The 144,179-nt window shown below is 42.9% G+C and overlaps 3 protein-coding genes and 1 long non-coding RNA gene across 5 annotated transcripts in view; all 4 read left to right on the forward strand.

Annotated features, from left to right (window-relative positions):
* The first annotated feature begins 33,659 nt into the window (after positions 1–33,659).
* LOC110013855 (hepatitis A virus cellular receptor 1 homolog) lies at positions 33,660–76,082 on the forward strand. 2 transcript variants are annotated; one of them, XR_002874635.1, is made up of 7 exons: positions 33,660–33,937; positions 53,063–53,407; positions 53,484–53,570; positions 67,305–67,378; positions 67,643–67,721; positions 67,800–67,884; positions 75,143–75,232. XR_002874635.1 is itself a non-coding variant. In XM_023962697.1 (7 exons), the coding sequence occupies exons 1-7, from the start codon at positions 33,859–33,861 to the stop codon at positions 75,240–75,242; spliced, it is 789 nt and encodes a 262-aa protein (XP_023818465.1). In that variant the 5' UTR covers positions 33,660–33,858; the 3' UTR covers positions 75,243–76,082. The 2 variants fall into 2 exon arrangements, 1 of the variants encoding a protein (XP_023818465.1); XM_023962697.1 differs by having other exon boundaries at positions 67,800–67,824; positions 75,143–76,082.
* On the forward strand, positions 41,058–41,528 carry LOC111948664. Its single transcript, XR_002874636.1, has 2 exons — positions 41,058–41,109; positions 41,285–41,528. It is a non-coding gene; the product is annotated as an uncharacterized LOC111948664 (long non-coding RNA).
* Positions 76,083–87,635: 11,553 nt separating the features above from the next.
* LOC111948676 (hepatitis A virus cellular receptor 1 homolog) lies at positions 87,636–99,882 on the forward strand. The gene is made up of 4 exons (XM_023962762.1): positions 87,636–87,672; positions 88,150–88,494; positions 88,571–88,657; positions 99,471–99,882. The coding sequence occupies exons 1-4, from the start codon at positions 87,636–87,638 to the stop codon at positions 99,548–99,550; spliced, it is 549 nt and encodes a 182-aa protein (XP_023818530.1). The 3' UTR covers positions 99,551–99,882.
* Positions 99,883–139,372: 39,490 nt separating this feature from the next.
* The window catches only part of LOC101168228 (hepatitis A virus cellular receptor 1 homolog), a 14,439-nt gene continuing 9,632 nt past the window's right edge, over positions 139,373–144,179 (forward strand). Inside the window, exons 1-6 of the mRNA XM_004076039.4 lie at positions 139,373–139,553; positions 140,028–140,372; positions 140,449–140,535; positions 142,589–142,662; positions 142,917–142,995; positions 143,076–143,100. Coding sequence (XP_004076087.1) covers positions 139,517–139,553; positions 140,028–140,372; positions 140,449–140,535; positions 142,589–142,662; positions 142,917–142,995; positions 143,076–143,100 — 647 coding nt within the window. The 5' untranslated portion in view covers positions 139,373–139,516. The remainder of the gene's footprint in view (positions 139,554–140,027; positions 140,373–140,448; positions 140,536–142,588; positions 142,663–142,916; positions 142,996–143,075; positions 143,101–144,179) is intronic.

The raw sequence follows: 144,179 nt of genomic DNA on the forward strand, positions 1-144,179 counted from the left end.
CCCCCCCAACGCCACTCGGCTTCAGGCAGAGAGCAACCGCACCCCGAGTGACCACATCCCCCACCCAGGCCAGGGCCAGCAGGGCCACCGCGAGGCCCACAGAGCCAGAGAGCAGGGAGGCACGGAGGGAAAGGGAGCGCCGCCCCAGCCCAACCAGGAGAGCAGCCCCCCACCCTGCCAGTAGGCCCCAGCGCCGGGCCCCACCCGAGAAGAGTGCCTGCAGCCCCAGATGAGTGCCTCATCACCACCCAGGAGGTCTGGGCATCCTCCCGCCCCACCCCAGGTACGGGCCAGGACCCCCCAAGGAAGACCCGCTCCGCGCTCCAGGCAGCCACCCACCCGGCCCAGGGTGGGTACAGGAAGGAGCAAGGCAGGGCCCAGCCGCCCCCGCCCAGGAGGAGGGCACTCAGGAGAAGAGGGGGTCCACAAGAGATTTTGTAAACATGGCCCGACCAAGGTCACCCACAGTTTGAAATTTGGCAAGGCCCAGCACTCAGGGGCAAGGACCAGAACCCACACCACAGGGACATGGACACCCCCGGCTCAGGTGTGATGTGATCCCCGGCTCTTGGCCTAGAGCTCAGGGATCCCTCTCCCTGCACAGAGAAAGTACTGCCAGGCGTAGAACACCAGCACCCAGGGGACTCGGCCACCGTTGCCAAGGGCCCAGTTCCCCCTACCAGGGATGGGGTAAGGGACAGATGGTCCAAGGTCCCACCTTCCTTGTGAAATGCGTGTGTGTTTGTGAGAGTGTGTGTGTGCATGTATGTGTGCATACAGTATAAGATTATATGAGGAAGGGGGTAAGTCAGGGACAGCTGGCAGGCTGTCCCCCGGTGGTCAAACAGCCGTAACTGGCTTATCTTTGCATTCTTCAGCTTAAGCTGTCAACTCTGCTGATTGTAATTAGGAATGTGCTTGCAGGGGTTCTGCTTTCAGAACCTTATCTTGAGATACAACAGCATAGCCTACTTTGTCCTTTCTGTTTCATCCTCTAATGACCACTGGTGGGCATCATTTAATTAACCCTACATCTGCTGGCCCTTTAGAAAGTGACTGTGGAGATCTTTAGGAGATTCTTTTTCTTCCTCTTTCAAAATAATTTTTACTCACCTTGTTCTGTCGGCCAGATGCACATTAGGCTGTGTAATCACTACCCAGTGTAATACAATCCTTTTAAACTTTAAAGGAGTGGTAGAAATTCCAGTTTCCGGATCAGTCTGCCAGCTCATAGTGCGAGTCACTTCCTCTGCAAGTTCTTTCATTTCTTCCCATTCTTCTAGTGAACCTTTGGTACAAGAAACATCTGCCATTTGTGGCCAACCTGTCACTTCTTCTTTATACATTACCTTTTTTAATTCTGGTGTAATTATCACTGTGCAGAAACTGGATTCATCTTTCTAATAAAAATTATTTATTGTACATTTTTAAAGTCCCACTGCTTTGTCATATCTTCTGTTAGGACCAGGAGACCTTTTGTGTCTTAGCAAGACATGCAGATTGTGCAGAGACATGAAATCTGCATTTAGTGTCACTCTGGTTTTTGATTTTCCATTAAGTTTTTAGCAGTCTGTCCAATATCAGTTTTGGGCATGCTTTCATCTCCCGTTCTCTGGTGGGGTAAATTTCTAACTTCAATCTTATTGAGACATCTCTCTCTTAAATATTAAAAGGACAGTTTGGTGCTAGAACCACAGGAATACATGTTGTTTCTTTAGGCGGCGAGTGGGGCAGGCGGTAGAACAGGTCGTCCAATAACCGAAGGGTTTGTGCTTCTATCCCTGCTCACCCCAGCCAGCTGTCATCTCCCGAGCGCGGCTAGTCTGCAGCTCACCGCTCCCCCCAGAGGATAGACCAAATACTGAGAACAATTTCCCCATTGTGGGAGAAATAAAGTAAACTTTCTTTCTTAGTGTCAGGATTTTCAAAACAAACTGGTTTACTCACGTTTTTAGTCTCAATTTGACCATTTGCAGATCTCATTTGTATTGTTTAATTTGATTTAGGAAAATCATGGTAATGATTGGTCTAATCACAGTTCTATAAGTATGGAGTCCTATACTGTTCATAATTAAATAAATAAATATTTAATTAAATAAATAATTATGGCATCATGCAAATACACAATCAATCATTAAATCTCTCATAAATATATAAAAAGATCATCAAATTGTGAAAAACCTGCACACTGATTTTAAATTAGCCATTATATTATTCAATATATTTCATTTTGCTTTAAAAACCTGTTCATTATTTTAAAACATCATTTTAAAATATTCATTTTTAATCATGTGGAATATTATTATAATTCTGTCTTTTTTCAGAAGCTCATATTTCAAAATCAATATTTTCCAAAGTAGCTTTGTTTTTATTTCATGATGCTGTTTTTCACAATGTCGTATTTATTTCATGAAGAGCTTTTTCAGGAGAATGTCTTTGTCTGTCAATCGGTGAAAGTGGGCAGGATCTAAATGCTCGTAGGCTCATCCATGGAAATCGACTCATATTCCTCGATACCCGCTCAGCGGTGTGCCAGTCAGAGACATGACATATTTTAGTGATATCTGCACGGCTTTGCCAATATTAGAGGATCAAATAGAGACAAACAATCTGTCTGCTGCAGAAGATGCAAACATGGACGACTCTGTTTTTGTAGTTTGAGGGTTTGTGTGGACCAAACCACAGAGGACCTCCGGTCGTCCACGTCTATAAGTCCCCCGTTGAAAGACTCCTCATTCTCACGCCATTCACTCATAGCTCACATCGTGCCTCACACTGTGTCGGCTCGCAGGAGGCGAGCTGGCGGACCGACAGTCAGACCAGGCAGCTGCGCAAAGCGGAACAAGCCTGCTGATGCCTCCTGAACCTTATTAAATTTTTTCTATTTTCAATGAGACAATGGTTATAATCAGGTCTTTTGATTTTATTTTTCCTTCTCGGGAAAATGTTGAACCTCTCCTGCGATGACGTTTCTGGCCGTGGTCGGAAAACGCAGCGGAGATCCGGGATTGATTGAGCAATTCTGCTGCCAGGAATTACTCCAAGAATCCGGCTCTGTACTTTGGAGTTTTTTTACTATTACTTTTACGGGAGACAGGGCAACAGACCCTTAACTTGCGCTCAGACATACACTCGCCGCCTGGGCGCTCTGATTTACACGTAATTTAAGACGTAGTTAGTTTGACTGCAGGACCTGAAGCAGAGACTCTCTCTGGGATGTTATCATGTGAAACTATTCAAAATAAATAAACCTGATCTTTTAACACATGTATTTTTACTGAGATAAGCACAGGCAACCACTCCATGTGGCTATAAGGCTAAAAACATTAGCTGGTAGCCCCCTCCCACACGCGGCATGTTGCGTTCATGGAACTTCAGTTCATAGTTTTGTGGAACTCCAACAACCACCCAGCCTAACTACTAGATGTTAATGAGAATATGAAAATTGCCGAGCCGACCACAAAACCACCTGAATTATGCACACTCGCCCAAAGCCACTTTTATCCGCAAATTTAGAACAAAAACTGCCCAATTTCGTGTAACACTGTGGATGTGTTGAGGTGCATACTTCCCCTAGTGTTGAGGAGTGTGAATTGCGCCATCACGTTTGGTGAAGGATCTTCGATCGATGTAGTCAGGGTGCTGCTGCTCATGTCTGAGTAAAAGAATAGCCAATCACAAAAGTGTCTCCGCCTTGTCTAGTTTGATTGACAGAAAGAGTCCTCCTGAAAAAGCTCTTCATGAAATAAATACGCCATTGTGAAAAACAGCAAAATGAAAAAAAAACAAAGTTACTTAGGAAAATATTGATTTTGAAATCCAAGATTCTAAAAAGGGCGTAGAATTATAATTATACTCCACATGAAAAAAATGAATATTTTAAAATGCTGTTTTAAAATAATGAACAGGTTTTTAAAGCAAAATGAAATATATTGAATAATATGATGGCTAATTTAAAATCGGTGTGCAGGTTTTTCACAATTTCGTGATCTTTTTATATTTGCGTTTTCCCGGGAGGGAAAAATAAAATCAGGGGACCTGATTATAGTCATTGTCTCATTGCAAATCAAAAAATATAAGGTTCAGGAGGCCTCAGCAGGCTTGTTCCGCTTTGCGCAGCTGCCTGGTCTGACTCTGTTGGTCCGCCAGCTCGCCTCCTGCGAGCCGACATAAGGCACAATGTGAGTTCTGAGTGAACTGTGTAAGAATGAGGAGTGTTTCAACCGGGGACTTCAAGATATGGACGACCGGAGCTCCTTTGTGGTTTGGTCCACACAAACCCTCAAACTACAAAAACAAAGTCGTCCATGTTTGCTGCAGCAGACAGATTGTTTGTCTCTATTTGATCCTCTAATGTCAGTAAAGCTGCGCGGATATCGCTGAAACATGTCATCTCTCTGACTGGCACACCGCTGAGCGGGTATCGAGGAATATGAGTCGATTTCCATGGATGAGCCAATGAGCATTTAGATCCCGCCCACTTTCACTGATCGACAGACAAAGACATTCTCCTGAAAAAGCTCTTCATGAAATAAATACGCCATTGTGAAAAAGAGCAACATGAAATAAAACAAAGCTACTTTAGAAAATATTGATATTGAAATACGAGCTTCTGAAAAATGACAGAATTATAATAATATTCCACATGATTAAAAATGTATATTTTAAAATGCTGTTTTAAAATAATGAACAGATTTTTAGAGCAAAATGAAATGTATTGAATAATACAATGGCTTATTTAAAATCAGTGTGCAGGTTTTTCACAATTTCATGATCTTTTTATATTTTTATGAGAGATTTATTGGTTGACTGTGTTTTTGCATGAGGCCATTTTTACTTATTTAATTAAATATTTATTTATTTAATTATGAACAGTATAGGACTCCATATATAAGCCCCTGAATCACAAAAAAACAAAACAATTGGTTGTCCCTGAACATAAAGAGTTATTTCTGGCTTTTCCATAAGACAAACCTCAGTGAGATCTAAAAATTCATCACTAATTGGTTGAATTTCTAGTTCAAGTTCATCTTTTATCTTTTCATTTTTTCTACCATCTAGTCAATCTGTTTTCTGCTTTCCATCACAATCTCTCACCCAATCATCTCTCAGTCCACAAATCTAACATCCATCATCATCCTGCTCTGACCCTCTGTTAACACTTCCTGTAAACTTTCCTCTAAAGTTTCCTCTTCCACGGCCACGCCCTTGGCCACGTCCATGACTTATTTCTCTGTTCATGTTCCGTCCAAAAACACATTACTACTTTCCTCCTGCCAAGATGTATCTGCTCTTTGAGTCCTAAATTTACTTGTATCCACCACCACTTCTTCAAGAACAGCAACATTCATAAACTGTTGTTCCTGTAGGCACATCAATGTAATGCTTCTTTATCTAGTCTCCCCCCTCCCCCCTGTCATCCTCTGTGACTCCCCGGTGACCTCTGTGGAGTCCTTCTGCTTCCTGGGAACCATCATCAGCCAGGACCTCAAGTGGGAGCAGAACATCAGCTCCATCACTGAGAAGGCTCAGCAGAGGATGTACTTCCTGAGGCAGCTGAAGAAGTTTCACCTCCCTGTAAAGATGCTGGTAAACTTCTACACTGCCATAATTGAATCCACCCTCACGTCCTCCATCACAGTCTGGTTCGCTGCGGCCACGGCCAGAGACAAGGCCAAGCTGCAGTGCGTCATCCACTCAGCGGAGAAGGTGATCGGCTGCCACCTCCCGTCTCTCCAGGAGCTGCACATCTCCAGAACCCGGAGGCGGGGCAGCCAGGATTGTAGCCAACCCCTCTCATCCAGGACATGAACTCTTTCGGCCCCTCCCCTCTGGCAAGAGGCTCCGGTCCATCAGGACCAGGACCTCGCGCCACAAGAACAGCTTCTTCCCCACTGCAGTCAGCCTGCTGAACAGTACCCCAACCCCCCCCAGCTGACCCCCCCCACCCCACCAAAGGTCTATCGCTGCCACTTACAGGCCCCACCATCCCAGCCCACCTGTGCTCCCACTTTACTTCACCTTACTCTGCTGTATATAGTCTGCATCCATCTCTCTCCACTGTATATGGTGTGTTGTTGTTGTTAACTTAATTTTTAACTTATTCTTAATTGCACTATACATTAAGTCAAATTCCTCGTTCTGTAAAGTGCGCTCTACTGAACCTGGCAATAAAGCTTTTTCTGATTTCTGATTCTGAAGAGGTCTGTGTGGATCGTCATCATCCATAGGGTTCCAATTTCAGTTTACCTTTGCCCAGTCTGCTTTCATAGCAGTATGTCGCGGGGTCCCGCTGGAAAAGGATGCAGAGGCACCAAGGTGAGTGTGTACCTTCTTTATTCAGGCAACAATGAGCACCACAATTGCTCCACGCAGGGCCACATCAACACATGACACCTCCGTCACTCATTCATTTTCACGTCCAGTGACACTTCCTTATACCCCAAGCCCCTCCCACGGGTGGTGCTCTCCATTAGGCCACAGGAAGGTCACAGGAAACACGTTTAAACATAAAATATACACACGGTGTGGGCCCCCTCACAATCTGACGGTGCCACACCGTCACACAGTCATCCATGCTTGTTGACATTAAATTTAGATGGTAAGCTCTCTGAACTTCCATCATTTGTTCATGAAAATCCTCTGGATTTTTTCAGTGAGGGGTAACTCACTCCACTGCCTTTCTAACGTCATCTACAGGTCCTAAACACAAGGAGTGTAGGTCTGTGGCCATATACTCCAGCTCTCAGATTGGACACTTCAATCATTGTGTGGCAGGATGAGTCAATTGGGCTCCCAGGTGTAGGCCCTCCCATCCTCTTATAAAATAGGACTGAGCTGGCTTTCGCTGATTCCTGGCTGAGACTGCCTCCCTGGGTTCCTGCACATGCCAGTGCAGTGAGATGATATCACCACTCCATGTCACACAGCGGGTCGGCTTGTGACATGGAGAAAAGGTGAAATGGGAACGGAGCACATGGCTCCATGTTCCTCTCCCTGATATCCCGCACTGACTGGGTGTTTGGTGGAACCCGCTGCTGCTTGGACGGCTTTTTCATTGGCTGTTGTGAGTGAGTGTTCAACCGGGTTCTAACGGGTCCCGATCATCCGCTCCACTGGTCCGACGAGTCAGCCGCTGATCTTCACTATGTTTTGTTTATTTTTATTTTTTATTTGTAACCGTTGAACTAATTCAGTACTTCAAGATTGTCCTTACAGTTGGAGTTTTATCCTATTTTCCGAAGAGTTCAGTTAAACCTGACTCTGACTCTAAAAGTGTGCTTGTGTGCACTTTGACGGACAGGCAACCTGTCCAGGGTCTACCCTGCCTTGCGGAACTGCAACAGGTTCACAAAAGTATAGTATAATTACACAAAATTGTATTTTTTTATTTTATATCTGGCAATTGAGTAGCATGGCATTAGGGTCCTTCAGGCCTGCATAAATTCATGCTCGTTCCCCCCCTCTTCCCTTTTTGCTGTTTAAAATCTGGAAGAGGTGAGCATGAATAAGATCTAGTTCTTTGTATGCAATGTTGGTGCTGCCACACACAGAGGGAAATAAAACTATAGAAAAACAGTAAACAGTTAGAAAAAACAGTGGTCTCATGTTGGGTTAAAAACCAGAGCATAAAATGGGTTTTTAAACAGGTTTTAAAAATGGACAGTAAAGGGGCTTCTCTAATGGCCAGCGGCAAAGTATTCCAAAGCTTTGGAATAAAAGGACTCCTATGTTAAATGTTATTTTACGACAGGATTTCAAGGAACCAGTGAGTTTCAGAGGGGATGGTACCGACACATGTTCTGTTACCGAGTGGTAAGTTTTGATGCTTTTAATCAGTCTCAGTTTCATGTGAACTCTGACACACTGACCATCACTTTCACATGTACTGTATGTAATGGTTGCAGACAAAGTACACAGATTTATGCTTAGTGGAAAACTTGTTTTTTTGTTAGAATGCTTTCTAGCAATGGATGGTTAAACACTGAATACCCTGTTTACATTTGTTTTAAATTTGTTTTAAATGAATCCACATTTGTTACAAGCATGCATAGGTAGGATGAACAGTTGAGATTCCAGGTTTTGCTCCTGCAAACTTTGCCAAAACTTCTCAGCCAAAAGCTTTTTCTGCCCCACACATCACAGGAAAAGGTTACTCTACTGGTACAAATGTCAGGAAACAGTTAAAGATTGACTGCTTTGGATAATTGCTCCTACAAAGAAGTAGCATGCCAAACACAAGTGTCTTTAAAGCACTGATCCACGTTTGTCAAATGTTCTGGCAGGAATCAGACACCGTAGTTGTCACACACCAAGTGCAGCATGTTAAGAGGTTGCTGGGCAGAGGAAGTGAGCAAAGGTAAGGCAAAACAAGGTAGTGTTTACATCAACTGCACACTTTAAGGGTTGATTAGCATCTCTGTACCTCTGAAATGCCACCACGCAGCAACTTAAATGCAAGTTTTCAGCAAATTCGGCAGGTGGCCGCATGGCAGCATCTGTAATCAGAGGCGGCAGTCGCATTTTGGCTCACCTCGTGGTGACTGCCGAACTTTTAGCAAAAAACGTAAGATCAAACGGCGACTTGATGATTCTTTGACAACGGTCAGTGGCCGTCCGGGCACATTGGAGGTTGCGTGGTGGCAGTTCAGTGACAGGTGGGGGCAGAAGGGCAGCAGCGATAATTGACTGATAGGATGGTGTTTTGCCTGTTCGCTACATGGAGCTGCACGGACGACACAGATGATATTTATTTTATTTATTTGATGAAGTTCCACCGAATAATCTGCAATCACGTCGCCATACCTGGCTTCATGCGATCATTCAGAGTCTCTCCCGGAACAGAGAGCTGCACTCCTGCTGTGGCCGCTGATCTGAATCACAGCCGACTTCTGTGTTTTTGTATCTCTGTCACTCTATTTGTGTGCAGCTTATTATATACTCCCAGGCTACCAGGCGGATGGTGGCTGGTGGAACTTGATATGGACATTCGCCTTCTGTAGACGTTTACACGTTGTGCTTTCAGACCTGCTGGTGGTTGGCGATCCAACTGCCACCGCCCTGTGGCCGCCTGATTTTGTAATGAAATCATCCCCGCCTGACTGCTGCTGTCTACATTCATGACCACACCAACCATTTTTCAAAGAATCAGGTTGTGGCAGCTAATCTTGAAGGTTCTGCTGCTGCTCTCCCATCACATGTGGCAGTTGTATTTGTGACCGCAGCATAACAGAGCATGCAGCAGATATGTTTCTGTTAACCTATTAAACCTTTGTTTTTCCTGAATTTACTCTAAAATCAACCTCTGTAAAGCATTTTCTTTATCACACAACCTTTGTTGAGCAATGCAGGGTTGGTTTTTGTGTTGCAGTAAACCATTCAGCTGGTTTCAGAGATGGGTGTATGAGTGGGACCCCTTCTTCAAGTTCCCAACTCGGATCATTGGCACTGTCGTCATATCCGTCATAGGCCTGTACAGGGTAAATTTTTATTCTTTATTCTAAGCTATGCATTCTCTGAAGTTATCACTTTGTTGCTAGTATTAGAAAACCATAATAACATCTGTGATCTTTTTGCTGTAGCTGACTTCTGAAGACCTCTTTTGGAGCTATACTTTCTTCAATTATCTTTTATCTCTCTGACAGAGCCAAGTATGTGGAGTTCATGGAAGTTATCAAAAGTGAGTTCTTACATCTAACTTTCAGAGGGTGTATGGTGATTGGGGCATTGATGTGTTTGTTAAAATGCAGTTAGCAGAGCCAGTCTCCACTAATTTGGCACTTTGGTTAAAAGTTTGGCTCTTCACAAAACTTTTTCGTATCCTAAGAATGTCTTATGACACACTGAATGTAAAGAAATCAAGCAAGCAGATTTATTAGAATTAGAAAATAAAATCAAAACTCTGGAGACTGCTTATGCTGCTTCTGCACAGGAACACATACTGGGCGACATGAAAAATTTAAAGCTACAGTTAAATGACATCATCAATAAACAAACACAATTCCAGATACAAAGGCTTCGACTGGAAAGATACGAAAACTCAAATAAATCTGGCAAATTTCTAGCTAATCAGCTTAAAATTAATAAAGAAAAATCAACAATCACTTCTATTATGGACCAAACAGGGAATGTCACCCATGACCCGGTAAAAATTAATAATGCGTTTAAAGACTTTTATCAAAACTTATACACTCCACAGATCAATCCATCAGAACAAAGCATCAACTCATTTCTCAACAATATAAACCTGCCCAAGTTAAACGAAGATCAAATCACAAATTTAGACTCTCCGCTCTCGCTGTCTGAGCTTCATGAAGCTCTGTTACTAATGCCTAACAGCAAAGCACCAGGACCCGACGGCTTTCCTGCAGAGTTTTATAAGGAATTCTGGGAACAACTGGCACCAACGTTTTATAAAACGGTAAAATTTATCAATGAAAGCCAATCTCTACCACCTAACATGAACTCTGCCAACATTATCCTTCTTCTAAACCCAGACAAAGACCCCACGAGTCCTTCAAGCTATCGCCCCATTTCTTTAATTAATGCAGATGTAAAAATTATCTGCAAAGCACTAGCACAGAGAATAGAAAAAGTCACTCCTCACATAATTGACTTTGATCAAACTGGATTCATCAAAGGCAGACACTCGGATGATAATGTCCGCAGACTCGTTAACATAATAGACTTTGCCACCATCAAAAACCAGGAAATGACTATACTATCACTGGATGCTGAAAAAGCCTTTGATAGAGTAAACTGGAAGTTCCTCATTGCTGCCCTTCATAAGTTTGGGTTTGGAGAATCATTCATCAATTGGATCAAAATATTATATCACAACCCCAATGCATCAGTTAGAACTAATAAACAGACTTCCAACAGGTTTTTTCTTGGAAGAGGAACCAGACAGGGTTGCCCACTCTCCCCCTCTCTTTTTTCAATATTTATCGAGCCTCTAGCTGCAGCAATAAGACAGAATGAGAGTATTAAAGGAATTAAAACCAAACACAGCCATCATAAAATTAGTCTCTATGCAGATGACATATTACTGTTTTTAAGTAATATACATTCTGTAAATGAAACGGCAACAATCATTAATGAATTCTCTTCTATATCAGACTATTCCATTAATTGGAATAAATCTGTTTTATTACCACTGAACAGTAATGCGGAGCAAGGACTCACAATACCAGTTAAAACAGGAAATATCAAATATCTAGGTATTTATTTTTCCCCCAAAATATCAGAACTGGTGCAGCTAAACTACACCCCATTACTGAAAAACATACAGGACGATCTAACACGCTGGACCAACCTGCCTTTGTCCCTTATGGGCAAGGTAGCCACGGTTAAAATGAAAATCTTACCCAAAGTTAATTATCTCTTCTCAATGATTCCCACACAACCGCCATTAAAATGGTTCAAAACATTAGACTCATCCATATCAAGCTTTCTATGGAACAATAAACCTGCAAGAATTAGTCTAAAAACTTTAAAATCTGCAAAAAGCTGTGGAGGATTAGAATTACCTAACTTCCACAATTACTTTCTTGCAAATAGATTACAATATATCTTAAAATGGTTAAAAAATAATCCAGAAACTAACTCATGGTTAGACTTGGAACAGGCGTTATGTGGAAAGATCAACCTGTCAGATCTTCCATTTATTAGCCAAATAGTTAAAAAACAGGATTGTTTCAAAAGTATTAATATAAATGCCACTTTAACAGCCTGGTGGGAATTTCTCAAAATATCAAAATCATCAATTCAACCGTGCAAAATGACACCCATCTGGAACAACCCAGACATCCTCATAAACAAAAAAATTATCCACTTCCCAGCTTGGCAAGCAGGGGGCATAAAACAACTAGAGCACATAATTATTGATAGAAGATTCATAACTCCCCAGGAACTTCAAGACAAACATGGAATATATAACTTCTTGGAATATCAGCAACTTAAATCAATTATTACTAAAAAGTTTAAATACAGAGACAACGATTTAAAGCTACCAGATGTAGTTACCACTCTGATCAATTTCTCAATGAATAAAACTCTCTCCAAAATATACAAACTTTTATGCAATTTAGATAACAATATTTCACTTCCGACAACAAAATGGGATGCGGATTTAAGCATCAGCACAGATGAAAGTTTTTGGTCAGAACTTTGTCTAAACACCTTTAAAATGACAAAAAGTCCAAATCTGCAGCTAATCCATTTCAAAACTCTTCACAGAATTTACTACACTGGACAGAGGATGTTCAAGATGGGTCTCAGTAACTCAGACATTTGTCAGCACTGTGACAGTAATCTACCCGACAATTACATGCATGCACTATGGTTCTGCACGCCTGTCCAGGCTCTCTGGCGGCAGGTATGTGCCGATCTATCAGTCTGGCTTAAGGTTTCAATCACAGCTTCACCGTCACTTTGTGTGCTTGGTGACATGAGTGCCATCGATGTAGAAGGAGGATTAGCATCTATCATTTTCATAACTCTTTGCATTGCTAAAAAAACTATTTTAATAAATTGGAAAAGAAAAAAATATATAAATATAAGTCAACACAGAAATCTGCTGCTTGATCATATCAGCTTGGAAAAAATGTCAGCCCAAAGTTCAAGTAACTTCGAAAGAATTCGGTCTCTCTGGTCTCCCATAGCTAACTCCGTGACTTAGGGGGTGGGGGGGGCCTGGTCGTCGCTGCTCCTTGCCCTTCTGCCGTGGGCCGGGGTGGGGGTCGGGGCCTCCGGTGCCTGGCGGGGGTTGTTGGGGGCTCCGTTGGTCGGGGGATCGGGTCCGGCGCCTGGGTGGGGCGGGCTGGGGCGCTGCGTGGTCCTTTGGGCTTGGGTGTGGGGGTGCGTGGTGGGGGGTGGGGTGGTGGTCTGGCCTGGCTTGGGGGGGTGGTCCCTTTGCCTGTGCTGGGGGGGGTCGGGGGGGGGCGCTGCTCGGGGGGGGGGGGGCCCAGCGGTGCTGGAATGGCTTCCCATCTACGCCTGGGGCTGGGATCGGCCCTTCCCTGGCTCTGGGGCGGGACGGGACAACCCTCTTGGGGCCCCCGGTCGCTCTGGGTGTCCTCCGCTTCGGCTGCGGGGTCTGGGGGGGGGTGGGGTGGGGGGTCTTGTCGGCCCTGACCTGTGGGGGGGCATTCTGGGGGAGGGGGGGGGTCCACTATTGGTACGGGGCAGGGGGGGTTGACGGGTCGGGGTCTCCGCTGAGGCCATCGGCGGTTTCCCCGGCCGGTTGGCTGCCTCGGTCCCGTCGAGGCCTGACCAGAGCTCTTCTAGGGCCGGCGTTTGGGGGGGGGGGGCCTGGGCTTGCTCCGGGGGGGGCCGGCGCTTTCTGGCTCCTCTCTCTCTGTGTGGGGGGGGTGGTGCTGGGCCTGGGGTGTCGGCGCCTCCGGGGGTGGGGCCCCTGGGCTGGGTGGGCCTGGCCCCCTTGCTGGGGGGGGGGCGGGGGACAGCTGTTTGACCACCGGGGGACAGTCTATCAGCTGTCCCCAACTTACCCCCTTCCTCATATAACCTCATAATAGGGTGAGGGGGTGGGGGGCTTAGCCTGCGATGAGCCTTGGGGGGGGGGGTTTACTAGGCAGTGGCCCCCCTCCTATGGTTGCCGTATGGAGTGGGCCCCCCCTCTTTCGGTTTTATTTGCACCTTAGACATGTAGGGCCCTTGGTAGGGGGGGTGCTTGGACATCACTGCCAGCAAGCAGCGGATGTCCTCCTAGCACCCTACCCGCCAATTTTAACCGCACCTTAGACATTTAGGGCCCCTTGGTGGGGAGGGTGAGGGGACGTCACTGTGAGTAATCAGGAGATGTCCCCTTAGTGCCCTACCCGCCAATTTTAACTGCACCCCCCTTAGTACACACACCCCTCCCCCCTCAATATATACATCCCAACATAAACACACACACATGCACACACACACCATCTCAAACACACATACACGCACACACAATTTGCAAGGAAGGTGGGACCTGGGTCCATCTGTCCCCTGCCTCTTCCCTGGTGGGGGGTGCGGGCCCCCCTTTGCAACGGCGGCCGTGTCCCCGGGGTGCCGGCTTCCTGGGCCCGGCGGTGCTCTCTCCGCGCGGTGGGGGAGTTCACATTACATCTGAGCCGGGGGTGTCTGGCCCCTGGGGGGTGGGTTCTGGTCCTTGCTCCTGAGTGCTGGGCCCCGCCAAATTTCCAACTGTGGCCGAGCCTGGTCGGGCCATATTTATAACACCCCTTGTGGGCCCTCTTTTTTTCCCCGGGGTTCCCCCCTCCTGGGCGGGGGCGGCGGGCCCCCTGCCTCGCTTCTCCCTGGACCAACCGTGGGCCGGGCGGATGGCTGCCTGGAGTGCGGAGCGGGTCTCCCTTGGGGGGTCCTGGCTCGTACCTGGGGTTGGGGCGGGGGGATGCCCGGAACTCCTGGGTGGTGGTGGGGTGCTCGTTTGGGGCTGTGGGCGTCCTTCTCCGGTGGGGCTCTGCGTTGGGTTCTCCCGGCGCGGCGGGGGGGCTGCTCTCCTGGTTGGGCTGGGGCGGCGCTCTTTTTCCCTCCGTGCTTCCATGGCCTCTGGCTCTGGGGGCCTTGCGGCGGCCCTGCTGGCCCTGGCCTGGGTGGCGGGCTTGGTCGCCCGGGCGGCGGTTGTTTCCTGCCGGTTCCCGTGTGGCGTTGGGGGGATTCCGGCTGCCGCTGCGGTGGGGGTCTTGGGGTGGGGATGGCTGGGCACTCTCCCTCCTTCTTTTCACGTTCCACCATCCATTTTAGAAGAACATAAAACCTCACCTGAGCACTGGTGTTAGCTCACCTTTGCACTAATAGCTTGCATGACTGAATGACTGAAATATTTCACACTAGTTGGTTATCAGGCATAAGTATGCGTGTGAACACTATCTGTTTTGTGTACATGTCGACAGGTGGACATTTTTGCAGCTAGCAGGTGTGTTTATAACATTTGAGTGTGTGTGTGGACGGGCCCCGCCCTTTTTGTACTGCATTTGAACCTTACCATAATGATTAACAACCAGTAAACTTGTTGCTGTATGCTGCTTCATGGTCTTATCCCCCTTCCCCTCCAATTATCACCCCATACCCCCCCCTCTCTCTAGCGTCCCTCTCTCTTCTTCCCCTCTTTCCTTTTCCGTCCGGTCCAACACCAAAGATTTTCAGACATGATTGAAATTAATAAAGTTTGGCCTCAATTACAAAAGGGGTTTATTCAGACATACCTTTGGTTTGTCAGAAGATTAATAACCCCTCTTGTTAAAGCAAAATATGTCCAACACAAGAGGCCCTCAGCTCTCGTCTGTCTGCCCAGCTGTTGGACAGGACAAGTTAAAAAGGAAAAAAAAAAAAAAAAAAAAAAAAAAAAGAATGTAAAGAAATCAACCATAATAATTGTCGTGGCGAAACCCACAACTGTTATTAATGTAACCTTTGTTGCTGTGGTTCCTGCTCTCTTCAGGTCATGGGCCAGTTCCCCCATGTAGTTTTAGACTTTTGTCTCGTTGTTCCACCAGGGGAGATCTTTAATGGATCTTGGGGTGAAAGGAGATTGTCCATGATCTAACAATTGCTCCACCAGCTGATCTCTTCTTTCTAGGCAGCTTGAACATTGGTTCATCCCAGTCTTTGCAGCTCTTTGGTCTTAGTCATGGTGGAAAGGTTGCAGTCTGACTTTGAAAGGGTGTGGACTAGTGTCTGTGACTTAAATAACTTGTTTAAACAGGTGACCTTAATATAAGTAATCAGTGGAGGATAAAAGAGCTTCTTAAAGAAGAAGTGACTTGCTAATTTTTTCTATTTGTCCTTCCGGCCCTACTCTTCAGGGGTCGCCACAACAAATCAGCTTCTTCCATCTAACCCTGTCTTCTGCATCCTCTCCTCTAACACCAGCTACCTTCATGTCTTCCTTCACTGCATCCATAAACCTCCTATCTGGGTCTTCCTTTAGACTTTTTGCTTGGCAGCTCTAGAATCAGAATCCTTCTACCAATATAATATACCTGCCTGTCCATCACTATTGCAAACAGTTAGGGGCTCAGAGCTGATCCCTGATGTAATCCCACCTCCACCTACAACTCCTCTGTCACCCCTACAGCACCTCACCACTGTCTTACAGCCCTCATACATGTCCTGCTATGTTCTAACATACTTCTCTGTCACTCCAGACTTCCTTATATTACCACAGTTCCTGTCTGGACACCCTGTCATAAGCTTTCTCCAGATTTACAAAGACACAGTGTTACACCTCCTCATTCCACCACCAAGTCTCCTTATCAACTTTCTTTCCTTATGACACACCAAGTACACTCCTACCCGTCTCCCTAAACACATTAGATGTAGTTATTCAGTCATCTGGGAGGACCTCCTAACCACCCAGAGCCTGTTTCTGTTTGTTTTTTTAGCTTCCACCAGTTTGTCTTCTTCTCTGCCTTTGCCCTTTCTTTCTTCATCTTCTTGATCACCTGAGTCATCCTACACACCACCATCCTATGCTATCTGGAAACACTCTCACCTGCCACTGCTTTGCAGTTACGGATCTCCTTCAGATTACACAGTCTACACAAGATGTCCTCAATCTGTGAGTTTCTGCCTCCAATCTTATAGGTCACCCTTGCCTCTTCTCAAAAAATATATTCACTAGAGCCATTTCCCTCTTTTTTCCCCCACCTGTCCTTCTATGTTCCTCTCCTGGATACCAAACCTGCCCATCACCTCCTCATCAACTCTGTTCCTGCACCAACATGCCCACTGAAATTTGCACCAATGACAACTCTAGAGGGATGCTCATCATCACTTCACCAAGGTCCAACCAGCATTTCTCCTTCTCCTCCAGCTCACATCCTACCTTTGGGGCATACCCCCCCAAAAATTACCCATCACACCTTCCATTTCTATCTTCAGACTCATCACTCTATCTGACACTACTTTTACTTTCGCAACACTCCTAACAAACTCCTCCTTTAAGATAACTTCTACTCTATTTCTCTTTCCATCTCCAGATAAAACGCTCTCATATTTTTAAGTGGGACAGTGAGTAGAACCTGTGACTGACAAATACATTTTTTACCTGGGCCCAGTCACACAAAAGACCTTTTTATTTAGAAAGTTTGAGAAATCTTTCTTCCCCTTTAGTCAGAAAACTGACTTTGTTGATAATCAGTGAAATATTGCCAGATTGGGATCAAAAGAGTTTTTTTAAAATAAATATCAACACCTTAATCTGTTTCTTCACATTTTTAACCCAAAGCTTCACAAAGGTGAAGTAAACCTGATCGATCTAATAAAGACATTTTCCAAAAAACGTAATATTCAGTGAAAGTTTAGTTTTTTCGAATGGAATTACAGAAATGAATACCCTTCTATAGATATAATTTGAATAGTTTACTATCCCAGAGTAAAAATCACCAAACATACATAAAGCACAGAATGAGTGTAATCATTTTCCAACGTTTTCTTTTTAGTTTCATGGTTCGCCGCCACTATCTTCATTTGTCTCACTTCATGCGGCTACATTATCCACATCTTGGCATGTTACAGGTAAGAAAAAGAATAACAACCACATTTGTAATGAGATGGCATTTCCATTTTACCTCATAAAAGTATTGTTGTTATAGGAAGCATCTGATGAGATTTAGGACTGGACAGGAGAGCTTTCTTCCTTCGAAGCTTCAAAATCCCAAGGCTACTTTATGTTTAGTAAATAAAAACACACAGAAGATAAGTTGGACCAAATTTCGATAGCATGTTGGGTGTCCATCATGGCGTCCATCATGGCGCAGAGGTAGAATGGTTGACCACCTGCCGATGTGTCTTTGGGGGGAGACTGAACCCCACATTGGCCCCAGTGGCCAGGTTTGTGCACATTTCACTTTGTCCCCATCAGTGTGTGAAGATGAATGGATGTGTGGCTCAAACCTAGAGGAATGGTGGAAAAGTACTGTGATTGATACTGTTTAGTATTTTACAAAAAAATACTGTCAAAGATTCTAAAAAGCAAGCCTTCGTTCTGTTCTTCTGTACACCTCTGCTGCATAACTGAAACCAGTATTTTAAAGAAAGCCTGTTCTCCCTCACACAAATGCAGCTGGTTCTGATTGGAGTGTGAAAGAAGGACCACATTAGGCCCATTTGGGCTTCTCTTCCTTCCCCGGGTGTTCATTTTTTGGAATTTTTCATTTATGTTGACTAATGACCCTGCCCTGCTGCACTTCCTTTTTCTCTTCTTAGCCTGCTGTCTTAGTCAAGTCTGTCAGAGATACCCAAATACTGTTGGAAGAGCTTTTTGGATTTGTGCAGTGCAGCTGTGGGACACTTCACCACTGAACGTTTGATTGTTTCTTTTTAAAACAAGTCTTAATATCCATTTTTAAAGCTGACAAAAACTTTTTTTTAACTGTTTATTGATATTTTTATTTACATTTAGTGAAAACCATTTGTCAGTGAAAGATTATGCAAGTTGAGAAGATAACAGAAAAACTGTAATGATCTAGTTTCCCTAACGAAGCAACAGCTTTGTGAGGAAACATTCCTGCTTGTTTTGAGGAACTAAATACTTATGTTCTGCATATTTTACAAATGCATTCTTTAAAAATCATTCAGTGTCCCAGATTCTCCTATTTTTACACTCTGCCTCTCACTATGATGAACGTTACACACCAAATTTCTATTTTAAAGTGGGAACATTTACAGAATCAGTGGCTGAGAAATCCCCCTGTTACCCCAAACCATTTGTTTTTCCTTTCTGCATCGCTTTTTGTTTTAATTTTCAATGTACATCACCTTGCTTGACTATGCTTGTTTTATCAGGCCATATAACGCATATAACTGGCCTTACTACTGTTTGACAGCCAGACACAGCGTTTCTTTGTATTTTTATTTTCTTTTTTCACAGGCTTCCATTGCTCAGTATTCTGGATGCCAGATAGCATTTACTTTGTGGGGTAAGATTTATTTTTTAGGAAAACTATTTTAACAATTGATTTTTTTCTGTAGAGATTTTAAAAAGCATATTTTTGTTTGTTTTCAGGCTACATTATTGTCCATGTTGTCCTGTTCTTGTTTGCTGTGACTGTTGCATATGCACTGGTTATTCCCATAAAGAATGGCATGGGACTGTCCCTGTTCCAGTTCTGGGGCACCGGAATGTAAGGCTCCTTCTGTTACTGAGGTTTTAATTGGATAGAAAACCTTGTGTGAGTCTGTTGTGCATTTCAGACTGAGTGTTGGGCTGATCGTGGCTTTAAAGGCTGCTCAGGTAGTTTTCGTTCAGACCTTCTTCCTTCAGAACAAAATCTCTCCCACAGACAAACAGTAGCCTCTGTCTCTGAACAACAGGTAGGTCGACACTTTCTGATCATTCAAACTCATAGAAAAGTGAATTAGCTGATCATGATAGGAAAATTATGTTTACTAAAGCTGAGGAACAGAATTCTTCACCCACCAAGTCAACCAACATTTCTAAGTTTAGACACAGAATAAATATTGTGATATAAATACATGTTTTTTCTAGTTTAAAATAGCACTAGATTAAAACAAATAACAGATAAAAGAAATAAATAAATAGATGAATCATTTAAAAATCAGTGAGTAAAAAAGTAATAATCAATAACTATTGTTACAATCAAGAACCCCAGCTTTGCTGACCCCTGCAAATTTCCCAAATGTGGAATCTGGATCATTTCTGATAAAAGGGGACTGCGATCATGCTCTTCCCTGTAGTTACGGTAAAACATTTTCCTGTCATGGGATCAATTAAAGTTATAATTCCTCTTCAAAATGTATAATCTTTTTCTGTTCCAACGCTCTGTACCCAATCGTCATCCTGTTAATATTTTATTGCTTTTCCCCCTGTGCTTAGGATCCTTTGTGAAAGTCCGAGCCTGGAAGCGCTGGATGTTGTCATACACCCTACTGAGGAACCCACAGTTGATCCTGCTTCGGAAGCACCACCTGTCCTCGTCATTATCGAAGCAGTCAGAGACGGCAGTGCAGGCTTGGCTCATGGTGTCTCAGATGCAGGCCCATGTAACACAAGGCTCACAATAGCACAGGGACGCATGGCATTATTTTGGGCCATGAGCAAATCAAGTGAAGGGCTCTACCACAAACATCCATCCCATAGTTGGCTCAATCATATAATCCTGACTTGATTGCACACATTTACGAGTCGCGTTTACTGCAGCATGAGGTGCATTCAGAGGCTGCATGGAATTTCTGCACTTACGTGCTTTCATGAAGAGCCCACTATTCCTGCATTCAAGTCTGCTGGGAATTTCTAGCATTTTGCTCACACTGATCTCAGCACAAACACACACCTGTTGCTCCTTGTCAACGACTCTCAGAACACACAATAATGCAAAATGTTGCGCATTTCAGTCAGACAACTCATGCAGTAGTAATGATATTTATTTTTCACATCTTTTAGTTTGCTTTTACATACTTTGTTGCTTCACATTCTTTGATATTCACTTTCCTTTAAGTTAGCATTCACTTTCCTCCGAGTAAGCATTTTGCATTCCTTCAAGTTAGCATTTCACTTTCCTTTTACTTGCATTTCACTTTCCTTTAACTTTGCATTTCACTTTCCTTTAGTTTGGCATAAAACTCCGTGCAATTCCAAGAGACAAATTTCCATAAACCTTTGGGTAATAACTACCCCTAACGGAGCTCACAGGTGAAGCCGGGGAGGAGGGTGGGGCAAAGAACGCAGTGCTGCAGTAAAGAAGGATGAACAACTTACACACCTGGACTTACATAGGATGCTGCACAGGTGAGTTGATTAACTGACTCACCCTAGGGGAGTGGCCTAAGTTAAAGCCTGCCTGAGTTGCCTGCCTGAAATGCTCCCAAGGTCGCTCACTTCAGTCAGATAACTCATGCAGTAGTAATAATATTTATTTTTCACATCTTTTGGGTTTGCTTTCACATACTTTGTTGCTTCACATTCTTTGACATTCATTTTCCTTTAAGTTAGCATTCACTTTCCTCCGAGTAAGCATTTCACATTCCTCCAAGTTAGCATTTCACATTCCTTCAAGTTAGCATTTCACTTTCCTTTAATTTTGCATTTTACTTTCCTTTAGTTTGGCATAAGACTCCATTCCAATTCCAAGAGACAAATTTCCATAAACCTTTGGGTAATAACTACCCCCAACACCAACATAATCAAGGTTGGAAAGAAATTAAATGTATATCAGTTTGTAATCAGATGAGGTGTGTTTCAGAGGCATTCCATATTCAGACTTACAAGTATGACTGCTATGCGTGACCCGGCACCTTTGACCGTTGGGCCGCTCCCATTCGAGTACAGCGCCAAGAAGGGAACACACTATCTAGTGCAGTGTTTTTCAACCTTTTTTGAGCCACGGCACACTTTAACCTTGCCAAAATCCCGCGGCACACCAGCATCCAAAAAAATAGATAAATAAAAAAATAAGAAAAAGCTCAGTCTGTATTGATCTATAGCCGCTCTGCAATCTCACATGCATTTTTGTGATAATTGTTGCAGAAAAAGCTGGAAGCTGCAGCTGTTCTTTTCTAAAAAATGTATTAAAAATTAAGTCAAAAGATTCAAAAACTGTTGATGTGTGTTCGTTGTTTTAAGACGTTAAGAAAGACTCATTGTGCGCTAAGACAGTCACTTTACTGCATCATGGGAGATGTAGTGCCGATAATCCGCCGACCGCAGAAAGACCAGCGTCTCTGAGTACTCATGTTTTTGTTCACTTGTTCCAGTCTGATACCAGATTCTGTGGAAAGCTACACCGCTAAAGACAAGCTTTAGCTGGTATTTTTGTAAGAACAAAGAGACTTTTTTGCGCTAAATCGAAACAAGGAAGTGAATACTTTAACCACTTCTGATTGGTCAGACTGATGGCATGTGATTAAGCCTTCAAGAATGATTGGCGGAGACAGTTAAAGGGGCGGGACTTTTCCTTACACAGTTATAGCTGCAGCTAAATCGCGGTATCTCGTTATTCTTATCAAAATGTCTTTAATAGAATCATATAAACACAAAGAAAAAATAATTTTATGATATTTCATATTCTTAACTTCTCAGTGTTTTATCAGGGCCTGTTTGGATGAACAAAGAGCTGATTTCCTGGAGATGGGAAATGTTTTTATATCAGTTAATGAGGGCAATTTCTCACGGCACACTTGACCATCTCCCACGGCACACTAGTGTGCCGCGGCACACTGGTTGAAAAACACTGATCTAGTGGATCTGCTATGTGTGACCTGGCACCTTTGACCGTTGGGCCACTCCCGTTCGAATACAGCTCCACGAAGGGAACATACTATTTATTGAGTCTGCTATGTGTGACCCGGCACCATTGACCGTTGGGCCGCTCCCGTTGGACTACAGCGCCAAGAAGAGAACACACCATCTGGTGGATCTGCTATATGTGACCCGGCACCAAAGACCGTTGTGCCACTCCATTTCGAGTATAGCGGCAAGTAGACGGCACAACTTAACATACAAGTCTGAAGCTTCCACTGGAAAAATATAATAAAGCTTAAGTGATATCCATAATTTAAAAGCTTCCATCTGAGAACTATGAACGAGCTTAACGCTATAATTTTTTATGCTTCCATTCGGCTCATAAGATACGAGTCTAAGTAACCTTGAATTTCGGGCTAAAAGCATATCGTAACACAGCTTAGAACGTCCTAATTTTGAGGCTTCCACCCGGCAAATAGTTTTCAATAAAATCTAATCTGAGATTTTGTATACCATTCTGATACTAACATATCAGTTGATTCAAGTAAGATAACTCATTGAAACTCTTTAGAGGTTTACCACCCCATCACTTCAGTGCAGAGTAGGTGCGTGGAATGCAGTCGTCGTTGCATATCCAGATCAAGGTGAAGGGGCCACAATCTGCAGGGGAGCTGCAGGACGAGCAGAGACTTTGGAACTAGGAAACCATCCAACTTCGTCGAGGGCTTGACATCATCCTCCAGAAACTGAATTGCTGACCGGGGAGTATGGGTCACAGGCTCAGGAAGCGATGCATAGATAGATAAAGCAGTATTAGTCTTGGCAATGAATACATAAATCTTCTTCTTGACCGTTTATTCCCTTTCGGGGTCACGGGGTTGCCGGAGCCTATCCCGGCCACTTGGGCGTAGGCAAGGGATGCCCTGGACAGGTCGCCAGTCTGTCGCAGGGTAGAATATCTTCAATCACACACCCATTCACTCTCACACTCACACCTATGGACAATTTAGAGTTGCCAATTAACCTATGAAGCATGTTTTTTTTGGACAGTGGGAGGAAGCCGGAGATCCCGGAGAAAACCCACACATGCACAGGGAGAACATGCAAACTCCACACAGAAAGGTCCCCCATTGATGTAGTTTATCACGTCCCCCAGCCGGGACTTGAACCGGGGGCCTTCTTGCTGTGAGGCAAGAGCGCTAACCACTGCTCCACCGTGCAGCTACATAAACAATTTAGTTTAGAAAGCTTAAGATGAAAGGGAATAAAGTCCTTTTAAGAACAACTCTGAGAAATAGATATCAAGTAGTGAGTTTAAAGAGAAGGTTCTATCTGTGTATTCACAGTACCATAGAAAGCCATTAGCACAGATTTCAACAAGAAAGACAGTCTATATGGAACCTGCACGTAATATATCACCAAAATATATATTTTTATATATGCACCAAAAGTAACCTTTATTCATTTCCGGAGGGACGCACCTTAGGAAGGCCACAGAGGAGCAGGCGAATAGAAGGATAACCAAGGTCCAAGGATATTACGTAGATGAGGAAGGTCGCCATCCCACGTAGCATGGACAGCGGCTCGGCTAGATTTGAGGTTACATACTTGACATCATTGGTTCATAATAGGTAGACAACAAAAGCATTTATAACATAAAGTTAATGGCAAAGGGGTGCCTGGAAACGATAATGAAGAAATTTTGAGATTGAAGAGAGATCCTAGAGTCTGATAGTATTTAAAATGGCTGAAACTAATGCATTTAGAGGCGGTTAACAATAAGTCTCAAAAGGAGATACTCTTAGTAGAGTGTCATATGCTTAAAAGCAGGGCAGACTGAGGATTGGTTTGCAACAACAAAAAGTTTTTACTCTTGAAACTGAAGCTAGAGAGCATCAGTAAAAAATTCTACAGCCAGGAATTTAGCTCGTAATATAAGTTATTTAAACACTATATTAAATGATGGCACATTACTATTTATTATCGTACGCTTGAAATAAGCTTTGTAATAATCTCCACGGCTGAATTCTCTCAGGACCACATGAGCCGTTGATGGACCATTAGAGCTGAATGTTTGGATTAACGACCAAACATTTCCAGGCGGTCGGACATTCATAAAACAAGTCTTCATACATTTTTCTGTCCCCCAAAAGAGGGTGGAGCCACAAACAAATGGAGGGAGACCGAAGACCTGAAACAAACATCGTTATAACAAAACCCCGCTAAGCGCAGAGAATTAGAGACCAGAAAAGCAAAACAGAAAAATCCAGAACAACGGGAACACGGAAGGAAATACCCAGAACGAGAAAACAAGATGAATGGATGACAGTGGGGAAGGAAGCACACAGCAAAATACGGGTGGCCCAGTAGCGACCGATTCATATCTTACCTCCAAAGATGGGATAAATTACGTGCCGCACAAACGCGAGAGATCACAGAGAGGCAGAGAGGCATGCATCACAAACTAGAGCTTCATGCAGAAATAAATCCAGACGGGCAGAAAACCATACGCCTTCCTTAAATAAAGCAGAAACCGAGATCCAAAAAAGGAGTTGCAACCACGGAGTCGCAAAAGACTGGTGACGACGAAAACAGAACAGAGAAACATTTTTAAAAAAAATGCTAAACAAAGGGGGCCCAATAGAATTACACTAAGTCCAGCACAGGGCTTCTGAGAATTGAAGTCAAAAAAATTACATACACAACAGCCGAAGGAAACTGACACATAAAACTTCAAAACCCACCTAAGCCAGAAGACGCCACCGGGAGGAATGGAGAGGCAGAACAAAGGGAGCATCAGCAAAATCAGCCTTCCCCAGCCATGCACTGCGTCCAGTGGAATAAATCATAGAGATGGCAAGGTCAGCCAAAGAGCAAAACAAAATTGGACGGATTACGAGGAAGAAGATGCTGATGACCCCCCCCCCCAAAAAAAAATGGAGGAACCGAGGCGCCGACAGTTCTCACACAAACCTAAAAACGTGTGAGAGGCCACCTTAGAGCTGACTCAACTTTTTTATTTATTTAGGTATGTTTTTATCACACTGTGAAGGAAGAGCAGAAGCGGCCGTGCTACAGTGACCAGTCTGGGTCTTGGTTGTTTGGAGCCAACAGTTTTGTTTAATTTATTTATCTACTTGTGTATTTTTCACAGTCCAATGTGTTCTCAATAACAACTCCCCCTACTGAGCAAACACCTCTGCTTATATAGCCTTGCCCCAATTGGATCAAACCATTACCGAAAGGATGCGGGGTTAACAGCTGAACACCCCTTTCAAAATGGTTTCAGCTGAACATTCAAAATGGCTGCCAAGCATCTTAACAGACATTTTTCCAAACATGCCCTGGTGAGGAAGCAGGAGAGCAAAAAAACAGGTAAAATTGAGTGGACTCAAGTTGACACACACCAGTAACAAATGCCACTTTGTTACACTCACAGAAGAGACAAGTCCATAAACTGACCAATCCAAATGCAGGTTAAACTAGTAAATGTGCAAAGCCTCAACAGAAAAGAAACCAAACAAAGAGCCACCACAACAAAGCCAGCACGGAATGAAAGCCCACACAGCGGAAACCAGACCAGGTGTTGAAGAAAATGCATTGCTGCAGTAAAGAAGGATGAACAACTTACACACCTGGACTTAAATAGGATGCTGCACAGGTGAGTTGATTAACTGACTCACCCTAGGGGAGTGGCCTAAGTAAAAGCCTGCCTGAGTTGCCTGCCCGAAATGCTCCCAAGGTCGCTCACTTATGCATGTTTTTTCGATGAATGACATTTAAAAAAAAACTTTTTATCACCATTTTTATTCTTTACACTTCTGTTGTACAATTAAAAAATATGTGATTTGAACAAAGTTAATTTCTTCCAAAATGTTCCAGTTGTAAATAAATGACCAAGACTAGAAATAAACAATTTGATCTTGAAGTTTCTACATCCCCTCAGCAGCAGCTGACATTTATGAAGTTGTGTTTCCATATGGCGATCTTTTGTCCCAGGGCTTGCTGGTTTGGTCTGGGGTTGTCGCTGCAGTGCTTACCCTTGCTGGGGCAGCCGGGGCCCAGCATCACAGCCTCGTGGCTGTGGTGTGGACCCTGTTTCTGGTGGTGTGGGTGGGCGCTGTGGGGATATTCTGTGAATTTTGATCCGACCACTGATCCGATCAAGATATTTTGCACATGTAATTTATGTCAGATTAAACCCAGACTTCCTCTCTGTTCAGCCAAATGTTAATATTTGATATGATTTTGATTTATTTATTCATTTTAAGCATTAATTGTAGTTGATATAATAACAATTCCTGGAATTCCTGAAAAAGCTTCAGCACACCCGAAACTGCGCTGCCAGGGTCCTAACGATCAGATGCAAATTTGACCAAAACGTTGACTAAGAGCTGACTGCATGGGAGAAATGACTTGACTGACACCTTCAACATAAATCAATTCAGTCACCATTTTTACACAATATGGTCATCGCCATGTTACAACCAGACTTCATCAGTAAGTAGTGATTGCTCCATAATTGCTCCAAGTCGGTCTGAGTCTATATTTCTATGGCAACCCCTCTCTCCAATCAGGAAGGAGCTTGTTAGAAAATCACACCTCTTCCACATAAAGCGGGCTCAGGAGAATCTGTCAAACGCTTTAAACGTTCAACGTGAGACCACATAGTTTTATTGAGGCATCTGATTGATCAGATTATAACTTGAATAACTTGAGGTACAGAAAGAAAATGATGAAAAAATTAGGATTATCAAGAACATGTTTAAAAAAAAAGGTAACAAAGCATGAATGGTTATTCTGACCAATAGAATGACAGAGTAACAGGTGTTTTTTCTTCATGGGGATTTATGGGATTTCAGGTTTTTTCAGACCAGCGGGTTTTAAACGCCTGGGGGTCACTCAGTCCAGTTCTCATTTACAGTCAATGGTGTTGACATACATCAAGTGTGAGTCATAGACAGATGTGGAGGAAAGAATCCGGTTGTTTTACAAAATAAAAGTGCCTTCAGAATAAGATGGTAAATAAAGAGAAAAATAAAACGTATTTTTTCTGTGTTGTCTGTACCAAGTGATCAATGAACCAGTACTGGTCTGCGACCTGAGGATGGGGACCATAGAGAATCTGTGGAGAGTGTTGAAAGTCTGTGTTGCTGAGTGACATTCCCAAAACATCATAGCGATCTGCATGGGCCAGAATGACCAGGAACACTGCAAACCTGCTGAAGACCTACAAGCAAACCTTGACCCGTCATTAAAAAACAGTGTCACATAATACAGAATTTCAATAATGTTTTGTAATGCAATCGTTTATTTTCTGCTCCATTATACAAATTCATTCTTTAATAAGATCTAACAATGTGATTTCCTGGATTCTTTTTGTTTTTACATTCTGTCTCTCATACATAAAGTATGTCAATAAACTTGCAGAATCGCTGATTCCCAAACACTTTTCTGTCCCATTGTAAAACATCTGCATATATAGGCATGCATTCATGTGTGTGCGTGCATGTGCATGCATGAATGGAAAGGGCAGGAGGAAGCAAACACCTTCCATGATCATATCTGTCAAGGGGAATCAAGGATTTCCTCAGGAGTGGCCTCTCACAATTACAGGGTTGAAATTAAAGGAGCGTGGGAAAGGAGTAAAGAAAGCTGGAAGGTTGTTAAACATTCCTTTTATCCACTCACCTCCTTCCCACTCATTATTCACACAAAAGTAATGGAGATGTAATATTATTTTCAACCTGGAAAACAGCACTTTTTTCCAAATTAATGTAAAAAGATTTATAAAATTGTACGAGTTATAGGATTTTAAGATTTTTTGGTGTCTAGAAAACTAATAAAAAGTAGCAATAATTATATTTAAAAAAAAAATTATCCTGAGGAAATTTGCTCCAGGGTTAGTTGGTAAACCTGAGGGTGATATTTTTTAATTCTGAGGTTTACAAAGAATATTTAGTGAACTGAACATCCAATAATAAAGTGCTGTTGTTTCCTTCACTGCTTCACTGTTGTAATGGCCAGCTATAATTTTGGCTTCTTTCTGAGATGTTGATCTCATTGTTTACATGTGGAATGTGTGTTAGAGCAGAATGGAACCTGCTGATCTTTTTCTTAACGTGCAATAACCTCAATGATAATGTGTGTTGCTGTGAAGCACATTCTATTCTCTGATCCCTCCTTCCAACAAGAGATCTTCAACTGTGGACAGAAACTGAAATCATCTGTGTGTTCAACAAGAATGACTGATTAAACAAAACCCATTTTGTGTCGCTTTTAGCCAGAACTACATAAAAAAATATTTTTTCAAATTACTTTTATGTGCTTTGATAAATTCCTGCTAATTATTGTGTCAACACAACTTCTTTTTTATACAGGATTTACTGAAGAAAAAGAACTTTTCATAAACATCTTGTAGAATGACGACCTTACAGAAACTAAAGGAGAGGCTGTTGGATCATTTCTATTGAAAAGTGTTTTCTAAGAGTTGATGTAGACCAGACAGTGACAACTAACATCACTTTCTTTACCGTGTGATGGCATATGCTAGTCGAATGAGAAGATTAGTTTTTTAACGCGCTTATCGCGCTTATCTTTTATGTTTATCTTTTGATGTTACTTGGATTATCCAAACTCTCTGAGTAATCTTGAGCACCTTGTTGAATCTATGCCACTGATTAAGGTAGTTCTGATGGCAAAAGTGGCTCAAACCTGGTACTAGCAAGGTCAACCTAATAAAGTGGATGGTGATGTTACGACTCGTAACTGAAGAACCCAAATGCAGGAAAGACTCGAAACCAAACGTTGAGTAGTCAGAAGATTTACTCGAAATACACAAGGAAACAATCATCAGTGACACTGAACAAACAGGACACTGCGACACTGAAACCACAGGGACAGAAACCTAAATACCCAAACACAAATTAGAAACAGACAACAGCTGAGATCCAGGTAATTGCACAGGAGGAGGAGGGAGGGAGGTGCAGCTGCCAGCTGTAATCCCGACAGGTGAATTTGTGTTTGTGTTTTGTCTTATTCTTGTTCAAGTCAAGAGAGCTAATAATCTTCCAATCAACAATCATAGAGCACAACATGGTATAAATTGTTCTGATTAACCCTTGTGCTATCTTATGATCAAATCCTTACATTGACGTGTTCTCCCTATGACAAAGGTGGATTAAGGTGGAAAGATTTCATGTAATCCATGGACACCAGTGAAGATCACAAATCATTGAAGAAAAAGGTTCGGTGCACTGTCTAGTGGGTCTAGATGACCCAATTCCCATTGTTAAAGGGCCTAGGATAGCAAAAGGGTATACTGAGATTGCTGGATGTGATATACATATCAGTGGCGATTTCTTTAAGACTGCAAGGGAAGCTCGGTTTCCATTATAATGTCACAAAATTAATGGTCAAATATGTACTATTGTATTAACATTTTATTGACTCAAAGACGAGTTAGTTCAGAATCAGTTACATATAGCAGGTCGGCTAACTTAAATTCCTTCTCCTACATTCCTGCAGCGTCACAGTGCATTTCCCTATTGAAGCCCAGTGTCCATTGACTTCAATGGGGCTGCTTTGAATGTTTTTTTTTCAGCGCTACGAAACTAGACGGTCATTGGATAAACGCTGCGATTATGTCCCGCCCACGAACGCTCAGCGTGTCTGGGGGTGAATGGGGAGTGGGGTGGCCCGGACTCCGAGCTTCTGCGTGATGATTGGAGGGTCTGTCGAAAGACTGCACCTCCTTTTGACTGACAGCGACTCTGTACTATAAGGAATCACTGAAGCTATTCACGCTCAGTCCCATCGCGGATTTCTCAAGTTCAGTCGAAATAAAAACCGCTGCAACCTATTTCTTTGATATTTGCTTGGTGAAATTGCTTGATTTTCATCATACATTTCACACAATTATACACCATATTTAATGTTTTTTTTTAGATCATTCATTCTTCATTCATTCTTTCATTCGTTCATTAATTCATTCATATAACGTTAGTAGGCTAGGCTAGCGTCGTGGGTGAAACTGCGCACAATGGCAGTCGGTGCTAATATTGTCGACCTGATTTTGGCGAAGCCATTTGAAAGTGTTCCTTACGAGGAAAAACTAAGAATTAAACAGCAGGGCAGATCAACACCTAAGATTGATTTGGTGCAAAAGATATGGAAAAATAACAGGTCTTTTCAGCTCTCCTGGTATGACAAAGTTAGCTGGCTGACTGGAAGTGCTGTGACAAATACAATGTACTGCTGGCCTTGCCTCATGATGAAACCATCTCACGGATGTGTTGTTTGGTCAAAGGTGGGGTTTGGAGATCTGTCTAACTTTGACAGGGCATATTAAAGACATGAAAAGAGCAATGAACATGTGAGTGCATGTGCAAGATTAAGTTGCATGAGCAGGATCAGGGTTGAGCATGCAATAAATGAAGGTGCTCACATTCAAGTGGCTAAACGTAATGAAATAGTCAAACAAAACAGGTCCTTCCTAAACCGCCTTATTGATGTGACATCCTTGCTTGGCCGGCAGGAGCTGTCATTTAGGGGACATGATGAGAGTAGTGAATCATCCAACAAGGGGAATCACAGAGTTCACAGAAACATTAGCTAAATATAACTCTGTCCTGTTCACACAATTCGTGTCCTCAACTGTGTTTGCTGGTATGTCCCATACTATTAAAAATGACTTGATCTCTGCTCTTGCAGTCACAGTTTTTTGATCAGATCAGAGATGAAATTCAGGATGCTCCCTTTTTTGAATGGCAGGTGGATGAAACAACTGATATATCCAGCCGTGCCCCACTCTCTGTCATTGTTCGCTATGTGGATAGTGCAGGTAAAATTCAGGAGCGCTTTATTGGATTTTTTTATGTTTTGGGGGGGCAAGGTTCCCAGTCCGTTTTTGAAATATTAAATGAGAACATGCAGGGCTACAATTTTAAGGACAAGCTTGTGGCACAGACCTATGATGGGGCTGCTGTCATGGCTTCAGATCTCAATGCTTGCAGGCCAAAGTAAAAGCAATAGCCCCAGTGCAATATTGGTGCTATTGTGATCACCGACCGAATCTGGTGCTGTCACAGGGGGCCAAATGCTTGCCTGAGTGCAGAATTTTTTTTGCATCACTCTCTGGATTTGCCACATTGTTTTTCAAAATTCACAACTTTTCTGGAGTCTGCAGCTGTTGAAGGTTTCCCAGAAACCCTCCTACTCGATGGAATTTCACATCACGGATAGGGAGCACTGTGCCAAACAATTATGATGGCCTTGTGCAGACATTTGAGAACATCATTGCAGATACAACAATGGATGATATACTGGATTGTGCCAAAGGCTTTATGAGGAAACTGGAGGATTTTGAGTTTGTGTTCATGTTGTACACATATGAACAAATCTTCTCTGAGACTGATGTGGTTTTTGATATTGTCCAGCAGAGGGCGAGGGATGTTCTTTACTGCAAGAACAGAATTGAATCTCTTCTTGCATTTGTCAAAGAGAAGAGGTCAGTGGGGGCTTTCTAAGACATTTATGCCAAAACAGCAGATCTCACATCAGACCCACGAGATGAGCCCATGAGAAAGCGCCGTCTGACCCAATTACAGGATCCCCAAGTGCGATACAGAAATCTGTATATGGCCCTCCTTGATAACATCTTGGAGCAGATTCCTCGATGTTTTTCAAATTTGGAAAGCATGCTCTTTTTAGAATTAGTCAATCCAGGGAAATTTGATGACATGAGACAGGTATTTCCAGAGGAGGCCTTCCAAAGTGTCCTGAAAAGTTATGGCCATCACTTTGATTCAGGAAGACTAAGGTCAGAACTTCAAGTCCTGTATTCAGACATTAACATTACATTGGCCCTTTTGTTGTGGACTCAATCATCAATCCTGCATGTGTCAAACTATGTCTACTATGTCTCTATGACGCTTCATCCAGTCTTCCATGTCTCTCATCTCATGTCGGTGATCACCAGTCCGTTGTGCCCTTCATCTGTGCCCCCTCCTCCCACCCGCCTGATGAATGGACAGCCGGTCTTCACTGTTCAGCACCTCCTGGATGTGCACCGCCGAGACCATGGTCTCCAGTTCTTGGTGGATTGGGAGGCCTATGGCCCGGAGGAACGCAGTTGAGTGCCCTGTTCCTTTGTTATGAACCCTGCTATGGTGTGGGGTTTTCGTCGCCAGCATCCAGATCTATTTCAGCCACCGGATGGTGTCCCTTGAGGGGGGTGGGGGTCCTGTCAGGATCCTGATCACTTCCCACACCTATCGGTTGACGATCTGCTCCTTGCGGAAATCCCACCAACCGCGCCTCCACCACCTTCAACCACTTATTATACCAATACCTGGACCTTATCTGTTTAATTATTAACTGTCACTTTTTTCACACTGTAAATACTTGTTAATACGTGCCACTTCTGTTTATTCTACAATGTACATTTGTATATTAAATTACACTTGCTAAAGCACTCTGGATGGGTGCAAACTGCATTTTGTTGCTGTGTACTATACTTGTGTACTATACTTGCAATGACAGTTAAATTCTATTCTATTCTGGCCACTGCACATCTTTTAACTGTCTTTTGTTTATTTGTTCATTTTAGATTCACTTTTTTCCACAGAACTTTATTTCTGCAGACTTATTTTGCCTTTTTTAACAAAATAATTTGAAGATGCATTTTCCAGAAGGCTCCAACCACTCATAATACTGATGTGTTTTTTTAAGACAGATAATCCTGAATGATATCAGACGTTGAACTTCGGGTAGTTGTTGGGTCCCACTTACAGCACTTGAGACAAAATAGACATGATTCTCACCTTACAGTTTAAAGTTCATCAAACAAGTTTGTCTTTGTTGGTGAGTTTTAATTTTGTGGAAGGTTCTTTTTTCAGGTTTTTTTGAACAGGTCTTTAGACTTCAAGAGTCTTTCATAAATTAAGCCACTTCAGAAGAATAAAATGGAAGCTTTTATTAGGTGAGGGGTCCGTCACAGCACCATTTTAGATTGTCAGGCAGCTTAGCATGCACTTTGTTGGACTATGCAGGAAACTAGAAGGAAACTCTGTACTTTCAGCCAGATTGTAAACATTACACAAAGATATTGGGGATTTTAATCAGCAACCATGTTTTGTGTTTACCAAAGAACAAAATGGCTGCTTACATGTTAAGTTTGTTTAATAGTAAAACGTATTTAGGTCTGTAGCTAGAACTGAAATTAGATGAGAGTTTGAATCCCAGCTTTTTCCTGCGTTACTCTTCCTGTTTGTCTTCTCTGTGATCACTGTTCACCTTCAGGCCGAGAGATTTTTCCAGACCTTCCTCTGCCTCTTCTTCATTTCTCTGGTCTCGGCTCCTCCTCCTCCTCCCACAGCTTTCCTGACTCATACAGCTACTTCTGAAGTCCTCCCCTTTGTTCTGCTCAGCTGGAGGAGCTGCTTACACTCAAACAACCTCACAGTCTTGCTCACAATCTCACAGTCCTCCAGTCAAGCTGCAGGAAGACAGGTACCATGGCTTGGGTTTATCTTTCAACACCACCCTCTGCAACAGAACTTTTTAAAACGCATTGAGAGATCTCCAAGGAAGTTTTATTTTTTGAAACCTGAAATTAAAATTTAAGTGATTGTTTCATCAAGATGAGCATCAAAAGGCAAAAGTCTGGGCTGGTCATCAGCTGGAGGAAGTTATTCTCTATCCTGGCTCCTTGGAGGAAGGGTAAAGTTTTCTTCTACTTCAGTGATTACATATTTACCAACTGTGCTGTCAACTAAGATATAAAACTTATCCTACATTCATGATGTGGTTTATTTTACACCAATGAGAGTTGGTGTGTTTGTTGCAGCTACCTGAAATAACAGATGTTGAAAAAATGTGTGTGCGCACCAGGATTAGAAAGAGAAGATAGATAAAACTGAAAGTGTTCAAGGCACTGCTGAAACAAGTCATTATGAGGTGAATGTCATGACTGACTAGGCTAGGCAGACCCAGGTGCTGGAACCCGGAAAGATGACAAGAGGTGAGTAATGGTAAGTAGTGGGTTTATTGGTTCAGCTGGTGATGATGTCTTGATGCGGCAGGGAGGCGACGTGGCTGGAGGGGGTCCGTGGATCAGAGACAAGACGAGGACAGGTGATGCAGCTCGAGGAACCAACCGTGGCTTGAGAGTTGACTTGGACTCCAACAGCGCTCCACTGAAAGGGGTGAGTGTGGATGGAAACTGCTCGGCACGTCCGCTTGACCGCTCACTCGTGGACTAGGGTTTTCCTGGAACAGGACAAAGAGGCGTGAGGCGAGAAGTAGAAGGTAATCAAACATGGATCACTGGAGGCTAGGACATGCACCATTAGAGGCAACGAACTTGCGTTGAATACTGGTCCTGGAGCTCCTTATGAAGGTCTGGCAGGCTGAGAATTAGGCCAAGCAGAGAGGGGAGGGGGAAGGAACCTGACAGAGGCACCGTGAAAGTACCCCCCCCTCAACGACCGCCTCCAGGCGGTCCAGGACGGCGATCAGGATGGGCCCGGAAGAAATCCTCGATGACGGACGGGTCCAGGATGAGAGAGCGCGAGATCCAAGATCGCTAATAACCCTCCCAATCAACCAGGAACTGGTGCCCGCAACCCCGACGATGGATGTCCAGTATCTGGCTCACTGTATAGGCGCGGGCACAGAGGACTGTCCTGAACGGGTTTGATCTGCGAGATATGAAAGGAGGGGTGTATCTTGAGAGCTCGAGGGAGGCGTAGACGGACACAGGTAGGATTGATGATTTTCTCAATGGTATAAGGTCCGATGAAACGGGGAGCCAACTTGCGGGATTGAGTATGAATGGGAATATTGCGGGCGGAGAGCCAAACCCTCTGACCAGGCTGGTAAGCGGGACCCACCACCCTGTGGCGATTGGCGATGCGACAGTTGCTCTCCTTGGTGCGGAGGAGAGCTTCTGTGGTCTGGCGCCAGACGCGTTGGCAACGCTGGAGATGTTCCTGGACCGAAGGCACCGCCAAATCTAGTTCCTGGGACGGAAACAGAGGTAGTGAGTACCCGAGGGCGGCTTTGAAAGGTGACACCCCAGTGGCAGAGGATATGTGAGTATTGTGGGCATACTCTATCCAAATGAGATACTGGGACCAGTCCTTGTCGTTCTGTGCCGCCAGGCAGCGTAGAGCTGCCTCCAGTTCCTGGTTGGCCCTCTCTGCTTGACCATTGGACTGGGGGTGATATCCAGAGGAGAGGCTGACCGCGGCCCCCAAGGCGGAGCAGAACGCCTTCCAAACTTGGGAAATGAATTGTGGGCCACAGTCAGATACAATGTCCGAGGGAATGCCATGATGCCTGAATACCTGGTTGACCAGGACTAGGGCCGTCTCGGTGGCTGAAGGTAACTGGGCTAGCAGGATAAAGTGAGCCATTTTGGTGAAGCGATCTATGACGGTGAGTGTAACAGTGTTACCCTGAGATGGGGGTAGTCCGGTGATGAAGTCCAAGGCTATATGTGACCAGGGACGGCTGGGAGTGGGTAGTGGGTGAAGGAGCCCAGCGGGTGGAGAGTTTGCCGATTTGGAATGGGCGCAGGGGGAGCAGGCGGCCACAAATTCCCGAACATCCTTCTCCATGGACGGCCAGAAGAAACGGCGTTTGATCAAGTTCAGCGTGCGTTTGACTCCTCCATGACATGAAATTTTGGAAGCATGTCCCCAGGATAGCACTTCAGATCTGAGGGAGTTGGGGACAAACAAAGTTCCATTAGGGCAAGGGGCGTGACTAGGTTCCTCACCTTGAGCCTGGATGACGCGATTCTCAATGTCCCAGGTAAGGGCTCCCACGATGCAGGTGGGGGGAATGATGGTGGCAGTGGTCGGATCCGAGGAACTGAACTTGCGGGACAGAGCATCAGGTTGGACGTTTCGGCTACCAGGTCTATAAGTTATGGTAAAGCGGAAACGGTCAAAAAACACACACCACCTTGCCTGCCTGGAGTTTAGTCTTTTGGCCGTCCTCAAGTACGCCAAGTTTTTATGGTCCGTCCAAACCACAAAATGGTGTTCCGCTCCCTCCAGCCAGTGCCTCCACTCTTCAATGGCCAGCTTGATGGCCAGCAGTTCTCGGTTCCCCACGTCATAGTTTTGCTCTGCAGGTGACAGTTTCTTAGAGAAGAAAGCGCATGGCTTGAGTTTACCGGATTGGGGTTCCTTCTGGGAAAGTACAGCTCCGACTCCCGAATACGAGGCATCCACTTCAACCACAAACTGACGGGAGGGGTCTGGTTGAATCAAGATGGGAGCAGAGACGAACAGACCCTTAAGCTGGTCAAAAGCTTCTTGAGCCTCCTGAGAAATTCTGGGATGTGGACGTGAGACGTGTTATGGGTGCGGCGATACTGCTGTAGTTCCTGATGAACCGCCGGTAGAAATTTGCAAAGCCGAGGAACTGCTGGAGCTTCTTACGGCTGCTAGGAGGCTCCCAATTGGCAACGGCCTCAATTTTTGCCGGATCGGGTCGAATGTGGCCTGGCTCGATTATGTATCCCAAGAACTGAACATGGTCAACGTGAAATTCGCATTTTTCCAATTTGACAAATAGTTGATTTTCCAGGAGACGAGTGAGTACTTAACGGACGTGCTGTTCATGTTGGGTCAGGGTCTCAGAGTAAATCAATATATCGTCCAGATAGACAAAAACAAAACGGTTCAAAAAGTCCCGAAAGACATCATTTACTAGTCTCTGGAAAACGGCGGGGGCTTTGGTCAGCCCAAATGGCATGACCAGATATTCGTAATGTCCAAGCGGAGTATGAAACGCCCTCTTCCACTCGTCCCCCTCCTTCATCCTGATCAGGTGATAAGCGTTTCGGAGGTCCAACTTAGTGAAGATGCGGGCCTCCTGCACGGAGTCAAAAACAGTGGATATTAGAGGTAGAGCGTACTTATCTTTGATCGTGATTTGGTTTAGTTCTCTGTAGTCGATGCAGGGGCGCAGGGTCTTGTCGTTCTTTTCCACGAAGAAAAATCCTGCGCCGACAGGTGATGAAGAGGGTCGTATGTGTCCTAGGGATAGCGCCTCCTGAACGTAACTTTCCACCGCGAGTCTTTCAGGCCTGGAGAGATTGAACAGTCTACCCTTGGGGAGGGTGGAACCAGGTTGTAAGTTGATTTCACAATCATAAGGACGGTGAGATGGCAGAGCGCAGGCCTTGGTTTTGCTGAATACTTCGTGAAGGTCATGGTAACAGGCAGGGATTTTGTCCATATTAGAGTCAGATGAGGGTTCAGGAGACGGATGAGAAGTGGAGGGAATGGCAGAGGCAAGACAGTTGGCCAGGCAGTAGGAACTCCAATTGATAATTTGACCTAGGCTCCAGTTAAATTGTGGATTGTGGAGTTTTAACCAGGAGTAACCCAGGATAATGGGGGTGTGCTTAGATCGAGTGATGAAGAACTGAATAGTTTCTCTATGATTTCCAGAAATGAGAATTTGAACGGGTTTAGTGCGATGGGTTATGCGTGAAAGGGGTTCCCCCCCTAAACCTGAAGCTTCAACGGGGTTTTCGAGAGGTTCAGTGGGAAGACGTAGACTAGTGACGAGATCAAGATCTATGAGGCTCTGTTAAGCTCCGGAATCTACGAGAGCCCTAGTACTGTGAATGTCGTTTTCTGTGCAGATTTTGACAGGTAAATAGAGAAAAGTAGCCGAAGTCTGGGCTGAAACATATTCCCCCCGTGGCCTGTCACTCAACGGGGGTCTGGGAGTTTAAACGTCGTTTACATTGAGAAACTAAATGGCCCTGGGCGCCGCAATAAAAACATGAACCCTCCATGCGACGCCTCTGTCGTTCTTCTGCTGATAATTTAGAGTGCCCCACCTGCATGGGTTCCTCTGTAGACTTGGGGCAGGGACCTTGATCAATTTTGGCCTGTGTCTGAGCGGGAATGACAGAAAACGGGTGATTATTTATGGTTTTACGATGGTTGACTTGGCGGTCATAGTGTCTTTCACGGAGACGGATGTCTGATCTAAGAGCAGCTGAGACCAAGTCTTCAAATGTATTAGCCTCCGGCTGTGTGCATAAATGATCCTTAATGGATTCATTCAGAGACTGATAGAAAATGCCCTTTAAAGCTATGTCCGGCCAGCCAGCTTCCACTTTCAAAATCCGGAAATCGATCACATGGTCGCTAACTGACCGACCCCGCTGTTTTAAATTTAAGAGGCGCCTGATCGAAAATGAGCCGAAATTCATTAATGAAATGTTCATATTGGAGATGAGTTATAGGATTCGCAGCAATAAAGGCTTGAGCCCACTGGAGAGCTTTGTCACGTAATGAATTGATGATGAGCGTGATTTTTCTATGATCAGACTGATAGTACCTGGGGGCTTGACGAAAAATGAGCTGGCACTGTAGAAGGAAGCCGCTGCAGGCCTCTACGTCACCGAAAAAGGGCTCCGGCAGAATGCTGTCTTGAGCCTTGAGGACAGCAAACCACTGAAAGGACATTTATTGACGCTGAAGAATGTTTCGTTGAGTGAGTCTTCCAGAATGGACTATTTGTTGGTTTTAGTGTTATGTAACTAATGTGTTTTGTTGTGATCATTTGCTTTTTCTGCCGTACAATACAAAACCAACTCTTTTTGTCAATATGTTGTGTGGCACTCTTATAATGCAGTTTTATTGCACTTATTGTTTCTTCATCCTCTTGATATTTGTGCTTTTTTTTTAAAGAGCAATTAAAAAAAGTGTATTAAGCAATCACTATTGTGTGGCCTTCACGTTTGTTGGTTTTTATCAATGTTAGCCTTTAAAATGTAGTGGGGCAGTATCAATATCTCTGTTTAGAATACATTTTAAGCTGAAGAATTTTAAATATTTTCAATGCTACACATTTAATGAGTTAAAGAATTTATAAAGCATTTTAGTGAATTTTACATATTTTATGAGTTGAGTAATATAAAAATATAGTTAGTTAAAGCGTTTTTTAGTTGGAAAATATTAAAAACTTTAAGTAAATAATCTCTCTTTTTTAAGTTGAGGAATCTTAATATTTTTCATATGAAATAATACAAATGTAAGCCAACTGACAATATGAATTTTAATAAATGTTAACTTAAAAGTTTTAATAATATAACTAAACTGTTGCGTAATCTGTTACAAAATAATTTTTAAGTTCAGTCAACTCGCTAGGGATTACAGTGCAGACGCTAACATGAACAAGCAAGAAATCCCAAATTAACAGACTTGTGGTGTGGAAAGGTATGTTTTTCAGCTAGCAGTAATAATCAAAGTATCCGTTCTCTGTTTCAAAATGAGATTGCCACAAAACCGTATGTTATCTCATACTGGAACAGCTTTGGATGTAGAATTCAGTGGGAAAAGGTTTGGACCCTGCCACAAAAGTATTTTATCACCAATAAAATCAGAGAAATTTCTTTCAAAATTCTTCACAAATTTTATCCAGTGAAACATTTCTTTACTAAGTTTAAAAAAGATCTGGACATAAAGGCTGTGTCCGAATTACCGCCCTAAACCCTATATAGTGCACTATATAGTGCGGTCGCCATTTTGTAGTGCTGTCCGAATCTACAGTTCAAAAATCATGTGCACTAGAAATTTCCCAGAATTCTCTACGAAAAACCAGTGTGGATCGATGCTCACTCGATCGGCGAATATTGCCCAGAATGCACTGCGTTCATACCAGAATGCATTGCGTGTGACCCACAATACACTGCGTTTGAATTATTCAAAGATGGCGGACGGTTGCGCTAGAAAGAGGACTTAAAAATGTAAGTATATTTAAAAGTATCAAGTATCTGTTGTAAAATATATTTGTAAATGCGTAAGATGATGTGTTTAATATGTTATATTCCTCAATCGACTATCTACATTGTTTTGAAGCTCATCAATTTCGGTAATGCTAAAGCTAACGCTAGCGCGAATTAGCATTGAAGGCTAAAAACAAACGCTGTTGATATTACATCAAAAAGCAGTGAGTTCTAACCGTAGTTATTAACACATTTTTAAAATGTGTTTATATATGTAGGGACAGACGAGGATGAGGAAAATCTGATCCATCTGTGGTGGAGAAAGATAGCCTGTTTGTTATCAGGCAAGCTCGTGCCGGATGGGAGTAGAGAGACACTTGATCAGATTTGTATTTATTTATCATTAAACTGTAATCGTTGTCATGTTGGGGTAAAGGTTGTTGTTGAAAGAGGAGAGGAGGAAAGAGCACGAAGGGACAAAGAGTGACAGGAGAGTCTGTTAAGCTTACCTGAGTTTAAAATATTGTTCACAAAATGTAACGTCGTCGTTGTTTTTGCAATTTGTTTAATAAATGCATGAACAAAAATGAATTATTTACATGTATTATTTAAATCTGAGCCATTTTTAACAATCTCAAAAGGATTTTCATATAAATATCAAATGTACATATTTACATTTTCGTTTTATATGTTAACATTTATTTTTATACATCTTAACAATAATTCTGGTCTTCTAGAGTCATGTGTGTCACAGTTGGAGCTAAAAGGAAAGCAGAGATCTGTCCTCGCAGACGGACGCCACTTTACCCGTCCTACTGGTTCCTGGTGTGGCTCAACATCTGTGGCTCCCAGCAGTCCCCTTTGCTGATGCACAGATTGTGCAGAACTGAACTGCAGGCAATGATTTTCATTGCAAAGGTTGGTTTTACTTCCAGTGCCCCCAGAAGTATTGCTCTCCTCCTCATCTTCATAATGCCAAATGCTCTCTCTCCACCACAGAGCATGCCTTGGCGTGGTGCTGGTTGTAACGGGCCTGAACCGCATTCCTCATGGGTTCCCTGTAGGGTGTCAGCAGCATGATGGGATGTGCAATGAGGGATACCCACCATCACCCAAAAGGATCCTTCAGGTGGGTAATGTTTTATTTACATAAGTTGGGCTTTTACGTAGAACCTGTGAACTGTGGACTGATCCTTGATTCCCAACAAAAATATCTCTAAATTTGGCATTAGTCACATACAGCCTGCAGTTGAATGGAATAAAAAAAGCTTCCTGTTAAAATAACAAGCTGCATTTTCTTTTAGAGCCTTTATTCTTCAGTGGCAGCCCTGAATGCTCCCCACGACCTTTTGGAAGGTGGAAGACCAAGCAAGCTGCTATAAAACCAGAGGCGACTTATGGTAGTTCATTCCCACTGGATGCTGGGTGACCCTGCTCATCAGCTGGAGGATGCGGTCTGTGGACAACGTCACTTACAGTGGACCGTGGCATGTCAAAAGCTCTGGTTACCACACTGTATGATGTGCCACACGCCAGCCAGAAAAGAAACACCAGGACCTCAGTCTCCTGTGCCCCCCCCAGAGTGTGAGGAACCCGAAGCTGCTCCACCAGATGCTCAATGGTCCTGCGGGTCAACTGATCTGCAGGTCTGCCGGTCTGGTTTTGTGTCGGACTGAGCGTCAGCGTGAAGGGGCCACGACAGACACCTTTATGTTGGCAAAGCAGTAGAGACGTGGAAGACCCTGTAAAATAGAAAAATAATTATTTCATTGAGAAAATTAAATCTGATTTTTTTGAATGTTTCACTTTATTCTGATGTCTTACATTTTAGTTTATGACGTATTTATAAATGCTGGAAAATCTCATGGTTTTTTTGGCTGGGTTTTTGGATTTTTATATAAATATTTAAAAATTAAAGTATTTTTGTTTAAAACAAGTGATATGGTTTGACTCTGAATAAAAAATACTAAACTTTGATCCCACAAGTGTTTCATGTAGTTAGACTATACAGTTCATAGTCCAGTGTTGAAAAATAATGTTAAGTCTTACCCAGCAGACTGTGTAACCTTGAGCACAATTAGTAACAAATGCTTAAATTGAACTAATAAAAAAACTTTAAGTTTAACTCACAGGTTGTTCATGTCTGGCCAGGGCATCCAGAGTAAATCTGAGACGTCTGCTTCTCCTTGCCGTCCTGTGATGCTGCATATCTGCTCGTTTTTGGTTTGATCCCATGAAAAACGGTTGAATTATTGCCAGGAACACGGACAGATTCATATATAAAGCTATTTTCAGTAAGGTAGAAGAGAAAACTACAGGAAAAAATGCCTCCTCGCAAGAGTCCGTAAATCGTTCAGCGGCACAAAAATAAATATTGCCATGGAGTAATAACATGGGGGGTTATTTATCAACAAATACATAAAATCACCACCAATGTGTTTATAATTTTATTATTTATAAATCAGCCACATTTTCCATGATCAGAACACAGCAGATTCATAAATAGTCTTCATAAAATGTTCATATTTATTATATTTTTAATTTGAAAAAATGGGTGTCATTCTCCGCGTTAAATAGAAGTAGTTCCCCTCCAGACCAGGTGGTGGCGGTAATGCGCCACTTTGTTTTCGTGCCGAGCGCCTTTTGAAAACACCCGAAAGAGAAAACTAGTGAGCACGGGTGTCCGAATTGCTTTGAAAATTCAGAGAACTATATAGAGAACTATATAGTGCCGCACTATATAGGGTTTTAGTAGTTAGGGGTTAGGGCGGTAATTCGGACACAGCCAAACTGTTCATTCTGTCATACCTCACCAGAAACTGTGCCTCATCTTATTTGGTTTTGCTATTTCACTCAACTATTTTGGAAAGATGTGATACATTTTATAAGAACTCATCTATGTGAAGATTATAGATTATTTTACGAGCATATTATTTTTGGATATTTTACACAAGGAAGACTTAATGCAGAAAAAATATATGTAGTTAATTTACTTATAATTATGGCTAAATACTTTATACACAAATGTAAATATGCCAACAAAAAAACCGTGTTTTATGTTTTTCAGAAAGATGGTTTTGTATGTGAACAGTATTAAATCTTCCACTAACAAAAAAGCTGTCAGAACAGTTGAAACATGGTCTCTCCTGAAACTTTAACAGATTCCTTTGCCTTATTATTTTTGTTTTCTTTTTGCATAACCTGTTTTACATGGTTATCATTATGTTTTTTTTGTTCATTCTCATGGCGAACGTGAAGATTGTATTTTGCACACAGTGGAGTTTTGTGTTTGGTATTTTGTATGTGCAAGATATTGTTAATAAAGTTTATTTTTTTAAAAAATGAACCGGCAAGAAGTAGCCACGGGGGTCCTGCAGCCATCGGAACCTTAACAAATATTTCATCTCCACCTCACCGTTGCCTTTTTTAAGAAATGACAGCTGGTTTTCCCACATTTATATGTAGTTATGGATCGAAAACAAGAGGAATTTGTTTTAATGTAAATGCGTGTTCCAGCGTCTACAGGAAGTGTCGCCCATAATTCACGCAAAGGCTCATGGGGGCTAGGAATAAGGTGGATACGGATTTTCTGTTTCGGTGGCACTTCTAATAATAATAATAATGGATTGGATTTATCTGCGCTTTTCAATACACCCAAAGCGCTTACATTGTGTCCATTATTCATTCACTCCTCATTCATACTTGGTGATGGTAAGCTATGGTTGTAGCCACAGCTGCCCTGGGGCAGACTGACAGAGGCGTGGCTGCCATTTCGCGCCTACGGCCCCTCTGACCATCACCGGTATCATTCATACACATTCACACACCAGTGGAGCCACACTGGAGGCAAGGAGGGTGAAGTGTCTTGCCCAAGGACACAACGACATTTTGGCTGGTGGGAGCGGGGATCGAACCGCCAACCCTTCGATCATTGGACGACCCGCTCATCCACCTGAGCCACTGTCGCCCCACTTCTATTACCATTATTGGTATTTGAGACATTCCTTTGTGTCTCTAGAGATGCAGACAGATTTGTGACCACTTGAGGTGAAGATAAAATATTTCTTAAGGTTCCGATGGCCTTCTTATTGGTTCATGTTAGCGTCTGTTCAAAATGGGAGGTGGCGGCCTCTCGTCCAATCAGAGCACGAGAAATCATCTGCCTTCCTTTTCATTCAAAGTGCCTTCCTTTTCATGCAAAGTCACTTCCGTTTCATGCATACTCCTCTCTCACACACACATATAAACTCTTCCTCACACGTACATATATACTTGTCTTTCACATAGATACATTCTTTTTTAAGAGTGACAATGAGAGTGAGAATGTATGTATGTGTAAAGTAATATATATGCATGCGAGAGAGAGAATATATGGATGTGCAAGTGAGAATATATGTATGCGAAAGAGAATATATGTATGCGAAAGAGAGTATATATGACTGTGAGAGCAAGAATGTATGAATGTGAGAGAGAGAATATATGGATGCGTAAGAGAATATATGTATGCGAAAGAGAGTATATATGACTGTGAGAGCAAGAATGTATGAATGTGAATGGTTCAGAATAAATAATGTCTTATACGGCCCCTCATAGAAAATTACATGACAACATTTGCAAACACCAAATCTGGAGCCTCCTCCATGAACGATGTTTACAATTTGTTGTATCTGCTGTAGCCCACTATGTAGATTACATTTTTGTTCTGTTCTATTGTGAAGAAAAGTTTTAGGATGTATTCAGACTTGACAATTTTGGTTTGCTTAAATTGAGCCAAAGTTCATTTCCTCCAATTATCCAGAACAAATGTTCAGTCTTAATCGACCCAAGCGGACCCTGGTCCGGGACCAGATATTCGATGACTGATCCATTTGGAGGTGGTCTCTGTTTGTTTCCAATGGGACTGAGCTTCGGTTTGCTTTGAGATTCCTCAGTCTGAATACAATCCATCCTTGGAGCGAAACAACTAAACCAAAACGGTCACCTTAGTTGACGTAAACAGAGTAGGAAAGTAGCAACAGATGAGTCAATGATAAAAATAAGCAACGGTTATCATGATATCAAAGAGGAAAAAGAGACTAACTTATTATTTGCTAGTAGTTTATTTTAACACAGATGAAAACCCTTCTTATATGCTTTTCTGTCTCATTAGGCAAATGTGCTCCTGGACGTCATCCTAGAATCTACCTTGTAGTTCCTTTACAGAATTCTCTCAAAATATCGCCATAACACCAATACGATGAGACACAGCAACTTACTGAAATGTGTTTGGATAAATGCAGGCTCATTAAAACAATTTTTAATGTGATGCACATTTGCTTCTCACCGCGTACCTTCATAGTGTTCTCTCCTCATTAACCGGCCTGCAACATGACTCCACTGTAACAAAAAAGTGAGTAAAAAGTGTTGTACCTGACGTTGATATAAATGTTTAAAACATGTGAGCCAAATTTAACCTTTGAATGAACTAAAGGTGCAGGACTTCCATTATTTCTGCCTATAGTTGCTTTGTCTCACCCAAAACTATTTGATCTTTCATCACATGGTTTTGTTTACAAGCTTTGGTTTGAATCAGGAAAGGTCTCTTGACAACACTCTAAATACAGACCAAACCCAAGATTCAGAGCTCGATCCAAACCAAATTAAGCAGACTGGGTCTGGAACAAATGGTTCTCCTAGTCTGAATACACCCTTACGCTGAAGACTAAAGCATTGATAGTCTAGTCCAGAGGTGGGCACTGAGGGCTGCATTCCTGCATGTTTTCCAACATACCCTGCTCTGGCATGTTCAAATTGGCTGGACACACCTGAACCAGGTAATTAGCCGTGACTAGGGCAAGAATGTCTGGAAATCATGCACAGGCCCTCGAGACCTGGAATTGCCCACCCCTGGTCTAGTCCCATCAACAAATCGATTTTACTTCTAAAGTTGTCTTTATTGTTTCTTTAAGCTGCAGTTCCTACATTTTTGTTCAGGGTTATATTGGGAGAACTGGGTGGGTGGAGGGACAGATCTGGTGAGGGAAGGGTGCCAACTGTGTGTGATTGTCCTCTGTTTTAGTAGTGAACTTGAATCTGGTCCTTGACTGTATGACTGGATACCTATAATTTTGCTCACCATTTTGGGTGTTATGTAGTTTTCATTACACCAATAGAAACACAAAAAAGTCAGGTTGTTTTTACAAATGTGAGGTGAAGGTTGAATTTACAAATAACACAAGCTTGGATCGATGTTCTAAAACTTCACCTTTCCTGAAAAATTAAAACTGCTTCCAAATGTAAAACTGTATATACTTTTTATATTTCTTTTTCCCAACTTATTGTGAAAACAGTTATGAAGGAAATATTGTATTTTGGAAATATTTGTCAAACACATCCACCCTGGCAAAGTGCAATGATCTTCAAGTATCAGAGCTCTTTGTTGAAATTCCAGGAGGTCAGCACTCAGTCTGAAGTACTGATCACCTTGTATCCCTGACTTATTCATAACCTACTTGGGCTGTAAAAAATAGCTGGATTGTCAAAGCCTGTTTTTGACCTCTTTTCCCAATTAAATAGCAACTATGTTGAGTGAGTCAAAGTTTAACTTGAATGCTTAGACATGTATCAGAAATTTATCACTTGTTGGCCACACTAAACATTACAACCAGTATGACATTCAAACATTAGGATTCTAACTTAGTCCCACAGCTTTTAAAATTGCCTTTTTAGTTGAATTTTTCATTTATAACCACCTTTTTGTGTTACATGAACAAAAAATCAGATTGGAAGTCTGCTTATGCATCAACACACTCTATCCAGTTATTGAACCCACTCGGAAATTGTTGCTAAAATGATCCACATATTTATTAGGTACATGACACCTACCCGTCATCCATAATAAATATGTGGATCCTTTTAATTTCTGATGATGCACACTTCATCTGGCATTATCCCTTACATATTTACTTTTTTTATTAAATTTTTCACACAACCAGTGATGCCAATATGAACAACAGAACTTGGACCAATTTTATTTGAGTTCAGATCCATCATCACAGTTCCATTCGTTCCTCTAACCCTTATGTTTCAACAAGCTCTTCCTCTGAGCTGACTCTTTGACCTTCGGCACAGTGGCTGCATTCTCATTTCTTTGAAACCATAACCTCTGAAACATCTGTGTCTGATCCCCATTTAGATGGAATTTGAATCAAGGGTACAGAACCAAACCCATCCCTTTTTCTTGATTGTACACATTCTTTCTTGATGAACCCAACTTGCCCAAGTTACAGAGTGCATACTCGTGAATAAGCTTGAGACTAGAATGCTTCACGCTGAAAAAAAGCTGTGATTCAGTGATATTCATAAAGGCTCTCGAGGCTTGAAGGAACAATTTTTAAACAATAAAATATTTAAATGTGTTAAGTGAGTCCACTTCTACAGTCTGTTTATTTATATACATATATCTTGAGGGTTATAGAAATGGACAGTTTAAATGAAGGATCCTTAAATATCCCAGCATATCTGCTCAATAGTTCTAAAGATCCTAAAGCTAATGTCACCAAACTTTCTGTACTGACTAATCATGACCATTTTGTCCTACTACAACACAGATGATCTTATAAATTTCCTTTATTTATTTTTAAATAATTTTATTTATTTAAATATGGATCATTTGGTAAAAAATGCTCAATAAAAATACTGAACCTAACAAAGTTATTTTCTGACATAATCTTTGCTGTAGTAGGACAATAGGGTCATGATTAGTCATGATTAATCGCTGCTGTGTCTGCATTTTACAGCTGGAAGAGAACAATTCTCATTAAAGTGCATGAAAAATTATCTTTTTTCTTTAGAAATGCATTTGTATTTCATACCCTGTGTTAATACAAAATGATTAAGATACTTGCTGTCACATTTGAATGTTTATCAGAAGAGTTATTGAAGAAGGAAGTCCGAATTTGTGAAGATCTTTCTAACTTAACAAAGTCTTCTGAGTCCTGCATTCTGATTGGTTGACTTCCCCCTCCTCTAAAGTTCTCTTTGAAACAATCGATACTCTAAATGATAGAGACTCTCAAATGTCCTCCATAGCAGCATCAGATGCTACAAATGAGATTTTGCTGACCACTTGATGAGTAAAATCAATTGTATGGTCTCTTACTCAAAAAAGTGTTGATTTTGAGGAATCTATAGCATTGCATTTCTCAGAGGAAAGTTTTGTCCTGGTTAACGCTGTGCAATTGGTCAAGTTTTCTCCCTGTTAAAGCCAACCACCTGCCTTTTAGACATAATCCCCACATCACTGTTAAACACATTTCAGGACTTTTCCAGAACTTTTAAATACAGTATTGTAAATTACTCTCTTCAGACGGGTGTCTTCCCTGCTGCCTTTAAAACGGCAGTGGTGAGGCCTCTTCTGAAGAAGACCAACTTAGATCAAAATAACTATAACAATTATCATCCAGTATCCAACTTACCATTTTTAAGTAAAATGATTGAAAAATACTGTTTTAATCCAATTCAATGAGTTTTTAATCAGAAATAACATCTTTGAAAAATATCAGTCCGGTTTTAGGACAAACCACAGCACAGAGACGGCCCTTGTTAAAATAGTAAATGATATTAGATGTAACCTGGACTGTCAGAAACTCTTAGTTCTGGTACTACTGGATCTCAGTGCTGCATTTGACACAGTAGATCCCAGTATTTTACTCAACAGGCTGAGAGGTTTGGGCATCTCTGGTACCGTACTAAAGTGGTTTTACTTCTATCTCACAGATCAAAGATTTCATGTAAGTATGGATACATGCTCCTCAAAAGTCTTTCACATCAACAGTCCCTCAAGAAAATGGCTTAAACCCCCATTCAAATACAAAGTTCATGATCTGAGTTTGCTCCACAGACTTTTTAATCTATATTTGCTGCCACTTGGGGATGTCATCAGGAGGCATGGCATTTGTTTTCACAGCTACGCTGAGGAAACTCAACTCTACATAGCTGTGTCTCCTGATGACAAAGAGTCGGTCAACACCCTGTTAAAATGCATTTTAGATGCTTTAGAGGTTAGAGGTTTTAGTGATTGGTTCTAAAGACAAGAGAGAGAAATTGTTTTATCTAAACTAAAAAATTACAAAACTTTTTAGTGTGTGAGAAACCTTGGTGTTAGTTTTGATTGTGGGATGCATTCTATACCACAAATTAAAATTTTTACAAAAACAGGATTTTATCATCTTAAATATATTGCCAGAGTCCTCCCATTTCTCTCTCTTGCAAGCACAGAGGTACTGTTGCATGCTTTTATTTACAGATTAGATTATTGTAATGCTCTGCTCTCTGGTCTTCCCAGATGCCGAACCTTCATCGGCTGCAACATTCAGCAGCATGCGTATTGACAAGGACCAGAGGGCGGGAACACATTACACCAATTTTAAAATCGCTGCAATGGCTCCCTGTTTGCTTCAGGATTCATTTTAAAGTTCTTTTATTGGTTTATAAATGTTTTTATGGTCTCGGCTCTTCATATTTATCTGAAATGATTTTAAAGTATGCCCTCGCAGACCCTGAGGTCCTCTCATGCAGGCCTTTTGGTAAATCCAAAGGTTAGAACTAAAACATACAGACTGTTCATGTTTTTAAAGGAAGTGACATGGTGCCTCACCTCATCTTTGTTCCCCGCCTACTTAAGGAGATCCAGGACCTGTTTTCATCGCCAGTTTGTCGTTCCTCCCACGGTGCTTAGTCTGGCCAGCTCATGTCTTGTGCCTTGCCAAAGTTCTGCCTCGCTAATTGTTCCTCTACGATCCACTCACAGGAATCATCATCACGGGTGTACCACGGGTCGCAGTCCACCAGCCTCGCTCCTCGTTCTCATTACGGATCCAACTGAAGCCTCACTCTCGGGTTCCTCCTGCAGCAAACCTCCAGTCAGCCGCTACGCCGCATCAAGAATCCTGCTATTTACTTACCTCCAGTAAATTAAACCTTCTAATACTTACCTATCATTTCCAAATGTCCTTCCGGGATCCAGCATCTGGCTCTGTCTGAAATCCCGCGAGATCATGACAGAACGAACTGGCCATACTCCGGACCCAGCTGACCCGGAAGGACCCCGCCACGCCATATCCCTCCAAGGTAATCTCCTAAACCGCCAAGCTGACACCCTCACTCAAATGTCCGCGGCTCAGCAAGACCTTTTTCGCCGCCTCGACAGTATTACTCATACCCTCACGGAATTAACTGGACAGTCTTCTAATGTCGCAGCCTCGGCTCAAGCTCCTACTTCGGGCAACAATCATCTTCCAGCAGGCGCCCAGATACTATCAAACGGATCACAGCAGAATTTCATTAATCGTGAACTCCTTCAGAAACAAAGCACTACAGTGGGGTCAGGCTTTTCTGGCTTCACATCCCATATCCCATCTGCCTTTCGACCGGTTCATCGGAGAATTTCGACTAGTGTTTGACCAGCCCCGTAAGCAGGAAGAAGCCACCCGGTGGTTGCTGAGTTTAAAACAAGGCAACCGCTCGGTGAACATTTGATCGATTTCCGTATCTTAGCGGTTGAGGCAGGCTGGCCTGACCCCGCCCTCAAGGGTATATTCTATCAATCCCTGAGTGAAAAAATAAAGGATCACTTATGTTCACAACCCGAAGCTAATACCTTTGAAGATCTTGTCTCCACACCCCTCCGATCCGATGTCCGGTTGCAAGAACGTCAAGCTGAACGGAACCGCAAACCACTTTTTCACCCCCAAAACCCTGTTGCTCCGAATTATGTTTTCCCGCTATCAGTTCACGAACCATCAGCCCATGCGTTGGAAGAGCCCATGCAAGTAGGTCATTCGAGGGTAACGGCCGAAGAACGATAGAAACGCCGTGAAGAAGGCCTGTGTTTTCATTGTGGTCGTCCCGGTCACCTAGTTTCTCAATGCAGTCAACGTTTAAACTCCAGAACCCCCCGTTAGATGACAGGCCACGGGGGACAAAATTAATCACGTAGATCAAATAGCTCATCAAAGTCAAATCCATAAATTTAATACGCTCATTGATTCTGGCGCTGAACATAGTCTCATCGACCTGCAACTCGTCAACCATCTCTCGTTACCTTTGGAACCTCTCGACTCTCCTATTAATGTCGCTGGGTTAGGTGGCAAACAACTTTCCCGTACTACTTCTCGCACTAAGCCTGTCCTCATCCTTACCTCCGGCAATCATAGAGAATATCACCAGTTTTTTATCACTCAGTGTCCCCAGACCCCCATCATTCTGGGTTTCTCCTGGCTTCAAATACACAACCCACACATTGATTGGACCGTCCCTCGCATCGCCAATTGGAGTACTTATTGCATGGCCAACTGTCTTCATTCCGCTATTTCCTCCGCTATTGCCTCTACCTTTAAGCCCGAAAAAGAAATCGACCTGTCCAAAGTACCCTCCTGCTATCACGACCTCAAAACTGTTTTCTGTAAATGTAAAGCCAGTGCGCTACCGCCCCATAGACCCTATGACTGCGCCATAGAACAGCTTAACGGCGCCCCCCTCCCTAAGGGACAATTATTCAATTTATCCGGTCCTGAAAAAGACGCCATAAAAAATACATTCAGGAGGCTCTTTCTCTGGGCCATATCCGTCCCTCTACGTCCCCGGTCGGCGCTGGTTTTTTCTTCGTGGAGAAAAAGGACAAAACCTTGAGGCCCTGCATCAACTATCGTGAGTTGAACCAGATTACGGTAAAAGACAAATATTCCCTTCCCTTTATTGATTCTGTTTTTGACTCAGTCCAGCAGGCACGCATTTTTTCTAAACTGGATTTGAGAAATGCTTATCATCTGGTTGGCATTCACGAGGGGGACGAATGGAAAACAGCTTTCAACCCTTCCGCATCCGCCATGACCCCCGAAAACTGTCCTTCCGGGTTCCAGCGTCTGGGTCTGTCTGAAATCCCACGAGATCATGACAGGAAGGCTTTAGACCTTTTTAATTTAGCTTTTAGTTTATGTTTAGGAATTTCTTTGATATTTTAATTATTTATGTTCTCTTTTTACTAGTTTTATATGTGTATGAAAATTCATATATTTATTTCTTTAGTTATTTGTACTTATTTATTTTTATTTTTTAGTCACACTTTCCATTTTATATGTAATGTTTATTTATGTAAATATTTGTTTTCTGTTCATTTTTTAAATAAATTTTAATTTTAATTTTATTACTTTTCCATTTTAGTTGTAACTCCAGTGTTTTCCTCAGAGGGATTCTCCACATCGGTGACTGACCGATTTGTCTTTTGATCGGATCTGGGGGGGTCCTGTGGTAGTGTACTCTGTGAACTTGGGTGGGGGTCACTGATGTGGACATGTCACAAAAATATTGTTTCCCCACTTCAGGACAAAGCCAGGTCTCTACATTCCATCATTGTATCACTCTTTTTATCATGGTGTGTATGTGTGTTGGAAAAGTGCTATATACATAGAGGTTGATTTGATTTGATTTGAACACAGCTGTGGTTTCGAGCTGTGGCTTATCAGTCCAGCCTCACTCAGTTTTTATTCTCATGAAGATGGTGAGAGGAAGAGGAGGTGTGGTTCTGCCCCTGGGTCTGCTGGTGCTCTGTGGTTTCCTCTTGAAAGTTTCCATTTTTGTGAGTGACTCAGTGTGTTTCTGTACTGCAGCGTGTCAGTGTGTGTGTTTGTGCGATAACTGTCAGTCATGAAGATCCTGGTGCTGCTGCTGGTGCTCCTCACAGGTATGTGAAACAAACCAACATTCAGCTTCAGCTGGACTTCAGTCGGTCAGGTCTTTATTTAGCATCAACTTCCTCAGCTCTGTGGGCAGCAGCATCTTCTTCTCTATTTTCTGCAGAAACTTCTTGTATGAATTCAGATGTTTGATGTTTTACTGCTGTTTCTCTTTCCCCCTCATCACATCTGCTCAGAAAAAAAAGTGGAGGCCTGCGATTTGAACCAAGACCTTTAACTCATTTGTTATGAGTTTGAGTTGTTGAGATGTGGTTGTGTTCCACAAGTAGATGTTTGCAGAGTGTGACGAAGACTTTGGGGTTGGAGGGGCGGAATTTTCAAAAGCTGTTTATCTGTTTCTGTTCTCAGTACTTGAATGTGAGAAGAATGTCACTGGACAAACTGGTCAGAACATCACTCTGCCCTGTAAATATGACATAAAAATCAACGGACCTACAAATGTGTGCTGGGGTCGAGGTCCTCTTCCTCTTCTCGACTGCAGCAACCAGCTCCTCACCACAGACGGACATAAAGTGATCAAAGAAAGCAGAGCTTCCAGCAGGTATCAGCTGCAGGGTCGACTGGATGAAGGAGACGTTTCTCTGACCATCATGAACGTCACAGAGGAAGATGCTGGACTGTACGGATGCAGAGTGGAGATTGTTGGACTATTCAATGATGAGAAACATCCTGTCCACTTAACTGTTAACAGAGGTGAGAAAATGACCAAAGAATCACCAGCAGTTTGAATTTTAAAAATCTACTTTCAAGCATCCATGATCTGTTTCAGCACCACGTTTGATCTCTACACCTTCATCAGGAACAACATCTTCATCATCAGACATTCATCAGACCACAGCAGCCACTCTAACTTCAGGTAACCTGATGAGGATGAGGAGGGATGAAGGATTTAACTACATCTTTAGAGTCCCACTCTGATCATCTGATCTATTTTCAAAGTGTTCCCAGTGGACTTTCAATTATGATGATGTCGTTTTTAGCTAAATAAAAAAACGGTGTTGTTTTCTAGGACATAGTTTCTGCAGAGCGGCAGTTCATTAGAAATTCACCTCTGAGTTATGGGTGGGACTGTTGGTGTGGAGCATGCTGTCTCTAATTCATATGATCATTTTGTTAACACTCTCTCTACCACTGCCTCACAACCCAATCCTAACATTAGCAGTGCAACAAAAATGGTGATCAATATCAGATCCACCCAGTCATTCAGTTTAGATCCAGATTCCAGCTCAGACGAGGAAAACAAAGACATTCATGGATCTATTTGTCTGACAGTGGATGATTAGAAGAAAGCTGAGCTTCATTTCTGAAAACAACTTCTAAATGTGGAACAAAGAACTCAGCAGGTTGTGTCACAGAGGTGCTGCTGAGAGAAAACTTGTCCTGATGTGTTTTGCATTCTCCTCACATCAGTCAGTCTGCTTTGAGTCAGATCAGGACTGTTCTACTGGTGTGAAGGCTGTAAAGCTTCACACAACAGTGTTCCTGATTATCTTCTGTACACGTCTCTGGCTCAACTCATTCAACTATCAAATTGTTCAGTTCCTTCAGGAGATGAATGCTGGGAAGTTTCAAATCACACCTCTTTAACTTTTTTAACTATTCAACTAACTACCGCTTTTTAACTCCATTGAAAACGGCTCATAGAATCTTCAAATGCTCCATTTTCAATTAAAAACTTTCAGCTCTACAAAACAATAGAACTCAAAAAGACTTTCAGCTACAGAAACTATTCACCTTTTAAACTACTCAGCAGACTTTAGGCTCCTGGATGTTTATTTTTGTTCTTAAAATTTCTTATTGTTTTTAATATATCACACGTCAAAGTATAAAATGTCATCTTTGAGTCAGTTTCCAGTTATGAATGAGTTTCTATGTGAAACAGCTTTCAGTTGCTCTAGGCCAGTGTTTTTCAACCGGTGTGCCGAGGGATTTTTGTCAAGGTTAAAGTGTGCCATGGCTCAAAAAAGGTTGAAAAACACTGGTCTAGGCAGCAGAGTGGAGGAGAGAGAGAAGAACAGAGACTTTTAGTAGATTCGTTTTTCCAAATCTCTAAGTTCGTTTCTTTCACAGAAAAAGTTTTTACATCAAAGCTTGGGCATTTTTTCTGGCTTTTAGACAATCTAACTCTGAAAACCCTGAGGCATGTGGTTTTCTTACAGTGGCCCCAAATATCAGTAAAAACATGATGATTCCTCTCATTGACCCCAATTCAATTTTGGCAGACAAAATTCTTGAAAGATGCTCATGTTTAACTTGCAATTGCTGCTGTATACCTGAGCATAAAAACATGAGAATCAAGCTAGTTGTAGTCCGTCATCTCTGGATTCTAACTGTGTTTTCACTTTTACTCTGAGGGAAATGGTTGAGAAGATATGAGCTTTTGTTTGAGCCAAGTGCACAGCTATATTTTCAAGGGGAAAGAAGGACTCAGCTGCATGTGTCTCCCTCTGCCTGTTTGTTTCCATGATGACTTCGGAACACTCTATGTCACACACATGCATGCTTACCATTGACAGTATGGAACTGGACTGAACAGTACCCCCTGATTGACAGATTCTCCCAAACCACCAGTTTTCAGTGAAAGGGGTGTGGCCTTCCATAATGCTCACTCCTGATTGAAGAGAGTGGTTGCCATAGAAATATAGACAGACTAATCACGGCTCAGTGAGGACGTCTGGTTTTAACTTGGTGACGGACAGGAATACGGCGACTGAATTGACTCCAGTAGGTTGGAACTGGAAGCAAGGCATTACCTGTGAGTGATGTCAGTTATACAGTATAGACCAAATGTTTGGACACACCTTCTCATTCAAAGAGTTTTCTTCATTTTCCTGACTATGAAAATTGTAGATTCACACTGAAGGCATAAAACTGTGAATTAACACATGTGGAATTATATACATAAGAAAAAAGTGTGAAACAACTGAAAATATGTCAAATTGTTACCTTTTGATTTGATTACTGCTTTGCACGCTCTTGGCATTCTTTTGATGAGCTTCAAGAGGTAGTTACCTGAAATGGTTTTCCAACAGTCTTGTAGGAGTTCCCAGAGATGTTTAGCACTTGTTGGCCCTTTTGCCTTCACTCTGCAGTCCAGCTCACCCCAAACCATCTGGATTGGGTTCAGGTCCGGTGACTGTGGAGGCCAGGTCATCTGGCACAGCCCCCCATCACTCTCCATCTTGGTCAAATAGCCCTCACACAGCCTGGAGGTGGAGGTCATTGTCCTGTTGAAAATTAAAAGATGGTCCAACTAAACGCAAACTGGATGGAATAGCATGCCGCTGCAAGATGCTGTGTTATGCCTTCTATTTTGAATAAATCCCCAACAGTGTCACCAGCAAAGCACCCCCACACCATCACACCTCCTCCTCCATCCTTAACCGTGGGAGCCAGGCATGTAGAGTCCATCCGTTCACCTTTTCTGCATCACACAAAGACAAAACCAAAAATTTCACATTTGGACTCCTCAGACCAAAGCCCAGATTTCCACTGGTCTAATATCCATTCCTTGTGTTCTTTAGCCCAAACAAGTCTCTTCTGCTTGTTGCCTTTCTTTAGCAGTGGTTTCCTAGCAGATATTCTAGCATGAAGGCCTGGTTCACACAGTCTCCTTTGAACAGTTGTTGTAGAGATGTGTCTGCTGCTAGAACTCTGTGTTTCATTGACCTGTTCTCTAATCTGAGCTGCTGTTAACCAGCCATTTCTGAGGCTGGTGACTTGGATGAAGTTATCCTCTGCAACAGAGGTGACTCTTGGTCTTCCTTTCCTGGGGCGGTTCGCATATGAGCCAGTTTCTTTGTAGCGCTTGATGGTTTTTGTGACTGCACTTGGGGACACTTTCAAAGTTTTCCCAATTTTTCGTACTTACTGACCTTCATTTCTTAAAGTAATGATGGCCACTCTATTTCTGTACTTAGCTGCTGTTTTCTTGCCGTAAATACAAATTCTAACAGTCTATTCGGTAGGACTATCAGCTGTGTATCCACCTGACTTCTGCACAACTGATGGTCCCAAACCCATTTATAAGGCAAGAAATCACACTTATTAAACCAGACAGGGCACACCTGTGAAGTGAAAATCATTTCAGGTGACTACCTCTTGAAGCTCATCAAGAGAATGCCAAGAGCGTGCAAAGCAGTAATCAAATCAAAAGGTGGCTACTATGAAGAACCTACAATATGACATATTTTCAGTCGTTTCACACTTTTCTGTTATGTATATAATTCCATGTGTGTTAATTCACATTTTTTGATTCCTTCAGTGTGAATCTACAATTTTCATAGTCATGAAAATGAAGAAAACTCTTTGAACGAGAAGGTGTGTCCAAAAATTTGGTCTGTAATGTATGTCATACATATAATGGTCTCCTTTTGCCTGCTTGTTTCCATGACAACCTCAGAACACTTTGGATATGTACGAATTTCTTCACTACTCAGTAGTGCTGTCCGAATCTACAATTCCAAAATTGCATGCCCTAGAAATTTCCCAGAAGTCTCACTAGATCTGAGAATATAGACCACAATGCATTGTGTCGGAACAATTTTTGCCAAAAAAATTAAACTAAAAACTAAATTAATTCTTTATGAAACCATCAACGTTTTTATCTTCAGAACTCAGCGGACTCATAAATAGTCGTTTTAAATTTATATTATATTCATGTTATTTAGATTTTAACTTAATATAATCGATGATGTCATAGTCGCCATTAAAAAAAGAGTAGTGAGTGTCATAATGACGATGACGAGGCAGACCCAGATGCTGGAACCCGGAAGTAAACTCAGGCTAGGAGATCAAGCGAAAGAGTTTAATGGATTCACAGGATACCAGCTGCACCCGTGTTGAAGAGGACCTGAAGGAGCACAAAAGAGGTAAGTTCAAGGCTTAGACTTGAATTGGCGTAACTTAACTTTGAGCCAGACGTAAGCATCGAAGAGTGTATAACGGACTGGCGTCGAATGCTGTGATGGATCTCCTTAAGAAGGACAGCAGGTGATGAGATGATGTGAGGCAGCTGGTTCCAATGAGCAGAGTTGGGAGGGGGAAGGCAACCGACCGAGGCACCGTGACAGTGCCCCCCCCTCAACGACCGCCTCCAGGCGGTCCAGGACGGCGATCCGGGTGGGCCCGGTAGAAATCCTCGATGAGGGAACGGTCCAGAATAAGCGAGCGGGAGATCCATGAGCGCTTCTCCGGACCGTAACCCTCCCAGTCCACCAAGAACTGAAAACCGCGGCCCCGGCGACGGACGTCCAGGACCCGGCTGACCGACAATGCGGGGGCGTCGTCAATGACCCGGGCGGATGGAGGGGAAGCGGACGGCGGGCACAGAGGGGTCTCCTGAATGGGTTTGATCTGTGAAACATGGAAGGCGGGGTGAACCTTAAGCGCCGCTGCAAGCCGCAACCGTACGCAGGTGGGGTTTATGATCCTCTCGATGATGTAGGGACCGATGAATCGTGGAGCCAATTTGCGAGAGGTGGCCTGGAGAGGTATGTCACGAGAAGAGAGCCAGACCCTCTGTCCCGGCTGGTAGATGGGACTTTCCTTCCTGCGACGGTTTGCGATGCGGCAATTACTCTCCCGGGTGCGCAGGAGAGCGGCCGAGCTTGGTTCCAGAAGTGCTGAACACGCTGGAGATGGTGTTGCACGGAGGGCACAGCCAGATCCAACTCCTGAGAGGGGAAGAAAGGTGGAGAATATCCCAGAGAGGCTTCAAAGGGGGACATACCGGTGGCAGAGGAAGGGTGGTTGTTGTGGGCGTACTCGATCCAAACCAGGAACGAGGACCAGTTGGAAGGGTTCTGGGCAGCCAGACAGCGGAGGGCAGCCTCGAGTTCCTGGTTGGCACGTTCAGCTTGCCCGTTGGATTGGGGGTGGTGACCTGAAGTGAGACTGACAGTGGCCCGGAGGACAGAGCAGAAAACCCTCCAAACCTGAGACACAAATTGAGGGCCTCGGTCGGAAACAATGTCACAAGGGATGCCGTGATGATGAAAAACCTGCTGAACCATGATGTCGGCCATTTCTGTGGCTGTGGGTAACTTGGGGAGAGCGATGAACTGAGCGGACTTTGATTATGGTGAGAATGACAGTGTTACCTTTCGAGGGTGGTAACCCAGTGACGAAGTCCGCAGCGAGATGGGACCAAGGGCGTTGAGGAATGGGCAGCGGATGGAGCAGACCGGCTGGTGGGGCATTGGAGGATTTAGAACGGGCGCAGACGTCGCAGGCGGCGACGAACTCCCTGACATCTCGTTCCATGGAGGGCCAGAAGAACCTATGTTGGAGGAGCTTGAGAGTTCTCTGGACACCTCCATGACAGGAAATACGAGAGGTATGCCCCCAAACCAGAACCTCAGAGCGGAGCGAGGAGGGGACATACAAGGTGTTCACCGGGACAGGGGGATGATCAGGTTCTTCGTCTTGGGCCTGTAGGACTCGAGTCTCAATGTCCCATGTGAGGTTCACTACTATGCAGGTGGGGAAGATAATGGGAGAGGGGTCCTGACTGTCCTCTTTACTATAAAGACGTGAAAGTGCGTCCGGTTTTACGTTCCTGCTGCCAGGCCTATAAGTAATGATGAACGAGAAACGGTCGAAGAAGAGGCACCAACGGGCTTGGCGTGAATTAAGGCGTTTGGTGGAACGAAGGTAAGCCAAATTTTTGTGGTCTGTCCACACTATGAAAGGCTGATCAGTACCCTCGAGCCAGTGACGCCACTCCTCAAGGGCGAGTTTAATGGCGAGGAGCTCCCGATTACCCACGTCATAATTGCGTTCAGCAGTGGACAGTTTTCGTGAGAAGAACGCGCAGGGTTTTAGTTTGCCCGTGTTGTTCTCGCGCTGGGAGAGGACCGCCCCAACGCCTGAGTCGGAGGCGTCCACCTCGACAATAAATTGGAGAAGGGGGTCGGGCTGAATCAGGATAGGAGCCGAGGTCAATAAACCTTTTAGGAGATCAAAGGCAGCCTGAGCCTCGGGACCCCAAACAAAGGGTCTGTTAACCGAGGTGAGCTGAGTGAGGGGAGCTGCGATACTGCTGTAGTTTCTTATAAACCGGCGATAAAAGTTAGCGAGACCGAGGAAGTGTTGCAGTTGCTTTCTGGAATCAGGAGGTTCCCAGTTGGCTACTGCCATGATCTTAGCTGGGTCCGGACGGATATTACCGGCCTCTATGATAAAACCGAGAAATGATATGGTAGGGACATGAAATTCGCATTTCTCTGCTTTAACAAAAAGCTTATTTTCAAGAAGGCGTTCGAGGACCTGCCGGACATGGTGGGTGTGTTGATCTTGATCACGTGAGTAAATGAGTATGTCGTCCAGGTAGACAAATACAAAACGATTTAAGAAATCATGGAGGACGTCGTTTACTAGGTGCTGAAAAATGGCGGGGGCGATGGTAAGCCCGAAAGGCATCACCAGGTATTCAAAATGCCCTAGGGGTGTGTTGAACGCCGTTTTCCATTCATCCCCCTCCCTCATGCGGACTAAATGATAGGCATTGCGGAGATCTATTTTAGAAAAGATGCGAGCCTCTTGAACGGAATCTAAAGCAGAGCTGATGAGGGGAAGGGGATACTTATTTTTAACCGTGATCTGATTTAGTTTGCGGAAATCGATGCAAGGTCGTAAGGTTAAAGTGAGACTTTTTCTGAACGATAAAGAACCCTGCACTGACCGGGGACGAAGAGGGGCGGATGTGACCGGAAGAAAGAGCGTTGTGAATGTATTTCTCCATAGCCTGCTTCTCAGGGCCGGATAAATTAAATAAACGGCCCTTGAGTAGAGTAGCCCCCTTTAATAAATCTATGGAGCAATCGTAAGGTCTGTGAGGGGGAAGAGCGCCAGCCTTGGTTTTGCTAAAGACAGCCCTAAGGCCGTGATAGCAGAAGGGTACCTTGGAAAGGTCGATGATTTCCAGGGCTGAGTGATGACTTGGAGGAACAGAAGGGATGGCGGAACGGAGGCAATTAGCCATGCAGGCAGTACTCCAGTTGGTGATGTGACGATTCACCCAATCAAACTGCGGGTTGTGAGCACGAAGCCAGGGGAAACCTAAGATGACGGGAGATTGGAGGGATTGAGTGACATAGAACTGCATGAATTCATGGTGATTACCAGAGGAGATGAGTTGAACAGCCTTGGTGCGGTGAGTTATGTGAGTGAGGAGCTGGCCTCCCAGACCTGCCGCCTTGACCGGGTGTTCTAAAGGCTCTGTGGGAAGGTCGAGTTCAGACACAAGGTTACAGTCAATGAAACTTTGCTCAGCGCCAGAATCTATGAGGGCTTGGCAAACATGGGTCTTAGCTTGGTTACATAGCTTGACAGGAATGTACAAGAAAGAGTTCTCAGTAGTGAGGGAGTGACCCGCCCGCGTCGTCTAGCGGGGGGTTCTGGCGTTTAAACGCAACGTACACTGGTGAACAAGGTGACATGCCTGACCACAGTAGAAACATGATCCCTCGTCCCTCCGTCTCTGCCGTTCCTCGGGTGTGAGCTTTGAGTGCCCGATCTGCATAGGCTCCTCAGGGGATAGTCCAGCAGCCTCATGAGAAATGGAACGAGCTGAATCAGCTGTGGCGAGGGGGGGGGGGGAATTAGCCCCAGGTCTTTTTTCATGGCGGAGACGCTCAGTCTGGCGTTCCCGGAGACGCACGTCGGACCGCAAGGCCACGGTGTCAAGCTCTTCAAAAGATGTAGCCTCGGTTTGTGAACATAAATTATCTTTAATTGAATCGTTTAGTGACTGATAGAACACACCTTTCAGGGCGATGTCCGGCCAACCTGCTTCCACCGCTAGAATCCGAAAGTCTATTAAATGGTCACTCACAGATCTGTTGCGTTGCTTTAAGGCTAGTAGACGACGGGTTGCTTCCTCCTCCTTGCGGGGCTGGTCGAAAACCAACCGGAATTCCCCTATGAATCGTTGAAACGGAACTTGGTAAATGAGATTAGCCGTTACGTAGGCCTGCGCCCATTGGAGCGCTTTACCCCTGAGGGAGTTTACGATGAGTGTTATTTTGCTATGATCTGCGTGGTAGTGTGGTGAAGCCTGCTGGAAAATCATTTGGCACTGTAGGAGGAAACCCCCGCAGGCCTCCACGTCTCCCTGGAAGGTCTCGGGTTGAAGCCGGATGTTTTCGTTAGCCGGGCTAATGGTAGCGGGGGGGCAAACTTCCGGCAGAAGGAGAGGCGCTGGCTGTGGCGTAGGCGGATCGTTGACCTGTAAGTTCCATCAGGGCCTGAGAAATTCCATCCAGACGTCTAAAAAGGTCCTGCTGTGCGGAGGCCATCTGGTTCAGGGATTCAGCTTGTCGTCCCGGGGCGATGCCTTGATGTGAGACGGCCAAGCGGAGTCCTTCCGGGTCAGCTGGGTCTGGGTGATGGCCAGTCCGTTCTGTCATAATGACGATGACAAGGCAGACCCAGATGCTGGAACCCGGAAGTAAACTCAGGCTAGGATATCAAGCGAAAGAGTTTAATGGATTCACAATCCCAGAGTTCAGGAAAACAGCGTGGACCAGAAGTGAGTATGTGGCGTGGAAACCAGAGTTTCGTGCCAGAACGTCTTGGAGGAAGACTTCGTGGGCTGAGCAGAGGAGACGAGGAGAGAACAGGATACCAGCTGCACCCGTGGTGAAGAAGACCTGAAGGAGCACAAAAGAGGTAAGTTCAAGGCTTAGACTTGAATTGGCGTAACTTAACTTTGAGCCAGACGTAAGCACCGGAGAGTGTATAACGGACTGGCGTCGAATGCTGTGATGGATCTCCTTAAGAAGGACAGCAGGTGATGAGATGATGTGAGGCAGCTGGTTCAAATGAGCAGAATTGGGAGGGGGAAGGCAACCAACCGAGGCACCGTGACAGTGAGCATGGTGTCTGAATTGCTTTTAACCCTTGTGCTGTCCCATGACCCCACCCTTATATTGGTAAATGCGTGTACTTATATAGCACTTTTTCTACCTACAAGGCCCAAAGCGCTTTACAGCCCCCCACCCCACCCCAGACCCCGCAGCCGAAGCGGATGACACCCAGAGCGACTGGGGCCCCCAAGAGGGTTGTCCCGTCCCGTCCCAGAGCCAGGGAAGGGCCGATTCCAGCCCCAGGTGTAGATGGGCAGCCCATCCAGCGCCGCTGCCCCCCCCCCCCCCCCCCGAGCAGGGCCCCCACCAACCCCCCCCAGCACAGTCAAAGGGACCACCCCCCAAGCCAAGCCAGACCACCCCCCCACCCCCCCCACCATGCACCCCCACACCCAAGCCCAGAGGACCACGCAGCGCCCCAGCCCGCCCCACACAGGCACCGGACCCGACCCCCCGACCAACGGAGCCCCCACCACCCCCCGCCAGGCACCGGAGGCCCCGACCCCCACCCCAAACCACGGCAGAAGGGCAAGGAGCAGCGACGACCAGGCCCCCCCACCCTCTAAGTCATGGAGTTATCTATGGGAGACCAGAGAGACTGAATTCTTTTAAAGTTTCTTGAACTTTGGGCTGAAATTTTTTCCAAGCTGATATGATCAAGCAGCAGATTTCTGTGTTGACTTATATTTATATTTTTCTTGTTTTTCCAATTTATTAAAATAGTTTTTTTTAGCAATAAAAAGAGTTATGAAAATGATAGAGCCTAATCCTCCTTCTACATCGATGGCACTCATGTCACCAAGCACACAAAGTGACGGTGAAGCTGTGATTGAAACCTTAAGCCAGACTGATAGATCGGCACATACCTGCTGCCAGAGAACTTGGACAGGCGTGAAGAACCATAGTGCATGCATGTAATTGTCGGGTAGATTACTGTCACAGTGCTGACAAATGTCTGAGTTACTGAGACCCATCTTGAACATCCTCTGTCCAGTGTAGTAAATTCTGTGAAGAGTTTTAAAATGCATTAGCTGCAGATTTGGACTTTTTGTCAGTTTAAAGATGTTTAGACAAAGTTCTGACCAGAAGCTTTCATCTGTGCTGATGCTCAAATCCGCATCCCATTTTGTTGTCGGAAGTGAAATATTATTATCTAAATTACATAAAATTTTGTATATTTTGGAGAGAGTTTTATTCATTGAGAAATTAATTCAATTCAATTCAATTCAATTCAATTTTATTTGTATAGCCCAAAATCACAACAACAGTCGTCTCGATGGGCTTCGAAGTAAAACATGAAATCAAAAGGATCACGAATACAAAGAGTTCAATAGGAAAATACTAAAATGAACTAACAAACTGACTAAGCTATACTGGCATCCCTGCCCTTAGACCCCCCTTCGCGGTAAGGAAAAACTCCCAAAAAAAAAACCGGATTCCGGAAAAAACGAAGAAACCTCAGGGGTGCCCACATGAAGGAGGGATCCTCCCCCAGGACGGACAGGCGATTTACCAGAAATCTTAGAGAAGAATTAACTTATCTAAATCTACAACTACATATATAAAAGTCCAGCAGACGAGCTTCATCCAGCCGTGGTTATCGGGACAGTCAAAGGCGCGAGTCGAGCCGGAGACAGGAACCACAGCCAGGTGTAGGAGCAGGAGCAGAGACGAGGTACTCGGTCAGGTACAGAGCAGAGACGAGCCAGAGATGAGCCAGAGGCAGGATCCACAGCCAGGTGTAGGAGCAGGAGCAAAGGCGAGGTAAACGGTCAGGAACTGGAGCACGGATGAGCCAACTGGAGTCTGGAAGCACTCCCACTCCCCAGGAGGGGAGAGGAAAAGAGGGACAATACATGAATCGCACTGCACCAAACAGAGGCATGGAGAACTAAATGATAAATTATGATCAAGAATAGAGGAGAGGAAGGGTAGAAGTAAAAAAGGAAAGAGGACAGAACCCCAGTGTACCATAGTTACCCCAGCTTCAACTTCTAGCAGCCTTTTAAAAGAAATAGTTATTGTTAAGTTTAATTTAACTAACATTAAGTTAAATAATCTCTGAATACTAACTAGTCTGACAATAAGCCTGTCCAAAGAGGAATGTTTTCAGTCTAGCTTTGAATGTAGAAACTGAGTCGGCCTCTCTTATATGAGCTGGGAGTTTATTCCATAAGACAGGGGCTTGGTGGCTAAACGCTCTACCTCCAACCGTACTTTTACTAATTCTAGGAACCACAAGCAGTCCTGCATTTTGCGAGCGAAGTGTTCTGATTGGTTGGTAAGGGACTATGAGGTCCTTAATATAGGACGGGGCCATTCCATGTAAGGCCTTATAGGTTAACAGGAGGATCTTGAACTTAATTCTAGAATCAACTGGGAGCCAATGGAGCGAAACTAACACAGGAGTGATGTGATCTCTTCTGCTGGTTCCAGCTAACAATCTAGCTGCTGCGTTCTGAACAAGCTGGAGACTTCTTAAGGAACTCTTAGGACACGCTGCTAACAAGGAGTTACAGTAATCCAGCCTCGACGTAACAAATGCATGGATGAGTTTTTCAGCATCACTCTTAGAAAGTATATTTCTGATCTTAGCAATATTCCGCAGGTGAAAAAAGGCAGTTCTACATGCCTGAGATATGTGAGCCTTAAATGATAAATCCTGGTCAAGTAAAACCCCAAGGTTTCTAACTGTGGAATTGGGGGCTATACTTATACCATCCAGGGAGACTATCTGAGCAGACAGAGCATCTCTGAGGTTTTTAGGACCAAGTATAATGACCTCAGTTTTTTCTGGGTTCAAGAGGAGGTAATTAATTGTCATCCAGGTCTTGATGTCACTGATGCAGGCGTTCAGTTTCTCTATCTGGTCATTCTGGTCAGGCTTCATGGATAAATACAACTGCGTATCGTCGGCATAACAATGAAAATTAATGCTGTGTTTCCTGATTATGTTTCCTAGGGGTAACATATAAAGCGTAAACAGGATCGGTCCCAAGACTGAGCCCTGTGGGACTCCATAGTTGACTCGAGTGCACTGAGAGGAATGGCCATTTACATTAACGAACTGATACCTATCAGACAGATAGGATTTAAACCACTGGAGAGCAGATCCTCTGATCCCTATGTCCTGCTCTAATCTATGGAGTAAAATACCGTGGTCGATAGTGTCAAAGGCAGCACTGAGGTCCAACAGGACCAGAATAGAAAGTAGTCCCTTTTCTGAGGCCAATAACAAGTCATTAGAGACTCTAACTAGTGCAGTTTCCGTACTGTGGTGAGGTCTAAACCCCGACTGAAAGTGAATTAATCAGAGTGGTAACTACATCTGGTAGCTTTAAATCGTTGTCTCTGTATTTAAACTTTTTAGTAATAATTGATTTAAGTTGCTGATATTCCAAGAAGTTATTTATTCCATGTTTGTCTTGAAGTTCCTGGGGAGTTATGAATCTTCTATCAATAATTATGTGCTCTAGTTGTTTTATGCCCCCTGCTTGCCAAGCTGAGAAGTGGATCATTTTTTTGTTTAAAAGGATGTCTGGGTTGTTCCAGATGGGTGTCATTTTGCACGGTTGAATTGATGATTTTGATATTTTGAGAAATTCCCACCAGGCTGTTAAAGTGGCATTTATATTAATACTTTTGAAACAATCCTGTTTTTTAACTGTTTGGCTAATAAATGGGAGATCTGACAGGTTGATCTTTCCACATAACGCCTGTTCCAAGTCTAACCATGAGTTGGTTTCTGGATTATTTTTTAACCATTTTAAGCGAGTGTGAGCTGGTTCGCGTGTGCTTGCCCGTGTGCGCGCTTGTATCAAACCATTTTAATTGGAGGGGGAGTTTATAGTAGTATAGTATAATAGTTTGTTCTAGTTTATTTGATATTTAGCTGTTATATTAGCAATATGCTAACTCATTTGGAATCTAGAGCCAATGTTTATCCTAATTTGACATTTAGCTACCACTGTATTTTAGAAAAATGCTAGGCAACACTTTTTCCTTTGGTTTTACAACTCACTCATAAATGAAAGAAGAAGAGCTTGGGGTTTCATGGTCTACTAGATGTAAACATTTAATTTTATATTTTCCACTTTGGTCAATCTTCAGAGCACAATGTTGTTTGTAGTTTAGTTTATATTGTGGTTTTACACATGAGGGATTATGTAAGTGACATCATAGCTTTAGCGATTGTTCCTCTGAGCCCTGCTCTGGATCACCTGTATGTCTGGCCTCAGCGCGGTTCACTTAACCGTATGCGAGAACAAAGTGACCACAACTAACCAGTCTCTGGGCACAGATGGACTTTGTTCGGTCAGAAAGAGTCTGTGGTGGATTTATTCCAATTTACTTTAAATTCACACTTAAGGGGAGGTGCTGACAGGGCAAAAGCAGGTGAACTGTGGAGTTTCCTGCATGGATCTTCTGTGATCGCTGAATTTCCCAGAATGTGTGAGCTAGCAGACTGACTCCAGAGAGGAGGTCCTGCAGGGTTGTGTTTCTTAGCTTTGTTCATATTTTTGCTTAATCTAAATCCGTTTGTCAATTCAGTCAGCTCTGTGGTCATAAAATGCAGCTGAATGATGACAGCTGGAAAAAGCTCTTCATCGTCTGCATGTTCCTTCATTCTATCAGTGAGATTTCCTGTTGCAGCAGACTGACTCAGAGAAAATGCTTTGGACGTCTCCATGACTTTCTTCTCTAACAGCATCTGCTTTCAGTTCCTTGTCCTGCAGGTCACATGACCTCAACAGACAACAACCGGACTGCTTCAGCCTTGGAGGACTCAGATAAGGTGAGGGGTCAACACACAGCACCAGGGGTTGTTCCTCTGGCCTTTTCTGTCAGATGTGCTGCAGCCAGGATCCTCCATGGAAACAAATGATCCAATGAAGTCCAACTGAAACCCAGGCAGAACCTCACAAGGGACAGTAATCAACAGTGTTAGAAGATTTTGAGTCATGTGGGGTTTTTGTTCAGATCATCTGTGTGTGTCTTTTTGGGGGGGTCAGAAAAACATAGAATGTTATTTGACTAATTTTAGTGGTTGTGCTTTCAGGGTGTCACCTTGGTGGTTCTGGCGTCGGTCGTGTTCATGCTGCTGGTTCTGGTCACAGCAGGCATCCTCATCATCATGGGTAAGTGTTGCAGCAGGTCAGTGTGGGTCTGCTGTGTGTTTTTGTGTATTTACTGTGTGTGGTTTTGTGTTTCTGCAGACAGAAGATGGAAGAAGCAGAAAGTGTGAGTTTGTTCGGCGTGACTCATGTCATCTTCTGCATCTCGGAATCAGCACAGGCCCAGGTCTGCTGAGGAACCTCGCCTGCACACCTCTGACACATCTTAAACCTCAGCATCAGAGCGTTTCATGTAGTACTGCACATTTCAGTAAAACAGAAACACTTCAGACCCCTCTCAGCAAGCAGACCCTCTGTGAGAGCATCCATGCTGCCTGACCCAGAAAGAAACCCCTCAGAGGGCGTGTGGGACGCCACGGTCTTTCATAAGCAGAAGCAGAGTCACATCTGTTTCCAACTAAAGCTGTTGATGAAGATGAGTCAGACTGAGCTCAGCAGGTCTGAACTCTGAAAGCCAACTGATCGCGTTTTCGTCCTTTTGTCTCCTGAAAATCGCACACAGGCAGATGTTAGACCAACACATGAACATTTTTAATGACATGAAAATAACATCTAATTATTCTAATGAAGTAAGTTTACAAACTTCAACACTTTCTCATTTATTTAAAATAACTAAAATATCCATGTTTTCTGTCTCATTAAGATATACACAACAACAAAAAAAAAAAATTAAAAAAAGATATACCCAACAAAACTTAGTTTTTAGTTAGTTTTTAGTTAGTTTTTAGTTAGTTTTTAGTCAGTTTTTGAAAAATGCTGAAATGTCAAACCATTCAAAAACAAAACAAATGACTCCAGAACAAATAATCCATTTAAAACAGAAAAATGCAGATTTCAAAGGTCACCTGCACCCCCTATGTTGGATCAGCATTCATGTTATTACATCCATCTTTATGCTTATCTTTGAAATTTTCTGGTGTCTAATTGGCACCAAAACTAAAATCCACTAATAAATTATAATTATAATAGACATTTTCTCTCTTTTCTCAATGACAAATTGTGAAATCTTTAAAAATCTATTAAAAAGTTCAAATATGAAAGTAATGAATGAATGTTCAGCTGTTCTGGTGCGAGAAAGGATGAAAAAGGAAACACAAATACATAAAAAATGTCATGAAATACAGAATTAAAAGCATCTCTTTCAGTGTAGACTGCCTCAATCTTAAAATTAATGCAAGTCTACCTAAATACAAGACCATTTAAAATAAATTTATGTTTTGTAAAAATCTGTTGTTTTTAAGGGAACGACAGTTACACTGCTTTTTATTTCATCACTGTAGTGACATTCAGGGCCTGAAAACTATATTTTTATGAGTTTGAAAGTCATGCCATCAGTTTTTCATTCATTCATTCATTCATTCATCTTCTGCCCTTTTTTATCCCTTTCTGGGTCACGGGGCTGCCGGAGCCTATCCCGGCCACTTATGGGCGAAGGGAGGGGACACCCTGGACAGTTTGCCAGTCTGTTTCAGTGTCATCAGTTTCTCAGACATAAGTGGTGGAAAAATAATGTTTAATGCTAATAATGAGGAAAACCACCTTTCACGCGCCTGACATTAGGCTGTTGGTTTGAATATGGTCATTATCCACCACAAGCACTACCGCATGGACATGTGGTGAAATGTTTTAAGTTCATTTCTAACAATAATACTCCCACCCCAGTGTAGTATATTCTTAACTCACAGCAAAAACGAAATCTGATCAGAAATGTTTTCATAATTAGCTCAATAAGAGGTGGTGACTGAACACATTTCACTGAAAGAAAATTTGTACTCAGAAAATGAAAATAATTCTTAGTTTTCACTCATTTTATCAATTGATTTTTTATTCTTATAAATTGAAGTTGTACTATAAATCCTTAAACTTCATTAAAACATTATCTTTAGATAATTATTTGAAGTTAGTTTTAATGGAAGTCCCATTCATTTCTGCAGATTCTAAACGTATGTCTGAGATGTGGCTGAACGATCAGAACAGCTGCTTCTGCATCACCTCAAATGCAGACATTCAGGCTTCAACCTCCCACCCCCTCGCCGCCGCCTCGGTTTCACTGTCAGAACTCATTTTCTGCCCTTTGCTGAAACTTTGGTAAAGACTTAAACCACGTTGCTGTGGCAACTCTTGTTGAGGCTTTCCTCGCTAAAAAGAGAAGCTGAAAATGACCTTTGATGCTTCAGTGTGGTTGAACTGACAGCAGCAGCGGCCCGCTCAGAGCCTGAGAATTGTTACACTGAGCGCGCACGTGACTGCCCACGCACACGCAACAAACAGCCTCTTCAAAATCCTGAATGCAGAAAAACTGCATTTATTGTAAAAGGGCCTTTCCTGCAGACATAGGAACTGTAGACACACGCTGCATCAGAGCAGAATGTGTGAAATGATCATGCCTTCATCACATGCACCCCTACGGGTGCTGGGGGGTTTTGGGTTGTTCAGGCCCTTACAGGGTCAGAGAGGGGAGCAGCCTCATCCTAAGGGAGGCACAGGTGTGTCTTGCAGTTCCTTTGAGGCTTGTGTGGCCACCTCAAGGGATGTCATGAAAATGGAACGTACCATAGTTGTGTGTGTGGATGTGAATCATGAAGTATTTTTGAGAATAATCTAAATTGCAAGCACATACAGTCAGGACCATAAATATTTGGACAGAGACACATTCTTTCTAATTTAGTTTCTGTACATTACCACAGTGAATTTTAAATACAACAACTCAGATGCCATTGAAGTGGAGACTTCCAGCTTTTATTCCATGGGTTTAAAAAATGCTTTAGTTTTTCACATTTTTATGCAATCATTTTATTCAACCCATGGAATAAAAGCTGGAAGTCTCCACTTCAATGGCATCTGAGTTGTTGTATTTAAAATTCACTGTGGTAATGTACAGAAACTAAATTAGAAAGAATGTGTCTCTCTCCAAATATTTATGGACCTGAATGTATGACGTACAGTGATGCTGTCATGCGGTGTCCTAATACCACACTTCAGTCATTGGTAAGTTGGAAGTACTGGCCTCTTACAGACTATGTGAAAATGCTTCACACTTGGGGTTTGCATGTGAATCGTTAGTGCCTGTAGGACGCCCATAAGATGTCCACACAATCTATAATCTGACTGTCTATTTTCCTCATTTTTAACAGTAAAGCTGCAAGCACAAAGCATGCACTTATCTTAAACATCACTGATGGGCTCCTTATGCAGTGTGCATGTTTTTATTTTTGTTTGTTTTCTTTTGGAGGGGGGGTGAAAAATCCATGTCTCCCGCCGTGTCTAACCACTTTACCCTTACGTACATGTTGTTCAGGTGTCCGCTACAATATGTCACCTGCAGCATGCCCTCAGCGAGCGGTCTCTGATCTTGACATTTTTGTGCGGGCCTCCTGCAGGTCCTGTACAGGTTAGCCCAATTTCGGCCCCCAGACAGCCCATATCCACCTGCACCACGGGGCGGCAGTGGTGCAGCGGTAAGGCGGTCGACCCATGATTGTAACATTGCAGGTTCGATTCCCGCCTTGCACGCCCATGAGTCGAAGTGTCCTTGGGCAAGACACCAAACCCCACCTTGCCTCTGGTGGTAGGCGGGGGCCTGTGTTTGGCAGCGGAGCGGCCACCAGTGTGTGAATGTGTGTGTGACTGGGTGAATGGGTCTGTGACTGTAAAGCGCTTTGTCCTTGTAGGAAGAAAGGCGCTATATAAGTACAGTGATCCCTTGATTATCGCGGGGGTTACGTTCCAAATAGATCCCGTGATAAGCAAAATCCGTGAAGTAGAAACCTTTATTTTTTTTACAATTATTATACAATGAAATACACTATTATACATTGAAAAGAAAGAACAAACCATTTAACAGGCTAAATCAATTGTTTTTTTAACAAATAAAAGTACTTTAGAAACGTTTTTTCAACAAATAACTTCTGTAGTGTGCTGTCAAATAATAATTTCAATCATCGATAAGAACAGAAGGCTTTAAATTGCGGAGATTAGCCCCGCCCACCGCGACCCGAGTGGATTAAACGGAAGAAAATTTAAAATGATTATGAAAAAAATAAAAAAGTACAGTGGGACAGAGTGACTCCGGTCTTCTTTTTCACTGCTCTTCATACTGAGCCGCTGCATCCTCTGCAGCGTTTTTTCCTTTTGAAGCCCGCGGTGCAGCTGCAGGTGTGATTGTTCGGGAGAGGAACATAGTGATAGGCAGTTGTTGTCGCTCTTTTTTCTTCTTTGCTATAAGATCCTTATACACCGACATGCTCCCATCGATTATGTTGGCGAACTGTAATGAACGGCTCATCAAAGGGTCCCATTCTTGAGCTACTCGCTGAGTGACTTTTTAGCCAATCAGAATGCAGAACACAATGCACAATCCAAATCCGTGAAGTAGCGAAACCGTGAAAAGTAAACCGTGATATAGCAAGGGATCACTGTATATGCCGTTTGCCATTTATGGGCAGTTGTGGCAAACGCTTTAATCAAACTTCTATGTTACTGAAAATGTCTTCTTTGTCCTTCAGCTGTTCCCTTTAAAAGGGACCAGAACCATCTGCCTTCTGACCCTCTCCTCTTCTTCTTTACTCATACCAACTACCCTCATGTCCTCCTCCTCTACATCCAGACTCATCATTCTGACACTCTTCTTCACATTTTCAAACTCCTTCAGGATCTTTCCTCTTTCATTCCTCTTTCCATCCACACCATCATGAAACAGCTTGAACAAGATCCCAATCTGCAGGTCTGGATCTCTTTCCATCTGGTCTCTTGAACACACAGGAGATCCACATTCCTTCTTTCCATTATCAACTTCACTTGGACTTTGGACCGATACAGGGAAGCACTCCTTTGTGCCCATTTGAAGTTACATTAATATTGTTATTGACGTAACGTGGAAGAAAAACAAGTATTTGATCCTCAGCTGATTTTCTAGGTTGGTTCACCTAAAAAAAAATTCAGTCTGTGCTCCTAATGGTGGTTTCATTTAAACATTCAGAGAAAGAAAATCACAAAAAAATCAAGAAATCAGCTTAAAAGAATGTATTTACATTTATTTGCATTTCATTGAGGGGAGTAAGAATTTGGTCCTGTAGTAACCATTAAAAGTCTGGTTCATACAGACCAGTTAGACTCTCCTAATCAACCTGTCACCTGAATTGCAGACACCTGTTTGAACTGATCACCTGTAGAAAGACACCTGTCCACAGATCAGTCCATCAGTCAGACTCCAAACTCTCCAACACGGGAAAGACTAAAGAGCTTTCAGTGGATTGAAGGGAGAAGCTGGGGATTAACGTGGCAACTGTTGCTTCAACTGTTCATGCAACTGTGCCAAAATACAAGAACATGACCATCAATCCACCTTTAGCTACGGGGCTCCAGACCAGATCTGACCTGGTGGGGTTTCCATGAACATGAGAACAGAGAAATTGTCATGAAACAACACGGCAGGAGTTAGTTGATGATCTCAAAGCAGCTGGAACCACAGTCACCATGGAAACCCTTGGTAATACTTTACGCTGCAATGGGTTAACATCTTGCAGAGGTTAAACCTCCTGCTGACGAAGACACATGTGCAGACCGACCTGAAGTTTGAACTCCTTCATGATTTAGAGAGAGATTGGGAAAAGGTAACCCAGCTAGTCTCTGGACATCCATCCCATAGAAAACCTGTGGAGATAGAGCTGAAGCTCAGAGTTGCAAAGCAACAGCAACTAGATCTGAATGATGTAGAAGTCATTTGTAAAGAAGAGTGAATCAGAGTTCTTCCTGATATGTGCAGAAACATCAACTACAAGAAACGACTTACCACTGGTTTTGGTAAAAAAAAAACAATTTAGTCACAAACTACTGTTTTTCTGGAAAAGAGGGTTCAAATACTTATTTCCTCTAATCTAACCCTTATTAAAAAATGTGATTACTTTTTAAAACTTCTTTATTAGACAAATTATCTTGCAATAAACCTGCAATCTTGCAATGTTCTGCTGTGGTGAGACCACAGCAGATGCAGAGGTGATCTCAGGAGATCAGATAAGCTTTGTATGTAATGATGCTGCCATGTGGGCCAGTTTTTAGCTTTCTGTGCAGTTTGTGAGCTACTTTGGAAACGACCAGCTTCAAAAGATCTACATAAGAATCATAGCTTCAAATGCACGGTGTGCAAACAACAGAAATGTTCTGTTCTATTTGAGGTTCTTTTTCAGTTACTGACCTCACTGAAGCTATAGGAGGAAGGAAATAGATAACTGTCAAAATGAAAATTGTGCTCTTACACAAAGTTGTGTGCACACTTTGAAAAAAGAAAAACAAAATTTGAATACATTTGGTTTGGCACTGAAAGACATTGACATGTCTGTGTTGAAGATGACTTTTCTTTGTTTTGATTACATTTTCCTGTTAAATTATGTCAGAAATACATCACAAGCTCATGCCACAAGTAAACCAGGGGTGTCCCACCTCTAAAAGAAACATTTTGTCCAGTTTCCTACAGACAAAAACAGTGAGAGCTGAAAAATCTCACTACACTGTTTATAAGTGGGCGGCCGTGGTGCAGCGGTAGGGCGGCTGACCCATGATCATAAGATTGCAGGCTCAATTCCCACCTTGCATGCCCATGTGTCCAAGTGTCGGCAGTGGAGCCGCCATCAGTGTGGGTATGTGTGTGTGCATGGGTAAATGGGACTGTGACTGTTAAGCGCCTTGGGCTTTCGTAAGAAGGTAGAAAGCGCTATATAAGTATACACCATTTACTATTTTACCATAAAAATACGCTTTTTTGCGGCCATTGAGCCATTTATTTATAACATGTAGTTTTTACATGTTTACAATATTTAAACTATAGCAGTGTTATATTTTTAAATAGGCTGTATAACAATTTTGATGTATTTTGATCTGACAGCAGCACATTCAAGTTCATTTCCAAACAAAAATGTGTCCAGCCCACACTTCCTTCTTGATGGACGCATTGGCTACTCCTGCTTTAGTCTGTATTCCACCAAAAATGATCCAGTTCCTAGACTATAATCAATAGTTCTCAACAGGATTTAACCTTCAGCTCAGCCTGAGAGGAAAACTACTGCAAGATGGTTGGTTATCTAGCTAAAGGTGTCACACTGCAAAAATCCTCCATTCACTCACTTCAGATTCATGTATTCATTTGCTGTCTTTTCCTTCATTTCTATTCAAATCCATTTGCTTAGTTATGAACCAGTTTTGACTAAAGCAGTGATTTCCACTTGTTAAATCGTGTTTTTAAATTGTTCATGTTTATACTAAAACTGAGAAAGAGACAGGTTTTCCAACACAGAAGTTCATTACAGGAGAAACTAAATGTGGATCTTCATTTCAAACTCAGCTGCAACAAGGACCGCTCCATCTTAGGTAGCAGGGGGTTGAGATGCTCCATGTGAAGCTGGACTGACAGCTGGGTGTTTGTTTTTCAGGCCGAGCCTCCCCCCGCAGATGAAACGCCCCACTCAGGTGGAAGAGAACATCTACCACATTGATGCGAAGGACGATGGAGACTACGAGACGTGTCCCTGAACGGGAATCTGGGGGGCGTTCTCTTCTTCTATGTCAAAAGCCCACAGTGCGTGGTGTAGCGTAAAAAAGGATGATTGAGAAGAAACGAACTGCAACCAAACAAGTGTATGAGTCAGAAATTGACTGACTTCATGGGGTTCAGGCTTCTGTGTCGTCCATTCATTTCTGAAAACGGACACTTGGTAAGGCATCATCCCTTACTTATTCTGTATTTTGGCCAAAAGAAATCAAGCCTGTCGGTTTCTAGGACATAGTTTCAGCAGAGCGGCAGGAGTTCATCAGAAATTCACCTCCAAGTTGTGCAGAAGTAAGCCTCCGCTTGTTTCCCATGATCCCTTTGTTTTTAAACTCTCCCGCTAGCTTATAGCCCCTAATTACCCCAACCTAAATACCAGTGCAACAAAAAAGTGAGCAATTTTGGAGCTGTGTAATGATACACCAGATTGTCATCTCACTGATTACCAGCCTTTCACATTTTATGATGCTTTTTAAGGTTTTCATACTTTGAGTACCGTAATTCCCAGACTATAAGCCACTACTTTACTACTGAGGCGCGCGCTTTTCAGTCGCCGCAGCTTTATTTTACTTGTGTTTTTTTTTTAACCAGCCCTGTTAGTACCATAATGCTGCCGCGACACAAGCGGAAGGAGAGCTGTTCCTTTTCACCCCTCCATGCACAGCTGCTACTTGCTCATTCTTAAACACGTACAACAGTGTGACGAGCTGGGCGTTGGCCCCACCTTTAGCCCCTAAGACTCATGGGAAATGGGGGATCGTGGATGTAAATTTCCTCATCATAACTGAGGGATGTAATGTTGATTATATGGTTACTGTTTGTAATTTTATGTGTGATACCTAGATTGTCAATAAGTAAAACAACTAAAAAAATAAATAAATAAACCATAACTGAGGAAGGTAAAGCTGACTCCTCCCACAGTGTGGTAATGAACCTTACCCATGCTGGGAGTCAGGACGTGAATTGTCAGGTTTACCATGTTACCTAATACATGCGGCTTTTACTCTGACGCGGCTTCTGTATGTTTAAAAGTAGTTAAACACGTGAAAATGGGTGGGTGCAGCTTGTAATCGGGTGCGCTTTATAGTCCGGAATTTACGGTAAATGAATCACAATCTACTTAATCTAAAAATTATATTTTTATTTTTTTATTTATTAGCAATAAATACTTTTCTCGGTGTCAAGTGTTTCATTTTTGTTACATTGCTTACGGAGCTCATCTAGTAACGTGACATTCTGTATTGAGGCGTCTCTGCAATTCGGGTATCGAGGCTTCATATACTTCATTTAGGGGAGGAGCTAAAAATGAGGATGCCTTAAGCTTCACTGAGCGACTGTATACCACGCAACTGATTAAGAAAGCAGTTCAGACTTTGCCATGAGTTTTGACGATATGAATTCTTCAGGAACCTTTCGAAGTGTAGGTTTGTGACGGAGAGCACTGGAATGAACAACTGGATGAAAGGCTTCAATGCTTCATGAAGCTTCATCTGCCCAACACTACTCATTTCTCTTTATGCCGCTGTGAGATGATTTAGAAATATGGACGGACAGATGGATGGATGGCCTGAAAGAGCTGAGGTGCTCAGATGCAAGATGCAGTTAAATCATGTTCAGGCTAAAAAATATTGCTGCTGATGAAAGACATCTCAGTTCTTTATGCATCAAATGTAACCTGACCCTTCTATAGCTGCGAAGTCCCTCCCCCACACTTTAATTCAAATAAAAGGCTCCAAGTCTGTTTGTTCCATCATCTTTTTTTAATAAAATAAAAAACTCAAAAACTCCTCGGTGAGTCCAGATCAGCAGAAATGAAATCATATCAGATTTCATGAGTTCGTTGAAGGTAACGCAGCTGCATCTCAGGAGGGTGTTGCTCATCAGTGGAAACTGGTAAGGGCGGAGCTTCCTCTGATTGTGGCCGGCAATGGTTTGGGCAGGTCTGACAACTCGCTCAGACACTCATCTTGAGTTGACGGTGCTGACCCGGTTCCAGCAGGAATACAGGGAGTGTAGCCTCATGTGTTTCACTGAGATGTGGCTGAACGAATCGACACTGGACTCCGTGGTCGCCCTGGATGGATTCAAACTGGTTCGGGCGGACAGGAGTTCGACAGACAGTGGTAAGAAGAAAGGAGGAGAACTGGAGGTGTTTATTAATTAGAGATAGTGCAAACCGGCGCACGTCTCTGTGAAGGAACAGCTTTGCTCGCGTGGCATTGAGGTTCTCGCTGTGGGTATTCCGCCGTTTTCCATCCCGAGGGAGTTTTCTCATGTTATAGTGTTTAACGTGTACATCCCTCCATCGGCCGACATGGAGGCAGCCTGCGAGCGACTCCATGGAGGGGTGACGCGTATGCAGACCCGGCACCCGCAGGCACTGCTTCTCATCAGTGGGGACTTCAACCATGCCTCGCTCTCCTCCATTCTCCCCACTTTCACTCAGCACGTTAAGTGCCACACTAGGGAGAACAAGACGCTGGACTTACGAACGTCACTCAGCTGCTCTGATTACAAACTTGATGCCTTCTGCCTTCTGAATACAGAGCCAGGGCAAGAAGAGAACCACCCCAGAAGAAGTCAGTGAGAGCGTGGACTGATGAGGCCAGTGAGAGATTGAGAGACTGTTTCCAGACTACGGATTGGGAGACACTCTGCAACACCGACTACATCAGCTTCTGTGTAGAGAACACTATACCAACTCGGAGGGTGCAGTGTTTCTCCAACAGCAAGCCCTGGGTAACCCCAGAGCTGAGAGTCCTACTGAAGGAGAAGAGGAGGGCTTTTATTTCAGGGGACAGAGAGGAACAGAGGAGAGTTCAGCATGAACTCAAATACAAAATCATACAGGCCAAGAACAGCTTCAGGAGGAAGCTGGAGAACAACAATGTTCGGGGTGTGTGGAGAGGTCTAAAGACCATCACTGGTCACTGACAGAGAGCAGTCATGGTGACATCTGATGAAGACCAGGGCCTGGCCAACGAGTTAAATCTGTTCTTCAACAGGTTTGACTCCAGCCCTCCCCGCTCCACTTCACACATCTCCAGTCCAGCAGCGACACCCACCCCCAAGCATTCTTATCACTGTACACCACCCCCATCCACAGCCATACCATCTCTGCCCCCCACCTCCACTCCACTTTGCCTCACTTCTAATCAGGTGAGGAGAGAACTGAGGTGACTTAGAACCAGGAAAGCTGCAGGTCCAGACGGCATCGGACCCGAACTGCTCAGGGACTGTGCTGACCAGCTCTGCGAGGTGGTCACTTACATCTTCAACCTGAGCCTGAGCCTGAGCCTAAGCCTGGAGACGGTCCTGGTCCTGTGGAAGACCTCCTGTATGGTTCCGGTTCCTAAGATGGCGCACGCTAAGGAGCCAAACCACTGCAGACCAGTAGCCCTGACCTCCCACTTGATGAAGACCATGGAGAAGCTCATTCTCAGCCACCTTCACTCAGTGGTCAGCACCGCGACAGATCCACTGCAGTTTGCCTACAGACCGAACATCGGGGTGGATGATGCTGTTATCTACCTGCTGCACTGGGCGCTGACTCACCTGGAGGTCGCCTAAACCGCTGTGAGGGTCATGTTATTTGACTTCTCCAGCGCCTTCAACACCATCCGACCAGTTCTGCTGAGAGAGAAGCTGGAAGGGGCTGGAGTGGACGGACGACTGGCTGCATGGACGACCAACTACCTCACCAACGGGCCATAGTATGTGAGGTTACACAACTGTGTGTCTGAGGTGGTGTCCAGCACCGGGGCTCCTCAGGGGATGGTGCTTTCACCGTTCCTCTTCACCCTTTATACATTAGACTTTACATACAACACCGGCAGTTGTCACTTTCAGAAGTTCTCTGACGACTTGGCCATTCATTGTTGGCTGTGTGTCGGGGGGTGGGGGGGGGTGAGACTGGTGTGAGCGTAATCACCTGTGCTTGAACACCAGTTAGACAAAGGAGATGGTGATTGACTTCCGGAGGAGAACATCACAACACGCACCAATGAGCATCCAGGGCTCGGACATTGAGATAGTGGACAGTTTTAAGTACCTGGGTGTTCAACTCAACAAGAAACTGGACTCGACTCACAACACAGATGCCCTATATAAGAAGGGCCAAAGTCGCCTCCACCTTCTGAGGTCCTTTAGAGCGTGTAGGCCTCTCTTAAGGACTTTTTATGACTCTGTGGTAGCCTCTGCTATCCACGACTACGCTGTGGCCTGTTGGAGAGCCGGCAGCACAGACCGGGACATTGATGGTTTAATTAAAAAAATACATTTAAATACTTTATTTTGGCAAAAATTGTTCTGATGCAATGTACTGTGGTCTATATTCGCCGACCTAGTGAGCATTGATGCACACTGGTGAGACTGCTGGGAAATTTCAAGGGCACCGGATTTTGGGATTGTAGATTCAGACAGCTCTACAAAAAGGTGAACGCAGTATGCAGTGAGTAGTGAAGGAATTCTGACACAACCCAGGTTTAGTTTGTTCACTCCAACCACCAAAGACATCTCCATCCCATTATGCTGCTACTGTAACCCAAAGATACTTCACTGGATGTAAGGAATTTCTAGGTTGGTGTATAAATATATTGGAAGCTATTCATATTTATGTGATTTTTGGTTGTGAGTGGAGATCATCTCAGTGTTTACTTCCAGAACTTTCTTCCACATAATCTATGTCCACCTTTAGTGTTCTGTTCTCGTTTGAGAAAATGTGTTTCTCTAAAGAAAGCAAATAAAATTTGTCGGTGGTGGTTCACCTTTCAGCAGATCCCTTTATGGATCGCCTCTGCGAATCCGCTTTCAATACTGCTATTTTTGAAGTCCTCAAAGAGATGAACACCTGCACAGGTGAGCTGCTGACTCACCACTTTAGAGGGGATGTAGGCGTACGGCAAGCTCCTGTCCTCACACATGACCGGTAGGTGGCAGTACACCTCGATGGGCAGAGTATCGCCAGCTAAAACCACGATCCTGTGGAGCAACGACCAATCAGAAAACCAGCTTCCAAGCAATGATGTCACTTCTGGTCACGCCCCCTCAGACTAAACACAAAAGACCGAGTCACACAGGTGACTGCGCATGTGCGGGGTCAAAGGTCAAGACCTCATTGGACAGCAGACAAGATGACCGCTAAGCCAAAAGGCAAGCCATTATGATAAATAATCAAAGACAAAAGTACAGGACCATCGGCAGACGCAGTTTGCCCGTTGGTGGGTCAGCTAATGAACTAATAGTGCTCGTCTATGCAAGAGAAACCGAAGCAGGAAATACTATAACAAAACAGGCTGTTCAGTAACATGAGTGAGTAGGGCTGCACAATATGAGGAAAACTTGCGATATTAATGATCAATATGCGAATGATGATATGGTAAATGGCAAATACTTACATAGGACTTTTCCTACTTCGAATGCACAAAGTGCCTTCCATTCACACACACTCAAGGCGGCTCTGCTATCAAACACTGGTGCCAGCCTTCCACCAGAGGCAACTGTTCAGTGTCTTCCCAAGGACACTTCAACACATGGGCGGGCAAGATCAGATGTCGACCTCCCTACCGCTGAACCACGGCTGCCTATAACTTGCGGTATATGAACAAATAACAAAACAACTAAATACATTGTTTCCATTTCACTGCAACATATTCCACATATTTACATCCAAGATGCTCATTTCCCGTTCAGAGTTTTAGTTCCTCCACGGCTAATGTTTGAAGCAAATATTAGCCTAATGCTAACCCATCTTCTTTCGGGCCCTCCTTGCAGCGAAGAAAAAAAGCACTGACCGAACGGATTTAAAAAAACCATGAGCGATAAAGAAATGTATGTTTTCCATCCTATTCTTTTTATTACTTGAGGTTTTGTTCTTTAGTGTGTCGTAAACTCCTTTTGAACCCTAAAAGCTTATTCTCCTGTGACTTGCCTTTTTGGTTTATGGCTGCAGGAGGCAAATTTTCCCCTGTAAACCTCTTTGAAGAGACGTCAGACCTTCCTGTAGGATCAGGAAATTGTACTGGCCAGAGTTTTACTATCTGTTCAAAGGATCCGAACCCTGGGAAACAGACAATAAAACCCTTCTCATGTGGATGACCAAGCTGACTTATCATCTGTCAGATAAATGCATCTAGACATTAAAGAAAAATACAATTATAAACAACAAACCAGAACAAGAATCAAGTTTGTCGTCCACGAGGGAGAGGAGCAAGAGTGACAGAAAACATCTACCACGCTTCTCTTCTCAAAGGTCTGCCTCTCCTCGTGCTGCTTTTATTAAGAACACAAGAAGGAGGCAACATTTTCAAAACAAAGAGAAAAAGTTCATTAGGGGGTGTCTTATAATGACCCATTTGGTGGATTCTAAGTTCAAACAGTATTCCTTATCAACTCAGGACAGTGTCGTAAAACCCCCTCTTCCTAGCTGGGGATGAGAAGCAGATGAACAAACACAACAGTTTTTAGAAGAGGTAAAAAGGTCAATCTGAGTTAACATTTAAACATACATTTAACCAATGATAATAATAAAACAAATTCCTTCACATCACCTCAGTGCATACCAGTGGCATCTCTGTTGTCCATTTGACGGTGAGCAGACATGGGGCTCACCTCTGGCGGGGTACTGTGGGGTGAATCTCCACATATGGTCAAGACGGAAGCGGGCGGCCCCTCTGTCAGCCAATCCGAGCGTCCAGGGACGGAGATTCGGCCACCATGATGTGTCCAGGAGAAGGAGATTCGATCCGACATTAAAAAGAGTTTGCACGGAGGAATTCCTTTGTCTCTCAGTCGGCTTGCATTCTAAGGCGCCTGTAGTTTCTTGCGCATTTGCAGATTTTATAGACTGAGTACCCAGGTATCTGCCTTAAACTTGTTTTAAACTTGTTTTAATCTGTTCTAGAACTTTTGTTAGGTAAATAAAACTTTGTATTTTTAATCCGGTCGAATCCTTGGTTTGTGTTCATCTCTCCTAACTAGTAAACACGCATGGAAAAGATCTGAAAAGCGTACAGATTTTTTTCTACAGCGAGCAGGCCCTTAATAATGATCACAACAGTAATAAAGCACATGTAGAAGATTGTCCTTAATAATAATCACAAAAATAAAGCGCAAAGCTGAGTGCGTGATGTGGTGCATACGTTCGCTGAAGATTTTGAAATCTTAGATTCTGAAATAAGATAGAATTATAATAAAATTTAAAATGATTTAAAATGATGAACAGATTTTTAAGTCAAATGAAATGTATTTAATAAGATTATGGCTAATTTAAAATCTGTGTGCAGGTTTTCCCAATTTCATGATCTTTTTATATATTTATGAGAGATTTATTGGTCGATTGTGTGGTTGCACAAGGTCATATTTATTTATTTAATTATGAACAGTTTAGGACTCCATACTATGGCTCCGGAGCCGCATGCCGCTCTTTCATCCTTGTGCTGCGGCTATCTGTATTTTTGTAAAATAACTGTCATGTTCTCAGATTATGGTGCCTTTACCACCGCCAGGTAGTGCGAGCTGGCAGCAGGCAGAGAGCAGCGTGAACGCACAGGGGGCGTGTCTGCAGCTGTGAGCGCCGACCAGAGTCTGTTATGGGATGGAAAGTTTTTCTAAAAAGACAGTCAGTGGCGATCTCGTAAGGGACATGTGAACGCCTCCCCCAGACTAAAACCACCCATTTCCGCGTAAAATGAATTACATTTCCATCAGGGCGCCCCTACTATCCTGTCACCTTGCTGTTACAATGACCGTATGTTGTGCTGTCTGTGTAGAACACGCTGGAGGGGGGTTTGCACACGGGGGAAACAACGAAAAGGTAGAGAGGCGGGGGCGGGGCTTAGACTCACCGCTTATGATGCTAGACTAGCTAGAGATGGAGAGAAGGAAGGTAGATGTACTGTGTGTGCAGGAGACAAGGTGGAAGGGCAGCAAGGCACATAGTTTTTGAGGAGGATACAAACTGTTCTATCATGGTGTTGATAGGAAGAGAAACGGGGTAGGAGTGATTCTGAAGGGGGAGTTTGTGAACGGTGTTCTAGAGGTGAAAAGAGTCTCAGACAGGATGATGAGCCTAAAGTTAGAAATTGAAGGGGTGATGGTGAATGTAGTCAGTGGGTATGCGCCACAGGTTGGCTGTGAGTTAGAAGTGAAGGAGAGATTCTGGAGTGAGTTGGATGAGGTCATAGAGAGTTTTCCCAGAGGAGAGAGAGTTGTTATTGGAGCAGACTTTAATGGACATGTTGGTGAGGGCAACAGAGGTGATGAGGAGGTGATGGGCAGGTTTGGTGTGAAGGAAAGGAATCTGGAGGGACAGATGGTGGTGGACTTTGCGAAGAGGATGGAAATGGCTGTATTCAACACTTACTTCCAGAAGAGAGAGGAACATAGAGTGACATACAGAAGTGGAGGTAGGAGTACTCAGGTGGACTACATCCTATGTAGACGAGGTCATTTGAGAGAGGTTAATGACTGCAAAGTGGTGGTAGGAGAGAGTGTAGCCAGACAGCACCGCATGGTGGTGTGTAAGATGACTCTGGAGGTCAGGAAGAAGAAGAGAGGGAAAACAGAAAAGAAGACCAAGTGGTGGAAGCTACAGAATGAAGAAACTTGTGAGGAATTTAGGCAGAAGTTGAGACAGGTCCTGGGTGGTCAGGATGAGCTTCCAGATGACTGGGAAACTACAGCAGAGATTATCAGGGAAACAGGTAGGAAGGTGCTAGGTGTGTCATCTGGAAAGAGGAAAGACGGTAACGACACTTGGTGGTGGAATGAGGAAGTACAGGAATGCGTCCAGAGGAAGAGGTTGGCTAAAAGGAAGTGGGATGTAGAGAGGACTGAGGAAGGTAGACAGGAGCACAATGGTCAGATGGTCAGAAGGAGCTGCATTGTGTGTTCGTAGATTTAGAGAAGGCGTATGACAGGGTGCCGAGGGAGGAGCTGTGGTACTGAATGAGGTCGTCTGGAGTGGCAGAGAAGTATGTCAGAGTAGTTAAGGACATGTATGAGAGAAGTATGGCGGTGGTGAGACGTGCTGTAAGTCAGACAGAGGAGTTCAAGGTGGAGGTGGGACTACACCAAGGATCAGCTTTGAGTCCCTTTTTGTATGCTGATGGACAGGCTGACAGACGAGGTAGGACAGGAATCTCCCTAGACAATGATGTTTGCGGATGGCATTGTAATTTGCAGTGAGAGTAGAGAGCAGTTTGTAGTTTGTCCAAGTGGGGTTACCGTAGTGTGACGTTATACTCAGTCGAAAGGACCCCGAACGGAAGTTCCAGGCCGATGGTACCTACACCGTATTTTATGATATGTGCAAAGGCGATACTGCATTAAGACATGTATTGTCTCTAGATATTAAATGTATCACTTGTTTGATAAGTGCCTTGCCTAGCAATTTATGTGCACACGATACTTCAAAAGCACATATATTTTTTCCAGACATATATTGTTTATGACAAATTTGAATTACGCATCTGCTCTGTTAAGCTGAGTTTGCTCTGCACTTATATTTTCCCACAAATGTTTAAAAACAGGTGTGAAAAGTATTGACAAGTCAACCCAAGTTTGATTAAGATATACAGTAATATCCTCATTGCTTCATCAAAGGTAATAAATACAATGGCACTTCGGGCATACAACAAATTTTGTCATTTTCAACAGCCAATTTCTTCCTGAGCATGTATCAAGTGGCAGGAAAGTCTTTTGTGATGTTTTGTAAAACAGTATCTCATATTATACCAATAAAAAAAACATAAGAAACTTTTTTAAAAACTTTAGGATTGTTTTTGGTAAGAAATCAATGATAACTACTGCTCTGTTTATGCTTAAATGTTTTCAGGAAGTGGGTGAAGACAGTTTATTTTTTTTAACTTTATTGTACAAAATGTAAGTACAGCAAGGAGAGCAAACATATTACATGCATAACTGTAACATAACAACATACTTCAAGATTGCCCTTAAAGTTGTAGTTTCATCCCATTTTCTCAAGAGTTCAGTTAAACCTGACTCTGATTCTAAAAGTGTGCTTTTGTGCTCTGTGATGGACAGGCAACTTGTCCAGGGTCTACCCTGCCTTGCCCAACAGTGACCAGGATAGTAGGCTCTGACAACCCTGTGGCCCCAAAAGGGGTAAGCTGGATGGATGAAGGTGAGGAGTATTTATTAAAAAGTTTGAGATAGTCTGACAATGGATATCCAGCTGCAGTCTTCTTCTAACTCTTTCGGCTTTTCCCATCAGGGATCGCCACAGCAAACAAGTCGCATGGTAAATTTGGCAATGTTATACGCCGGACGCCCTTCCTGATACAACCTTCTCAAAGCAACCGGGCTTGGGACCGGCACAGAAGTAGAGAAGGGAACAGGGAGCAGCCCGAATTCGAACCCTGGTTTACGGACGGAAGGCGCCGCAAACCAGCACGAGCTAAACCGGCTCCTGAATATCCAGCTGCAGTAATCCATTTAATCAGCAGGTGGAGCTGTACGCCAAGAAGTCATCTACCAAGGAGATAAAAGAGGAATAAAAAGAAATGAAGGATAAATAAAAAGAGAAAACTGAAGGGAGATAAAAGAGAAACAAAAGCAGATGAGTGTTTTTCCTTGCGTTCAGTGTTTTTATGTGGGAACATTTCTCTCCATATTTCAAAAACGTTGAACAGAAAAGTCATTCTGAACATCAGTAGCTCTGCTGGAACAGGAATGTTTTGTTTGAACACTATGGCTGAACCATATAAACACTTTGTGACAAGAAATGTTTTATTCAATGTGTTTATTTTACAGACTTGAGGTTCAACTATAAACACCACAAATAACAAAAAGTAAAACATATAGAATAAAAACACCTGTAAAAGTAGTATAAAAATAAGGAAAGACTAAGAACAATAAAAGTGATAAACATACAAAGGAAAAAAGGAAAAAAAATCATAAAAAGGGGTCTATACCAGTATGTCCAAATTGGGGACTGGTATCTACAGGCGTCTACTGTTGAAGACCACCGAAATTATTGTATTTTTAGAAGCAATAAAACCATAAATTAAATGTTTTAAAAGCGCTTTAAGATAGAACTCCTGCACAAACAAACATTTTTGTAGCTCTGCTCTGTGGTGGTGGTTGTAATAAAATCCTAAAGGCATCACTGTAGGCCACCTGCAGCTTCTGCATGCTCGCTGCTTCATAGTTAGACCACAGATGGACAGAGTAGAGAGGAGTACAGTGGGACCTGAAGAAAAGGTTCTTTGTTGCGACTGAACATAAAAAGAATATTTGCCTGAGTGTACAGTAAACAGTGCTGTCTGTGGATCATCATCAGTCCATTTGTCACAAATCACATGATCAAGATATTTCACTTTCCAACAGACAGGAAGCTCAGCATGAGAAAGTGTAAAGGCAGGAAAATTTAGTGTCACAAAAGAAAATAAGAACAACACAGAGAAAAAGAAGAAAATGAAGGTAAAGCACCAAAGAACCACAAATCAACAATTTGTGTTTTTTTGTTGTCTGATTTTATTCTGGGTTTTGCTTGGGTGAATTTCCCTTTGAGGGGTTAATAAAGTTGTTCAATTCTATTCAGTAACAATTACTTTTTAATGTTTGTTTATTTTTTATCCTTAAATATGCCTCTCAGTTATCCAGCACATTTTGTTTTTAGTTTATCCCTTCAAACCTGGTAGACCTTTTATTATTTCCCTGCGGGTTCATGATCTCCTGAATTTGGACTTTTTGTTGGGTATTTATGACTTTAAATCTAATTCTACCAGGATCAGCCAGCAGTTTGATACCCATTGTGCTGAGTGAAGATTCTGGAGAATGGTGCTCCTTTAAGTTGAATTGTCTCTGCTTTGATCAATGATTCCATCAGATAGCATTAAAGGTGTCAGGGGTCTGACTTTCCCTAACAAACAGAAGAACCACACAGAAAATAAGAATTTCTGTTAGACTTCTACAGAAGGAGAATCGGTCTGTCACAGCTCAGTGTTGTCACAGAGGAGTTCTGCGTTCCCAGTGTATCCAGTCTGGTTTTATTGGTGGGCGGGGTTCAATCAAGCAGTACAGGAACATCATATCTTGTATAGTCAGCACTTTTCACGTCATTGTTTTATTACTGAAAGATAGAACTGAGAAAATCATATTATGGTGATAATAGCGTGGAAGCAAATGTTAAATAACCCTAACAAAAGGAATGAAAATTCCATTTCTAAATGTTGTGACATGATGTCACATCTACAGGTGAAGAGAATTGTTTTGTTTTAAATCAACTAGATAGTAAGGAGGTGCTGCCTCTGGGTCTGCTGGTGCTCTGTGGTTTGTTCCTCTTTTGTGAGTGACTCAGTGTGTCTCTGTACTGCAGTGTGTCAGTGTGTGTGTTTGTGCGATAACTGTCGGTCATGAAGATCCTGGTGCTGCTGCTGGTGCTCCTCAAAGGTATGTGAAACAAACCAACATTCAGCTTCAGCTGGACTTCAGTGGGTCAGGTCTTTATTTAGCATAAACTTCCTCAGCTCTGTGGGCAGCAGCATCTTCTTTTCTATTTTCTGCAGAAACTTATTGCATGAATTCAGATGTTTGATGTTTTACTGCAGTTTCTCTTTCCTCCTCATCACAACTGCTCAGAACAAAGTGGAGGCTGGTCTAGGATTTGAACCAGGACTTTTAACTTTCACTAATTTGTCATGAGTTTGAGTTGTTGAGATGTTGTTCTTCTCCACAAACAGATGTTTGTGGAGAAGAACCAAGATGTTGAGGCATTCCTTAAGGGTCATCTGGTCATTAGATGGCCTCACACACGGGAGTTTCAGAAACAGGAAACTGCTTGAAGAGAAGCAACTACAGAGTGTGAAGAAGACTTTGTGGTTAGAGGGGCTGAAGTTTCATAAGCTGTTTATCTTTTTCTGTCTTTAGTCTCTGAATGTGATGGGAGAGTCATTGGAAGAATGGGTCAGAGCATCACTCTGCCCTGTAAATATGACATAAAAATCAACGGACCTAGAGAGATGTGTTGGGGTCGAGGTCCTCTTCCTAGCAGTGGCTGCACAAACCAGCTCCTCGCCACAGACGGACATAAAGTGATCAAAGAAAGCAGAGCTTCCAGCAGGTATCAGCTGCAGGGTCGACTGGATGAAGGAGACGTTTCTCTGACCATCATGAACGTCACAGAGGAAGATACTGGACTATACGGATGCAAAGTGGAGATTTTTGGATGGTTCAATGAGGGGAAACATCATGTCCACTTAACTGTTAACAGAGGTGAGAAAATGATCAAAGAATCACCAGCAGTTTGAATTTTAAAAATCTTCTTTCAAGCATCCATGATCTGTTTCAGCACCACGTTTGATCTCTACACCTTCATCAGGAACAACATCTTCATCATCAGACATTCATCAGACCACAGCAGCCACTCCAACTTCAGGTAACCTGATGAGGATTAGGAGGGATGAAGGATTTAACTACATCTTTAGAGTCCGACTCTGATCATCTGATCAATTTTCAAAGTTTTCCCAGTGGTCTTTCAATTATGACGATGTGGTTTTTAGCCAAAATCTGAAAACGTGTCGTTTTCTAGGAAATAGTTTCTGCAGAGCAGCAGGACTTCATTAGAAATTCCCCTCTGAGTTATGGTTGGGACTGTTGGTGTGGAGCATGCTGTCTCTAATTCCTATCATCACTTTGTTCACACTCTCTCTACCACTGCCTTACAACCCCATCTTAACATCTCAGTGCAACAAAATAGTGATCAATATCAGATCTATGCAGTCGTACAGTTCAGATCCAGATTCCAGCTCAGAAAAGGAAAAATAAGACATTCATGGATCTATTTGTCTGACAGTGGAAGATCAAAAGGAAGCTGAGCTTCAGTTCTGAAAACTTCTAATGTGGAACAAAGAACTCAGTAGGTTCTGTCACAGAGGTGCTGCTTAGAGAAAACTAGTCCTGTTTTGTTTTGTTGTGTCTTCTTTGAGTCAGATCAGGACTGTTCACACAACAGTTTTCCTGATTTTCTTACATACACGTCTCTAGCTCTTCAAGCCATTGAAGAAGAGTGAACCAACATTCCACAGGCCAAAGTAGACCTTATCAACTCTATGCGAAGGAGATGTGTCGCACTTCATGAGGAAAATGGCGGTCACACCAGATACTGACTGGTTGTCTGAGTCCTGTAGGAAAAAACCTGTCGCTTTGCAGTTTTTCCACGCATGCTCAAAAAAGTCGGGAGATGAAGACCAGAAAATGCGAACGGAATAAAATTAAGAGTTTTTATTGTCCCCTAACAAAGAGCTCTAAAACAAAATAAAACAGATCATCTGGGTTCCCAAATCCAAAGTCTGCAAAACGTAAGAAGTTACATACGAATTTACATGCAGCTGTCTGAGAACAAAGGAACTTCCTTGAGTGCAGACTTTTAAACATGTGGTCAGAATCCCCTCCCCCGGAAGCAAGATGGCAGCCGAAACTCCGCCTCCGGCCACTCGGATTGGCTGACAGAGGAGCCCGCCTACTTTCTTCAGTCCATGCTTGGAATCACAGCATCTGGACTCTGCTCCCCATGTGGTCCACCACAGGCGGCAGGAACTATCACCGCAGGCAGTAGATCATAAAGCTTTTGTTCTCCACACGTGAGCTGGTGCCTGAAGTGGGTCCCACAGATTGAATCAGTCACAGAGATGATTAATTTATGGTCCATGTAAGACCTACAGTCCAGTCTTCCAAATGGCCTTAGAACAGAGGTGGGCACTGAGGGCCGCATTCCTGCATGTTTTCCAGCATACCCTGCTCTGGCACGTTCTAATTGGCTGGACACACCTGAACCAGGTAATCAGCCATGAGTAGGGCAAGATTATTGGCTTGACACACCTGAACCAGGTAATCAGCCATGAGTAGGGCAAGATTATTGGCTGGACACACCTGAACCAGGTAATCAGCCATGAGTAGGGCAAGATTATTGGCTGGACACACCTGAACCAGGTAATCAGCCATGAGTAGGGCAAGATTATTGGCTTGACACACCTGAACCAGGTAATCAGCCATGAGTAGTGCAAGACTATCTGGAAATCATGCAGACACTCCGGCCCTCGAGGCCTGGAATTGCCCACCCCTGCCTTAGAAGATCATAGTGTCCCTGCAGGGGATGAACTTGGAGCTGCAGTCAAAACCTTCTCACATATGCAACTGAAGGAAGCTTCTTCAAAGTTCAAAGGACGGAAACAACACACACTAATAAAACTAAACTTCAGTGAGACAGAAAAACTTAATAAAATGAAGACAACAAATATATATATATATTCCTTCAGTCCCCTGACCCCCTCAATAAAACAAAACTGAAAAACTTAATAAAATGAAGACAACAAATATATATATATATATATATATATATATATATATATATATATATATATATATATATATATATATATATATATATGGTTGGTTCGCCATTACCATCCTATGTGGTTGTGGTGGATGTGGCAGTGCCAAGCGATGGGAACATCAGGAAGAAGGAACATGAGAAACTGGAGAAATACCAGGGACTCAGAGAAGAACTGGAGAAAGCCTGGAAAGTGAAGGTGACAGTGGTGCCTGTGGTAATTGGAGCACTCGGGGCAGTAACCCCCAAGCTGGAGGAGTGGCTGCAACAGATACCTGGAAAGATCTCAGACATCTCAATCCAGAAAAGCGCAGTGCTAGGAACAGCTAAGATACTGCGCAGAACCCTCAAGCTCCCAGGCCTCTGGTAGAGGACCCGAGCTTGAGTGAGAAACCACCCACGAAAGGGTGATAGGGGCAAGTTTTATATATATATATATATATATATATATATATATATATATATATATATATATATATATATATATATATATATACATATATATATATATATATATATATATATATCCCACATTATAATCCACATTATATCCACAAATGTGGGATATACCAAGGTGATGCTCTGTCCCCACTGCTGTTCTGCATAGGTCTCAACCCCCTCAGTCAAATAATCACCAAGACTGGCTATGGATACCGACTCAGAAATGGGGCCAACATCAGTCACCTCCTCTACATGGATGACATCAAGCTATATGCTAAGAGCGAGCGTGACATTGACTCCCTGATCCACACCACCAGGATCTACAGTACTGACATTGGGATGTCATTCGGGCTCGAGAAGTGTTGCCGGATGGTGACAAAGAGAGGCAAGGTAGTCCACACAGGGGGGGTCTCACTCCCAGAAGGAACAATACCAGACATCGAGTACAGTTACAAGTACCGTAGAATTCCACAGGCAAATGGCAACCTGAAGCAGGCAACAAGGAAAGCTGCAACAGCTAAATACCTCCAACGAGTAAGGCAAGTCCTGAGAAGCCAGCTCAATGGCAAAAATAAGACCCGGGCAATTAACAGCTACGCACTGCCAGTTATCAGATACCCTGCAGGAATAATAAGATGGCCAAAGGAAGAGATACAGACCACGGATGTTAAAACACGAAAGCTCCTCACCATGCATGGAGGGTTCCATCCCAAATCCAGCACCCTGAGACTGTATGCTAGCCGCAAGGAAGGAGGCCGAGGACTAGTGAGCGTAGAAGCCACTATCCAGGATGAAACATCCAAGATCCATGAGTACATCAAGCTCAAGGCCCCAACTGACAGTGTGCTCAGTGAATGTCTCAGGCAATGGAGAGCAGAGGATACAGTGCTGGAGGACAGATCCTCATGGGAGGACAAACCCCTGCATGGGATGTACCACCGGACCATAACTGAAGTGGCTGATATCAAGAAGTCCTACCAATGGCTAGAAAGGGCTGGCCTACAGGACAGCACCGAAGCGCTCATCCTGGCAGCCCAGGAACAAGCCCTGAGCACCAGAGCAATAGAGGCTCAGATCTACCACACCAGACAAGACCCAAGGTGTAGGCTGTGCAAAGAGGCCCCTGAAACAATCCAGCACATAACTGCAGGGTGTAAGATGCTGGCAGGGAAAGCATAAATGGAGCGCCACAATCAAGTGGCTGGAATAATATACAGGAACATGTGTGCAGAACATGAACTGGAAACCCCAAGGTCAAGATGGGAAACACCTCCGAAGGTGGTAGAGAATGAGAGGGCAAAGATCCTGTGGGACTTCCAGATCCAGACTGATAGGATGGTAATGGCGAACCAACCAGACATTGTAGTGGTGGATAAAGAACAGAGGAAAGCCATTGTGGTGGATGTGGCAGTGCCAAGCGATGGGAACATCAGGAAGAAGGAACATGAGAAACTGGAGAAATACCAGGGACTCAGAGAAGAACTGGAGAAAGCCTGGAAAGTGAAGGTGACAGTGGTGCCTGTGGTAATTGGAGCACTCGGGGCAGTAACCCCCAAGCTGGAGGAGTGGCTACAACAGATACCTGGAAAGACCTCAGACCTCTCAGTCCAGAAAAGTGCAGTGCTAGGAACAGCTAAGATACTGCGCAGGACCCTCAAGCTCCCAGGCCTCTGGTAGAGGACCCGAGCTTGGAGGAGAAACCACCCGCGGAGGGTGAGAGGGGCGTTTTTATATATATATATATATATATTCCTTCAGTCCCCTGACCCCCTCAATAAAACAAAACTGAAGATTTCAGAGTGGCCTTTTCTTGTGGCCAGTCTAAGGCACACCTGTGCAATAATCATGCTGTCTAATCGGCATCTTGATATGGCACACCTGCTAGGTGGGATGGATTGTCTTGGCAAAAGAGAAGTGCTCACTATCAGATTTAGACAGATTTGTGAACAATATTTGGTAACGCTTTCTTTTACAGTACAGTACTTACAGTGTACTTAAGTGGTATTTACATGGTACTTATAGTGTAACTACTGGGTACTTTCAGGGTACTTTTTATGGAATTTACCGGGTACTTACAGTGTGTTTACATGGTACTTTCTATGGGACTTTACTGGGTACTTACATGGTACTTTTTGTGTCTACTCTGTACTTACATGGTACTTACTGTGTATTTGTATGGTACTATTTGGTTCATACCTATGTGGTACATACTGGGTATTTATAATATTCTTACTGGGTATTTACATGTTGTGCAAAGGTGTCTTTTATGATACTTACCACATGTAAGAACAAGGTAAGTACAAATAAAGTACCTTGACCTTTAGGTCTGCACTCGCTGCATGTTTCATGGTATTTACCATCAATTTACCACAGAGACTATCCCTTAAGTACACTGAAAATGGACTGTAAAAGAAAGTCAGCCCTATTTCCACTCAACTACATGGTACTTTCATTACTAAATACCAGGTATGTTCACTTGAATATTACTTGGCACTTACCCCTTAAGTACACTGAAACTGTAACTGTAAAAGAAAGTCAGCCCTATTTCCACTCTATTACATGGTACTTTCAGTAGTAAATGCTGGGTATGTACACGTATTACCATCCCGTACAGTGTACATGAACACACTTGGTCTTCTGACCTCACCACATGAGACAATGCTAACCTGTTGGTAAGGGTAAAGTAACTACATTGTAAAAAAAATATACTGGCCTGATTACTTCTTGTAACATGAGGCAAGTTTAAAGAGAAACAAGACAGCAGTGAAAACAACAATCTTTAATATGATACGTGTCTGCAGCATACAAAGTGTCATCACAATGAAATGTGTTTTAAGTACAAAACAGTACAAAGGAGAATTCTAAAAAACACATTATTGGCCTGAGGGTCGTGCTTTTTGTCCATCCAAATTCCTTCAGCAGAGTTTGGTAACGGTGCAGGACTTCTTCAGGGTTTGTAACTGCAAGAAAATTCACAATATGAGCTCAAGTGAACATAAAAAGCATAATGACTTTGATGAAGTACAAAATAAATTGTACTTATTTAATCATTTCTGTAATGAGTTTGATAAATTTCTGTGAATTCTTTATCGCTTTGACTGTAATGCTTGAAATTAATCAATTATCCTCATTTATGAACATGATAGATTATTCACAACTTTATATTTTAGTTACATAAACAATAACAACAAAAAAGAAATCAAAGAAAAAAAATCAAAATTGCCATAAAAAAAATCTAATTGTTTAGACAAAGAATGACAAAAGTAATGTTTTAATTGGCAATTGCTGTGTGTATTTCTTCTTTATAAATATTATTCGCACCTACAATTTGCATTAGCATGAAAAACATGGCAGTGTAAAAGAAAAGGAAAAAAGAAATAAATAGTCAATTTCAAATTCAACACAGTTATTCACAAAAATATGTTTTAATTTTCAAACAGTTACATTCACTGTTGGGTGGTATTGTTGTCTCTATCATATTTGAAAATAAATAAAAATAAAATAAAAACGGCGAAAAAAAGAAAATGGGGAAAAGGCAGTTAAACTCTTCATTAATGTAAATAATATGTCCACTTGGAGGATTTAATTTACTTTAGCTTACTCTCCTGTGACTTCACGGATTCGTCTGGGATGTTTTCTTCACCATAGCTGATTTAAAGCGGTAAAAAGACGGAAGTACGTCATCATTATTTTAAATAAACGCCTTTCTTTGATTTTCCCAGAAAGACGTGCGCTCAGTCAAACGAGCACAGAATAACAGACTTTATCATTTAGGCAACGTGCTTGTTTTACAGGTGCCACTCTCCTGGTAAGAAAAAACGATGTTTGTAGATTTTCATTACAAACTTTGAAAATGTATACATGAAATAACTGAAATTATTGCAGTAAGGTAGACATGCTCTTACGTCACGTTTCAAACACAGAGATAGTGGCTTGAAATCACGAGGTTAGCTTCTTTATAAAGTTTGATCAGTTTAAATATTTTCATGTAATTTATCCAATATTTTTAAAAAACAAAAACACTGGCTTACCTGCCAGATGAAGAGAAATTCAAACTGTTGCGCGCGCCTCGAGGCTTTCCTGATTAATCTGCACGTTCACTTTGGGGGTAGTTGTGCTGCATTCAAGTGCGCTGGGAATTTGCAACTTTACTTGCCCCGTTTTAACAAAAACACACACTCGGGGTGTTTTTAGTATTAAAAGTAAATATTTAGCCTTGTTGTTTTACATATTTTCCTGACATTATATAATATATATTAAAACAAGTTCATTTTTAGAACAATATTTAAAAAAAGTTAAGTTTTGAATAATTTATTATCATGTTTTTAAATGAGGATAGTACTTGATTAATTTCAAGCATTACAGTCAAAGCGATAAAAAAATTCATAGAGATTTATCAAACTCATTACAGAAATGATTAAATAAGTAAAATTTATTTTGTATTTCATCAAAGTCGTTATGCTTTTTATGTTCACTTGAGCTCATATTGTGAATTTTCTTGCAGTTACAAACCCTGAAGAAATCCTGCACCGTTACCAAACTCTGCTGAAAGAATTTTGATGGACAAAAAGCACGACCCTCAGGCCAATAATGTGTTTTTTAGAATTCTCCTTTGTACTGTTTTGTACTTAAAACATATTTCATTGTGATGACACTTTGTATGCTGCAGACACGTATCATATTAAAGATTGTTGTTTTCACTGCTGTCTTGTTTCTCTTTAAACTTGCCTCATGTTACAAGAAGTAATCAGGCCAGTATATTTTTTTTACAATGTAGTTACTTTACCCTTACCAACAGGTTAGCATTGTCTCATTTGGTGAGGTCAGAAGACCAAGTGTGTTCATGTACACTGTACGGGATGGTAATACGTGTACATACCCAGCATTTACTACTGAAAGTACCATGTAATAGAGTGGAATTAGGGCTGACTTTCTTTTACAGTTACAGTTTCAGTGTACTTAAGGGGTAAGTACCAAGTACTATTCAAGTGAACATACCCGGTATTTAGTAATGAAAGTACCATGTAGTTGAGTGGAAATAGGGCTGACTTTCTTTTACAGTTACAGTTTCAGTGTACTTAAGGGGTAGTTTCTGTGGTAAATTGATGGTAAATACCATGAAACATGCAGCCAGTGCAGACCTAAAGGTCAAGGTACTTTATTTGTACTTACCTTGTTCTTACATGTGGTAAGTACCATAAAAGACACCTTTGCACAACATGTAAAAACCCAGTAAGAATATTATAAATACCCAGTATGTACCACATAGGTATGAACCAAATAGTACCATACAAATACACAGTAAGTACCATGTAAGTACAGAGTAGACACAAAAAGTACCATGTAAGTACCCAGTAAAGTCCCATAGAAAGTACCATGTAAACAAACTGTAAGTACCCGGTAAATTCCATAAAAAGTACCCTGAAAGTACCCAGTAGTTACACTATAAGTACCATGTAAATACCACTTAAGTACACTGTAAGTACTGTACTGTAAAAGAAAGCGTTACCCAATATTTCAGAGAACTGGTTATTTTGTGTACGTGGAAAATGTTTCACATCTTTGGGTTCATACCATAAAAAATGGGAGCAATAACAAAAGTGTTGGGTTTATATTTTTGGTCAGTGTAAATACATTTTAGAAATAAAACCCCTCCTGGATGGATTTAGTGAAAAAATCTTGTCAGTTATTTTTGTTTCTGTGGTAGTTGAAAATTGTGGTAGTTGTGAAACAAAGAAATGACGTACTTGAAGGTAACGAAAAAAATCTGAGTTTAAAAGATCAAATTTCTCTTTCAGTTGAACAAATGAGGCAAAGGCATCCTCTATAAGTAGATCTTTAAAGCGAGTGATACCGCTGTGATGCCATCGCAGGAAACCTGGATCCATAGTAGATGGCTTAAAAAGGTGATTCATGGCAATAGAATTCCAAATAGAGAAACTGTGAAGGCCAAACTGTTTTCTAAACTGAGACCATATCTTCAGTATGTGTTTAACTACAGGGTTGTTAAGAGATACAATACAATGTAAAGGCAAACCAGAGCCAACAAAGGTCAGAGGCGAGAGATTATTGTCTTGGCAAAACTCAAACGCTATCCAGTTAGGACAATCTGAGTGGTCATGGTAGAAAGACCGATTCAAAATATTTCTTATATTGGATGCTCAGTAATAGAAGCGAAGATTCGGCATGGCAAATATTGGATCTAAACCTAAACCAACATTTCTCAATATGTATGCCGAAAGAAAGGACGCGGACTCGAGGAAGTCCTTTTGCGTGGAGAGCAAAGTAAAAGCTTGTACTCAGACAATGCACTACTTTGCTCTGAGTTTTGATCTTTTGATCAAAACATCCCTTGTGATCGTTTGTTCACCACTGTAGATTAGGTCCATTTCTTGCAGATTTAAGGTGAACAGCTGCCGCAAGGTCAATACAAAATCTTTTACTGCATTCCCAGGATCACGTTCCTCGCAGAAAAACAATGAACACACTTTATCATATATGATAACACAACAGTACAAAAGTTCTGAGTAAATTTGGGATAACGCATGTACAAATTTATTCTAACAGCAAACCACCCCTTCTATTTTAGTTTTTTGGAGGTAAATTTTCTTTAGACGAGGTTGTTTACCCTGCCTTATATACTGTAAGAGTGTCTAGTTGCTGAAAAAAAGAGCAAGTAATGCATATTGGTAGAGTATGGAAAAGATACAGAAGTTTAGGCAGTATAACCATTTTAACAGCGTTCACTCGTCCAACTAAGGACATTGATAGGAAGGACCACTGCCGGACTATCAGTTTGATTTGGTTTGAATAAACAGCAACATTTTCTTTGAATAAATCTTAATATTTCTGGGTAACTGTGACTCCAAGATAAGTGAATCTAATGTACTTGACTTTCAGAGTGAAACTATTAAAGTCTAGGTTTCGTGTTGCTTCGTTAACTGGAAAGAGCTCACTCTTGCTAATATTCACCTTATATCCTAAAAACTGCCAAAATGACTGAGCAATGCCAGGGCAGAGGGAAGGGGCTGAGCTGGGTTGGAGACATAGAGCCACAGGTCATCTGCATATAAAGAGACTCTGTGCTATCGCAGGTTCTATTGCTAAGTTGAAGAGTATAGGGTTTAAAGGGCAGCCCTGTCGGGTGCCACGGTACAGGTTAAAGGGGCTTGATATTTGGGAGTTAGTGCGAATCCTTGCAGTGGGCTCAGAATACAGTAACTTGATCCATGGATTAAAGGCAAATTAATAAAGCCAAATTTTTCCAGTACAGCCAGCAGATAAGGCCACTCGACCCGATCGCATGGCTTTTCTGCATCAATAGTAATCACACATTCGGGTATGTCTTCAGGGGCAGAATAAATTATATTAAAGAACTGTCTAATATAAAAATATGCCTGTCTTCCCTTGATGAAGCCCGTCTGATCTTTGGAAATAATGGTAGGAAGGATGCTCTCCAATCTATGAGCTAAAAATTTTGCTAAGATCTTAGTGTCTGCATTCAAAAGTGAGATGGGTCTATATGATGTGCAATCAGTAGGATCCTTGTCTTTCTTTGCAATAAGTGTAATGCATGCCTCAGTAAAGGACTGGTGTAATCAATTCAATTTGCAAGATTCTAAAAGGACTGAACAAAGTATCAGTGAGAGTAACCTGAAAAATCTTTTAAGAAATTCTGTAGGGAAGCCATCTGGACCAGGACACTTGTTTAACTGCATTGACTTGATGGCGGCAACTGTTTCTGCCTTCAATATTGGCTCTTCCAATTTTTTCCGGGAGTCCTCTGAAATAGCAGGAATAGCAAGATTGCTGAAGAAGTTATGTGTCACTGGCATCCCCAGGGGACTCTGAGGTGTACGGCTTTCTCTTAAACGGATGACCAATCTAGGGTGAACACCCCCCCACCACCACCACCACCCTTTCATCATCCAGGTTCAACTCTGGCACACCGTGAAGCCAAAAGGGATGTGGCGTGTTGAAAACAGAACGGATATATGAATTGAAGTAATATTGCAGTATAAGTAATTTAAGCTTTAAATGTATATATATATCTTGCTGGTACCAACAGGAAGTGATGTCACAGGCGGCAACAACACAAACCTGGTGGTAACACCAGTTCAGGTATCACATGACATCAGCATCTAAAGATAAGTTTGTTTTTTGGAGGGGGGGTCATTATTTCTCTGCTGACTCTGTTTTTGTTCGTTTGTTTATTGATAGTCACAACTTCAGCAGGAAAATTCTCTCCACTTTTTCATTGGAAACACTCTGCGATTCTCCTTCGTCATCTTCATCCCTCTTTTGGTCTCAGCTTTTTTTTACCGTCAGTAAAAACACAAATTTAGCTTTTCAAGTATTTTCAGCTCTAAATATGCAATAGCGGTGTCAGAACTACAGGCTGCACTTGTGTTTGTTGCAGGAGTTTGGAGATCTAACCTGAGATTTCCAACTAACACGAGACCAGACCAACCAGAAGACGAGGATGATGATTCTGTGTGAGGAGGAGACAATCACTGTTGTTTTATTTTCTGATGTATACATGCTTTTCTCATCTGCTCTTGACCTCAAGTTGACCATGCAGATGGAGAAAATACACACATTTGTCATAACAAAACCAAACCTGTCTGTCCTCTGCTTTTCAATGCTCAGTTTTCTGCATTTTCTCCGACTACATAGGTCAGGTTGCGCCACAAGCTCTTCATTCAGACTTGTGTATTTCTTTGGATTCCACTGTTATTTCTTTCTAAACTGTTTTTTGAATGTTGTCTTGCAAGTTTGTTCCATGAATCAGGATGCCTTCAAGAAAAAAGAATCATTCAAGTTCTGCAGGTCTGTGTTTCAACGTCTAATATTAAAAGGACACTGGAGATAAAATACCCAGTTATCTGTAGTGTTTTGTTGCCATTAGGACCACACAATAGAAATGGAAATCAGTTTCACCATTTTTATTGCTAACTACAGTAATGTTCCTTTGAGTTGAATATACTTTTAGCACAAGACAGCAATGTTGTCTATAGATACAGACAACTTATTTATTTAGGTATGTCAGATATATTTATCTAGATCATTAAATAAAAACACAGTTAGACAACACCAACAAGCAAAGTTTCTTGTGCACAAGGGAGGAAAAACAAGTGTGGTGGAGGTCTTCCACCACCTTTCTCTCTCTCTAACAAGACTGCTGCTCTCTGTGCTCCTTTAATTTGAAATACAAGTAGGAGGTTACAATTTACAAGCACAGAAACAAATTGAAAAGTTTAAGGGTAACGTATAATGAACCATTTGGACATGTTTTGGGTTCAACAGTATCCTTCCTTGTCTGCTAAGGACAGTGTGTCATACAACCCCTGTCATCATATTATTCCCTCTTGTTTATCATTGATAAAAGAGGAGCAGGAACAGTAGAGAACAGAACCTGTTTCTTAGCCCAGATGGACATGCCATTGTGGGTACCTATCTTTAGGTGGGACAGGCTACTAGCACATCATCCTAAAGTCTTCTAACACGGTATTTTTCAACCGGTACCCATTTCAGTCAGTCAACTCATGCAGTAAAATATTTATTTCACATCTTTTTTTTTGTTTTCACATTCTTTGTTTTGCTTTCACATTCTTAGACATACATTTTCCTTAGCATTCACATTTCTTTAAGTTAGCATTTCACATTTTTCCAAGTTAATATTTCGTATTCCTCAAAGTAAGCATTTCGCATTCCTCAAAGTAAAAATTTCACATTCCTCAAAGTAAGCATTTCGCATTCCTCTAAGTTAGCATTTCGCATTCCTCTAAGTTAGCATTTCGCATTCCTCTAAGTTAGCATTTACATTCCTCTAAGTTAGCATTTACATTCCTCTAAGTTAGCATTTACATTCCTCTTAGTTCACATTCATTTTTGTTGGCATTTCACGTTCCTCTATAATTGCCATTTCACATTCTTTTAGTTTGGCATAAGACTCCGTGCCATTCCATGAGACAAATTTCCATAAACATTTGGGTGATAACTACCCCTAACGGAGCTCACAGGTGGAAGCCGGGGAGGAGGGTGGGGACGAAGAACGCAGTGCTGCTGTAAAGAAGGATGAAAAGCTTACACCCCTGGACTTAAATAGGATGCTGCACAGGTGAGTTGATTTAACTGACTCGCCCTAGGGGGAGTGACCTAAGTAACCACCTGCGTGAGATGACTGCCCGAAATGCTCCCAAGGTCACTCACTTCTGTCAGTCAACTCATGCAGTAAAATATTTATTTCACATCTTTTTTTTTGTTTTCACATTCTTTGTTTTGCTTTCACATTCTTAGACATACACTTTCCTTAGCATTCACATTTCTTTAAGTTAGCATTTCACATTTTTCCAAGTTAATATTTCGCATTCCTCAAAGTAAGCATTTCGCATTCCTCAAAGTAAAAATTTCACATTCCTCAAAGTAAGCATTTCGCATTCCTCTAAGTTAGCATTTCGCATTCCTCTAAGTTAGCATTTACATTCCTCTAAGTTAGCATTTACATTCCTCTAAGTTAGCATTTACATTCCTCTAAGTTAGCATTTAAGGCCTGTACACACCGGGAGATTCGGCGACGTTTTTTTTTTTTACTTGTCCTGTCCAATAGCTGGGCAGACAGATGAGAGCTGAGGGCCTCTTGTGTTGGACATATTTTACTTTAACAAGAGGGGTTATTAATCTTTAGACAAACCAAAGGTATGTCTGAATGAACCCCTTTTGTAATTGAGGCCAAACTTTATTAATTTCAATCATGTTTGAAAATTTTTGGTGTTGGACCGGACGGAAAAGGAAAGGAGGGAAGAAAAGGGAGGGATGTTAGAGAGAGAGAGGGGGGTAGGAGGGTGATAATAGGAGGGGAAGGGGGATAAGACCATGAAGCAGCTTAAAGCAACAAGTTTACTGGTTGTTAATCATTATGGTAAGGTTCAAATGTAGTACAAAAAGGGCGGGGCCTGTCCACACACACACTCAAATGTTATAAACACACCTGCTAGCTGCAAAAATGTCCACCTGTCGACATGCACACAAACAGATAGTGTTCAGACGCATACTTATGCCTTAAAACCATCTAGTGTGAAATATTTCAGTCATTCAATCATGCAAACTGTTAGTGCAAAGGTGAGCTAACACCTGTGCTCAGGTGAGTGTTTATGTTCTTCTAAAATGGATGGTGGAACGTGAAAAGAAGGAGGGAGAGTGCCCAGCCATCCCCACCCCAAGACCCCCACCGCAGCAGCAGCGGCAGCCGGAATCCCCCCAACGCCACACGGGAACCGGCAGGGAACAACCGCCGCCCGGGCGACCAAGCCCGCCACCCAGGCCAGGGCCAGCAGGACCGCCGCAAGGCCCCCAGAGCCAGAGAGCAGGGAGGCACGGAGGGAAAGAGAGCGCCGCCCCAGCCAAACCAGGAGAGCAGCCCCCCCGCCACGCCGGGAGAGCCCAACGCAGGGCCCCACCGGAGAAGGACGCCCACAGCCCCAGACGAGCACCCCACCACCACCCAGGAGTTCCGGGCATCCCCCCACCCCAACCCCAGGTACGAGCCAGGACCCCCCAAGGGAGACCCGCTCCGCACTCCAGGCAGCCATCCGCCCGGCCCACCGTTGGTCCAGGGAGGAGCAAGGCAGGGGCCCGCCGCCCCCGCCCAGGAGGAGGGAACCCCGGGGAAAAAAGAGGGCCCACAAGGGGTGTTGTAAATATGGCCCGACCAGGCTCGGCCACAGTTGGAAATTTGGCCGGGCCCAGCGCTCAGGAGCAAGGACCAAAACCCACCCCCCAGGGACACGAACACCTCAGATATAATGTGACCCCCCCCCCACCGCGCGGAGAGAGCACCGCCGGGCCCAGGAAGCCGGCACCCCGGGGACACGGCCGCCGCTGCAAAGGGGCCCGTACCCCCCACCAGAGAAGAGGTAGGGGACAGATGGTCCAAGGTCCCACCTTCCTTGCAAAATGTGTGTGCGTGTATGTGTGTTTGAGAGGGTGTGTGTGTGCATGTGTGTGTGTTTATGTTGGGATGTATATATTGAGGCGGGAAGAGGTGTGTATACTAAGGGGGGTGCAGTTAAAATTGGCGGGTAGGGCACTAAGGGGACATCTCCTGATTACTCACAGTGACGTCCCCTCACCCTCCCCACCAAGGGGCCCTAAATGTCTAAGGTGCAAATAAAACCGAAAGAGGGGGGGCCCACTCCATCCGGCAACCATAGGAGGGGGGCCACCGCCAAGTAACCCCCCCCCCAAGGCTCATTGCAGGCTAAGCCCCCCACCCCCTCACCCTAATATGAGGTTATATGAGGAAGGGGGTAAGTTGGGGACAGCTGGTAGACTGTCCCCCGGTGGTCAAACAGCCGTTCCCCGCCCCCCGAAGAGCAAAGGGGGCAGGCCCGCCCAGCCCAGGGGCACCACCCCCGGAGGCGCCGACACCCCATGGCCCAGCACCACCCACCCCACACAGAGAGAGAGGAGCCAGAAAGCGTCACCCCCCCCCCCCCCCCCCCCCCCCCGGAGCAAGCCCAGGCCCCCACCCCCAAACGCCGGCCCAAGAAGAGCTCTGGTCAGGCCTCGACGGGACCGAGGCAGCCAACCGGCCGGGGGAACCGCCGATGGCCTCAGCGGAGACCCCGACCCGTCAACCCCCCCTGCCCCGTACCAATAGTGCCCCCCCCCCTCCCCCAGAATGACCCCCCACAGGACAGGGCCGACAAGACCCCCCACCCCACCCCACCCCAGACCCCGCAGCCGAAGCGGATGACACCCAGAGCGATCGGGGGCCCCAAGAGGGTTGTCCCGTCCCGCCCCAGAGCCAGGGAAGGGCTGATCCCAGCCCCAGGTGTAGATGGGCAGCCCATCCAGCGCCGCTGGGCCCCCCCCCGAGCAGGGCCCCCCGCCAACCCCCCCCAGCACAGGCAAAGGGACCACCCCCCCAAGCCAAGCCAGACCACCACCCCACCCCCCCACCACGCAACCCCACACCCAAGCCCAGAGGACCACACAGCGCCCCAGCCCGCCCCACCCAGGCGCCGGACCCGACCCCCCGACCAACGGAGCCCCCACCACCCCCCGCCAGGCACCGGAGTTCCCGACCCCCACCCCAGCCCACGGCAGAAGGGCAAGGAGCAGCGACGACCAGGCCCCCCCACCCCCTAAGTCATGGAGTTAGCTATGGGAGACCAGAGAGACCGAATTCTTTCAAAGTTACTAGAACCTTGGGCTGACATTTTTTCCAAGCTGATATGATCAAACAGCAGATTTCTGTGTTGACTTATATTTATATTTTTCTTGCTTTTCCAATTTATTAAAATAGTTTTTTTAGCAATGCAAAGAGTTATGAAAATGATAGATGCTAATCCTTCTTCTATATTGATGGCACTCATGTCACCAAGCACACAAAGTGACGGTGAGGCCGTGATTGAAACCTTAAGCCAGACTGATAAATCGGCACATACCTGCTGCCAGAGAGCCTGGACAGGCATGCAGAACCATAGTGCATGCATGTAATTGTCGGGTAGATTACTGTCACAGTGCTGACAAATGTCTGAGTTGCTGAGACCCATCTTGAACATCCTCTGTCCAGTGTAGTAAATTCTGTGAAGAGTTTTGAAATGGATTAGCTGCAGATTTGGACTTTTTGTCAGTTTAAAGGTGTTTAGACAAAGTTCTGACCAAAAGCTTTCATCTGTGCTGATGCTCAAATCCGCATCCCATTTTGTTGTCGGAAGTGAAATATTATTATCTAAATTACATAAAAGTTTGTATATTTTGGAGAGAGTTTTATTCATTGAGAAATTGATCAGAGTGGTAACTACATCTGGTAGCTTTAAATCGTCTCGTTATTTAAACTTTTTAGTAATACTTGATTTAAGTTGCTGATATTCCAAGAAGTTATTTATTCCATGTTTGTCTTGAAGTTCCTGGGGAGTTATGAATCTTCTATCAATAATTATGTGCTCTAGTTGTTTTATGCCCCCTGCTTGCCAAGCTGGGAAGTGGATAATTTTTTTCTTTATGAGGATCTCTGGGTTGTTCCAGATGGGTGTCATTTTGCACAGTTGAATTGAGGATTTTGATATTTTGAGAAATTCCCACCAGGCTGTTAAAGTGGCATTTATATTAATACTTTTGAAACAATCCTGTTTTTTAACTGTTTGGCTAATAAATGGAAGATCTGACAGGTTGATCTTTCCACATAACGCCTGTTCCAAGTCTAACCATGAGTTGGTTTCTGGATTATTTTTTAACCATTTTAAGATGTATTGTAATGTATTTGCAAGAAAGTAATTGTGGAAGTAAGGTAATTCTAATCCTCCACAGCTTTTTGCAGATTTTAAAGTTTTTAGACTAATTCTTGCAGGTTTATTGTTCCATAAAAAGCTTGATATGGATGAGTCTAATGTTTTGAACCATTTTAATGGCGGTTGTGTGGGAATCATTGAGAAGAGATAATTAACTTTGGATAAGATTTTCATTTTTACCGTGGCAACCTTGCCCATAAGGGACAGAGGCAGGTTGGTCCAGCGTGTTAGATCATCCTGTATGTTTTTCAGTAATGGGGTGTAGTTTAGCTGCACCAGTTCTGATAGTTTGGGGGAAAAATTGATACCTAAACATTTGATATTTCCTGATTTAACTGGTATTGTGAGTCTTTGCTCCGCATTATTGTTCAGTGATAATAAAACAGACTTATTCCAATTAATGCAATAGTCTGATATAGAAGAGAATTCATTAATGATTGTTGCTGTTTCATTCACAGAATGTAAATTACTTAAAAACAGTAATATGTCATCTGCATAGAGACTAATTTTATGATGGCTATGTTTGGTTTTTATTCCTTTAATGCTCTCATTCTGTCTTATTGCTGCAGCTAGAGGCTCAATAAATATAGCAAAAAGAGAAGGAGAGAGTGGGCAACCCTGTCTGGTTCCTCTTCCAAGAAAAAACCTGTTGGAAGTCTGTTTATTAGTTCTAACTGATGGATTGGGGTTGTGATATAATATTTTGATCCATTTGATGAATGCTTCTCCAAAACCAAACTTATGGAGGGCAGCAATAAGGAACTTCCAGTTTACTCTGTCAAAAGCTTTTTCAGCATCCAGCGATAGTATGGTCATTTCCTGGTTTTTAATGGAGATTCGGCGATGTTTAACGCCTCGTGACTAAACAAAGGGCACCAATGTGAGTGTGCACACCGACGCGAAAAACACCACGCGTAAAAGCGTCATTTTTTAAAAAAACGCTTCGGGTTCGTTTTTTTGGTTTGACGCGCTGTGTTAAAAACTATATGACCAATGAGAATGGCGCTTTTGTACACGTTTCTGGAGCTTCTGAAGTTACAGTAAAACACAACTTGGGGGCGCTCAAACACAAACTTGTCTTGCTGAGCACACAGACATCAAGGCTAAGAAGATATACGCCAAGTAGCGTTTACACTGCCGCGAAGAAATAAGACGAAGAAGATGCACTCACTGACGGACATTCTAAAATATCCCCGAAAACGCTCATGATACATTTTCAGCTCTTGTAGCAGTCGATAAAACTCCCCGTGTTCTTCTCTTCTCTTAACTATGGGATGTACCCAAAATCCTCGTCTTTTCCGGCGTCTTTCATCATTCAACAGAACAATAATTTCTTCATCGCTGGAACTGGGGCTAGAGCTACTGGTACTTGAAATATTCATGTTTTCCTTGTTCGTAAATACTTGGTCTCTTCTTCTGAGTGAAAAGCAACTTTAAGAAGCGTAAAGTTGCGCAGCGCCACCTTGTGTACAGGGGTATTTCTGTTTTACATTAAGCGCCATCTAATGTCAGGGAATGAAATTGCATGTTCGCTCGGCTCATTGTCAGTGAAAATCACCTGGGTGTGAACACAAAAAAACGTGTTGAAAAACGCTGGAGAATAACGGCTGGCGAATATTCGTCCCGGTGTGTACGGGCCTTTACACTCCTCTAAGTTAGCATTTACATTCCTCTAAGTTAGCATTTACATTCCTCTTAGTTCACATTCCTCTTAGTTGGCATTTCACGTTCCACTTAGTTCACATTTTGTCATGATATTCAGGCGGAGCGAACCCAGGCGCTGAAACCCAGAGTAATGACAGGTAAGTTGTAGGTGAGTAAAGATTTATTGTTTCTCCATGGAAGACTGGGACTTGGCTTAGATGAGGTCCGGACTTGAGGATGGCTCGTAGCGTGACTAGAGGTCCTAACGCACTTAGTGACAGAGGCAGAGGCTGCAGGCTTCCTGATGCTAGGTAGCAGAAGGTCCACACTGGCGTCACTCCTGGAGTGGTTTCCTGAGGCACGAAACAATATTTAGTTTCAGTTTGAGAGCAAGGCAGAGCAAGACAGAGCATGAGTGAGAGCAGGCGAGTAACCGTTGAAGGGCAACAAACTGGCGTCGGCTTGAGGCTTTACAGCTCCTTAAGAGGAGATGAGATGATGAGGATGAGTGACTGCAGCTGGTGGAAATCAGGAGTAGAGTGGAGCAGAGCTGGAGGGGGAGGAGTCCGACAGAGGCACCATGACACATTTCTCTTAGTTGGCATTTCACATTCCTTGATAATACCATTTCACATTCCTTTATAATTGCCATTTCACATTCTTTTAGTTTGGCATAAGATTCCGTGCAATTCCATGAGACAAATTTCCATAAACTTTTGGGTAATAACTACCTCCAACACCAATTTCATCAAGGTTGGATGGAAATTAAATATATATATATATCAGTGTGTAATCAGATGGAGTGTGTTTCAGATGCATTCCATATTCAGACTTACAAGTATGACTGCTATGTGTGACCCAGCACCATTGACCGTTGGGCCGCTCCCGTTCTAGTACGGCGCCAAGAAGGGAACACGCTATCTAGTGGATCTGCTATGTGTGACCCGGTACCATTGACCGTTGTGCCGCTCCCGTTCGAGTACAGCGGCAAGTAGACAACACAACTTAATAAAATCTGAAGCTTCCACTGGCATAACATGATGAAAGCTTAAGTGACATCCATAATTTAAAAGCTTCCATCTGAGAACTATGAACAAGCTTGACGCTATAATTTCGATGCTTCCATCCGGCACATTATGATACGAGTCTAAGTCATCTCAAATTTTGAGCTACATGCATATCATAACACAGCTTAAGAACGTCCTTATTTTGAGGCTTCCACCTGGCAATATAGTTTTTCTATAAAATCTATTCGTAGATTTTGTATGCCATTCTGATGCTAACATATTGGTTGGTTCAAGTAAGAAAACTCATTGAAACTGGGAGGAGGTTTAGGTAGGTACTTGGAGTGCGGTTGTCATTTAAATTTACATACACCAACGGTAAGAGAGAAGTAACCTTTCGTCATTTCCGGAGGGACGCAGCTTAGGAAGGCCATCAAGGAGCAGGCGAATAGAAGGTTAACCAAAGCCCAAGGAGATTACGTAGATGAGGAAGGTCGCCATCCCACGTAGCAATGGACGGCAGCTCGGCTAGATTTGACGTTATGTTCTTGATATCATAGGTTATCAATAGGTGGACAACAAGAGCACAGATAACCTAAATATTAATTGGCAAAGGGGTGCCTGAATACCGCAATGAAGACAATTTTGAGATTGAAGAGAGATCATAGGTTATGATAGTTATATTAGCTCGTAATGCAAGTTATCTAAACACTAAACCATGTTAAATGATGGCACATTACTATTTATCATCGCACTTCTTAAAACAACCTTTGTAATAATATCCACGGCTGAATTCTCTCTGAACCTCATGAGCTGTTAATGGACCATTAAAGCTGTAAATTTGGGTTAACGACCAAAAAAAAACAAAAAAAGAATTCTGGCGGCAGGACATTCATAAACAAGTCTTCATACATATTTTCTCTCCCCCAAACCAAAGGAGGGCGCAGCCTCAGAAAACAAGTGGAGGGGCACCGTAGACCGTGCCATATGAACCATCTCGTACTCTGAGGACCTCAGGGGCCGGCCTCCTGTTGATACCCAGAGTCAGAACTAAACAAGGGGAATCAGCGTTTCAATATTCTGCAGCTAAAATCTGGAACAGCCTCCCTGAAGGCGTAAGACAGGCCTCTTCTGTGTTCATGTTCAAATCTAGACTTAAAACATTTCTGTTTAGCCGTGTATATGACTGAAAGGTCCTATCTGCACTTTTCTTTCCTTTCCTTCCTTTATTTTTAAATCAATTTTCAATTTTTTTCTTTTCTTTTAAAGTAAATTTTACGTTGATTATTTCTATGATGTATTGTGATTTTAATGCATTTTTCTGTTTTGTGAAGCACCTTGAATTACTTTGTGTACGAATTGTGCTATACAAATAAACTTGCCTTGCCTTGCTTAGACCTGAAACAAACATCGTTATAACAAAACCACACTAAGCAAAGAAAATTAAAGGCCAGAAAAGCAAGACAGAAACATCCAGAACAACAGGAACACGGGGGCCCTTTTTTCATGGTTCGGCCAGGGGTGCGACTTATACTCCGCAGCGACTTATATTAGAAATAAATTGAAATAAATACATTGTTAACCCTCCTGTTATGTTCATTTGTGAGGAACAGAGATGATGTTCCTGGCTAAATTTGATGTATGAGGTATGTTAAGTGTTAAGAGTATGTTAAGTGACTCAGACAATCAGCAAACTTTTTTTACAGTAAGATCTTGAAGGCTAACAACATAATATTCTATTTTGCAATGATTTCATAGATTCAGAAATGCAATAAAAATGACAACTGTTTATACAAATACAGGATGAAAACAGAGTATTAGTTGGCCAATGATGCTTCATGAAAGGAATAAATAAATAAGTATGAGAAAGAATTACTGTGAAATTATTTTTTTTTTTTTTTTTTTTTTTAACTTGTCCTGTCCAACAGCTGGGCAGTCAGATGAGAGCTGAGGGCCTCTTGGGTTGGACATATTTTACTTTAACAAGAGGGGTTATTAATCTTCAGACAAACCAAAGGTATGTCTGAATAAACCCCTTTTGTAATTGAGGCTAAACTTTATTAATTGCAAACATGTCTGAAAATCTTTGGTGTTGGACCGGACGGAAAAGGAAAGAGGGGAAGAAGAGAAAGGGACGTTAGAGAGAGGGGGGGTAGGGGGTGATAATAGGAGGGGAAGGGGGATAAGACCATGAAGCAGCATAAAGCAACAAGTTTACTGGTTGTTAATCATTATGGTAAGGTTTAAATGTAAAAAAAAAAAAAAGGGCGGAGCCTGTCCACACACACACTCAAATGTTATAAACACACCTGTTAGTTGCAAAAATGTCCACATGTCGACATGTACACAAAACAGATAGTGTTCACACGCATACTTATGCCTTAAAACCAACTAATGTGAAATATTTCAGTCATTCAGTCTGTTGAGCTAACACCTGTGCTCAGGTGAGTGTTTATGTTCTTCTAAAATGGATGGTGGAACGTGAAAAGAAGGAGGGAGAGTGCCCAGCCATCCCCACCCCAAGACCCCCACCGCACCAGCAGCGGCAGCCAGAATCCCCCCAACGCCACACGGGAACCGGCAGGGAACAACCGCCGCCCGGGCGACCAAGCTCGCCACCCAGGCCAGGGCCAGCAGGGCCGCCGCAAGGCCCCCAGAGCCAGAGAGCAGGGAGGCACGGAGGGAAAGAGAGCGCCGCCCCAGCCCAACCAGGAGAGCAGCCCCCCCGCCACGCCGGGAGAACCCAACGCAGGGCCCCACCGGAGAAGGACGCCCACAGCCCCAGACGAGCACCCCACCACCACCCAGGAGTTCCGGGCATCCCCCCGCCCCAACCCCATGTACGAGCCAGGACCCCCCAAGGGAGACCCGCTCCGCACTCCAGGCAGCCATCCGCCCGGCCCACCGTTGGTCCAGGGAGGAGCGAGGCAGGGGCCCGCCGCCCCCGCCCAGGAGGGGGGAACCCCGGGGAAAAAAGAGGGCCCACAAGGGGTGTTGTAAATATGGCCCGACCAGGCTCGGCCACAGTTGGAAATATGGCGGGGCCCAGCACTCAGGAGCAAGGACCAGAACCCACCCCCCAGGGACACGAACACCCCCGGCTCAGATGTAATGTGAACCCCCCCACCGTGCGGAGAGAGCACCGCCGGGCCCAGGAAGCCGGCACCCCGGGGACACGGCCAACGTTGCAAAGGGGCCCGTACCCCCCACCAGGGAAGAGGCAGGGGACAGATGGTCCTAGGTCCCACCTTCCTTGCAAAATGTGTGTGCGTGTATGTGTGTTTGAGAGAGTGTGTGTGTGCATGTGTGTGTGTTTATGTTGGGATGTATATATTGAGGGGGGGAGGGGTGTATGTACTAAGGGGGGTGCAGTTAAAATTGGTGGGTAGGGCACTAAGGGGACATCTCCTGATTACTCACAGTGACGTCCCCTCACCCTCCCCACCAAGGGGCCCTAAATGTCTAAGGTGCGGTTAAAATTGGCGGGTAGGGTGCTAGGAGGACATCTGCTGCTTGCTGGCAGTGATGTCCAAGCACCCCCCCTACCAATGGCCCTACATGTTTAAGGTGCAAATAAAACCGAAAGAGGGGGGGCCCACTCCATACGGCAACCATAGGAGGGGGGCCACTGCCTAGTAAACCCCCCCCCAAGGCTCATCGCAGGCTAAGCCCCCCACCCCCTCACCCTATTATGAGGTTATATGAGGAAGCGGGCAAGTTGGGGACAGCTGATAGACTGTCCCCCGGTGGTCAAACAGCTGTCCCCCGCCCCCCCCCAACAAGGGGGCCAGGCCCACCCAGCCCAGGGGCCCCACCCCCGGAGGCGTCGACACCCCAGGCCCAGCACCACCCCCCCCCCCACACAGAGAGAGAGGAGCCAGAAAGCGTTGGCCTCCCCCGGAGCAAGCCCAGGCCCCCACCCCCAAACGCCGGCCCTAGAAGAGCTCTGGTCAGGCCTCGACGGGACCGAGGCAGCCAACCGGCCGGGGAAACCGCCGATGGCCTCAGCGGAGACCCCGATTACTGTGAAATTATGAGATAAACAGTCTGCCATGATTCTGTCATATGAGGTTGTGCAAGTTATTAGTCCTTGGTCTCAGATTTTGTCAAATAAATTTCCCGTCAAAATGCGACTTATAGTCCAGTGCGACTTATCTGTGTTTTTTTCTACTTTAAAATGCATTTTTGGGCTGGTGCGACTTATACTCCGCAGCGACTTATAGTCCGGAAAATACAGTAAATTCATATTTTACCATCAAAGATCGGATAAACGATGCGCAACACAAACACGAGGGATGACATAGTGGCAAAGAGATCCATGACAGAAATAAATCCAGACAGGCGGAGAACCATACGTCTTCCTCAAATAAAGCGGAAACCTAGATCCGAAAACGAGTCGCGACCATGGAGTCGCAAAAGACCGGTGAAAATAAAACACCAAGAAAAACATCAGAGGATGCAAAACAAAGTGGAGCCCATAGGATTACACCAAGTCCAGCACAGGGCTTTCGAGAAATGAAGTCAAAAACATGACAGATACGACAGCCGAAAGGTAAACTGATACATAACACTTCGAACTCCACGTAAGTCAGAAGACGCCACTGGGAGGAATGGAGAGGCAGAACAGGGAGAACATCAGCAATATCAGCCTCCCCAGCCATGCACTGCGTCCGGTGGAATAAATCATAGAGATGGCAGGTCAGCCAAAGTGCAAAACAAAACCGGACGGATCACGAGGAATAAGGCCGCTGATTGATGCCCAAAATAAAATGGAGGAGCCAAGGCGCCGACAGTTCTCACACAATCGCTTCAAACCTGAAAACGTACAGGAGGCCACCTTAGGGCTGACTTAAAAACAGAAAAAAAATATATATAATAAATGAGGCTCCGGAAAAAGCCCATCACAAGCTCCCCACAAACCAGCCATAAATCCCTAAATCAACCAGAGAGACAACAACAAAACATCAGTGAGGTTGAGAAGACAGGGCCACGTACAAAACAGACACATACACAACGGGCCAGAATTTAGGACCCCGAAGGCCAGGGGAACGCTCTTCTCCTCACCTTCCTTCTTGTCTCTCACAGAAGAGACAAATCCATAAACTGACAAATCCAAATGCAGGTTAAACTATCAATTATACACAGCTTTAACAGAAAAGAAACAAAACAAGGAGCCACCACAACCGAAGGATGGCCCACACAGCAGAAACCGGACCAGGTTTTGAAGAAAAATGCACCGTGTATTTATAAAGAACTGCAAGTCCCAGGGTCCTTAGGGGCGTAACGTCACCGATTACCACGTTGAGCAGGAAACAGGAAAAGCCGCGACCCGGAAATACAACACAAAAGCACGAAAGATGGCGGCACGCCGCTCACCAAGAGATCACGGCGATCACGGCACTCAAGAAGGCCAATACATCCCCCTGATCGAATGCCGCAGACAACCCGAATGCTGCAGGACGCATCCCCGCAGGCACGCATCGGAAAACACGAGAACCGCGGCTCCGAAGACGCGCCGGGAGCCAGGACAGCCGCTAACCAAAAAAAGGGGAGCAGACACGGGGAGACAGACGCCCCCACACCATAAGCAGGGGGATACAACATCCGGAAGGAATGGGGGGAGGACACCATGGAGAAGGAGAACAGCGAGCATGGAGAACCGGCGAAGAACGCAGTGCTGCAGTAAAGAAGGATGAACAGCTTACACACCTAGACTTACATAGGGCGCTGCACAGATGAGTTGATTTAACTGACCCACCCTAGGGGAGTGACCTAAGTAACCGCCTGCCTGAGATGACTGCCCGAAATGCTCCCAAGGTTGCTCACTTTCACTGATCAAGAATGACGGTACCGCTATTTAGCCGCAACTTCAGCTCTGTTTTCGGAAAAGTCCTGTTCCTTCAACTGTCTCTGCCAATCCTTCTTGGACGGAAATTGCTCTCATTCACTGATCTAAAAACATTTACCCTCTCCAGGATATCAGCTCTGTGTTCATCCAAACAGGCCCTAATAAAACACTGAGTAGTTAGGAATATGAAAGACTTTTTTCTTCATGTTTATTTGATTCTATTAAAGACATTTGAATAAAAATGACGGTACCGCTATTTAGCCGCAACTTCAGCTCTGTTTTCTGAAAGTGCCGCCCCTTTAACTGTCTCCACCAATCATTCTTGGGGGCTTAATCATACATCATCAGTCTGACCAATCAGAAGTCTTCACTTCCTTGTTCTGATTCTGCTCATAAAGTCTCTCAGTTCCAAAAAAATACCAGCTAAAGCTTGTCTTTAGCCGTGTAGTTTTCCACAGAATCCGGTGTCAGACCGTGGAACAAGTGAACAAAACAATGAAGCTCAGTCTGTCTGTGTTTGGCGCCGGTTTTGCACTACATCTCTCATGATGCATTTGGTTAAAGTGACAGCGTCTCAGCGCACAATGATTCTTTCTTGTTAAAGGTCTGTAACTCTCTGTAACTCTAACTTTTATATCTATATCCCTTGTGCTATCCTAGGCACTTTAACATTGGGAATTGGGTCATCTAGACCCACTAGACAGTGCGCTGAACCTTTTTTCTTCAATGATTTGTGATCTTCACTGGTGTCCATGGATTATATGAAATCTTTCCACCTTGTCATGGTAGGAAGAACACGTCAATGTAAGGGTGGGGTCATCTGAGATAGCACAAGGGTTAAACCATAATGAACACACATCAAACAGTTTTAAAATCTTTTAACTTAACTTTTATTACATCATTTAGAAAAAACAGCTGCAGCTTCCAGCTTTTTCTGCCAAAATTATAGAATAGAATTGAATAGTATAGAATAGAATGCCTTTATTGTCACTGTGCACATGTACAATTTGCATCATACGCGTATACAATGAAATTTAAAAAAGCCGCTCACTATTCAGTGCTAACATGCATAGGAAAATAAAGTCACAGAAATAATAGAATAATAAAATTATTTAACAAAAATGAAGAATACAATATACCAAGTATCAAAAAATTTACAAAGGTGCAATAGAAAATTTCCACGGAGAGCTAGTTGTTAAAACAAAAAACAGTTGTGCCCATGATGGCAGAGATATATTGCACTTACTATATTGCACATTGATGGGAATATATTGCACATAATGAGATGGTGTTGACATGATGCGCATACTGAAAGAGGGAGACATGGGGGTGGAGCTGTCAGTGTCAGTGCATGTGGGAGTTCAGGGTGGTTATAACTTTGGGGAAAAAAACTGTTTGTTTTGTTTAACTTGCTCTGTCCAACAGCTGAGCAAACAGATTAGAGCTGAAAGCCTTTTGCGTTGGACAGGTTTTACTATCACAAAAAGAGGTTCTAGAACTTTAGAAGCCAGAGTGTAGATTTGTATTAACCCCTTAATGTTGTTTTATCTTTTTTATGTATTTGTTATATTTAGTGTGTTAGGGGAGGAAGAGGGAAAGAATGTGTGTGTGTGGGGGGGGGGGGGGGGGGGGGGGAGGAGAGTAAAAGGAAGAAAGGTAAAAAGGTGGGGGATACAAGCACTGATTTGAATAAGTTTTTTTTTTAAGCTGTAACAATTATACCAGATCTGCTGGAAAGACAAATATTATATCAAAGGTGAAAATCTGACACGAAGATGATTGGAAAATATCTTTCCTCAATACACTGTGGGTTAGGAGGGGGGATGAAGTAGACAGGGAGCAGTGTGGCAGTGTGCACGTGCACGTGGGGGTGGAGATACATGCATGCTGCCGACGTGAACCATGTGTTCATAAGGGGAACCAGATCCTACCCAGCCAGACCAAGAGAGAGGAGGAGAGCCCCCCAGGCAAAGAGCCCCCCAGCATCCGGACCCAGGCAGCCCGGTAGGGGGGGAGGAGGGGACCGCCCACCCAACCAGCTAGGCGCAGAGAAGGCCCCCCTACAGGGGCCCCCCCAACGCCCAGCGGCATAAGCGAACACGTTGTCCGGCCCCCAGGCCACAGGACAGGAGCACTTAGCCGTACCAGGCGGCAGCCATGGCGGCCACCGGGCGCCGGACACCGAGACAAGGGCCAAGGACGAAGCCAGGGCCCCCAGAGCCCATGAGGCCCCCAGAGCCCACCCGACCGGCGCCCCGTCTCCACAAGCTAGCCTCGGCACGCGACCTGAGCAACCCAGAGATCGCCACGCACCCACAGCCACCCCCCATAACCCTACACACTACAACCCCCCCCCCCTCCCCGCCATATCTGAGCCCCCCTCCCCAACCCTCTCAGTGCCCTCCCCTCTCTGTGATGGGGAGGGAAAGCCCCAGAGGGTCCCAGCGATCCAGCCCCCAGGTCCGTCCCACCCATGCACTCGCGCACACATACTCACAATCATCTGGTTTTATACTTTTTTTAAAGGACCTGCAATTAAAAAAAAAATAGATATTAAGTTTAAATAATATTTATTGATTACATTGCACATAAATCATGGTGATTTGCCTGTACACTGCACAATGATATGAATGACTTTAGTCTTTTTGTATTCCCATGTAGAGCTGCCATTTGTTCTTTTGCAGCACAAACTTACCTGGGGTTTCACTTTGAGAAACCTGACCTGCAGAAATATCACATGTTAATTCAATAAAGTATTTTATAAACTTTTAAAGTTCATTTTTAAGTGTCAGTTTATGTATATGCATGGTTCAAAAATATACAATGCACTTTAATATTATTTCCCATAATAACTTGTTTACTGATATCAATCTTAAAGTACATTTTTAGCAACACTGATTCCATATAATTACTGTATAAATCACAGAATCAGGCTGGCTCTGAGCTTTTTCTCTCATGTTGTCACCGAAAACGGGAACGGCTATCATGTTAAGACAATTCGTCTCCATCGGGTTCCTTTTGCGCATGCGCAAGATAAAAAAAAACAATTATCTTTTCAAAGAAGCACTTTTATTTAACATCCTCAAATTAACGTCCTTATAGACATGTGACTGACAAAAGAAAAGATCACAAAATTGATTCTTACCTGGAAAATGAAGATGATTGACAGCATGAGCCTCGCTGCCGTAGACATTAGCGCACAGCGTTCATAGTAAAAGTGCTCACAAACTACTTCCGGGTGATTCGTGTGTCAGGCGAAATGTAAAAAAATAATTTAAAAGTTCATGAACAGTTTGCTGCATTTTTATTTGATATATAAATGGGAAATACGTAGATTATTATAGTACATTGTTGTTTGGACAATAAAATCCGGCATCGCTTCATTTAAAATACTTTTCAGTTCAAATAATTGACAAAATCATCATCCAATCAGCGGTGTCCCATAGTACCTGCCTCTTCCGGTTTGGAAATGTTTTTCATTTTTAAAAGATTTGGTTTTGTTTTCTGGAAATTAATTTTGTTTTCTGAAATGTTTTTTTTTTTCATTTTTTTTTACTTCCTGCTACTTCTCTCTCCTGAAATTTTAAGTTAGCCTTTCTGTTTGCGGTCTTGGTCCTCACCTGACAACTCTGGAGCGGCACGTTTCTTCATCCATTTGAAAAACCTGCAGAGTCCCTGATGTTTGCCTTTCATCTTCCCTCTCATTCTTAAAACAATTTTTTTTAAAATCACTCAGTTTACAAACTACAAACAAGTGCCCTATTTATTATGTCACTCAATAAAATCTCAATCATAGAATATCAAAGCATGTAAAAATTTATTTTGACGTTTTATTACGCTGATCTCAGCGTAGTGGAAATACTTTATGTTACAATGCAGACATTTGGGGCTTGTAGAGAAGTGCGGCCTATAAATGTACAATTATTTTTAATTTTTAAATTTAGCAGGTGCAGCTTAATTTCAGGTGTGCTCGATAGTCCCGAAATTACAGATGCCGAAAAAAAAAACTTTAAAAGAAGACATGCTTTTTGCTTTTGGCTTGAAATGGCATAATCATAATTAAAAGACCATTGAGAATGAGTTTATAATAGCAAAAATATTGACAGGCTGGGACTGTAATAGTTATTGCGTCATAGTTTCTGTGAAGGAAATTGTTTTATTATTATCATTGTGTAAATGTATTTGTCTAAATGTATGTTTAAATGTTAACTCAGATTGACCTTTTTACCTCTTCTAAAAACAGTTGTGTGTTTGGTCATCTGCTTCTCATCCCCAGCCAGGAAGAGGGGGTTTTACGACACACTGTCCTCAGCTGATAAGGGATACGGTTTGAAGTTAGAATCCACCAAATGGGTCATTATACGACACCCCCTAATGAACTTTTTCTCTTTGTCTTGAAATTGTGACCTCCCACTTGTGTCCTTAATAAAAGCAGCACAGGGAGAGGCAGACCTTTGAGAAGAGAAACGTGGTGGACCTTTTCCAACACATTTGCTCCTCTCCCTCGTGCATGAGAAACTTGATTCTTGTTGTGGTTTGTTGTTTATAATTGTGTTTTTCTTTAATGTCTAGATGCATTTATCTGACATTCTTTGGTCCATTCGAGCCGGGTGACAACATATCTGCGTCCTTGGGGGAGGACCATGCCGATTGAAGTCTGTGCACAGCCCGTGAGACTAGGTCTCCGGAGGAAAGTCCGTCGTAGTGAATTCTACGCCGGCCAATCGACTGGTCGGATCCCTGGGTCCAGATTGACGTTATTCGTTAACCAGTCAGACCACAACGACAAGGCAAGTAAAGCGCTTTTTCAGGGGTTCAAGTCCCCGAAGTGGCCCAGAATTCTGAGGGACAGGTTCAAGTCCTGTTGCCTAAAACACGTGTGGGTTTGGAGTCCCGGAAAAGTCCAGAATTCTGAATAAAGGTGTAGGTTCAAGTCCTGCAGCCTAAAACGCGTAAGAGGACTCAAGTCCCTAAAAGGCCTAGAAAAAGATCAACAAAAAATGAAATAAATAAAATGTTTTTTTTTGGTGTGAATGTGTGTGCATGTGTGAATGGAGTGAACTTGTTTGAAGCAGTGAGCAGCTGGAAACCTTGCGGTGTTAACACACGGCTGCTTGTTGGAGTAGAACAAGATTTCATCTCATTAGGCTTTAGGTGAAAAGAACCCAGAGTCTAAAACGTGTTTTACTCCTGGGAGGACCCTAAACGTGTGACCGGATCAGACAATAGGTCTGACCTAGAAGCTTGTTGCACGGGGAGTGAAATTCGGTCCTGAGAGACATTCTCTGGATTGGTTCTGATCACACTCTGTGACTTACGTAAATGTAAAAAAATAGAAAAAAAATAAAAAATGGGGGAATTCAAATAAAAAAGTTGAATTAACATGAGATTAAAAATATATGGAAAGAGGTTCATCCAGGTTCAACTACATTCTTGATAAAATGGGATAAAAACTAGGATTTTAAGGGGAATGTACTGAATTAGTTCAAAGGTTACAAATTAAAAACAAAATAAAAAATACAAAAGAAACAAAAAAATAGTGACAAATTAATTTGTGCAAAACTGTGCTTAAATGAAGCAATGAAAAATAAAGAATGGCATTCAGAAAAGTAAAACTAGAGACACATGTCTGATTGCTAAAAAAGAGGAGGATAAATCAGTTGTGAGACTCAGACCCCTGCAACAGCTGGCTGCAGCAGGCTGCAGACCGAGCAGGGGCAGGATGAAAGGTGGGGAGAGCAGAAACCAGCTGATTTCTCACCTCCTCCCTACCAGGGGACAAATGCTCCTCTGTTGACGGGTTTTTACCCACCAGTGACTGATTTAAATAAACCAGAAATAGGAAAAATAATGTTAGGAGGAAAAGGGAAAAAACTTGAATGGAGTAAAACTATGGGGGTTGGTTTGGAAGAAGCTGGAGAGTCATCTAAAGTTGCAGAGACATTTCCAATCACTGAAGTGTCCAATCCCAGAGCTGGAGAAGATGGCCAGAGAACTACACTTCTTGTGTTTATGACCTGGACATTAGAGGATGTTAGGAAGGCAGTGAGGGGAGTTATCTCTCACGGGCAAATGATGGAAGTTCAGAGAGCTTACCATCTGAATGGCATTAAATGTCAGCAGGCATGTATGACTGATATGAAAGCAGACTGGGCAAAAGTAAAGGAATCCTATGAATGATGACGATCCACCCAGACCTCTTCCACATAACAGTCAAGAGTTAATTCAAAGTCTTACACTTTTAGGACAAAGAATTAGAGAAGCCTTTCCAATGAGACCTGATTATGGAAAGATTGGTCAAACTAAACAAAAAGATGGAGTTAGTGTCTGATTTTAGAGTCAGATTTGAAGAAGTTTTAAAGCTAATAGTGGACTCAGAGATGATGATAGTGATGAAAGTCCCTATAGACAGCAGCTGAAACAAGCTTTACTGCAAGCTGTGAAACCAGAGATTGCAGACTGGATAAGGAAGCATTACATAGATCTGCCTACAGGAGCACTACAACAGTTTATGAATTTTACTGTTCATGCAGAAAAAAGTGATGGTGAATAGAAAGAAATTTAGGAATCAAAGTGTAGTTACATTTTGGCAGGAGGACAGTAGTGATGTGTTTTTTGAAAGGAATGTGAACAGAGGAAGAAATCGTGGTCGTGGAAAAGTAAACTTTAAAGGAAATTTTAGATGAAGGTTTAGAGGAAGTAGCAAGAGAGGGTCAGAGCATGTTGATGAGGGTTGGATTTGTAGACAGAGAAATCATTGGTTGAGAGATTGTCCTGAAAGGAAGAAATCAGATTGATTAGATGGTAAAAGAAATGACAAGATAAAAGATGAATCAGAACTAGAAATTCAACCAATTAGTGATGAATTTTTAGATCTCACTGAAAGAGAAATAGTTTTTGTTGATGGGTCAGCAAAGAAAGATGAAACAGGCAGAAACAAAGTGAGTTTTGCTTTTGTAACTCAAGATAAGGTTCTGAAGGCAGGACCCCTGCCTGGAAATTACTCAGCACAATCAGCAGAGTTGACATCTTTAACTGAAGCATGCAAACTGTTTAAAGATAAGCCAGTTACAATCTACATTGGTAGCCAATATGCGTTTGCTACATTGTATTTATTTTCTCAACAGTGGAAGAACAGAGGGTTTAAAACGTCAACAGGAAAACCAATAACGCATGTAGACTTACTGAAAGAATTATTAACTGCTGTAATGTTACCATCTAAAGTGGCAATATGTAAATGTGAGACACACACGAAGAACAGATCATATTTCTAAAGGGAATGCCTTTGCAGATGCAACAGCAAAGCAAGCTGCAACAAAAGATTTAGAAATATGCACAAATGAGGATGTGACTGCAGATGCAACCGCTGATGTTTTAAAAGAAATGCAACACAGCGCACCGAAACTAGAAAAAAATTTATGGTTGAAAAAGGAGCCAAGTTGAACAAGGTCTTTAAGTCAGCACAGAAGGAAAACCTATTTTACCAAAATCCATGAACAAATGGGCAGCAATTTTGAGTCATGGGCCTTGCCATGATTCAACAGGGGGAGGATGAACTTATTAGAGAAATATTATACAACTTATGGATTTATTCTCTATTCAAAAATTTTTTGTAAACAATGTGTAACATATATGCGTCATAATCCCCAAGGCAATGTTAGACCTAAGAGAGGAAAATTTCCTGAACCACCTTTTCCTTTCCATACAATCCATATGGATTTTATTGAATTGAATAAAAGCAAGGGATTGAAATATTGTTTAGTGATTATTGATGCATTTTCCAAATGGGTTGAAATTTTTCCATGTGCAACACAAGATGCTATTACAGTAGCTAAAGCTATTTGTAAAAGAATAATCCCAACTTTTGGCATACCACAAGTGATAAGAAGTGATAATGGTACACATTTTGTAAATCAAGTGATAGACAAAATGGCTCAACATCTTTGTATTGATTTAAAGAGACATTGTAGTTATCACCCTCGGAGTTCAGGATTAGTTGAGAGAACTAATGGCACTATCAAATCAAAATTAAAGAAATGCATGGAAGAGACAAACAGACAGTGGCCTGACTGCATAGACTTAGTTCAACTAAGCATGCGTATCACACGCACAGCAGGTCAACCTTTAACGCCTTTTGAAATGTTGTATGACGTTCTTATAGGTTACCAGACCTTGATCCTACTCAGCAACATTCTCCAGATGATGATGCAAATTTAGTGGATTATTTCAGGAAAATGTTTACCACTAAAGATGTGCAAAGGACAAATCAAGTGCCAGATTCCTTTTTATCTCCACAGGACACTTCACCAGTGCAGGTTGGTGACTGGGTGTTTGTGAAGGCCATAAAAAGGAAGTGTTGGTCCAGCCCACGGTGGGAAGTGCCATTCCAAGTCCTGCTAACTACACCAACAGCTGTCAAGATTGCTGAAAGGACGTCTTGGATCCACCTGTCACACTGCAAGAAAAACCATCTGGGTGAGGCTAATTCCAACTGCTAGGTGGGGAAGTCTGACTACAAAGGGAGGCAGCTGTATAGAAGCTGCTTGTCTCAACGTCAGCGAAGCCGAGAGATCCACCTAGTCTTAGGGAAGAAAGCACACCAGATCTCTTTTGCACTACACGGATCCTACACTGTTAGAGGACTTGAGGAGGTGATGTGCTAGTAACCTCTCCCTCCCGAAGATAGGCACATATCCACCATGGCGTGTCCAACTGGGCTAAGAGACAGTTTATTTTGTTTACTGTTCCTGCTATTCCTGACAGGAGCCACCACATGGATTTGGTTGTTTTGGAATCATTATCCACCTCCAAGAAGAACCACCAACGAGGAAAGACTAAATGTTTCTCGACGATGGCTGAGTATTGATGAACATGATGTTTTGAATAGTCCAAAAATGAACATAACTCACCTGTATATGACAAATTCTTGGTATAGGTATGTTATGTTACTGGCTAAAGAAAGGAATAGATCTGATTGCTATGTTTGTTCTGTAATTCCAGCTTCATCCCTACATCCTAATTTGCAGGCAAAGCAATTTTCTGAGTGGAAAAGCGACTGTGTTATTAAATATAGTACCAGAGGGTATATTAGTACTGGAGCCGTCACCACTTCAAATGGTACTCTTGTAAGACCGAGTTGCAAGAGTTTGTATCAGTTTAAAAAACTGAAATTGACAAAATCATTAGCTCCATATGCTAGTGTGGAACCAGGAACTGTGTTTCCACATTGCGTAACTAACAATGGCACAGAGTTTTTAGGAACTTTGCCGACAAAGATGTGTCATGAACTTCTTGTTCCCTTCACAGTCCAGATAATCGATGACAGAGTTTCCCATGGTTATGCAGTTCCCTGCCCTGGAGGACGTTGTGTTGGATCTAATCCAGATTTAATTCCAGGTAACAATGGTACTTATGTGGTTGATCAAATGTTTTGGTTAGGTGGGCAGGCCCTCAACCTCAGTCTGCCTAGAGACTGGAGTGGGATTCAACTCAAACGCCCGCCCTAGAAGAGCTCTGGTCAGGCCTTGACGGGACTGAGGTAGCCAACCGGCCGGAGCGACGACCAAGCCCCCCATCCCTTAAGTCATGGAGTTAGCTATGGGAGACCAGACAGACTGAATTCTTTCAAAGTTACTTGAACTTTGGGCTGACATTTTTCCCAAGCTGATATGATCAAACAGCAGATTTCTGTGTTGACTTATGTTTATATTTTTCATGTTTTTCCAATTTATTAAAATATTTTTTTTGGCAATACAAAGAGTTATGAAAATGATAGATGCTAATCCTTCTTCTATATTGATGGCACTCATGTCACCAAGCACACAAAGTGACGGTGAGGCAGTGATTGAAACCTTAAGCCAGACTGATAAATCGGCACATACCTGCTGCCAGAGAGCCTGGACAGGAGTGCAGAACCACAGTGCGTGCATGTAGCTGTCGGGTAGATTACTATCACAGTGCTCGCAAATGTCTGAGTTACTGAGACCCATCTTGAACATCCTCTGTCCAGTGTAGTAAATTCTGTGTAGAGTTTTGAGATGGATTAGCTGCAAGTTTGGACTTTTGTCAGTTTAAAAGAGTTTAGACAGAGTTCTGACCAGAAGCTTTCATCTGTGCTGATGCTCAAATCTACATCCCATTTTGTTGTTGGAAGGGCAATATTGTTATCTAAATTACATAAAAGTTTGTATATTTTGGAGAGAGTTCTATTCATTGAAAAATTAATAAGAGTGGTAACTACATCTGGTAGCTTTAAATCGTCGTCTTTATATCTATACTTTTTAGTAATACTTGATTTAAGTTGCTGATATTCCAAGAAGTTATTATTATTATGTTTGTCTTGAAGTTCCTGGGGAGTTATGAGTCTTCTATCAACAATTATGTGCTCTAGTTGTTTTATGCCCCCTGCTTGCCAAGCTGGGAAGTGAATCATTTTTTTGTTTATGAGGATGTCTGGGTTGTTCCAGATGGGTGTCATTTTGCACGGTTGAATTGATGATTTTGATATTTTGAGAAATTCCCACCAGGCTGTTAAAGTGGCGTTTATATTAATAGTTTTGAAACAATCCTGTTTTTTAACTGTTTGGCTAATGAATGGTAGCTCTGACAGGTTGATCTTTCCACATAACGCCTGTTCCAAGTCTAACCATGAGTTGGTTTCTGGATTATTTTTAACCATTTTAAGATTTATTGTAATCTATTTGCAAGAAAGTATTTGTAGAAATTAGGTAATTCTAATCCTCCACAGCTTTTTGCAGATTTTAAAGTTTTTAGACTAATTCTTGCAGGTTTATTGTTCCATAGAAAGCTTGATATGGATGAGTCTAATGTTTTGAACCATTTTAATGGCGGTTGTGTGGGAATCATTGAGAAGAGATAATTAACTTTGGGTAAGATTTTCATTTTAACCGTGGCTACCTTGCCCATAAGGGACAGAGGCAGGTTGGTCCAGCGTGTTAGGTCGTCCTGTATGCTTTTCAGTAATGGGGTGTGGTTTAGCTGCACCAGTTCTGAAAGTTTGGGGGAAAAGTAGATACCCAGATATTTGATATTTCCTGTTTTAACTGGAATTGTGAGTCTTTGTTCCATATTCCTGTTGAGTGGTAATAAAACAGACTTGTTCCAATTAATGGAATAGTCTGATATGGAGGAGAATTCATTTATGATCATTGCTGTTTCATTTACAGAATGTAAATTCCTTAAAAACAGTAATATGTCATCTGCATAAAGACTAATTTTATGATGGCTGTGTTTGGTTTTTATTCCTATAATGCTCTCATTCTGTCTTATTGCTGCAGCTAAAGGCTCAATGAATATAGCAAAAAGAGAAGGAGAGAGTGGGCAACCCTGTCGGGTTCCTCTTCCAAGAAAAAACCTATTTGAAGTCTGTTTATTAGTTCTAACTGATGCATTGGGGTTGTGATGTAATATTTTGATCGAATTGATGAATGCTTCTCCAAAACCAAACTTATGGAGGGCAGCAATAAGGAACTTCCAGTTTACTCTGTCAAAGGCTTTTTCAGCATCCAGCGATAGTATGGTCATTTCTTGGTTTTCAATGGTGGCAATGTCTATTATATTAACTAGTCTACGGACATCATCATCCAAGTGTCTACCTTTGATGAATCCAGTTTGGTCGAAGTGAATTATGTGAGGAGTGATTTTTTCTATTCTCTGTGCTAGTGCTTTGCAGATAATTTTTACATCTGCATTGATTAAAGAAATAGGGCGATAGCTTGAAGGACTAGTGGGGTCTTTGTCTGGTTTTAGAAGAAGAATTATGTTGGCTGAGTTCATGTTAGGTGGCATTGATTGGCTCTCATTAATAGATGTGATCGTTTTATAAAATGTTGGTGCCAGTTGTTCCCAGAATTCTTTATAAAACTCAGCAGGAAAGCCGTCAGGCCCTGGTGCTTTACCATTGGGCATAAGTAACAGAGCTTCATGAAGTTCAGACAGCGAGAGCGGAGAATCTAAGTTTGTGATTTGATCCTCATTTAACCTGGGTAGGTTTACATTATTAAGAAATGAGTCAATACTTTGCTCTGACGGATTGATCTGCGGTGTGTACAAGTTTTTACAAAAGTTTTCAAATGCTTTATTAATCTTGACCGGGTCATGAGTGACATTTCCTGTTTGGTCCGTAACAGAGGTGATTGTTGATTTTTCTCTATTAATTTTAAGCTGATTAGCCAGAAATTTGCCAGATTTATTAGAGTTTTCACATCTTTCAAGTCGTAGCCTTTGTATTTGAAATTGTGTTTGTTTATTAATGATGTCATTTAACTGCAGCTTTAAATTTTTCAGATCTCCCAGAATGTGTCCCTGTGCAGAAGCAGCATAAGCAGTCTCCAGGGTTTTAATTTTATTTTCTAATTCTAATGATTCTGCTTTCTCTTTGCGTTTTTTGTGCGTTGAATAAGAAATGATTTTCCCTCTCATGACTGCCTTTGCTGTTTCCCAAAGAACGCACGGTGAGATGTCTGGAGTACTGTTGAAGTCTAAGAAGGTTGCCCACTCTTTTTTAAAGAATTCAAGAAATTCCTGGTCCTTTAACAGAGACGTATTAAACCTCCAGGTTGTACCTGAGGGTGTGGATATTTCCCTAGAAATAATTACAGAGACTGGTGCATGATCACTGATAATAATTGGATGGATATTGGAGCTTTGAATATTTTTTAAAAGAGAGTTACTGATTAATAAATAGTCTAAACGGGAGTGTGAGTGGTGAACTGGAGAGAAAAAGGTGAACCCTTTAGTGCTTGGATGACATGAGCGCCACGCGTCGCAGAGACCCAAATCATTCATGTACTGCTTTAGAATACTTGCAGACCGCCATGTACGCTGATTTGCTGCTGTGCTGAGTCTGTCAAGTTCAGGGTCCAAAACAAGGTTGACGTCTCCTCCTATAATGATTGTGGAGTCAGAGTGAACTGAGAGTGAGTTGAAGAATCTGTGAAAGAAGGAAGAGTCGTCAACATTAGCGCCGTATACACTCGCTATACAAAAGTCCCTATTCTGAATGGATATATTAATGATTACAAATCTGCCTTCTGGGTCAGTAACTGTGTCCTTATGAGTAAAATTAAGATTTTTATTAATTAAAACAGCAACTCCTCGTTGTTTGGAGTTGTAACTGGCAGAGTATATAACTGGAAATTGTAAGCAGCACATAAGGTGGTTCAAAGAATTCGATAAATGGGTCTCCTGCAGTAGAGCTATATCTGCTTTTATACCATCCAGGTGATTTAACACTTTCAATCTCTTTGGCCCAGAGCCAAGTCCACGCACATTCCAGCTAACGATGTTAAGACTGTTCATAACTGCTCTGACTGAAAAGGTGTAAAGCTAAGTAGTGCGTGCATTGAGAAGCACTGTGCATGTGTGCGCGTGAACGTTTTCTGGCTATGTGAGCTGCGTGTCGCGTGCATCCTATGAGAGCCTGTGTGAGGTGTTGCAGTATGTCGGCGTGTGTGTGCGGGATCGCATGTGCACGCCCATGTGTGCACGCATGCACACAAGCGCGCATTTATTTAAGGGCGTGCATAAATAAATACTTACCGAGGATGAGTTGCTTCCAGGTGATTTACATATGAGGAGGGGGAGAGGGGGGGGAGGAAAGGAAAGAAAAAAAGCGATAGAAGGGGAGACGAAAACAACAAAACAACAACAGAAACATGAGTGGGACTGAGGTGAAGAATAAAAAAAAGACTGTTTTCCTGAGATCGAGGTGTGGATTATTTATGATCCGGTTTTCCATTCATTGAAGTTTCAATTCTGGGCAGCGCAGATGTTCTCAGCGCGGATCTGAAAGCCTTCAGCACAGCCAGGGGGTGATCTCCGGGTCCCGGAACAGCCGGCCGTCCACGTAAAGTTTGTCAACGGCCACAATCGCTCTCGAACCAGCAGCAAGATGCTTCCTCCTCAGCGGGAACAGGATCTTCCTTCTACGGAGGATTTCTGCCGGGAACTGGTCATTCACGCTGAAATGGGTTCCTTTCAGTTCCCGTCCGCGGCCCTTCACCAGCTCCTTTTGTTTGAAATATTCGAATTTAGCAACAATAGGACGCGGGCGCTGGTGGTCGGACCTTCTTCCTCCGAGGCGGTGAACCCTGTGGAAAGAGATCTTCTGCACCTCCTCCTTGGGGAGCTTCAGGTGGACCTCTAAAAAGGACCTCACGGTGGCCTCGGGGTCTTCTCCTGCCTCCTCTGGAACCCCGGAGATCACTAGATTGTCCCTCATGCTCCTCGACTGAAGATCCAGGAGGATTTCCTTTATGGATCGGTTCTCCTCGGAGAGACGGGCGGTGTCATTGCCCAGAGTCTTGACGGTCTCTCTGAGGGCCTGGTTCTCCGCTGCGAGCTCCCGCACCTGCTGCTGGCTGAATTCCAGAGACTCCCGCAGACCTTGAAATTCTCTATGGAGGATCTCCAGCAAATTGAGGCGGCAATCAAAGGTGGAGAGCTTTTTGTCAATCTAATCCAGGATATCGCTCACGCCGCTGCCCGGAGAGGACGCAGCCCCAGGAGAGTCCTCAGGCCGTCCACGCTTGGAGGAGGGGGTGGTGGTGGTGGCGGTTTTGGGTTTCACCATGACGCAGGTATTATAACACTCGTCAATGAATACACCGTGAACGATACTTACAAAATTAATCCGGGCTAATTACAAGACGTCACTGAGGAAAACAACAGCGATGAAGCTGATGGAAAATAAAAATAAAACGAGGTTGGGGCATCTTGAAGCGGGACAAAAATGCAACACTGTTAGGTTGAATGAGGCTGGACCCAGAAGCAGGACAGAGATGGGAGGGGGATGAATTAAGAGGGTTTTTATTTAGTCCCAGTGGTGCTGGAGAGCTCTGGCATGGATGGTTTGTGGCTTGGAAGGATGACTGATGAGATGAGCTTGACTAGGTGTTCGGATGAATTGCGATGGGTGACCAAGGGTGAAGGTGGAGCTGGTGGTAATCCCCGAAGAGGCAGAATAAAGGTGCATTAGATTTCGTAAAATACGAGGCACTTAGCATGAAACTAGATTTAAGACTTGGCTTAAGGAGTCAGTACTGAACTGCATGAAGCAGACGGACTGACGTCGGCTGAAGGGTGGTGGGTCCTTATGAAAGCTGCAGGGTGATTAGAAGAAGGGTGGCAGGTGTGAGGATGAGCCCAGGACCCTAACAAACACATTCCAGAAAAATAAAATGCTCAATTTTCAATTTCAAACTCGCATTCAGCAAGTCCAACATGTGCTCTCCTTGGGTCTTGGGTCATCTAGACCCACTAAACAGTGCGCTGAACCTTTTTTCTTCAATGATTTGTGATCTTCACTGGTGTCCATGGATTACATGAAATCTTTCCACCTTTATCCACCTTTGTCATGGTAGGGAGAACACGTCTATGTAAGGGTGGGGTCATCTAAGATAGCACAAGGGTTAAAAAAAACATCAATAATTCCTAAACAATATTTTAGTCCTTTACTTTTATTTATAATAAAATCCGGAAATGTTCCTCTTTTAGGTCTTGTCTTTGGGATTATGGCGCATACATGTAACACATTATTTACAAAAATATTTTATATAGAGAATAAATCCATAAACTGTATTATATTTCTCCAATAAACCTACCATTCCCTCTGTTAAGACATGGCAAGGCCCGTGACTCAAAATTGCTGCCCATTTTTCTTTAACCATAGATCTTATTCTTGTCTTGGTGAGCTGTGTTGCTTTTCTTTTAACACATCAGCGGTTACATCAGCAGTCGCATCCTCATAAATGCATGCCTTTGCATTTTTTTGTTGCAGCTTGTTTTGCTGTTGTATCTGCAAAGGCATTTCCTTTAGAAATAGGATCTGTTTTTCGTGTGTGCCTCAAATTTACATATTGCCACTTTGATTGGTAACACTACAGCCGTCAATAATTCTTTCAGTAATTCTATGTTACTACTGGTTTTCCTGTTGATGTTTTAAATGGTCTGTTTTTCCACTGTTCAAAATAAATGCACTGTAGCAAATGCATATTGCCTATCAGTGTAGATTGTAACTGGCTTATCTTTAAACAGTTTGCATGCTTCAGCTAAAGCTGTCAACTCTGCTGATTGTGCTTTATCTTGAGTAACAACAGCATAGCCTACTTTGTTCTTTCTGTTTCATGCTCTAATGACCACTGGTGGGCATCATTTAATTAACCTTACATCTGCTGGCCCTTTAGAAAGTGACTGTGGAGATCTTTAGGAGATTCTTGTTCTTCCTTTGTCAAAATAATTTTCACCCAGATGCACATTAGGCTGTGTAATCACTACCCAGTGTAATGCAATCCTTTTAAACTTAGTTTCAGGACTGGTAGAAATTTTAGTTTCCGGATCAGTCTGCCAGCTCAGAGTGCGAGTCACTTCCTGTGCAAGTTCTTTCATTTCTTCCTATTCTTCTAGTGAACCTTTGGTACAAGAACCATCTGCCATTTTTTGCCAACCTGTCACTTCATCTTTATACATTAACTTTTTTCCCTCTGGTGTAGCTGTCACTGTGCAGAATCTAGTTTAATCTTTCCAATGATATATTTTTACAGTACATTTTGTAAACCCTAGTTTACTCGCTGCTTTGTCATATGTTCTATTTTAGGTAGAAACAAAATCTGACTTGCAGTTATCATGCAGCAGAAAAGGGGTTTGGATATAAACGTATCCTAAGTAGTGTTAAGAATGTGACTATTAGAAAAATAAAGATTCATGTAGATGATAAATATTGGGTTTGTCCATTCTTTCCAGATGTTACTTCTGTTTAATTCAAGAAGGGCCCAAGTCCAGAGACTTTAGTTTGCTAGTCCTCTGAAATTATAAAAGTGAAGTGCTTCATATTATGGCATTTGTAAGCTATGAACTGGGGCTAAATCTTGGTAAATTATTATTCATTTGGTGTAGCCTTCCTTTTAAGCTATGCAATTGAATTCACAGATTCAATTTAGAGTGACAAATGAACCAATGAAGCATGTTTTTGGACGGTGGGAGGAACCAGAGTCCCCGGAAAAAACCACACGTGGACGAGGAGAACATGAAAACTCTACATAGAAAGGTCCCACATGGGTTTCTGGTTCAGGTCCCAATTATTTTTTTCCATAATCAGGTCTTACTGGAAAGGCTTCCCTAATTCTTTGTTCTATAATGTTATGTCGAAGAGGTCTGGGAGCATTGTCATCATCCATAGGGTTCTGCTTTCATGGCAGTCATCCATGCTTGTTGGCTTTCAATTTAGATGGTAAGTACTTTAAACTTCCATCAATTGATTAACCCCTGTGCTATCCTAAGTAGTTTAACATTGGGAGTTGGGTCATCTAAACCCACTAGACAGTGCGCTGAACCTGAGTTTGGTCACAACTGACTCATCATCTTCTCTCTTTGCCACCAGAAATGCTTCTCTGGTTTTACTTTTCTGAATGCCATTCTTTTTGTTGCTTCATGTTTCCACAGATTTGCACGTTTATTCTTCACTATTTTTTTATTTGTAACCGCTGAACTAATTCACTACATAACTGTACTTCAAGATTGCCCTTAAAGTTGTAGTTTCATCCCATTTTCTCAAGAGTTCAGTTAAACCTGACTCTGATTCTAAAAGTGTGCTTTTGTGCTCTGTGACGGACAGGCAACTTGTCCAGGGTTTACCCTGCCTTGCCCAACAGTGACCAGGATAGTAGGCTCTGACAACCCTGTGGCCCCAAAAGGGGTAAGCTGGATGGATGAAGGTGAGTAGGATTTATTAAAAATTTGAGAAAGTCTGATAACGAATGTCCAACTGCAGTTCTTCATCTGATCAGCAGGTGGAGCTGTATGCCAGGAAGTCCTCTGCCAAGGAGATGAAAGAGGAATAAAAATAAATGAAGCATGAATAAAAAGAGAAAACTGAAGGGAGATAAAAGAGAAACAAAAGCAGATGAGTGTTTTTCCTTGTGTTCAGTGTTTTTATGTGGGAACATTTCTCTCCATATTTCAAAAACGTTGAACAGAAAAGTCATTCTGAACATCAGTAGCTCTGCTGGAACATGAAAGTTTTGTTTGAACACTATGGCTGAACCATATGAAAACTTTGTGACAAGTCTATACCAGTATGTCCAAATTGGGGACTGGTATCTAAAGGCGTCTACTGTTGAATACCACTGAAATTATTATATTTTTAGAAGCAATAAAACCATAAATTAAATGTTTTAAAAGCGCTTTAAGATAGAACTCCTGCACCAACAAACATTTTTGTAGCTCTGCTCTGTGGTGGTGGTTGTAATAAAATCCTAAAGGCATCACTGTAGGCCACCTGCAGCTTCTGCATGCTCGCTGCTTTATAGTTAGACCACAGATGGACAGATTAGAGAGGAGTACAGTGGGACCTGAAGAAAAGGTTCTTTGTTGCGACTGAACATAAAAAGAATATTTGCCTGAGTGTACAGTAAACAGTGCTGTCTGTGGATCATCATCATCAGTCCATTTGTCACAAATCACATGATCAAGATATTTCACTTTCCAACAGACAGGAAGCTCAGCATGAGAAAGTGTAAAGGCAGGAAAATTTAGTGTCACAAAAGAAAATAAGAACAACACAGAGAAAAAGAAGAAAATGAAGGTAAAGCACCAAAGAACCACAAATCAACAATTTGTGTTTTTCTGTTGTGTGTCTGATTTTATTCTGGGTTTTGCTTAAATCAATTTCAGTCTTGGGTGAATTTCCCCTTGAGGGGTAAATAAAGTTGTTCAATTCTATTCTATTACTGAAATTACTTATTTTAGTTTGTTTTTATTTTTTTCATAAATGTGCCTCTCTGTTATCCAGCACATTTTGTTTTTAGTTTATGTCTTCAAACCTGGTAGATCTTTTATTATTTCCCTGCTGGTTCATGATATCCTGCATTTGGACTCTTTGTTGGGTATTTGTAGATGACTTTAAATCCAGCTCAGTGGCCTTGTGGTTAGAGTGTTCACCGTGTAACTGCAAGTTCATGAGTTCAAACCTAGGCATAGTCACACCAAAGACTCAAAAAATGGGTCCCTGCCATAGAAGAGAAATATGGAGAGAATTTGTAAAATTATTTTGCCGACAAGAATGAATGGGGCGACAAATCCAAGTGGATCAAATATGGATTCCACTGTGGAGAGCACTCCTCTTCTAGTGAAGCGATTGTTCTTTACATCAACTTTGAAGCTAAATGTGTCAGACGTTACGCAACACTGGACTCCTAAGGCCCGTTCCATCTTTGGTTCTCCCAAAGCCAGGTCCAGATCAGCATCTCCTGCTGCACATTCTTCTTTGGTGATTGTGGCGATCACTTCTTTGCTGTTACTGATGAACCTGTGCAGGTGCAACTTTCCTGTGTAACAAAGTTCTCTGGCTTCTTTCACAAGCTGAATCGCTTCTTGCTCTGAGTCTACAGCAGCCAAACCATCATCTACATAGAAGTTACATTGTATGAACTTCACAGCAGCTTGACTAAACTTGCTTGCTCCCTGTGTGGCTAGATCGGGGGTCGGCAACCCGCGGCTCAGGAGCCGCATATGGCTCTTTGGCGCTGCCCTAGTGGCTCCCTGGAGCAATTTCAGAAATGTTTGAAAATGTAAAAAGATGGGGGAGAGAAAAATATTTTTTGTTTTAATATGGTTTCCGTAGGAGGAAAAACAAGACAAAAAAATTATTAACATTTTCCAATGCTGTAAGAATGGGTAGAAAAAACTTTGTAACCAAGCAGGTACATCACTTGCAGAGGGCAAAACGGGAGCCAAGCTGTCTGGATGTTGAACTGTCAATCAATCAGCTGCGCTGGAGAAATGTCCGTGTCCCATACTAGCCACATCTCCGAACAATTTCAGAAAGAGCATGCAGAAAGCTTAGCTGAGAACACAGTCTCCTTTCTGACACTACAAGTTCTTTCACCTAAAACACCGCACCACATTGAACATTGGACAGGAGTCATCAACCTCTCTCCCTCCCACACTTATGGTACAACATAAAAAAACAACATAAGAGGAAGAATAAACTAAGATGGAACAACAAAATTGCCATATGAAAAGAAAAGTGGGCAAACAGAAACGCTCAGGCTGAGCCCTAATAAGATCAAGAGACCGAATCCCACAATCCCCTGCTGCTAACAGACCTAAAATGCCCCTGACCGCCACTACAATATTACTATTTTTTAACTTTATTGTACAAAACGGAAGTACAATACAAAACACAAATTAACAAATTAAACTTCAGATATGCCAAGGGAGCATTCTTTTGTTTGAATCCTCAAAATAAACATGACATCAAAAATCGGATTTCTTTATTACATTTCTTTAATTTTATCGAAGTAATGAAACATAATTCATTGATATTGTAGCAACCTGGGGGTTAGCCCCGCCTTCAGCCCCTAAGGCTCATGGGAAGTGGGGAGTTTTCGGGTAAAACCTTGAGTGAGAGTGTTGTGAATTGAAGTGACTTCCGTGCTGTTTTGGCTGGTTTAGTGTTCAGATAAACAGGCCAACAACTTAAGAAAAATTTTGGTGTGCTTCCTGTTCATGTTTGCTTGAGACTTTCTGGGGTTGTGTAGTGAGTGGGGCACGGATAGCTCTGCAATGAAGTCACAAGGTCTGCTGTATGGTTTAATCTCCCCCCACTCACATGACATCCCGGCTGGGTCGTGACAATATAGTAATGAAGTTAGACTTTCACAACAGAGTAGTCATGTGACGCATCGCTCTCCGCTGAATGAATGGCAGGGCAAATAAACATTTAATCTTTAATTATGCTCATTATGTGTTTGAAGCAACTTAGTCATTTTGGTAGCAGGCTAATATAGCTAATATAGATACACATTGCATGTATTGCCTTCATTATAAGGCTTAAATAGGGCTTTTAATATTTTGCAGCACCAGACATGTTCGTTTTTTGTTTTTTTTTTCGTCCAATTTGGCTCTTTCAACATTTTGGGTTGCCGACCCCTGGGCTAAATGTTTGAGCCCGAAGTTTGCGCATCCAGGTGAGGAGGCTGCACCAAACAAGTGGACTTTCATGCGAAACACAGATGGTGGATGTTCCATGTTGCCGTTTTCCCACCATAGGAAACTAAGGTAATCTTGGTCTTGTGGAGCAACACGAAATTGATGGAACATGCGTTCGAAGTCACACATGATGGCCACCCGTCCTTTCCTAAAACGACACAAAACTCCCACTAAAGTGTTTGTTAGATCTGGTCCTGTCAAGAGCTGCTCGTTCAGAGATGTGTTTTGGTACTTGGCTGATGCGTCAAAAACAACTCTAATCTTATTCGGCTTCTGAGGATGATAGATGCCGTGGTGAGGGATATACCAAGCTGGTGGGTTGTTTATTTCATCTTCCGGAACTTTCTCAGCATCTCCTTTGACTATTATGTGTTGCATAAACGCCACATAGTTGTTGTAATAATGTTGATCCTTTCTCAAACCATTTCTAAGCACTTCAGTCTGTGTTCTGCGCAAGCCTTGTTGTTGGCTAGGTCAGGTCTTTCTTCTTTAAAGGGTAACGGGATTTCAAAAAGACCGTCTGCATTTTGCCTTATGCCTTCCTTTACTTTAGACAAGAACATCATGTCTTCTTGTGACATTGATTCTTCTTCACCCGGTGACTGACTCCAATCTCATCTTCATAGTCGCTTGCAGAACAGCTGTAACCAATAATGCTCCAACCAAGCAAAGACTTTTGTGCGAAAGGCTGGTCTCTTTCCTCGCTGATCACTTCTATGGGAAGTAACGCTTGAGGACAATTATATCCAATGAGCAAACCAACTTCACAATCAAGCCTGGGAGCCATTTCCTTTGACAAATGCTTTAGATGGGGCCAATACTCTGCCGTCTTGTTTTTGAGAATATGAGATCTGTTGGCAGGAATATAGTCTCTGGTGTAGGTCGTTGGTAACTTGACTCACAATTCTGAGTTCATGTTCTGACGCCACTGACACAATTCTGAGTTCAAGTTGTAGGTCATTCAGCTTGTGACTGGACACAACCTTAGTTTTAGATGTTATTGTGGAGATCTTGAGCTTGACTGGCTCTGATGGGGTATTGAGTGACTCTGCTGTGTCCTTTAGAATGAAGGTTGTATCACTTTGAGTGTCAAGCAATGCATACACCAACTTCTCCTCTTGTGGGTTGTCTTTGGTGGAGATATAAACTGGAATGACGGAGGAAGTGCAACCTTGTAACTGTTGTTGCACCACTCTGTTCGATGTGACTTCCTAAGACTCTTGCGTGGTTTCTTGTTCCCGTGGATTAAACAAATTTTCTTTCTCTTGATTAGTCGTTAGAGCTTCTTGGTTTGTATTTGGATTTTTTTCTTTGTCTCTTTTCTTTCTTTCTTGGTGTAAACATGTTGGGTGTGGCTTTTGGCATGTATCACACAGGCTTCTGGAATTACAGCTTTTGGAGTTATGGCCTGATTTGAGACAGCCAAAACACAACTTCTCAGACTGCACATGAATGCGAAAGAAATGAAGGATGAAAGATCGTGAATGCACATTAAGGAAAATTGGTAGTAGGAGAAAACTGTCTTCTTTTACTTGTGTGTGCATAAGAGGCTTTTCTTCGTCCTCATCTTTAACACTTTCAGCATAAACTCTTAACCTTGCTTGTGCTGCATTATGCTTTTGCATCTCTTTCAATAGTTCCACTTCTTTTCTTTTCTCCTCCAACCTATTTTTTATTGTTGTTTTATTCTGTTAGAAACTGCGCTTGTTTTTTTCGCATCTTCAACTTCTAGTTCTCTGATTTCCTCTTCACGTTGATGTTGGGTTTTCATTATTTTGATGAGCTCTTCTGAGGCGGCTACTTCAGCTGCTGCTAGTTGTCTTTATACTGTGTCAGAAAATGACCGCTTGGACATATCAGACATGACCTTGGATTTGTAAGACATGCTTAAAGAGGCACTACTTGAACTGCTGTGAAACACTGATTCAGAATCTGGCCAGGGAATATCTTCTGGATTGCCATCTTGTTCGAGTAAACGCTGTGCTTTAGCTTTGGCTGTGTGTCTGATCGTATAGCACATGTCACATTTTCTTCTTATTTCAATAGCTGGACTTTTAATTTGTCTTATTGCATCATAGATATTGCAGATGTCTTTCTGAAATGTGTCTATTGAGCTTCAGCGAATATTTCTATGTCTTTACCTCTCATAAATCTTCTGAAACAGTTTATGTGATATTTCCACTTTTTGTATCTAGACACTCAAATTCTTTTGTTACCCCGATGTTACATCACCTTAACATTATTCAAACAAGTTCAGCAGTTACATTCTGAAAATGACAAAGCATTTCTGTTAATCCGTTCTAATAGTCAAATTAGATATTTCTAAATGAATTTTGCTACACATTTACCAGAGAACTTTTTGAAAATGAAATGTCAAATACCATTTTCATTATCATTTTAATTAAGTGACAAATCATATTATGGTGATAATAGCGTGGTAGCAAATGACAATTACGTAACCCTAACAAAAGGAACCAAAATTCCATTTCTAAATGTTATGAGATGATGTCACATCTACAGGTGAAGAGAATTGTTAAGTTTTAAATCAACTAGATCAGGGGCGGCGAACACGCGGCACTCGAGGCGCATGCGGCTGTTGGCCAATGAGCGTGCGGCTCTTTGCGACTCATCATACTTTTTATGTACTGTGCTTCATTTCATAGTTTTTTCCCTCTTAAACCACAGTCAAATCCATCAGAGGGTATTAAAAATAAATAGTAAAAAAGTAATTTGGCAGTGTGTGTGTTTGATGCTGCTCCCAACTGTTGTGAGGTGGGGGTGTATATGTTCTGGGACCGCACTTGCGTGTGTGAGAGAAGGAGGGAAAAGCGCGAGGGGGGGGAAGCGGGGAGCGAAAATGTGTGTGTTCATGTTGTGTTTTTCGGAGGAAGGAGAACAGTAATAAAAATGTGTCCCCCAGAAGAAGATGACTGACTCTTTATTAACCCGCTCTGGAGGCTCTGGGTCCGAGACGGTGGAAGTGAACCCTGAAGGAGGGTCTACAGGGGAGAAGATCTCCCCTGCATTTCTGACCATGGTCGGAAAGGAAAGGAAAAAGAAGTCATTACGCAGGAAAGGTTTAACACGACACATAAGTGACCGCCAATCATTTGCGCGGGTTACGCCCAATGCCGGAAAAAATAAATAAACATTTGATATGCGTGCAGACTGTTACCCTCATGGTCAAAATGGCTAAATTCAGTATAAAGATAAACACAGGACGTTTCTGGAAGAATGGGAAGATTCTTACTTTTTTCTAAACGGAATGGCAAGTCACGATGTTTATCATTATTAGCTTTTGGAAGCAGCAAAATAGTTCATGGCAGAAAAGAACAAAACGTATCCCGGGTAAAATTAAAAACCCTTCCTGATCTGACACAAATTATTAACAAGTTGAAGCGTTTCAAAGTGCACATTCAAAACAGCAATCTGTCCCACTTCTTTGCGGAGCTCACAGCAGAAGGCTGCAATCCAATTGAATAAAGAGCAGAAAGTGACGCTGCTTGCTGGACGGAAACTTTACTTTGTGGTTTGAGGACCTGCAGCAGAAACGACCACAGATCACTTTTCTCATTGATACTTTACTGCAGAGACTGACTACCTGAGATCCCCGCTTGTCACTGATGAGGCAGTGAGCGAACCGGAGAAGATTGAGCTGAAATCTCTCTGAAAGAAGGCCCTGTTACGTTTTGGAAAACGGAGAAATACCCGTGTGAAGAAGAGCTGCTCTCAAGCTGCTGTCAATGCTCTCCTATATCTGTCAGTCCCTGTTTATTACTTTGAAACAAGTGAAATCAAGGCATCGGTCCGTTCTGACCGACACTCACGTAAAGGAACCGATCAGAGGGGCTACGACTGAATATAAACCTGATCTTCAGAGGACAACTAGAAAAAGGAGAAAACCCACTCAGAATATTATCCATCACTGCAGTAAGGTAAGAAATTCTGAGATGGAGTTTAGAAAACACACCTGACTGAGCATGCTGGTGTGAATATTTAAATATTCCATCAAATATCAGTTTTTCGTGCAAAAATTCAATCATTATTTTTTAAATTTGAAAAAAGGTTAAAAAAGTTTTTTTTTTTACTGAAGGTTCGAATTTAATTTATGCTACACACATCTGAAATGTAATGTATTTACTGTGTTTGTTGTGAAAATGAATTTTGAATTTCCTTGAAATAAACACAAGAACAATACTTGCTGTTGTATTATAGGGAGAGGAGTGTGTTATGGAAAATAATACGGCTTTAATTGCGTGTTTGTGTGTGTACTTCTTGGCAGGTCAGTGTGTGGTGTGGCTCTTTGACTCTCACAGTTAAAAATTTCGGCTTTTTGGTGTCAAACTTGTTCGCCAACCCTGAACTAGATAGTAAGGAAGTGCTGCAGTAAAAGGCCTGGTCAGCTGACTGACGTTACAAACTAACACATGTTTCAAAGGATGCAGCTGTGGTTTGGAGTTCTGAAGGAAATTAAAGTTCACAGGTGGCTTGTTAGTCCAACCTCACTCAGTTTTTAATCTCACGAAGATGGCGAGAGGAAGAGGAGGTGTGGTTCTGCCTCTGGGTCTGCTGGTGCTCTGTGGTTTGTTCCTCTTTTGTGAGTGACTCAGTGTGTCTCTGTACTGCAGTGTGTCAGTGTGTGTTTGTGCGATAACTGTCAGTCATGAAGATCCTGGTGCTGCTGCTGGTGCTCCTCACAGGTATGTGAAACAAACCAACATTCAGCTTCAGCTGGACTTCAGTGGGTCAGGTCTTTATTTAGCATAAACTTCCTCAGCTCTGTGGGCAGCAGCATCTCCTTTATTTTCTGCAGAAACTTATTGCATGAATTCAGATGTTTGATGTTTTACTGCAGTTTCTCTTTCCTCCTCATCACAACTGCTCAGAACAAAGTGGAGGCTGGACTGGGATTTGAACCAGGACCTCTAAGTTTCACTCATTTGTAGTGAGTTTGAGTTGTTGAGATGTTGTTCTTCTCCACAAACAGATGTTTGTGGAGAAGAACCAAGATGTTGAGGCATTCCTTAAGGGTCATCTGGTCATTAGATGGCTTCACACACGGGAGTTTCAGAAACAGAAAAGTGCTTGAAGAGAAGCAACTGCAGAGTGTGAAGAAGACTTTGTGGTTAGAGGGGCTGAAGTTTCAAAAGCTGTTTATCTGTTTCTGTCTTCAGTCTCTGAATGTGAGAAGAATGTCACTGGAAGAACGGGTCAGAACATCACTCTGCCCTGTAAATATGACATAAAAACCAACGGACCTACAGAGGTGTGCTGGGGTCGAGGTCCTCTTCCCGACAGCAAATGCAGCAACCAGCTCCTCGCCACAGACGGACATAAAGTGATCAAAGAAAGCAGAGCTTCCAGCAGGTATCAGCTGCAGGGACGACTGGATGAAGGAGACGTTTCTCTGACCATCATGAACGTCACAGAGGAAGATGCTGGACTGTACGGATGCAGAGTGGAGATTAGTGGACTATTCAATGATGAGAAACATCCTGTCCACTTAACTGTTAACAGAGGTGAGAAAATGATCAAAGAATCACCAGCAGTTTGAATTTTAAAAATCTACTTTCAAGCATCCATGATCTGTTTCAGCACCACGTTTGATCTCCACACCTTCATCAGGAACAACATCTTCATCACCAGACATTCATCAGACCACAGCAGCCACTCCAACTTCAGGTAACCTGATGAGGATTAGGAGGGATGAAGGATTTAACTACATCTTTAGAGTCCAACTTTGATGATCTGATCTATTTTCAAAGTTCCCAGTGGTCTTTCAATTATAATGATGTCGTTTTTAGCTAAAATCAAGAAGCCTGTGTTGTTTTCTAGGACATAGTTTCTGTAGAGCAGCAGGAGTTTATTAGAAATTCACCTCTGAGTTATGGGTGGGATTGTTGGTGTGGAGCATGCTGTCTATAATTCCAATCATCTATTTGTTCACACTCTCTCTACCACTGCCTCACAACACCATCCTAATGTTAACAGTGCAACAATATAGTGATCAATATCAGATTCATCCAGTCATATAGGTTAGATCCAGATTCCAGCTCAGATGAGGAACACAAAGACATTCATGGATCTATTTGTCTGACAGAGGAAGATCAGAAGAAAGCTGAGCTTCATTTGTGAAAACAACTTTTAAATGTGGAACAAAGAACTCAGCTGGCTCTGTCACAGAGGTGCTGCTGCAGAGAGAAAACTAGTCCTGATGTGTTTTGCATTCTCCTCACAGCAGTCAGTCTGCTGTGAGTTAGATCAGGACTGTTCTACTGGTGCGAAGGCTGTAAAGTATGGAGCCTCAGAGACATGCATGTGCATGTCTCTGAAGCGAGCAGCTGGACTCGATGCCTTGTCACAGTGTGTGCAACAGAGGAGGCTTCGTACTGCAGTCCATCCAGCTGCTCGGTGTGAGCGAGTTTCCAGTTATGAATGAGTCTCTATGTGAAACGGCTTTCAGCTGCTCTAAGCAGCAGAGTGGAGAGAGAAGAACAGAGACTTTTAGTAGATTCGTTTTTCCAAATCTCGGGAATCGTTTCCCTCACAGAAAACGTTTTTACATCAAAGCGTGGGCATTTTTTCTGGCTTTCAGAAAATCTAGCTCTAATTTTTATATCTTTAATTGATTTTTTTTAAAGAAACTATCAACGTTTTCATCTTCAGAAGACAGTTGATTCATAAACAGTCATTGTAAAACACTCATATTATTTAGATTGTAACTTAATATAATCGATGATGTCATATTCGCCATGAAAAATAAAAAGTAGTGACAATGGTGTCTGAATTGCTTTTAAAATCCAGGGCACTAGATGGTCCTGTACTATATGGAGTACAGACCAAAAGTTTGGACACACCTTCTCATTCAAAGAGTTTTCTTTATTTTCAGGACTATGAAAATTGTAGAGTCACAATGAGGGCATCAAAAACTATGAATTAACACGTGTGGAATTATTTACATAACAAAAAATTGTGAAACGACTGAAAATATGTCATATTGTGGGTTCTTCATAGCCACCTTTTGCTTTGATTACTGCTTTGCACACTCTTGGCATTCTCTTGATGAGCTTGCAGATAATAAATGAAGAGCTTGGGGTTGCTTGATCTGCTACATGTAAACATTTATTTTATATTTTCCACTTTGGTCAATCTTCAGAGCACAATGTTGTTTGTAGTTTAGTTTATATTGTGGTTTGTGTTCTTCTGAGCCCTGCTCTGGATCACCTGTATGTCTGGCCTCAGCACAGTTCACTTAACCATATCTGAGAGCAAAGTGACCACAGCTGATCAACTATCCAGACTCTGGGCTCGGATGGACTCAGTTCAGTCAGAAATAGTCTGGGGTGGATTTATTCCAATTTACTTTAAACTCACACTTAAGGGGAAGTGCTGACAGGGCAAAAGCAGGTGAACTGTGCAGTTATCTCCATTGATCTGCTGTGATCGCTGAATTTCCCAGAATGTGTGAGCTAGCAGACTGACTCCAGAGAGGAGGTCCTGCAGGGTTGTGTTTCTTAGCTTTGTTCATATTTTTGCTTAATCTAAATCCGTTTGTCAATTCAGTCAGCTCTGTGGTCATAAAATGCAGCTGAATGATGTGACAGCTGGAAAAAGCTCTTCATCGTCTGCATGTTCCTTCATTCTATCAGTGAGATTTCCTGTTGCAGCAGACTGACTCAGAGAAAATGCTTTGGACGTCTCCATGACTTTCTTCTCTAACAGCATGTGCTTTCAGTTCCTTGTCCTGCAGGTCACATGACCTCCACAGACAACAACCGGACTGCTTCAGCCTTGGAGGACTCAGATAAGGTGAGGGGTCAACACACAGCACCAGGGGTTGTTACTCTTGTCTTTTCTGTCAGATGTGCTGCAGCCAGGATCCTCCATGGAAACAAATGATCCAATGAAGTCCAACTGAAACCCAGACACAACCTCACGTAGGAAACTAATCCAAAGCGTTGGAGTTAGATGACTTTGATTTTTTCTGTTAATTTGTGTGTCTTTTTGGGGGGTTAGACAAACATAGAATGTTATTTGACTCATTTTATTGGTTGTGCTTTCAGGGCGTCACCTTGGTGGTTCTGGCGTCGGTCGTGTTCATGCTGCTGGTTCTGGTGACAGCAGGCGTCCTCATCATCATGGGTAAGTGTTGCAGCAGGTCAGTGTGAATCTGTTGTGTGTGGTTTTGTGTATTTACTGTGTGTGGTTTTGTGTTTCTGCAGACAGAAGATGGAAGAAGCAGAAAGTGTGAGTATGTTCCGCGTGACTCATGTCATCTTCTGCATCTCGGAATCAGCACAGGCCCAGGTCTGCTGAGGAACCTCGCCTGCACACCTCTGACACATCTTAAACCTCAGCATCAGAGCGTTGCATGTAGTACTGCACGTTTCAGTAAAACAGAAACACTTCAGACCCCTCTCAGCAAGCAGACCCTCTGTGAGAGCATCCAAGCTGCCTGACCCAGAAAGAAACCCCTCAGAGGGCGTGTGGGACGCCACGGTCTTTCATAAGCAGAAGCAGAGTCACATCTGTTTCCATCTAAAGCTGTTGATGAAGATGAGTCAGACTGAGCTCAGCAGGTCTGAACTCTGAAAGCCGTTTTCGTCCTTTTGTCTCCTGAAAATCGCACACTGGCAGCTGTTAGACCAACACATGAACATTTTTCATGACATGAACATAACATCTAGTCTAATGACGTAAGTTTACACACTTCAACACTTTCTCATTTATTTAAAATAAACAACAAAAAAATTCATGTTTTCTGTCTCATTAAGATGTACCCAACAAATCTAAGTTTGAATGCGTATAGCTGTCTTCGTGCAGAACCAAATGCCGTGACCTCCAGTCAAAGCACCTTTTTTAATTTAATCTGTAAAAACTTTAACTAAAATGAAGATTTTTGAAAACTGCTGAAAGGTTAAACCATTCAAAAACAAAACAAATGACTCCAGAACAAATAACCCATTTAAAACAGAAAAAATGCAGATTTCAAAGGTCTTTTCAAAGGTCTCCTGCAACCCCACTGCTGGATTATTACACTTATTTTTGACATTTTCTGGTCTCTAATTGGCACCAAAACTAAAATCCACTGTTAAATTATAATAGACATTTTCTGTCTTTTCTCAATGACAAATTGTGAAATCTTTAAAAATCTTTAAAAGGTTCAAATTAGGAAAGTAATGATTGAATGTTCAGCTGTTCTGGTGTGAGAGAGGATGAAAAAGGAAACACAAATGCATGAAAGATTCTTGAAATCCAAGTCAGACAGAATTTAAAGCATCTCTGTCAGATAAATGCATCTAGACATAACACAAATATAAACAACA

This window comes from Oryzias latipes, chromosome 14, assembly GCF_002234675.1.
Source record: "Oryzias latipes chromosome 14, ASM223467v1".
NCBI classification, from domain to species: Eukaryota; Metazoa; Chordata; class Actinopteri; order Beloniformes; family Adrianichthyidae; genus Oryzias; species Oryzias latipes.

Excerpts from the sequence above, each read along its gene's own strand:
- LOC110013855 (XM_023962697.1), top strand. The coding sequence starts at position 33,859 with ATGAGCATCAAAAGGCAAAAGTCTGGGCTGGTCATCAGCTGGAGGAAG. Across the intron at positions 53,408-53,483 it reads CCACTTAACTGTTAACAGAG|CACCACGTTTGATCTCTACA; the intron begins GTGAGAAAATGA and ends GATCTGTTTCAG. Across the intron at positions 53,571-67,304 it reads AGCAGCCACTCTAACTTCAG|TTCCTTGTCCTGCAGGTCAC; the intron begins GTAACCTGATGA and ends ATCTGCTTTCAG.
- LOC111948676 (XM_023962762.1), top strand. The coding sequence starts at position 87,636 with ATGAAGATCCTGGTGCTGCTGCTGGTGCTCCTCAAAG. Across the intron at positions 88,495-88,570 it reads CCACTTAACTGTTAACAGAG|CACCACGTTTGATCTCTACA; the intron begins GTGAGAAAATGA and ends GATCTGTTTCAG. Across the intron at positions 88,658-99,470 it reads AGCAGCCACTCCAACTTCAG|GAGTTTGGAGATCTAACCTG; the intron begins GTAACCTGATGA and ends TGTTTGTTGCAG.